Consider the following 144,179-nt stretch of genomic DNA (forward strand, 5'->3'; position numbering starts at 1 on the left):
CTAATCTATTAATTTATCATGACTGGGAATACAGATATGCATCTGTTGGTCACAGAAACGTAAAAAAAAAGGTAGGGGCGTGGATCAGAAAACCAGTCGGTATCTGGTGTAACCACCATTTTCCTCAAGCAGCACATCTCCTTCGCATAGAGTTTATCAGGCTGTTGATTGTGGCCTGTGGAATGTTGTCCCACTCCTCGTCAATGGCTGTGTGAAGTTGCGGGAACTGGAACACGCTGTCATACACGTCGATCCAGAGCATCCCAAACATGCTCGATCTGTGTCATGTCTGGTGAGTATGCAGGCCATGGAAGAACTGGGACATTTTCAGCTTCCAGGAATTGCGTACAGATCCTTGCAATATGAGCCCGTGCATTATCATGTTGAAGTGATGGCGGCAGATGAATAGTATAGGGCCTCAGGATATTGTCAAATTATCTCTGTGCATTCAACGTGCCATCGATAAAATGCAATTGTGTTCATTGTCCATAGCTTATGCCTGCCAATACCATAACCCCACTGCCACCATGGGGCACTCTGTTCACAGCATTGACATCAGCAAACCACTTTCCCACACAACACCCTTCATGCTGTCTGCTATCTGCCCGGTACAGTTGAAACCGGGATTCATCCGTGAAGTGCATATTTCTCCAGCGTACCAGTGGCCATCGAAGGTGAGCATTTGCCCACTGAAGTCGGTTCTGATGCCGAGCTGCAGTCAGATCAAGACCCTGGGGAGGACGATGAGCACGCTGATGAGCTTCCCTGAGACGATTTCTGACAGTTTGCGCAGACATTCTTCGGTCATGCAAACCCACAGTTTCCTCAGCTGTCTGGGTGGCTGGTCTCAGACGATCCCGCAGGTGAAGAAGCTGGATGTGGAGGTCCTGGGCTGGCGTGGTTGCACGTGGTCTGCGGTTGTGAGGCTGGTTGGACGCATTGCCAAATTCTCTAAAACAATGTTGGAGGTGGCTTATGGTAGAGAAATTAACATAAATTTCTCTGGCAAAAAAACACATAAAGGCACATACATTTCAGTAAATTTGCAAATATTTCTAGAAACCTGTTTTTGCTTTGTCATTATGGGGTATTGTGTGTACATTGATGAGGGGAAAAAACTATTTAATCCATTATTTTAGAATAAGGCTGTAAGATAACAAAATGTGGAACAAGTCAAGGGGTCTAAATAGTTTCTGAATGCACTGCAAATATCAGTATCCCAGTACTTAGCCACTGACTAGCCAGTAAGCTTGCTAATTATTGTGATCAACTTTTCCCGTAAACATATTAGCTACATTCTTGAATAATGCAACCAAACCATACTACACTCCTGAATATTGCAACAATTCACATGCATGTGTAGACAATTAAGGGTTTATTTTCTCATCCAAACACACATTAAATGTAGCTAGCTTGCAAGACATTAACACAGCTAGCTAGTACCGTAAGCATATCAAACATGAATGTTTACCCTTCTCATACGAATTTAAAAGTACAGTTTCAGCAAAGTTACCTTAGAACAAACCAGGCTTCATTTTATCAAAATCATGGAAGTCATATGAGGTATAGTACTAGTCAAAAGTTTGGACACACCTTCTCATTCAAGGGTTTTTCTTTATTTTTTACTAATTTCTACATTGTAGAATAATAGTGAAGACATCAAAGCTATTAAATAACACATATGGAACCATGTAGCAACCAAAAAAGTATTAAACAAATCAAAATATTTTCATATTTTAGATTCTTCAAAGTAGCCACCCATTGCCTTGGTGACAGCTTTGCACACTCTTGGCATTCTCTCAATCAGTTACTTGAGGTAGTCACCTGGAATGCATTTCAATTAACAGCTGTGCCTTGTTAAAAGTTAATTTGTGGAATTTCTTTCCTTCTTAATGCGTTTGAGCCAATCAGTAGTAGGGGTGGTATACAGAAGATAGCCTTATTTGGTAAAAGACCAAGTCCATATTATGGCAAGAACAGCTCAAATAAGCATCAATAAATGACAGTCCATCATTACTTTAAGACATGAAGGTCAGTCAATGTGGAACATTTCAAGAACTTTGAACTATTCTTCAATTGCAGTCGCAACAACCATCAAGCGCTATGATGAAACTGTCTCTCATGAGGACCGCCACAGAACAGGAATATACAGATCTGCTGCAGAGGATACAGCCTCAGAAATTGCAGGCCAAATAAATGCTTCACAGAGTTCAAGTAACAGACATATCTCAACATCAACTGTTCAGAGGACACTGCGTGAAGCAGGCCTTCATGGTCGAATTTCTGCAACAAAACCACTACTAACGGACACCAATAATAAGAAGAGACTTGCTTGGGCCAAGAAACTTGAGCAATTTACATTAGACTGATGGAAATCTGCCCTTTGGTCTGATGAGTCCAAATTTGACATTTTTGGTTCCAACCGCCATGTCTTTTTGAGAGGCAGAGTAGGTGAATGGATGATCTCCACATGTGTGGTCCCCAACGTGAAGCATAAAGGAGGAGGTATGATGGTGTGGAGCTACTTTGCTGGTGACACTGTCAGTGATTTATTTAGAATTCAAGGCACAGTTAACCAGCATGGCTACCACAGCATTCTGCAGCGATACGCCATCCCATCTGGTTTGCGCTTAGTGGGTGTCACACCCTGATCTGTTTCACCTGTCTTTGTAATTGTCTCCACACCCCTCCAGGTGTTGCCCATCTTCCCCTTTATCCTCTGTGTATTTATACCTGTGTTCTCTGTTTGTCTGTTGCCAGTTCGTCTTGTTTGTTCAAGTCAACCAGCGTTTTGTGTCTCAGCTCCTGCTTTTTCCAGTTTCTCTTTTCTCCCCCTCCTGCTTTTGACCCTTGCCTGTACTGACTCCGAGCCCGCCTCCCTGACCACTCTGCCTGCCCATGAGCCTGCCTGCCGACCTGTACCTTTGCTCCCCTCCCCTCGTCCAAGGTGCAGCCGCAAACACTTCCTGGGGTTTACCAACTTTTACCAACGCTTTATCCGGGGTTACAGCAGCCTGGCCTCTCCCCTGTATGCCCTCACTTCTAACAAGGTTCCATTCACATGGTCCACGGCCGCTGACCAGGCGTTCCGGGACCTTAAACACCAATTCACCACGCCTCCGATCCTGGTTCATCCAGACCCTTCCCGTCAGTTCGTGGTGGATGCCGATATTTCGGATGTCGGAGTGGGGGCTGTTCTGTCCCAATGTTCTGCCCTGGACCTTAAGCTGCATCCCTGCGCCTTCTTCTCTCACCGCCTCACCGCCATGGAGAGGAACTACGATGTTGGAAATCGGGAGCTTCTCGTGGTGAAGATGGCATTGGAGGAATGCAGGCACTGGCTCAAAGGGGCGGAACATCCGTTCATTGTGTGGATTGACCACAAAAACCTGGAGTATCTCCACACCGCCAAGCCCCTCAACTCCAGGCAGGCGAGATGGGCCCTGCTGTTTACCCGGTTCAACTGTTCTGTTTACCCGGGGGGGCAGACGATCGGATGTTCGTGCCTGAAGCTGTCCGCTCCGCAGTCCTGGAGTGGGCCCATTCCTCCAAGCTTGCCTGCCACCTGGGCTCCCGGCGGACCTGGCCTTTGTGCAACAACGCTTTTGGTCGCCGCCTTTGTCCCCGCCTGCACGTTCTGTACACGGAACAAGACCACTCGACAACCCCCGGCTGGCCTCCTGCAACCTCTGCCCGTCCCTCATCGTCCCTGGTCTCACATCTCCCTGGACTTTGTCACGGGTATCCCCCCGTCTGATGGCAATACCGCCATCCTGACTGTGGTGGATCGCTTTTCCAAGGCCCACTTCATTCCTCTCCCCAAGTTACCCTCTGCCAAGGAGACGGACCAGCTCATGGTGCAGCACGTCTTCCGGATCCATGTACTGCCCGTGGACATGATCTCTTATCGTGGCCCTCAGTTCTCGTTCCGGTTCTGGAAGGCGTTTTGCACCCTGGCTGGGTCGTCGGCCAGCCTGTCCTCCGGGTTCCACCCCCCTGTTGAATTATTAAACTATTGTTTATTTGACGTGGTCTGCATCTGGGTCTTACCTTCATACATGATAGTGGGACTATCATTTGTTTTTCAACAGGACAATGACACAACACACCTCCAGGCTGTGTAAGGGCTATTTGACCAAGAAGGAGAGTGATGGAGTGCTGCATCAGATGACCTGGCCCCCACAATCACCTGACCTCAGCCCAATTGGGATGAGTTGGACCGCAGAGTGAAGGAAAAGCAGCCAACAAGCACTCAGCATATGTGGGAACTACTTCAAGACTGTTGGAAAAGCATTCCAGGTGAAGCTGGTTGAGTGAATGCCAAGAGTGTGCAAAGCTGTTATCAAGGCAAAGGGTGGCTACTTTGAAGAATCTCAGATATAAAACATATTTTGATTTGTTTAATCAATCAATCAATTTTATTTTATATAGCCCTTCGTACATCAGATAATATCTCGAAGTGCTGTACAGAAACCCAGCCTAAAACCCCAAACAGCTAGAATGCAGGTGTAGAAGCACGGTGGCTAGGAAAAACTCCCTAGAAAGGCCAAAACCTAGGAAGAAACCTAGAGAGGAACCAGGCTATGAGGGGTGGCCAGTCCTCTTCTGGCTGTGCCGGGTGGAGATTATAACAGAACTATGCCAAGATGTTCAAAAATGTTCATAAGTGACAAGCATGGTCAAATAATAATCATGAATAATTTTCAGTTGGCTTTTCATAGCTGATCATTAAGAGTTTAACACTATTATTGGTTACTACATGATCCCAAATGTGTTATTTCATAGTTTTGATGTCTTCACTACTTTTCTACAATGTAGAAAATAATAAATAATTAAGAAAAACCCTGGAATGAGTAGGTGTGTCCAAACTTTTGACTGGTACTGTAAATGCAAAATTGCGACTGAAAACATTGAACATTTCTGTGGTGAGTTTATCAGCTTCTTGGAGCATGCTTCTTGCCTGGATGATGGTTCTTATGGTTTTCTGTGGAACTAACATATCCTACACCGGGCCACCACCTACAACCAATTCAATCTTCTGGGATTTCCTTTCCATCTTTGCTATACAATTAATGACAATAGCAATAAAGAACAAGAAGCCAACCTTACTAAAGCACAAACTGTTGGAGTCACTGTACTGGTCTACTACTCACAGGGATCCAAACAGGTCAGGGACAAAGTTGTGCAAAAGTACAGATCAGGGTTGGGTTATTAAAAAATATCCCAAACTTTGAAATCCCACAGAGCACCATTTAAATCCATCATTAAAAAATTGAAAGAATATGACACCGCAACAAACCTGCCAAGAGAGGGCCGCCCACCAAAACTCACGGACCTGGCAAGGAGGGCATTAATCAGAGAGGCAACAAAGAGACCAAAGATAACCCTGAAGGAGCTGCAAAGCTCCACAGCGGAGACTGGAGTATCTGTCCATAGGACCACTTTAAACCATACACTCCACAGAACTGGGCTTTACGGAAGAGTGGCCAGAAAAAAGCCATTGCTTAAAGAAAAAAATAAGCAAACAAGTTTGGTGTTTGCCAAAATGCATGTGAGAGACTCCCCAAACATATGAAAGAATGTACTCTGGTCAGATGGGACTAAAATTGAGCTTTTTGGCCATCAAGGAAAATGCTATGTCTGGCGCAAACCCAACACCTCTCATCACCCCGAGAACACCATCCCCACAGTGAAGCATGGTGGTGGCAGCATCATACTGTGGGGATGTTTTTCATTGGCAGGGACTGGGAAACTGGTCAGAATTGAAGGAATGATGGATGGTGCTAAATACAGGGAAATTCTTGAGGGAAACCTGTTTGTCTTCTAGAGATTTGAGACTGGGACGGAGGTTCACCTTCCAGCAGAACAGTGACCCTAAGCATACTGCTAAAGCAACACTTGAGTGGTTTAAGGGGAAACATTTAAATGTCTTGAAATGGCCTAGTCAAAGCCCAGACCTCAATCCAATTGAGTATCTGTGGTATGACTTAAAGATTGCTGTACACCAGCAGAACCCATCCAACTTGAAGGAGCTGGAGCAGTTTTGCCTTGAAGAATGGGCAAAAATCCCAGTGGCTTGATGTGTCAAGCTTATAAAGACATTCCTCAAGAGACTTGCAGCTGTAATTGCTGCAAAAGGTGGCTCTACAAAGTATTGACTTTGGGAGGGGGGTGAATAGTTATGCATGCTCAAGTGTTCTGTTTTTTTATTTGTTTTGTTTTGTTTTGTTTGTCTTGTTTGTTTTACAATAAAAAATATTTTGCATCTTCAAAGTGGTAGGCATGTTGTGTAAATCAAATTATACAACCCCCCCCCCCCCCCCAAAAAAAAAAACTATTTTAATTCCAGGTTGTAAGGCAAAAAAATAGTAAAAATGCCAAAGGGGTGAATACTTTTGCAAGCCACTGTAATATCATGATCCCTCGGTTGGTTTGAAACCTTCACTGGTGGTGGCTCCACTCGCTCCTTCCACTCTTCTCACTGCCTCTAGATAGGAGGCACTCTGGACAGCCCCTACTCTTGCTACCTCTGTCTTCTTCACCCTAACAGGGCACTCCAGGAATTTGGCCGCATGTTCGCTGCCACAAATGCAGCATTTCACCTCTACTGGCATACAATACTTTTCCTGTCTGCATACACTTGACATATTACCAAATGTTTAACACTGAAGGGGCTTGTGCACAAAAGCTCTTACAGGGTATCTCATGAATCCTAACTCAACAAGAGAAGGGAGAGACTCTTCATCAAAGAACAACAGTATGGATGAATGTAATTTATTTACTCCATCCACCATACAACCAGTTCAATCAATGTTCACCAACCACTCCATCTATTTCTTCAGTTACCCTGAGCAGTTTACTTCATTCGCCACCCCAGAGATAACTCCTTTGATTCCAAAACCCTCACTCCGACTAAAAACATGTCTACGTTAGGCTTGGATTTCACCACCTCGTTACTTCTCGTTTCCTTTCTTTTTCACCACTGTATCCCACTAATTCTAACTCTCTGTGCTCTAATCTTCACACAACGCGCTGGGGGAAAACACAGTTGAGCTACCCTTTTTTAAAGCTGTGCCAACAATTTCAGAATGTAACAGGCTGTTACTGTAATTTCAGGTGAAAACTCAATAAAATATAATGAAAATGTCCATACTGTTTCAAAAACATTGCTCTGCTATTAGTATTTGTATTGTATGAATGTTGGGCTCAATGAGACAATTCTGTTTAACCTGCCCTGCTTAGAGGGGAGCAACTGTCGGACCGGAGGTAGCGTTGGAGATGTAAGAAATACGCTAGTTTACATTGTAGTAATGTCTCTCGAGAATCAATACTTCTCTAGAATCTCTCGAAATTCTCGTCAATGAGAACACACCCTCAGTGTCGCCTGGCCTTTTCACCCTCCTCTTCTGTGCCTCTAAAACCCAGCAGAAGAGAGAGGGTTGAAAGACCTGAATGCAGGCCTCTAAAAGGTGAAAAGAAGGTTGGTGTACCCCCTCCCTCACCCATCCCTGTTCCCCCTTTTATCTCACCCTGCTGACCCAGGAGTCGTGAGGGACGTAAGCCGAGGGGCACCGGACCCCTTGCAGCACGTGAGCGGGACAATTGGCATCGCTTTGCTGGGCCTTTCAGGAAAGGGGCATCTGGTGTTTGTGAAAGCCGGGGGAGATGAGAGGAACAATAAAAAAAAGGCATGCCCCATTCCCCGGCTCTACTCCCGTCTCCCTCTCTCTATCCTTGGCTCCCCCTCTCACAGTAGCCATAGCACCATCTGTCCCATCCCCACCTCGTCCTGTGCCCACCGGCCCCATCCATCCAGCACTAAACATCAGAAAAAGGCCTCTTTCAGCTCAGTGACCACCCCCCCCCCCCCCCCTCCGACAATCCTATTACTATTACAGAGGCCTGTGAGGTCGACACAACTTTTCATGCAGCAACAAGTGCCCGGGGTGGATTAGGCCGCTTTGACTGAGGGGGGAGAGAAAAAAGAGGTAGGAGGGGGAGTTAAGCAGAGAAACAGAGGAGTGGAATCAGTGTCATTTATTCCTTTGGTGGAGTCCTATTGACCATAGACGTGTTAGAGTGGAATTTTCCCAAAATTTGCCTGATCCTTTTATTTTGGTCTGATCCTCTGGGGTTACAAAGTAAATGGCTAACCATCAAAGTACTACTGTTTTCTTTAATTATGTTGACTTTTATAACAGTCAAATTTGTAGCTAATCCGAATATCTGATTTCAGGTACAAAATACATCACATACTAGAATATACAGACCAAAACTCAAATAAAATGTGGATTAAGAGAGACTTTCTAATAGTTGATCTCTACCTTATTATTTACAGCATATTGATTGTGTGTTGCATGTGTGTGTGGGTGAAAGGGGCATTTATGTATGTATGGGAGAGAAAGACAGGATATGTGTGGGTGCGAACAGAACAGTGAGTGAAATGGTCCTCATTTAATCATTAAGTTGGTGCGAAGAGGGATATAATTTAATTGAGTCTGTAAACAAGATGTAGGTGTTTAGACGAGGTTATTTATTAGCCAGAGTTTCTGTCTGTTTCTGTCTCTCTGTTTATGTTTCCCTCAGGATTGTGTTTGAGTAGAGTAGACCAATGTATGTATGTGAGAATTTACTGCGCTGTGTGTTTGTCTCTGTTAGTGGACACAGTTGTGTCTGTCTGTGTTTGTGTCTGGTGTTGGTTGTGTGTGTGCTCACAGTAAGACCCAGTTGAATCATAAAGTAAGTGTGAAGGAGGATATAAGGAGGATATAATGGGAGGTGAGGTGATGTGTGGAAACGGGCTGTGGGTGTCAGGCTCAACATGTAAACTTTAGTGACATCACAGAGTGGGATTGGTGAGGGGGCCACACTTCTGTCTCCCTGGAAACGAGGGTAAAACAGGGGGACATAGATATGGCAGGGAGTCTTTAGGACTGTAAGTGTGGATTCCACCCCAATTCAGACCTATCATATGTATGCACGCAAACGCATACATACACACGCACACACCCACCCAATGGTTCACATTTCTCCCTTGATCTATAGATTGTAGGAAAGGAGACATACAGTAGCAGTCTAAAGTGCCAAGAGTGTGCAAAGCTGTTATCAAGGCAAAGGGTGGCTACTTTGAAGAATCTCAAATATAAAATAAAGAAAAACCCTGGAATGACTTGGTGTGTCCAAACTTTTGACTGGTACTGTACATACGCACATCCTACATAGATCATTCTACTTCATCTTAGGTCACGTCTCACATAGGACACACATAACACGACATCACGTAACACGCACTCCTCATTGTTCTCGGTGTGACCCAATCAAGACTGTCTGAAGCAGCCACTCCTGTGTCTTAGGAATTCACAGGCAAAGCACACTGTAAATGAGACCCAGATAAGCTATCAGTACGCTAAGCTAACTATGGTAACGATCCAGGAAAATTCAGCTTCCCTGACACAAGATCTGCTTTGGCCCTTGGGAGGTAGACAGGTGGTTTAGAGTGGTACAGTGACACAATAATGTATTAGGTAATATTTGCTGTGAACATGTTGCTCATATAATAGTGGTTATGTCAGCACAACAACATGTTCCCTGTCTAAAATGCCCTGTCAATTTGGCCTGCTGGATTGTAAAATTGGCTCATAAATACAATAAATACTGTTGCAGTATCTCTGTTGGCAGGTGCCGAGTTTGTAGATTGACGTGCAGCAACTGACGTTCACCATGGTAGCTTACGTTTGCCTGCATTTTTCCTGAAGTACAAGGTACAGTAACTGTTGAGAATAGTTGTGATGTTGTACTCTTGGTTGCTACAGAGAGACAGACAAGAGTGACGTCAGTGGGGGCTCTCTGTCTGCAACACACCTGACAGAGTCAAAGGGGTGCTGTGTGTGTGTGTGTGTGTGTGTGTGTGTGTGTGTGTGTGTGTGTGTGTGTGTGTGTGTGTGTGTGTGTGTGTGTGTGTGTGTGTGTGTGTGTGTGTGTGTGTGTGTGTGTGTGTGTGTGTGTGTGTGTATGAGAGAGTTGTTAAAACTGTCTACTATTTATTCAGATGACAACTGAACACTCACAGCTTGAAAAGTAAACTCAAATGGTAATTGTGTAGTGCAGTATGTATGTGCTCATTTGATCATTCTAGTCAGTTTGTCGTTTGATTCGGTCCATGGTTGGGACATAGATTGGAGGCGTTACACATCTTTCTCCCGCTCCCACTCCTTCTTTCTCTCTCTCTCTCTCTCTCTCTCTCTCTCTCTCTCTCTCTCTCTCTCTCTCTCTCTCTCTCTCTCTCTCTCTCTCTCTCTCTCTCTCTCTCTCTTTTTCTTCTTCACCCTCCTTTAGCTAACTTTGTTAGGGCATTCTATCGTAGGAAACGGCATCTTAAGTTACCTGTGACTGCCCACTAACTACATGGGTTTGGGGGCAAACTGACAAGAATGTGACACGGTTTCTTACACTACATGACCAAAAGTATGTGGACACCTGATCGTTGAACATCTCATTCCAAAATCATGGGCATTAATATGGAGGTGGTCCCCCCTTTGCTGCTATAACAGCCTCCACTCTTCTGGGAAGGCTTTCCACTAGAAGTTGGAACATTGCTGGAGGGATTTGCTTACATTCAACCACAAGAGCATTAGTGAGGCCGGGGACTGATGTTGGGCGATTAAGGCCTGGCTCGCATTCGGCGTTCCAATTCATCCCAAAGGTGTTCAATGGGGTTGAGGTCAGGACACTGTGCAGGCTAGTCAAGTTCTTCCATACCGATCTCAACAAACCATTTCTGTATGGACCTTGCTTTGTGCACGGTGGCATTGTCATGGTGAAACAGGAAAGGGCCTTCACCAAAGTGTTGCCACAGTTGGAAGCACATAATCGTCTACAATGCCATTGTATGCTGTAGCATTAAGATTACCCTTCACTGGAACTAAGGGGCCTAGCCCAAGCCGTAAAAAAACCAGCCCCAGACCATTATTCCTGCTCCACCAAACTGCACAGTTGGCACTATGCATTGGGGCAGGTAGCGTCAGACTGCCAGATGGTGAAGTGTGATTCATCACTCTAGAGAACGTGTTTCCACTGCTCCAGAGTCCAATGGCGGTGAGCTTTACACCACTCCAGCCAACGCTTGCATTGCACATGGTGATCTTAGGCTTGTGTACGGCTGCTCAGCCATGGAAATCTATTTTATGAAGCCCCTGATGAACAGTTCTTGTACTGACGTTGCTTCCGGAGGCAGTTTGGAATTGGGTAGGGAGTGTTGCAACCGCTTCAGCACTCTGCGATCCTATTCTGTGAGCTTGTGTGGCCTACCACTTACGCGACTGAGTCTTTATTGCTCCTAGACGTTTCCACTTCGCAATAACAGCACTTACAGTTGACTGGGGAAGCTCTAGCTGGGTCGAAATTTTACGAACTTACTTGTTGGAAAGGTAGCATCCTATGACAGTGACACATTGAAAGTCACTGAGCTGTTCAGTAAGGCCATTCTATGTTTGCCTATGGAGATTCTATGGCTGTGTGAACAATTTTATACACCTGTCAGCAACGGGCTGAAATAGCCGAATCCACTAATTTGAAGGGGTGTCCACATACTTTTGTGTGTATAGTGTATGCTGACCAGAAAAATGATGGGTATGTACATTTTTGTAGGTCATTGCCTTAACAAAAGCCCCAGTCTGCCCTGTTGTGTGTGTAATGGATCCATGCCCTCCTCCCCCCTCTCCTTCTCACAGCCAGAACTCTGTGGGTTAAAGGGCTCATTGACAACTGAATGGATGACCTCTGACCTGTAGGCAGCTGCTGGGGCCAGTCAAACTTTGTTTATAGACCTGTCTGCTTTCTCATTGGTCGATGGCGGTATCCAGGCAGGTTTCTTGGTTTCTCTCCCCCCTCTTTCTTTGCTTCTCTCTGTCTGTCTCTATTGCTCTCTATTTCTGTGCCTTGCTCTGTCTCTTTCTCTCTCTCTGTGTCTTTGTCTCTGTCTCCATGTCTATGTGGGACTCACTGACTTCCCACAATTCCCACAACAAAGTAAAAACGGGATCTTCATGCTGCAGTATATGCTACTAACAGTCACTTATAGAAGTAGAGAGATAGTAAACAGTAATGCTAGTGTGTCTCTTCTTCCCCCAGTGAAATAGAGATTCAACAGCTTATTTGACAGAGCAGTCCCCACATGTAGTTGGGTTCCCCTATAATCATATTAATTTAGAATCCCTAAGCTATAGGATCTTAAAGCTTTTTTTCTTTCTCTTTCTCATTCATCTCTCTCATTCACCTTTATGCTACCCTTCCCTGCCCTGAGGCTACCAGTGTGTTGTCTCAGTTCAGGCTTCATCCCCTAGTCTGCAAGCAAAAACACACACACACCCCCCTTCCACAACACACCATAACTCAGAGTTGTTTGGCCATTGTTTGGCCTTGGCCACCCCAGACCATCCCATTGTGGAGGGGGACACACCAGTTGGTGTGCAGTGTGAGCGGGCAGGCGGGCGGGTGGTTTGGATAGATCCCCTTTGAGGCCATTTGGCTAATCCCTGGTGCTGGGTACTGTAAAGACCAGACGCTCTCCCCCCAATTACCCCAGAGTGGGCTGAGGAGCTGGGCCAGCCAGCGGGCTGGGGGCCCCTCGCCCTTTAGGGCTGGCCAGCTCAGTTCTCCAGGATTTCCCCGACCCTGAGGCATGGGGATAATTGGTCTGGCGCTTCACAATGGTTTAATATCTGTGTCATTACTGGAGAATGTCAGGGTTTGTTGTATTTTTTTTTAAAGGGGTTGTTTCAGGTCAACAGTACAACTGTGGGCTCTATTCAATCCGTATCGTGGAAGTTCACCGTTTTAAATGCAATGTTCCCGCGTTAGCGGAAACTGCATTCACTGTAAAAGCTGCATATATCTGCTCAATCAGAAACAACCTTGATATTTCTATAACGCAAACTGTAACTCTTCAGTGGTACAGAGTGAATAGAGCTCCAAGTCTCTACTGGACAGTAGGGCCTATCTATTGTTTGGTTGTAGTACACTCGTTTAGAGATGGTTGAGTTTATTGAAATATGCATATCATCCAGAATGTAAATAAGGTTGTAAGCAATTGAATCAATACAATCAAAACAATTGTATGTAATTGATATGATTCACAAAATCATGTTTGTACGGTGGTACTACATAATACATATGTCTGTAACCTATTCACTGGTCCAAGAACATGTTGGTTGAAATGGCAAATTATTTCTCAATCTGTCTTTCTCTCACCCCATGCCAATACATCATTTCCTGTTGGGCTATAAATGAAACTTTCGCTTCCTTTGTCTAAATCTCCCTAAAACACCATTTAATTTGTTTCCCGGAAAATACTGTAGAAAGATACTGCTGACACTTGTGTTTCCCAGTCGCAGCTGGAGACTAAGATGTGGCAAGAAATAATGTTTTGTTTATTTCGATAATCCTAAAGTAGTTCACAACAGAAAAGTGTTAGGAAGCCACTGTCTGAAGGGGAAGATAGAGCAACATGCCCATGGGTTATTAGTCGTATGACCTTGGTTATGACTGTAATGACACCCAGAGCTCCTTCCTCTGTGACCCGTCTCTTGAGAGACCATTTGATGTCAAAGTGTGAACGGTGGCTCTCGACACTGTATTTACAGGTTTACCTCCATACATTACAATAGACCCAAGTATTGTCTCTCACTCTATCACTCGGCTGTCTGTCTGTGTGCTTGTGTGTGTGAGGGAGAAATAGACTAGAGGGGCCTCTCAATAACATTGTCATTCTCCTATCCTCTCCCACTCATTATCAATCCATCTCCTATGTGTTCCATCTCATGTGAAACCATTTTGTCTCTGTTGTGCTTGGACTTTCTTTCGCCCACCTATCTCACTTCTAATTTAGCCTACCGTCAAAATGGCGGAAGGGAACTGAGACGTACACTGTATCTGTGATGCTAACTGGGGGAAGCCCCTATGGAGAGGGGGAGGGGGGGTTGTTAACAGTAAAAATGCAGGTTTTAACTTATATGTACGTTTTTGTTGTTTCTACTGGAGTGTTACTGTAAACAAGGAAACAATTGTAGAACACAAAGACCATGCTCTTTATCTTTCTCTCCAACCTGTCTAGAGAAGACCATGCTCTTTATCTTTCTCTCCAACCTGTCTAGAGAAGACCATGCTCTTTATCTTTCTCTCCAACCTGTCTAGAGAAGACCATGCTCTTTATCTTTCTCTCCAACCTGTCTAGAGAAGACCATGCTCTTTATCTTTCTCTCCAACCTCTCTAGAGAAGACCATGCTCTTTCTCTTTCTCTCCAACCTGTCTAGAGAAGACCATGCTCTTTATCTTTCTCTCCAACCTGTCTAGAGAAGACCATGCTCTTTATCTTTCTCTCCAACCTGTCTAGAGAAGACCATGCTCTTTATCATTGTGCTGGGATTTTACTTCAGATTATTCAACTAAAGTGTAGGAGCATGACTCTTTTTTCTCAAAACCCTTTTATTTTTCTTCTTTATCATGTCTCTCATCTTACTTGTACAATTGTACAAAACCCAACCCAGAGTGTTCCTTTATGAGTAGAAACATACAAACAATCACATTATCTACTGTATATAGAGATTAGGTCAGACCTTCACTTTGTCTTTGTTTTTATAAGTAATGACAATGAGCAAGAAAGACAGGGTTTAGTGAGTTAGTTTGAATATGAATGAAAATACATTACAGTTAGCTCTGCACCAGCAAGTTCTGAGTGCTCAGTGCTAAACATGATGTAAAAATGTGGACTTCTCTTCTCATATAACAGAACATTCAGATAGAAATGTATTGAGTAGAACAGAAAATGTCACCTAACAACAGTTTCATGGTCCTGAATGACTCTAGCAGCTACCTGTTGGCCCTAAAGTCCAACCCACTGGATCAGGGAGACATTAGTCAAACAGCAGTAAACTCCAGAAATAGGCCACCTTAAACATGCAAAGGTGAGACTTTAAAAGGACAGGCTGAGTTTTATGGGTTGTGTGAGTTTTTTAGCAGCTGTTTACCAACTCTCCCTCCTCTTGGCCCTCTCACCATGTCCCCCTCTTCTCTCTCACCCCCTAAGTCCCCCGCCATCACTCCCCCCAACCCCCTCACCTCACAAAGCCTAGATTGTTCCCTGTTGATGCCGGGAACTCGACCTAATCCAAGGGCAGCTGTCTGAATAAATCCCCCCACCCTTACACACACACACACACACACACACACACACACACACACACACACACACACACACACACACACACACACACACACACACACACACACACACACACACACACACACACACACCCCGCTTGTGGTCAGACATTAAAGGGGTGCCCCCTCCACTCCGTCCCAGACTCCCTCCCAGACTCTTGTCAAATCCTCCCCCTCCCCGGTCTTCCCCCATAACAACCTCCCACATACCCCCTGATCTCCCCTTCCCAAAACAACCCCCACATGGCAGTCCCCTCCATCCCCCTCCATCCCCCTCCATTAGCCAAACACTCTCCAGCTGTAGCTCACTGAGCAGTCCTCCTCGCCATGTTAACCCCTTAGTGGTACCCACACCCTCACTCACCTAAACACACAGTGATGCCCTATGTATGCTCACACACCTAAGCACAGGCAGACATACACAATACTAATACAAAACTCATGACATTACACAAAGTTCATACAAAAACTACCTAAATGCACAGAATCCGACTAAGCCACACATACAAAAGAACAACCACAGTGTGGTTTGTTTTTCTCTATTGCTGGGTTTTCCATCATGTTAGACAGCATGGGGGAGTAGGGAGGATGTGGTGAGTCAAGACTGTCAATCACAGGAAGTAGCTGTGAAACTGAGAAGAAAACAAATAAGATGTTCTTTACCGTGACATCAACCCACCGATACACACCTGGTTAGATGACAGTCTATGTATATGCATCAAAGGATATCATTTGACCTGCTATCATATGCTCTGACATTGCTCATCCATATATTTATATATTCTTAATTCCATTCCTTTACTTAGATTTGTGTGTATTAGGTATTTGTTGTGAAATTGTTAGATTTGACTTGTTAGATATTGCTGCACTGATGCAACTAGAAGCACAAGCATTTCCCCACACCCGCAATAACATCTGCTAAACACGTGTATGTGACCAATAAAATGTGATTTGATTTGATGAGTTACTGTTACAGAGAGGGAAATAAGTTAGCAATGACATGTTTTCTCTTAGTATATCACACTGTATCTTCCACTGTATGTACACTGCTCAAAAAAATAAAGGGAACACTTAAACAACACATTTGTGGCCTGCTGGAGGTCATTTTGCAGGGCTCTGGCAGTGCACCTCCTTGCACAAAGGCGGAGGTAGCGGTCCTGCTGCTGGGTTGTTGCCCTCCTACGGCCTCCTCCACGTCTCCTGATGTACTGGCCTGTCTCCTGGTAGCGCCTCCATGCTCTGGACACTACGCTGACAGACACAACAAACCTTTTTGCCACAGCTCGCATTGATGTGCCATCCTGGATGAACTGCACTACCTGAGTCACTTGTGTGGGTTGTAGACTCCGTCTCTTGCTACCACTAGAGTGAAAGCACCGCCAGCATTCAAAAGTGACCAAAACATCAGCCAGGAAGCATAGGAACTGAGAAGTGGTGTGTGGTCACCACCTGCAGAACCATTCCTTTTTTGGGGGTGTCTTACTAATTGCCTATAATTTCCACCTTTTGTCTATTCCATTTGCACAACAGCATGTGAAATTTATTGTCAATCAGTGTTGCTTCCTAAGTGGACAGTTTGATTTCACAGAAGTGTGATTGACTTGGAGTTACATTGTGTTGTTTAAGTGTTCCCTTTATTTTTTTGAGCAGTGTATGAACAACTGGTGGTCAGGTCTGCTAAAGGTTTTGCTTGGACTGGTGTTCCTGCTAATGTGGTGTGGGCCTTTGTGTCTGTGCGTATGTGCACGTGGGCGCAGGTGTGTGTGGTGTAAAGATTTTCTCTGACTGTGTTGATGGAGAGGAGGATAGGGGCATGGGGAACCCTTATGGAAAACAAGCATGTTGAGTGCTTGAAAAACAAACACTACTCCACTTAAGTGGGCCTTACCACTGGCCCCACCCCCACACCCAGGTCCTCCTCTCCTCTCTGGCCCTGATAACAGCTCCAATGTCAGAGAGCAGCCGTCTGGGTTTTTTACCCACTGGCAAACAATAATAAGCCAGCAGAATGGAGACAAGATGTGGGTCAACACACAATACTTAGCAGGGCCTTCCCTGAAGGGAGAGGATTTCGATTTAGACTGACTAGGCTGGTCCCCCAGGTCGTATTCCCCCAGGTCGTATTCCCCCAGGTCGTATTCCCCCAGGTCGTATTCCCCCAGGTCGTATTCCCCCAGGTCGTATTCCCCCAGGTCGTATTCCCCCAGGTCGTATTCCCCCAGGTCGTATTCCCCCAGGTCGTATTCCCCCAGGTCGTATTCCCCCAGGTCGTATTCCCCCAGGTCGTGACATGTTGGGTGATGTTTCTCCCTCCTCTCTCCCCCTTGAGCTGTTGTCATCTGCTTATTAGGTCAGGGTGATATGATCAAACCCAGAACTCTGGGGTGACCGAACAATAGCCAAACTACTCTACGTCAGAGCAACAGTATGTGTTACAAGGCCCAAATTCCCATCATCAGCGGCAGGTAGCCTAGTGGTTAGAGCGTTGGGCCAGTAACCGAAAGGTTGCTAGATTGAATCCCCGAGCTGACAAGGTAAACATCTGTCGTTCTGCCCCTGAACAAGGCAGTTAACCCACTGTTCCTAGACCGTCATTGTAAGAACACAGTGGCCTCCATCACTAAATGGAGGAAGTTTGGAACCACCAAGATTCTTCCTAGAGTTGGCCGCACGGCCAAACTGAGCAATAGGGGGAGAATGGTCTTGGTCAGAGAGGTGACCAAGTACCCGGTGCTCACTCTGACAGAGCTATAGAGTTCCTCTGTAGAGTTGGGAGAACCTTACAGAAGGACAACCATCTCTGTAGCACCAATCACGCCTTTATGGTAGAGTGACCAGATGGAATTCACTCCTCAGTAAAAGGCACATGACAATCCACTTGGAGTTTGCCAAAGGCACCTAAAGACTCCCAGACCATGAGAAACAAGATTCTCTGGTCTGATGAAACAAAGATTGAACTCTTTGGCCTGAATGCCAAGTGTCACGTCTGGAGGAAACCTGGCACCATCCCTTCGGTGAAGCATGGTGGTGGCAGCATCATGCTGTGGGGATGTTTTTCAGCGGCAGGGATTGGGAAACTAGTCAGGATCGAGGCAAAGATGAATGGAGCAAAGTACAGAGATCCTTGATGAAAACCTGCTCCAGAGCGCTCAGGATCTCAGACTGGGGCGAAGGTTCACCCCAGCTGCCAAACTAACCGTGATTCAGTTGACCATCCTACCCATGCTAGATTGCGGAGACGTAATTTATAGATCGTCAGGAAAGGGTGTTCTCGAGCGGCTAGATGTTCTTTTCCATTCGGCCATCAGATTTGCCACCAATGCTCCTTAAAGGACACATCACTGCACTCTATACTCCTCAGTAAACTGGTCATCTCTGTATAACTGTCGCAAGACCCCCTGGTTGATGCTTATTTATAAAACCCTTTTAGGCCTCACCCCCCCCCCCCCTATCTGAGATACCTACTGCAGCCCTCATCCTCCACATACAACACCCGTTCCGCCAGTCACATTCTGTTAAAGGTCCCAAAAGCACACACATCCCTGGGTCACTCCTCTTTTCAGTTCGCTGCAGCTAGCGACTGGAACAAGCTTCAAAAACACACACAAACTGGACAGTTTTATTTCCATCTCTTCATTCAAATACTCAATCATGGACACTCTTACTGACAGTTGTGGCTGCATCGTGTGATTTATTGTTGTCTCTACCTTCTTGCTGTTGTCTGTGTCCAATAATGTTTGTAGCATGTTTTGTGCTGCTACCATGTTGTGCTGCCATGTGTTGCTGCCATGCTGTTGTTGTCTTAGGTCTCTCTTTATGTAGTGGTGTCTCTTGTCGTGATGTGTGTTTTGTCCTATATTTTTATTTTTAATCTCAGCCCCCGTCCCCGCAGGAGGCATTTTGCCTTTTAGTAGGCCGTCATTATATATAATAATTTGTTCTTAACTGACTTGCCTAGTTAAATGAAGGTTAAATAAATAAAATAAATAATAACATTCAGTATCAAAAATATGCAAAAACAGAACATCAGAAAGATGTTTTTTCACCACACTGTGTATGTTTGTGAAAGTGTGTGTGTGTGTGTAAACACCCCTTGGAGAAGGCACAGATCACAGACAATAGATGTCATGATGTGGGAAAAATGAGGTAGCATGAAGAACCGTCAGGTTGACCAACAGTAGTGTTTTAGGATCCATGTTTTGCATTGAATTTGCAGTGATAAAGTATCCCTAAGAACTAGGGTGCCCTTTCCATACTGTGTGGGTGTGTGAATAAGCTAAATGTACAGACAACAGGACTAATGATTAAGCCTTTTCTAAAATGAATTGTGTGTGTCAGCATGCTTGTGTATGAGTAAATGAGAGATCTGGCACGTGTTGTGTGTGTGTGTCAGCACATTGCAACACACAGATTCATATCACTCAGATCTGGATAACAGAGGGAGGAGCCTAGGTCACTCCTCGACCTCCTACCCAGGCTGCACTGTACACCTCTGGCAGGAAGCCAGGTCCTGTGAATGTCTCTTTGTTCATCAGATTAGTAAACCAAGATGACAGCTGATTATACCACCGATAGAGCCAGCCACCCTATCAGCCACAAGAACAACAGATAAGAGGTCTTATGACTTCAACCAACCCAATCAAAACATTTTGTTGTTTATGAGACCCACCTAATGCTTTTAGGCCACCAAGTCAACAAAACCAATGTTTAGTCAGCAAGTAGTCTGAAAGTATCCTGAAATTGTCATCTGAAGGGAATCCTCCCCAACCCAGCAGTCCCAACGCACTATTTATGAAACACTAGTCTGGCATCACTTAGCTGAAGGAGGTGATTATAGGCTATAAGGGGGGTTCGCTGAGTGTTTCACTTCAGGGAGTTTGTGTGTGGGAAAGTGTGTAAGATTTGAGTGTATTTTGGTGCTAGGCCTTGAGATGTGTGTTGGTACTAGGCGTAGGCCCTATTCTCCCCTCAGAGACAGGGTGCAGCCAAGGCCGCTCTAACACGTGTCAGTGAATACAAGAACTACAGGAAGCGGGTGAGCTGGGAGGACCACAATAGAGTAGGTTGTCCAAAGCTCCTCTCTCTCTGCTCTATATTTCTCCTAACCTCCTCTTACGTGTCTTTCTTTGTACCTCTCCTCGGTTCTCCTGTCTCAAATCTCTATATTTATGGTTTCACCTCTCACTCTCCCTTTGCCTCTGCTCTCTCTACCTTCTCTCTCTAACTCACTGCAGCTGTTGGTCCCGATGAGGCGTTATGTCACAGCCGCCCCCCGCCAATCAGGTGCTGTTGTCGAGGGAGAACAGAGCAGCAAAGCAGAGGAAATGAAGTAGGAGGGGTGGAGAGGAGGAAGGGTTTGGTGTGTCCTGTGGTCTGCCTGGTGTAGATTATGGGTGTGTTCCTCTGCCCAGACGTTGCTGACGCATTACAGATCTAACTACACCTGGAAAGGTACTGTATTTTACGTATCAGATAACCATAACATATGTTATAGCAATCTGTCAGTCGATGACGTGGCATACGACCATTGGTTGATGCATGTAAAGTCTGAACAGGGGAATGTGACCAAAACACTGTTGTTAAAAGCTCTCCTCCTTCTGATCAGCGATGAGATCCAGATCACCATATCTCCATGTTTAGTTCATTTTCTTGGCCTGAACAACAACCACCACCACCACCACGAGAGTCGTGATAAAGGGGGGACTAGTTGGAGTGTGGCGGGGCTGGAATGCACTGATCCTGGGGATGAGAGGGCTGGGCTGCTGCTTGGCCATCTGCCCCTTTGTATGAGAGGCAGGCAGGCTGGAGGGTGCAGGGGGGCACAAGTGGCAACCCATAACAAATGAGAGGTGGAGACAGCTAGTGGTGGAATGCAGAGATTCAATGGTGACCTCATGTTTTGTCTTCCCTGTTTATGTTTTATTCCCAGCTTATTTTTCCACCCTTTTGTCTTTAGCCATGATTTGAGTTGTTTCATTAAAACATGCACGAATGAGTGAATTATCATTGAAGACTCATCTGTCTGTTTCCTTGACCTATTATTACATTAAGATGCACTGTTAGTACAGTGACATTTTATGGTGTTACTGTCTTTGTCTTGTTAAAAAATTACTTTTACAAAACATCTCATAGGAGAGACTTAAGTCAGTAAAGATAATCAAAGACAAGAAGCTAATCTTTCTGATAGAAGGAAAACACCATAACTGACAGGTCTTTCTCAAAAACATTTTCTTGGTTGAGGGGTATTTTAGGTGTGAGTCTGCTCTCTGGTGGTGAAAAGACAATCAGATAAATAATATCAGCCAGAAATGCATTGTGAGACACACAGCAAAGGTAAAGCTATTTATTGACAAATGTACACCTCGGCAACGTCAGCATAGATCCAGATACACTACACGTCGCAGCTTGATACCGCTGATATTGGGCTCTGTAGTTTTGCAGTTCATTTCTTCAATGACGTGGCCAACCTTTAGCTCCTCAGACGGACAGTCTACCTCTGAACAGTTTCACAAGTGTTTCAGTTGAAAGAATCCATCTGTTTAAGAGCACTCTTCAAACCAAAACAGAGTAGACGCAGAAGTACACAGTACTGGAAAACTCACTGCAGTCAGAGAAATACAAAACCAAAACAAACGTTCTTGTATCACGATATGCCAACTAGCAGATGCTTTTATGTTCTTGTATCACGATATGCCATTTACAAGAATGGATAAAAGCATCTGCTATCACGATATGTCATTTAGCAGATGCTTTTATCCGTTCTTGTATCACGATATGCCATTTAGCAGATGCTTTTATCCGTTCTTGTATCACGATATGCCATTTAGCAGACGCTTTTATCCATTATTGTATCATGATATGCCATTTAGCAGACGCTTTTATCCATTATTGTATCATGATATGCCATTAGCAGACACGTTTATCCATTATTGCATCATGATATGCCATTAAGCAGACGCTTTTATCCATTATTGTATCATGATATGCTATATAGCAGACGCTTTTATCCATTATTGTATCATGATATGCCATTTAGCAGATGCTTTAATCCATTATTGTATCATGATATTCCATTTAGCAGACGCTTTTATCCATTATTGTATCATGATATGCCATTTAGCAGATGCTTTAATCCATAATTGTATCATGATATGCCATTTAGCAGATGCTTTTATCCATTATTGTATCATGATTATGAAGAATTGAGGTAAAATCAAACTGGAGCTAGCTTTAGTGCAGGTGCTGCTTCTCAGAAGCAGCAGGATGAGTATGCTACTGTATTGTGGCTAAAACAAAGAAAGATCAATCTGCTCATATCTGAACATTCTAAAGCCAGTATCCATGACAACGGCTTCTCGAAGTCTCTCTGATTGGTTCTGAGTTCTGAGATAGGACTTCTGCTCACTCTGTGTCTGTGGCAGGAGACAGGGCTCCAGGAGTGCTGTGGAGCTGGTTGGCGCTAAGGGGAGCAGGTACCGTGTCGTACCCAGGGAAAGATGCTCTGTTTGGGGGGGTAGGTGTGTCTCAGCAGCTCCCCTCATGTGTCCTCGTCCTGAACCAGCCCTCCCTGCTGGATGGCAGCTGTCGCCATGCTGATGGCCTCCTCCAACGTCTGCTGCTCCTCCAGCTACACACACACACACACACACACACACACACACACACACACACACACACACACACACACACACACACACACACACACACACACACTATTAACAAATCAGTGTAATGCTCAGAGTGCCACTTACAGATTGTTAATCTCGGTGTGTGTACTCTATACTGACCTGAACAGCAATCTGGGTGCCGTTAGCCGTGGCCAGCAGTGCGACCTGCTGGTAGTGAGGGCCGGAGCCCTGCAAGCCGCCTGTCATAATACCCTCCGATGTCACTATGGCAACCTGGAGAGGAAAGACAAACCACCAATAACATGATGATCCACTTTACAGTACAAACATTGACATGCAAGAGCAAATACTGATTCACACAGATAGCTTAGTGTGGGCTAAGATGTGTGTGCAACATACCGGCTGCAGCTCCTTGCCCTCCCCTGTAACCATGGTGATGTGGTGGTGTCCCATGGAGGCCATGTCCGTCTGGTGGGTCGGCAGGGAAATGGTTGTGCCGTCCTGCGTTACCATGGTGATGGCCTTACTGAGTGCCTGTAAGTCCTCTGTCGACAGACCCACCTGCCAGAACAGAACCAATCAAACTGAAGGACAGAGAACCAACCATTTTTTATAATACAGTAAAGCTTTGATAAATGCAACAGCTTGAGACTGTCTTGACAGCATGTGCTAAACCGGAGCATGCTGCAATCAAATGAATGAGAATGGAAAACTATTGCATGTTTCAGGAGTTGACTGCATCCACAAAGTCTTTGGTGGGACAGCTGAGAGCTTACGCTATTTTCTATCTATATCACACAAGCTGAATTACTAGATAGGAAATGATTAACTACCTGTGAACCAATGATAACCTGGGAATCCGTCCCATCCTCTTTCTGCTCCGCCCCCTCCAGGAAGGAGGCTTGTGATTGGTCATCCATCGCTTCTGCAACAGAGACAGAGGCAGCCAATTAATTAATTAATACTGTTCAAACCTTCTGTCCTCAGTTGGTGTTTGTTATAGGAGTGTGTGTGTCTACATACCTTCCCCGTCCCCTGTGGCCTCAAAATCTCCGTGCGTGGTGCGTTTGTGCATGGCCAGCGTGGAGGTCTGTCTGTAGGTTTTGCCACAGTGGTTGCAGGTGTAAGGTTTGCAGTGTGTGTGAACCACATGGTGCTTGTACAGGCTGGAGTACTCTGTAAATCGCTTCCCACAACCAGGGACTGTACACAGGTAGGGTTTCTCCCCTAGAGGAGAGAGAGGGTGCGGAGAGGGAGAGAGAGATTTAGAGAGGGAGGGAGAAAGAGTGGAGCACTTAGTTAATGTCAATTTTAACTGGGTGGTTTGAGCCCTGAATGCTGATTGGCTGACAGCTGTGGTATATCAGACCGTATACCATGGGTATGACAAAACATGTATTTGTACTGCTCTAATTACGTTGGTAACCAGTTTATAATAGCAATAAGGCACTTCGGGGGTCAGTGGTATTTGGCAAATATACCACAGCTAAGTGCTGTGTCCAGGCACTCTGTGTTGCGTGATGCATAAGAACAGCCTTTAGCCGTGGTATATTAGCCATATACCGCACCTTCTCGAGCCTTATTGCTTAAGTAACTAACAAAGCAGTAATGGAACCTCTCACCTGTGTGTATTCTCATATGATTTTAGTAGTGTGTGTGTGTGTCTTACCTGTGTGTACTCTCATATAATTTTAGTAGTGTGTGTGTGTGTCTTACCTGTGTGTACTCTCATATGATTTTAGTAGTGTGCGTGTGTGTCTTACCTGTGTGTACTCATATGATTTTAGTAGTGTCTTACCTGTGTGTACTCTCATATGATCTTAGTAGTGTGTGTGTGTGTGTCTTACCTGTGTGTACTCTCATATGATCTTAGTAGTGTGTGTGTATGTCTTACCTGTGTGTACTCATATGATCTTAGTAGTGTGTGTGTGTGTCTTACCTGTGTGTACTCTCATATGATCTTAGTAGTGTGTGTGTGTGTCTTACCTGTGTGTACTCTTATATAATTTTAGTAGTGTGTGTGTGTCTTACCTGTGTGTATTCTCATGTGGTTCTTGTAGTTGGTGGCACTGGCAAAGCCTCGTCCACAGGATGGTTCAGGGCACATGTAGGGGCGCTCTCCTGTGTGTGTTCTGATGTGGACTTTCCTGATGTTAGAGGTGGTGAAGGAACGACCACAACCCTCAAACGGACACTTAAACGGCTTCTCACCTGACAGAAGGAGAAGTGTCAGGGGAAGATATGGAGAGAAGGAATGAAAGACAAAGGTGGGAGATGAGGGAGATATTAGATATGGGGAGAGCACCTACAGCCCTGGAACACACACCTAAACACTGTACCATCTAACAAAAAGAGGGAGGGAAACAAGGAGGGGAGGAGAGGCAGGAGAAAAAGGAGAAAGATCCGAAGAGGACTAGACGGGGTGGAGAAATACAGATATGAGACTGAAGAGAAAATGACAGTAAGAGGAAAAGTAGTGGTGGGGGAAAGTGTGCGTCCGCGTCCCACTACCTGTGTGCGTCCCACTACCTGTGTGCGTCCCACTACCTGTGTGCGTCCCACTACCTGTGTGCGTCCCACTACCTGTGTGCGTCCCACTACCTGTGTGCGTCCCACTACCTGTGTGCGTCCCACTACCTGTGTGCGTCCGCGTCCCACTACCTGTGTGCGTCCGCGTCCCACTACCTGTGTGCGTCCGCGTCCCACTACCTGTGTGCGTCCGCGTCCCACTACCTGTGTGCGTCCGCGTCCCACTACCTGTGTGCGTCCGCGTCCCACTACCTGTGTGCGTCCGCGTCCCACTACCTGTGTGCGTCCCACTACCTGTGTGCGTCCGCGTCCCACTACCTGTGTGCGTCCCACTACCTGTGTGCGTCCGCGTCCCACTACCTGTGTGCGTCCGCGTGCCACTACCTGTGTGCGTCCGCGTGCCACTACCTGTGTGCGTCCGCGTCCCACTACCTGTGTGCGTCCGCGTGCCACTACCTGTGTGCGTCCGCGTCCCACTACCTGTGTGCGTCCTACTACCTGTGTGCGTCTCACTACCTGTGTGCGTCCCACTACCTGTGTGCGTCCCACTACCTGTGTGCGTCCTACTACCTGTGTGCGTCTCACTACCTGTGTGCGTCCCACTACCTGTGTGCGTCCGCGTCCCACTACCTGTGTGCGTCCTACTACCTGTGTGCGTCCCACTACCTGTGTGCGTCCCACTACCTGTGCGCGTCCGCGTCCCACTACCTGTGTGCGTCTCACTACCTGTGTGCGTCTCACTACCTGTGTGCGTCCGCGTCCCACTACCTGTGTGCGTCCCACTAACTGTGTGCGTCCCACTACCTGTGCGCGTCCGTGTCCCACTACCTGTGCGCGTCCGTGTCCCACTACCTGTGCGCGTCCCCGTCCCACTACCTGTGCGCGTCCCCGTCCCACTACCTGTGTGCGTCCCCGTCCCACTACCTGTGTGCGTCCGTGTCCCACTACCTGTGCGCGTCCCACTACCTGTGTGCGTCCCACTATCTGTGTGCGTCCCCGTCCCACTACCTGTGTGCGTCCCCGTCCCACTACCTGTGTGCGTCCGTGTCCCACTACCTGTGCGCGTCCCACTACCTGTGTGCGTCCCACTACCTGTGCGCGTCCCACTACCTGTGCGCGTCCCACTACCTGTGTGCGTCCCACTACCTGTGTGCGTCCCCGTCCAACTACCTGTGTGCGTCCCCGTCCAACTACCTGTGTGCGTCCGTGTCCCACTACCTGTGCGCGTCCCACTACCTGTGTGCGTCCGCGTCCCACTACCTGTGTGCGTCACACTACCTGTGTGCGTCCGCGTCCCACTACCTGTGTGCGTCCCACTACCTGTGTGCGTCCGTGTCCCACTACCTGTGTGCGTCCCACTACCTGTGTGCGTCCGCGTCCCACTACCTGTGTGCGTCCTACTACCTGTGTGCGTCTCACTACCTGTGTGCGTCCCACTACCTGTGTGCGTCCCTCTACCTGTGTGCGTCCCACTACCTGTGTGCGTCTCACTACCTGTGTGCGTCTCACTACCTGTGTGCGTCCTACTACCTGTGTGCGTCTCACTACCTGTGTGCGTCCCACTACCTGTGTGCGTCTCACTACCTGTGTGCGTCCCACTACCTGTGTGCGTCCTACTACCTGTGTGCGTCTCACTACCTGTGTGCGTCCCACTACCTGTGTGCGTCTCACTACCTGTGTGCGTCCCACTACCTGTGTGCGTCTCACTACCTGTGTGCGTCTCACTACCTGTGTGCGTCTCACTACCTGTGTGCGTCTCACTACCTGTGTGCGTCTCACTACCTGTGTGCGTCTCACTACCTGTGTGCGTCCCACTACCTGTGTGCGTCCGCGTGCCACTACCTGTGTGCGTCCCACTACCTGTGCGCGTCCGTGTCCCACTACCTGTGCGCGTCCCCGTCCCACTACCTGTGTGCGTCCCCGTCCCACTACCTGTGTGCGTCCCACTACCTGTGTGCGTCCCACTACCTGTGTGCGTCCCACTACCTGTGCGCGTCCCACTACCTGTGCGCGTCCCACTACCTGTGCGCGTCCCACTACCTGTGCGCGTCCCACTACCTGTGCGCGTCCCACTACCAGTGTGCGTCCCACTACCTGTGTGCGTCCCACTACCTGTGTGCGTCCCACTACCTGTGTGCGTCCCACTACCAGTGTGCGTCCCACTACCTGTGTGCGTCCCACTACCAGTGTGCGTCCCACTACCAGTGTGCGTCCCACTACCTGTGTGCGTCCCACTACCTGTGTGCGTCCCACTACCTGTGTGCGTCCCACTACCTGTGTGCGTCCCACTACCTGTGTGCGTCCCACTACCTGTGTGCGTCCCACTACCAGTGTGCGTCCCACTACCTGTGTGCGTCCCACTACCAGTGTGCGTCCCACTACCTGTGTGCGTCCGTGTCCCACTACCTGTGTGCGTCCCACTACCTGTGTGCGTCCCACTACCTGTGTGCGTCCCACTACCAGTGTGCGTCCCACTACCAGTGTGCGTCCCACTACCTGTGTGCGTCCCACTACCTGTGTGCGTCCCACTACCTGTGTGCGTCCCACTACCTGTGTGCGTCCCACTACCTGTGTGCGTCCCACTACCTGTGTGCGTCCCACTACCTGTGTGCGTCCCACTACCTGTGTGCGTCCCACTACCTGTGTGCGTCCCACTACCTGTGTGCGTACCACTACCAGTGTGCGTCCCACTACCTGTGTGCGTCCGTGTCCCACTACCTGTGTGCGTCCCACTACCTGTGTGCGTCCCACTACCAGTGTGCGTCCCACTACCAGTGTGCGTCCCACTACCTGTGTGCGTCCGTGTCCCACTACCTGTGTGCGTCCCACTACCTGTGTGCGTCCGTGTCCCACTACCTGTGTGCGTTCCACTACCTGTGTGCGTCCCCGTCCCACTACCTGTGTGCGTCCCCGTCCCACTACCTGTGTGCGTCCCCGTCCCACTACCTGTGTGCGTCCCCGTCCCATTACCTGTGTGCGTCCGTGTCCCACTACCTGTGCGCGTCCCACTACCAGTGTGCGTCCCACTACCTGTGTGCGTCCCACTACCTGTGTGCGTCCCACTACCTGTGTGCGTCCCACTACCTGTGTGCGTCCCACTACCTGTGTGCGTCCCACTACCTGTGTGCGTCCCACTACCTGTGTGCGTCCCACTACCAGTGTGCGTCCCACTACCTGTGTGCGTCCGTGTCCCACTACCTGTGTGCGTCCCACTACCTGTGTGCGTCCCACTACCAGTGTGCGTCCCACTACCTGTGTGCGTCCGTGTCCCACTACCTGTGTGCGTCCCACTACCTGTGTGCGTCCGTGTCCCACTACCTGTGTGCGTTCCACTACCTGTGTGCGTCCCCGTCCCACTACCTGTGTGCGTCCCCGTCCCACTACCTGTGTGCGTCCCCGTCCCACTACCTGTGTGCGTCCCCGTCCCACTACCTGTGTGCGTCCGTGTCCCACTACCTGTGCGCGTCCGTGTCCCACTACCTGTGCGCGTCCCACTACCAGTGCGCGTCCCACTACCTGTGTGCGTCCGCGTCCCACTACCTGTGTGCGTCACACTACCTATGTGCGTCCGCGTCCTACTACCTGTGTGCGTCCCACATCCTGTGTGCGTCCGCGTCCCACTACCTGTGTGCGTCCGCGTCCCACTACCTGTGTGCGTCCGCGTCCCACTACCTGTGTGCGTCCGCGTCCCACTACCTGTGTGCGTCCCACTACCAGTGTGCGTCCCACTACCAGTGTGCGTCCCACTACCAGTGTGCGTCCCACTACCAGTGTGCGTCCCACTACCAGTGTGCGTCCCACTACCAGTGTGCGTCCCACTACCAGTGTGCGTCCCACTACCAGTGTGCGTCCCACTACCAGTGTGCGTCCCACTACCAGTGTGCGTCCCACTACCAGTGTGCGTCCCACTACCAGTGTGCGTCCCACTACCAGTGTGCGTCCCACTACCAGTGTGCGTCCCACTACCTGTGTGCGTCCCACTACCTGTGTGCGTCCGCGTCCCACTACCAGTGTGCGTCCCACTACCTGTGTGCGTCCCACTACCTGTGTGCGTCCCACTACCTGTGTGCGTCCCACTACCTGTGTGCGTCCCACTACCTGTGTGCGTCCGTGTCCCACTACCAGTGTGCGTCCCACTACCTGTGTGCGTCCGCGTCCCACTACCAGTGTGCGTCCCACTACCAGTGTGCGTCCCACTACCAGTGTGCGTCCCACTACCAGTGTGCGTCCCACTACCAGTGTGCGTCCCACTACCAGTGTGCGTCCCACTACCAGTGTGCGTCCCACTACCAGTGTGCGTCCCACTACCTGAGTGCGTCCGCGTCCCACTACCCGTGCGCGTCCCACTACCCGTGCGCGTCCCACTACCCGTGCGCGTCCCACTACCCGTGCGCGTCCCACTACCCGTGCGCGTCCCACTACCCGTGCGCGTCCCACTACCCGTGCGCGTCCCCGTCCCAATACCCGTGCGCGTCCCCGTCCCAATACCCGTGCGCGTCCCCGTCCCAATACCCGTGCGCGTCCCCGTCCCAATACCCGTGCGCGTCCCCGTCCCAATACCCGTGCGCGTCCCCGTCCCAATACCCGTGCGCGTCCCCGTCCCAATACCCGTGCGCGTCCCCGTCCCAATACCCGTGCGCGTCCCCGTCCCAATACCTGTGTAAGGCCGCGTCCCAATACCTGTGTAAGGCCGCGTCCCAATACCTGTGTGCGTCCGCGTCCCAATACCTGTGTGCGTCCGCGTCCCACTACCTGTGTGCGTCCGCGTCCCACTACCTGTGCGCGTCCCACTACCTGTGCGCGTCCCACTACCTGTGCGCGTCCCACTACCAGTGCGCGTCCGCGTCCCACTACCAGTGTGCGTCCGCGTCCCACTACCAGTGTGCGTCCGCGTCCCACTACCAGTGTGCGTGTCCCACTACCAGTGTGCGTGTCCCACTACCAGTGTGCGTGTCCCACTACCAGTGTGCGTGTCCCACTACCAGTGTGCGTGTCCCACTACCAGTGTGCGCGTCCCACTACCAGTGTGCGCGTCCCACTACCAGTGTGCGCGTCCCACTACCCGTGCGCGTCCCACTACCCGTGCGCGTCCCACTACCCGTGCGCGTCCCACTACCCGTGCGCGTCCCACTACCCGTGTGCGTCCGCGTCCCAATACCCGTGTGAGTCCGCGTCCCAATACCCGTGTGCGTCCGCGTCCCACTACCTGTGCGCGTCCCACTACCTGTGCGCGTCCCACTACCTGTGCGCGTCCCACTACCAGTGCGCGTCCCACTACCAGTGCGCGTCCCACTACCAGTGCGCGTCCCACTACCAGTGCGCGTCCCACTACCAGTCCGCGTCCCACTACCAGTGTGCGTCCGCGTCCCACTACCAGTGTGCGTCCGCGTCCCACTACCAGTGTGCGTCCGCGTCCCACTACCAGTGTGCGTCCGCGTCCCACTACCAGTGTGCGTCCGCGTCCCACTACCAGTGTGCGTCCGCGTCCCACTACCAGTGTGCGTCCGCGTCCCACTACCAGTGTGCGTCCGCGTCCCACTACCAGTGTGCGTCCGCGTCCCACTACCAGTGTGCGTCCGCGTCCCACTACCAGTGTGCGTCCGCGTCCCACTACCAGTGTGCGTCCGCGTCCCACTACCAGTGTGCGTCCGCGTCCCACTACCAGTGTGCGTGTCCCACTACCAGTGTGCGTGTCCCACTACCAGTGTGCGTGTCCCACTACCAGTGTGCGTGTCCCACTACCAGTGTGCGTGTCCCACTACCAGTGTGCGTGTCCCACTACCAGTGTGCGTGTCCCACTACCAGTGTGCGTGTCCCACTACCAGTGTGCGTGTCCCACTACCAGTGTCCGTGTCCCACTACCAGTGTCCGTGTCCCACTACCAGTGTCCGCGTCCCACTACCAGTGTCCGCGTCCCACTACCTGTGTGCGTCCGCGTCCCACTACCAGTGTACCAGTGTGCGTGTCCCACTACCAGTGTGCGTGTCCCACTACCAGTGTGCGTGTCCCACTACCAGTGTGCGTGTCCCACTACCAGTGTGCGTGTCCCACTACCAGTGTGCGTGTCCCACTACCAGTGTGCGTGTCCCACTACCAGTGTGCGTGTCCCACTACCAGTGTGCGTGTCCCACTACCAGTGTGCGTGTCCCACTACCAGTGTGCGTGTCCCACTACCAGTGTCCGTGTCCCACTACCAGTGTCCGTGTCCCACTACCAGTGTCCGTGTCCCACTACCAGTGTCCGTGTCCCACTACCAGTGTCCGCGTCCCACTACCTGTGTGCGTCCGCGTCCCACTACCAGTGTGCGTCCCACTACCAGTGTGCGTCCCACTACCTGTGTGCGTCCCACTACCTGTGTGCGTCCCACTACCTGTGTGCGTCCCACTACCTGTGTGCGTCCCACTACCTGTGTGCGTGCGGACATGCTTCTGGAGGTCTCCGGAGGTTTTGAAGGCCTTGAAGCACATGTCTTCAGGACACTTGTATGGTTTCTCTCCAGTGTGTGTCCGTAGGTGACTCTTCAGGCCGTAACCTGTAGCGAACGCCTTTCCACACGTCAACACATCACACCTGTATGGCCGGACACCTGTGTGAGCCCTCTCATGCACCTGACAAGACAGGGTGAAAGTTAATGTAACATGAATATCTTCTCAAGTGGGAACAAATGTGTGTACAGTGGCAAGAAAAAGTATGTGAACCCTTTGGAATTACCTGGATTTCTACATAAATTGGTCATCAAATTTGATCTGATCTTCATCTAACTCACAACAACAGACAAACAGTCTGCTTAAACTAATAACACACAAATTATTGTATTTGTCTTGTCTATATTGAATACATAATTTGACATTTACAGTGTAGGTTGGAAAATGTATGTTGTCACAAGCCGGCTCATAGCCTGTGACAAAAATGAGGGGACACGAACAACAGGTATAGGCCAATTAAAAATGTTCTTTATTATAAACCAAAACTATTAACTTTAAACTAAGAAAAAGGAATGAGGTGTGGAAGTATCATAATGTAAGGTGTATGTAAAGTACATGGATGTGTGAATCTGTGTGTGTGAATATGACTGAGTGAAAACTATGTACAACTACAAAGGAACAAACAAAACAGGATCATACCTGGAGGAGCAGAGAGAGAAGTGATTAGTGAAGCAAGTTTAAATACCCTGAGCCCAGGTGGCTCCAATCACTAACGACCCTCCTCTGCAATGCAGAGGGGCCGTGACAATGTGAACGCCTAGGCTAATGACTTCTCCAAAAGCGAATTGGAGTCAGGAGTCAGATAACCTGGAGTACAATCAATGAGACGAGTTTGGAGATGTTGGTTAGAGCTGCCTTGCCCTGTAAAAAACACAAAATTTGAGTTTGCTATTCACAAGAAGCATTGCCTGATGTGAACCATGCCTTGAACAAAAGAGATCTCAGAAGATTAGATTAAGATTAAGAATTGTTGACTTGCATAAAGCTGGAAAGGGTTACAAAAGTATCTCTAAAAGCCTTGATGTTCTTCAGTCCACAGTAAGATAAATTGTCTATAAATGGAGAAAGTTCAGCACTGTTGCTACTCTCCCTAGGAGTGGCCGTCCTGCAAAGATGACTGCAAGAGCACAGCGCAGAATGCTCAATGAGGTTAAGAAGAATCCTAGAATGTCAGCTAAAGACTTACAGAAATCTCTGGAACATGATAACATCTCTGTTGACGAGTCTATGATACGTAAAACACTAAACAAGAATGGTGTTCATGGGAGGACACCACGGAAGCCACTGCTGCCTAAAATAAACATTGCTGCACGTCTGAAGTTCGCAAATGTGCACCTGGATGTTCCACAGTACTACTGGCTAAATATTCTGTGGACAGATGAAACTACAGTTGAGTTGTTTGGAAGGAACACACAACACTTTGTGGAGAAAAAAAGGCATACAAACATCAAAACCTCATCCCAACTGTAAAGTACGGTGGAGGGAGCATCATGGTTTGGGGCTGCTTTGCTGCCTCAGGGCCTAGACAGCTTGCTATCATCGACAGAAAAATTAATTCCTAAGTTTATCAAGACATTCTGCAGGAGAATGTTAGGCTATCTGTCCGCCAATTGAAGCTCAACGACCCAAAACACAGAAGTAAATCAACAACAGAATTGATTCAACAGAAGAAAATACGCCTTCTGGATTGGCCCAGTCAGAGTCCTGACCTCAACCCGATTGAGATTCTGTGGCATGACCTCAAGAGAGCAGTTCACACCAGACATCCCAAGAATATTACTGAACTGAAACAGTTTTGTAAAGAGGAATGGTCCAAAAACCTACCGCTGTGTAGGTCTGATCCACAACTCCAGAAAACTTTTGGTTGAGGTTATTGCTGCCAAAGGAGGGTCAACCAGTTATTAAATCCAAGGGTTCACATACTTTTCCACCCTGCACTGTGAATGTTTACACGGTGTGTACAATAAAGACAGGAACACGTATAATTGTTTGTGTGTTATTAGTTTAAGCAGACTGTCTATTGTTGTGACCTAGATGAAGATCAGATCAAATTTTATGACCAGTTTATGCAGAAGTCCAGGTATTTCCAAAGGGTTCACATACTTTTTCTTGCCACTGTATGTGTATGGTATCTTAAGGTGGGGTACTGTGGTCCGAGGGTCAGTGTGTGCTGTGATGTAGAGGGAGTGTGTGGTACCTTGAGGTGGTGTGCTGTGGTGTAGAGACGTCCACAGCCCTCGTAGTCACAGCGGAATGTCTTCTCAGCCGTCTGCTGACCCTTAGGGGAACCCCACGACCCCATCACCTGTACAATAGGCTCTATGTCCTGCAGTCCATTGGTACTGCTCATGGTCTCATCCACCTCCACCTCAGAACCCGTCATCTGGGGAGAAAACAGGGGAGAACAGAGTTTGAGAGCATTATATTGATTAAAAGTACAACATTGCTTATTCCACCGCAAGAAGTAGAACTACATAGTATCTGTGAGAGAGAGAAAGACACATGGGGGGGAAAATTGAGCTTTTAAGAAAAATAACTAAAAAATAATTTACAGGAAACCGTGAGTGATAGAACACATGAGTGATACAACAGCAGAAAAAGAGCGAGACCTTGGCATAGTTCTCCAGGGTGGTGATGGTGTCTGTGTCCACAGTGTCATCTGCAGCTAGCTCCTCCAGGCCACCCCCTGGCTGCAAAGTCAGGATGGTGCTGCCAGTCTGCAGGCCCGAGGGGTGGTGGATGTACGCCGTGCTGCCATCCTCCAGCTGCACCGCCTCCACCGCACTGGGATCATACCCATCTGCCGGGGTTAGAGGTCAGAGGTTAGATGGTCCTCTTTGAAAATGTTTGAGATGACTTTCCTTCCATCCTTTGCAGAAGTAATAATAACTGATGTGTGACTGGATAATGATAAAACAAGATGATGATGACCACCCTATTGCCTCAACAAGACAACCTTTCCTAGAGTGGTGAATACAGCATCTGGTTAGTTGCTAATATACCTTTGGGTGTGTGGTGGATGTATGCCGTGGTCCCGTCCTCCAGCTGCACTGCCTGGCCGTCCTCAAAGGGCAGGGGCTCTGGGAAGACAACAGGAAAACAGCATCAGGAGAGGTATGAGCTCACAGAACACACAAAAGGTTATTCACAAACCCTCCGGCAGACATGTTGTTCTGAGGGTGTACACTGACCTTTCTGCTGTATAGTGACCTGCTGAATGTAGGCTGTAGTACCATCCTCCAACTGAATAGTATCGCCTTCCACTAGGTTGCCATCTGATGAAATCAGTATATTGTTGATATCAGTGGCAGTCATACATACTCATACTGGTGGACATGTGAATGTTAGCTTTGAGTTGTGCATTTCATAATTTTTTAGTAGTGTGTGAATGTGTGAGTTTGACACCTTTGATGGCTTGTTCAATGTAGGCTGTGGAACCATCACTGAGGGCAACAGCCTGCAATCCCAAACTCTCCATCCTTCTGCTCAGCTACAGATGCTCTTTCTGACAATAAGAGAAAGAGAGAGACACACATAGCTACTTAAACTCCACTGCCGTGACAGGCTGACGCTCTTCTACCACACACACACACACACACAATGGAGGATCCCCAGCAATCCTGTGTACTACTGCATTGTGCTGTTTATTATGTAGCTACTGTCCTAACATCTTGCTCTGTAGCAAGGTTATATTCCCTGGGTCAGCTGATGTGACCTCAATGCAGTGATGATGACCTAGGGGTTGTGTGGTAGCTTGACACGTCATAGAAGAGAAAGGGAGGTGAGTGATGCGTGTTCCCAAAATGTGGCTGGCCTTGACCCTCAACCAGTGAATATGGCATATTATAATACTTGTATTATGTGTATGCACCTAGGTTAGGTTGAAGATGAGTCTAGGGGGGGGGGGGGGGGGGGGCAGACTATTTTACTGTCAATGGACATAGCTATCTGCTTATGATCAAGTTTATACAACAGTTTATGGCATAAGCAGTATGCCATCAATGGGTGCATTTCCATCCGGTTGTCACTGTGCAATTATTGAAAGTTTAGGTACACACAGGTCAAGAGACACACCCTTGCCTGCATCTAGCTGGTATAGGGTGTAATCATTATCATCCAAGAGTTGCAAAGGAGAGTTTCTATTTGACAAATCCACGTCTGTTTATCCCCGTTTTGTTCCGTTTAAGAATTGTTTTTCAACAGAATCGGAGGAATGAATACACCCCTGATCACACGTAAACAGAGTTCACTTTCATAGCAGCCACGTTGTATTCCTTTCTCTTCCCTTCGCTTGTGGACTTTAATGCACAACACATCAGCTGTATGTGACCAGGTGAAAAAACCTTTCCAAGCCCAACCGCTACACAGCCTACTGTACATCGTTGTCACCATATTAGCTAAAGTAATGTTAGTCAGCATAACTAATAGAACTAAAGCATTAGTAAACCCGTTACAATCATGCAGTAACGTTCGCATACAGTCAGTAAGCAATTACACAGGCGGGCCCCAGTGGCAATAAATTAGTAACACCAAAAGCTTACCTTGAGTTGGAAGAGTTCCAGTGTTGTGTTGAATAGTCATAGCCAGCTAGCTAACAAAGCATCCCTCTGTTTGAGCAGGGTGTTTCAGTAGGCTAAACTAGCTAGCTGCATTTGCTAGCTAAGTAAGAGAAACTGAAAGTGCTTCTTCATTTCGGAAGAACCCACTGTTCCTAGGCTGTCGTTGAAAATAAGAATTTGTTCTTAACCGACTTGCCTAGTTAAATAAATATATATTTTTTAAAATGCTCCAACATCTAGTGGAAAACCTTGTGTTATAGCAACAAAGGGGACCAACTCCATATTAATGCCCGTAATTTTGGAATGAGATGTTCGACGAGCAGGTGTCCACATACTTTTGGTCAATTAGTGTACACTGAGTGTGAAAAACATTAGGAACACCTGCTCTTTCCATGACAGACTGACCAGGTGAATTCAGGGAAAGCTATGATCCCTCATTGATGACACTTAAATTAGTGTAGATGAAGGGGAGGAGACAGGTTAAATGATTTTTAAGACCGGTTGTGTATTTGTGCCATTCAGAGGGTGAACCTTTTATTTAACTAGGCATGTCAGTTAAGAACAAATTCTTATTTACAATGACGCCTACACTGGCCGAACCCGAACGACGCTGGGCCAATTGTGCGCCGCCCTATGGGACTCTCAATCACATCCAGTTGTGATACAGCCTGGATTCGAACCAGGGTGTCTGTAGTGAAGCACTTAGAACTGAGATGCACTGCCTTAGATGGCTGCACCACTCGGGAGCAAAATATTTAAGTGTCTTTGAACTGGGTGTCAATATGTCAATGCTGCTGGGTTTTTCACTCAACAGTTTCCTGTGTTTATCAAGAATGGTCTACCTGCCAAAGAACATCCAGCCAACTGTGGGAAGCATTGGAGTCAACATGGGCCAGCATCCCTGTGGAATGCTTTCAACACTTTGTATAGTCCATGCCCTGACGAATTGAGGCTGTTCTGAGGGAAAAGTGGGGTGCAACTCAATATTTGGAAGGCATTCCTAATTTTTTGTACACTCAAATCACATTTTATTGGTCACATTCGTGTTTAACAGATGTTATTGCGGGTGTAGCGAAATGCTTTTGTTTCTAGCTCCGACAGTGCAGTAATATCTGACAAGTACACTCAGTATATACTACAGGGATCTACACTAGAGCTAATTGTCACTGTACCGGTTTAGATGGGTTCTTTGTTGGTAATGAGAGAGAGGTTTGAATGGTTGAATTCATTATTCTACAGCTGGTTACTGTAGCGGACTAAACTCCACTCTAAGCAGACCACACAGCTAGCTTTCATTCGAGTCAATAATTACTGGGAATATAGTATAACATTATGCCATGAATCCTATAGCTAGTTAGTCAAGAAGAAATGTGGACTCAGTCAATTTCAAATGGCAAGCTAAGTTAACTGCTTAACCAACAAGCTAGAGGTCGAGTGACAGCTAGGCATCTAGCAAGCTAACGTCACCATTACACTGAAAGGTAAAGTTAGCTGGCTGGCTATTGGTGCTATGGCTAGCTTTAACTTCAATAAACACATTTTCTTCGCCAACTAAGTCACATAACACCATACATTTCCCTAATAGTAAATAGCTAGCGCCACAACTTTGACTACGTTTACAATATGTATTTTGACGTGACTAACTAGCTAAAGCGCACGGTAGTGGAAATACAACCAGGCCTCATTCACTACAACACGTTTGCGCTTGAATCAGACATTTGCAACGCAACCGGGTTACTCCCATCGGTAACGCCGATAATCGATCCCTAACAAAGCGTTTTCTATTTCTTGATATTTCTTCTCAAACGCTAAAGAAATCCAGAAAATCACAAGCTCTTTATTTTCCCCTCCCTATCCCCCATTTTTATATCCCATCTCTCCCTCGGTTTGACAAGTTGCAGCGCAAACTGGGATACTCACCTCCAGCAGACCGCCATGCACCAGGCACCACAGAAGCACCCGGGAACCTGAATGGTATGACAACGAGTTGGATCATTACACCACCAGTCACCAGATTGATCTAGGGTCAGTTTTGTTGTACTGACCTCAAAGGCTAGGTGTTGTTACCGGGGTGCGCAGTACTGGTTATAGATAATTTTTAGGATCAGCAATTTCTGAAGCAGGCTGTTTAGATATGTAAAAGGTGAACATTTACTTCTTGAAAATATGTAGCAGTAGCCACATAGGAAAAAGCCCTGAAAGTACTTATTTTTGTCAATCTCTGCATGTATAACTGACAAGCAACACAGCACAGAGTAGAGCAGAAAACCTTTATAAACATTATATAAACATTTAGCATCTGACAAGAGTGCATGAAATCAAACTATTTGATATAATGCTCTCTGATTAAGATCCAACACAGAAATTATTGCACATTTAAGTTCTCATTTTTTCAAGGGATATCTGAAAATACAATGGTCAAATCAGTGTGGATTTCCATGACACCTATTAGACACACACAAACAACCAAAGCAAGTGTCTAATTCTTGACTCACATTGCAATTTGATCATACAAAGCTATTATTCAAAGCCAATTTAAACAAGTTGAATTGTCTGCTTTCACCAAAGCAATCACATGTAAAGGTGCACTATGCAGAAATCACTATTTCCTGATTGCTAAAATTATAATAGTTTGTGACAAAACAAGCAAGTATAGTGTACTGTAGAGAATCACTGTAACATCTAAACTGCTGTGAAATATATCTTCCATAACCAAAAATAATTGTATTTTCAGCTGGTGTACAAACTGAAAGTAAAAGGCACAAAAAAAAAATGTAAGAATGGGAAGAATAGAAATAGTGCACATAACAGCTCTACTACCAATTCTTAGACTTGCTTTCAATGAGAAAGAAATGTGAGTTATAGATCTGTCAATGTAAATTTGGTCAGGTGGCCCAGAAAGTTAAATATTGCAGCTTTAAAGCCAGTGACATACATTACCCTGTTTTCATCACAAAGAATCCACTGCAGCCTGCTTGAAGGACAACATTAGTCTTAACCTTGCTAACAGAAAAAATAAATAACTAATTGAACATACTGTAAGGCGTGATAAGAAAAAGGCAAGCTTGAACTCAAGGCAAATGTTTCAGGATCAGGAAGGAGATGATAGTGGTTGGTGAAAGCTGAGGGCCTTGAACCACAAATATACTTTGAGCAGCAAAGACAATGATAAAGATCTCACCCACCCAACTGGGCTTCCGAGTAAAGAGATCAAACACCACCCAACTGGGTTATCCACCCAGAGAACTGACTCAAATAAGGACATTTTTGGCACTATCCTCAGAGTTCATACAAAGGGAATTGGATGTGTACTACCAAAGAACAGTTCCATTCACAGTATGTATATACAATATGGCAGTAGTACATGCCAATACATCCCCAGTCATGAAGAGTCTAACCGTAATAACCACTGTTAATAGTTTAGGCTTCAATACATGGACATCACCTGAACATGACAAAATAATGATAAAAGCAGCTCTGATAACAAAGTTCCCTTGTAAATACACAGGTACCTACTCAAATAAAGGAAACACCAACATAGTGTCTTAATATGGTGTTGAGCCACCAGAACAGCTTCAATGAGCCTTGGCATAAATTCAACAAGTGTCTGGACCTCTATTGGAGGCACCATTCTGCCACGAGAAATTCCATAATTTGGTGTTTTGTTGGAGGAAAACACAGTCTCAGGTGCTGCTCCAGAATCTCCCATGTGTTCAATTGAGTTGAGATCTGGTGACACACCACTTAAACCCCCTATACTCCTTTGAGACCTTTCTTTCAAAGTCACTGACATCTCTTCTAGCCATGGTAGATAAATAAAATGGGCAACTGGGCATTTTTATACATGACGCTAAGCATGATGGGATGTTAATTAACTCAGGAACCACACCTGCTTTCAATATACTTTGTATCCCTCATTTACTCAAGAGTTTCCTTTATTTTGTCAGTAACCAGTACATAATCACATTGGTTTTCTGAATGCATCAATAACAATGTGACAATGTATAACTTGACAATATGTCCATAACTTGACGTTGTGTAAAATTGTGAATTCTGAGAGATTAAAACTGTATAAATATTATGTTCAGCAATAGAACAGGATCAAATCTCAGAATGGCAACAGTGTGACAACATCAAACACTGACAACAAGTTCCGGATAGTTAGTGCTTACATGGGGACAGAAAAAAAAAAAAAAAAAGCATTGACAAAAAACAAAAACAATCAGTGAAAAGAACATTAACAAACAGCATTTAAAATTATGGCACAAGCACTTACCATCAACTATATATTAAATACAATTTCTGCACTTTCAGTTATCAAAAGCAATTCCCCTTAAATGTATAAATCAATTTTACACATCCTCCTAACCACCTGTCATTGTTACACTAGCAGCGACATGTTGAATTTAGATGAACACAGGCCAGTTTATAAGTGAGTAGATGAGGGAGGGCAGCACTCCAAAACTGTCCCATTGTGGATGTGATTTGATCGCAACTAAAATACATAACCAAAATAATCTTGAACATTCCAACTGAACACAGCATAGGAGCAAAGGCCTCTGATGTTCCAAAAATTAGATCAGTCACTCTCTCCATTTCTTCTTTGGGCTGAATGGGAGAATGTTCCAGCCTCTTCCTCACCAACACACCTCTCCCAGCTTGAGTGTGGTCCCTCCCTGCTTATAACCATCCAGTTGCCACAGATCTGTGAAGGGATATCAATGAAGAGGCACAGGTAGGGGCTAGAGATGAGTTTGGTATTAGGCCAGAGAGGGGTGAGGTTTAGGGATTGGTTTGGTATTAGGCAAGAGAACGGTAGGGGCTAGGGATGCGTGTAGTATTAGGGGAACCTCTTCAGTCTCTTCTGTGCCTGTGGAAAGTATTATTTTCCAGACCTAGAGAGGAGGGTGGGACTAGCCTACAAGGGACAGTTAAAAGGTCCAATCACAGGAAGTGATATATTCTCAGCCGGTAAGAAGTCTGGACTGGAGTGAGGGTTTAAGAGTTCTGGATGGCAAGTCCAAACCCTCCATCCCTTTACTCTCTTCCTCCCATTCTGTCTCGTTCAGCTTTTCCTCTCCTCCCTCAGAAAGTGGAACCGTCACAAACAATGTTCTGGTCTCGGCTGGGGAACAGCTCCATCTGCCAGTAGCGCGGGTCAGCATACACTGGCAGGGTCAAAGCAAAGGTCACAATGAGGTCAAACTAAATGCAAACTTGTATAGGTCTAAAAATAAAATAAAAATTTCCTACGGCCTCCTCCACGTCTCCTGATGTACTGGCCTGTCTCCTGGTAGCGCCTGCATGCTCTGGACACTACGCTGACAGACACAGCAAACCTTTTTGCCACAGTTCGCATTGATGTGCCATCCTGGATGAACTGCACTACCTGAGCCACTTGTGTGGGTTGTAGACTCTGTCTCATGCTACCACTAGAGTGAGAGCACCGCCAGTATTCAAAAGTGACCAAAACATCAGCCAGGAAGCATAGGAACTGAGAAGTGGTCTGTGGTCACCACCTGCAGAATCACTCCTGTTTTGGGGGGTGTCTTGCTAATTGCCTATAATTTCCACCTTTTGTCTATTCCATTTGCACAAAAGCATGTGAAATCTATTGTCAATCAGTGTTGCTTCCTAAGTGGACAGTTTGATTTCACAGAAATGTGATTGACTTGGAGTTACATTGTGTTGTTTAAGTGTTCCCTTTATTTTTTTGAGCAGTGTACTTGTGTATTGATTTTAAGAAAGGCATTGATGTTTATGGTTAAGTACATTCAAGCAACGATTGTGCTTTTTTTTGTGCAAATGTGCTTTTGTTAAATCACCCGTTTGGCGAAGTAGGCTGTGATTCAATGATAAATTAACAGGCACCGCATCGATTATATGCAATGCAGGAGACAAGCTCGATAAACTAGTATTATCATCAACCATGTGTAGTTAACTAGTGAATGTAAAGATTGATTGTTTTTTATAAGATAAGTTTAATGCTAGCTAGCACCTTACCGTGGCTCCTTGCTGCACTCACATAACAGGTAGTCAGCCTGCCACGCAGTCTTCTCGTGGAGTGCAATGTAATCGGCCATAATCGGTGTCCAAAAATGCCGATTGTTATGAACTTGAAATCGGCCCTAATTAAAATCGGTCAACCTCTAGCACAAACACACCATATTCAAATAATGAACTAAAAATGACAACAGTATACATGTAAGTATGTTTGTGTTCTCACCCATATCTCCCGGTCCCAGCCAGAGGTTGAAGGAGCTACAGTGTTTTTGACAGCGGTGGACAGGGACCACTCGAACCGTGGGTAGCCCTTCTCCTACCACCAGCCAGCCCAGCACTCGCACCCCCTAAAACACACACAATACCACTGTACCAATATGCTGCTGTATCACACCAAACACCATAACAACAAACATGCATGTTTGTATATTTGGGCTGTGTTCGAGGCCAGACTCACTCTGCTCTGAGAGTTGGCACTATGCGTGACCAGGCAACGCTGCAGTGTTGTTCCAGCGCTGTCCAGTAGAGGACATAGCTCAGCTTTGGGGAAAAGCCACCTCAACACCTTCTCTCTGGCACCAGATGTAAACCTCCTAGGGAGTGGAGGGCGGAGGAGAGGCGAGAGAGAAGAGGTGATTTAGTCAGATGAGTATAACAGAAATGCATCCTTGTTTTCTTTCCTTGGAGACCTGTTTTTAAAATGACCAAGTCATGCTCATTACAGTGCAGTCAGAAATAGTATTCAGACCCCTTGATTTTTCCCCACATTTTGTTACGTTACAGCCTTATTAAAAAAAAAAAAAAACATTCCCCTCAATCTACACACAATACCCCATAATGACAAAGCCAATAGGTTTTTTGAAATTTTTGCTAATGTATGTTTTTTGAAATATCACATTTACATAAGTAGTCTGACCCTTTCGTAGGTACTTTATTGAAGCACTTTTAGCAGCGATTACAGCCTCGAGTCTTCTTGGGTATGACACCACAACTGTATTTGGAGAGTTTCTCCCAGTCTTCTCTGCATATCCTCTCAAGCTCTGTCAGGTTGCTGCACAGCTATTGTCAGGTCTCTTCAGAGATGTTCGATCGGGTTCAAGTCCGGGCTCTGGCTGGGCCACTCAAGGACATTCAGAGACTTGCCAGAAGCCACTCCTGCAATGTATTGGCTGTGTGTTTACGGTCGCTGTCCTGTTGGAAGGTGAACTGTTGCCCCAGTAGGAGGTCCGGAGCAGGTTTTCATCAAGGATCTCTGTGTACTTTCCGCGCCGTTCATCTTTCCTTCGATCCTGACTAGTCTTTCAGTCCCTGCCACTGAAAAACATCCCCACAGCATGATGCCGCCACCCCCATGCTTCACCGTAGGGATGGTGCCTGGGTTCCTCCAGACATGACATTCAGGCCAAAGAGTTTAATGTTGGTTTCATCAGACCAGAGAATATTGTTTTTCATGGTCAGAGTCCTTTAGGTGCCTCTGGCAAACTCCAAGGGGGCTGTCATGTGCCTTTTACTGAAGAGTGGCTTCCATCTGGACACTCTACCATAAAATACTGATTGGCGGAGTGCTGCAGAGATGGTTGGGTTTCTGGAAGGTTCTCCCATCTTCAGAGGAACTGACCAAGGCCCTTCCCCAGATCCTGTCTCAGAGCTCTACGGCCAATTCCTTCAAACTCATGGCTTGGTTTTTGCTCTGACATGCACTGTCAACTGTGGGACCTTATATAAACAGGTGTGTGCCTTTCCAAGTCATGTCCAATCAATTGAATTTACCACAGGTGGACTCCAATCAAGTTGTGGAAACATCTCAAGAATGGTCAATGGAAACAGGATGCACCTGAGCTCAATTTCAAATCTCATAGCAAAGGGTCTGAATCATTATGGAAATAAGGTATGTTTCTTTTTATATCCAATACATTTGCAAACATTGTTTTCACTGTCATTATGGGGTATTGTGTGTAGATTGCTGAGGGAAAAATGTATTTATTCCATTTTAGAATAAGCCTAATGTAACAAAATGTGGAAAAGGATCTGAATACTTTCCAAATGCACTGCATGTGTGTATAGTTGTGTGTCTCTGTGTTTATCTACATATACACGCACACCAGGTAGCCTAGCGGTTAAGAGTGTTGGGCCTGTATCCCGGAAAGGTCTCTGGTTCGAATCCCAGAGCCAACTAGGTGAAAAATCGATGTTCCCTTGAGCAAGGCACTTAAACCCTAATTGCTCCTCTAAGTTGCTCTAGATAAGACCCAGGGTGGAAGTTTTACTTTTTGTTCCAACGGCCACTGTGGCATGCAGATCAAAACAAATCTACCAGCCACTCTGATTTTTTTTTTACCAGCCTAAGTGTTTTTTCATCATAATCACACCAAAAATCACAAATGACGGACGAGTATGCTTTGTAATGTGGTATTTTGCTGAATTCAATTTCATTTTTGGGATCTGTCTTTTAACCAATGTATGTCAAATAAATCATTTAGATACAATAGTAAAAAGTAAAACCGCTTAACAGTTCTACAACTGAACATCAAGAATCAACAAAGTGCATTCCCTGCCACAAAATTCTGAGTGATACGACTTGTTAATGATTATTATTAGTTCAGGGTACATATGTTTATTTTTGAGCACACAAATAAATTCAGGAGCAAAATTAAATTGTGAGTGTCTTAATGATAAGACATGACCAAACATTTATGATTTTTTTTTGCAGTGTTCCATGCTCAATCAAGCACAATGTACCCCCAAATATTTGACTGATTAGGTGACAAATGTTCAGCTGCCCCTTTAAGAGGCAGGCCATTACTGTGGTAACAGCACTTAGTGTCTGTCAGGGATGAGATTCTCTGTGTCAAACAGTTGCAGCAAACTCAAACTAATATTGAGCAACTAGCCAAGAAACACGAGGACAAAGCCACACTTTAGTAGCCTTTCAGGTCAATTTGACCAACTTCTACATTTGGGCTTCAGTTTAAAATTATTTTTTTTAAATAAAAAATAAAAATGTTCCCAAATGCTGTGTGTGACCAGCTGCCAACGTGGCTGGTGATATTTTTACCCGCCAATGCCAAAGTCTCCCCGCATTTGGCGGGTGTTAATTTCCCACCCTGCTAAATGTCTAAAATGTAATGTAAATGTACCAGAGCAGGGTAAAGTTTGCAGGGCCCTGTGGAAAACCCTCATCATGTGACAGTAGGTTGTCTTCCTCCAGTAGTATACTCATGGAGCTGGAGTGGGCTGAGTAGAGCTCCTCTAACTGCTGCCTCTGCAGACACAGAGACTCCCCACCCTACATAAAGACAGAGGACATATGTCAGGCACAGCTGCAGACAAGACTAACTGCGGATGTTAGCTAAATGAACTAGCTCAATAAAGATCTTTCTGTGGTGGATCTGTAAACAATGAGCAGACTTGACCCTCACTTTCAGGGAAATTGTTGTTGTTCAGTCTTTCTTTATTGTTAGTGGTGGACGTACCTTGAGCAGCACAGGCTGTGGACCTCTGCGCATGGCTGCAGACTCTCTGAGGGTCTCAGGGACCTCCAGCACAGAGGACACCTCAGCACAGCCAGAACAGTTGACCAGGCCCTGTCGCAGAGCCCCTGCACTCCACCACTCATGGAAACCTACAGGAGAGAGGAGAGAGCAGCTGCTGTTACACACACTGGCTAGGAACAAAGACCCATTGTCTTTAGTGAACAACTATGGATAGTGTCTAAAATAGTGTTTTAGACTTACTGTACCTTGCAGGTTGTATTTCTTGGCAATGGGCAGAGCCAGCAGTCTGATGTGGCTGAGGGGAGAGGACCAGTTATGTCCCCCCGTGTACGTCACACCTAGCTGGGGCCGAGTCTGGGGGTAGGTGAAGGCCAGCACCACCACCACCAGAAAGCCTACTGCTACCACAAACTACAGTATGGAAAAAGAGGAACTAGTGAGAGGATGGTTCATCAATGCAGGGATTGACATTAAGGGTTTTCTTATTGCTCAGGGAAAGTGACCTGAGCAATCATGCAAGATGAGCCTGCTCTGTGGTTTCCCCATTGGGTAGGTTCTTGTGTTTTACTGATCACAAACAAAATGCAAAGAATTCTAGTATCTGTTCTTTCTGGTTCCTCCCCTGTAGGTGCAAATAGCCACTTAAGATTTTTCTGCAAGCGATCATAATCTTTGGGCAACCCAAAAATACTCCTGACTTTCCTGATGGGCAAGTGCCTTTTAGACAGTCCCTGTGTATGATCTTACATGAGTGTGTGTGTGTATCTTACCTTGATGGTGGCTCGAAGGATGGGGAATTGTGGTGGGTCTCTTCGAGGCTCGTTGGTCTCCAGGACTTGTTTGATAAACTTCTCGATCTCCCTCTCTGACATGCCATAGCGATACCCCGACTGGCGGAGAATATCGATGCTCTCAGACAGCTTGTCGTAGATGCAAGGCTCACTCAGTGTGGTGCCCATGGCAAACAATGTGGTCCAACTGATTTCAGTCAACAGTTAATTTAGGAGGACAGTGCCTCTAGCCTTCGGGTTGCAGCTGCGTCACTCATATTGTCTTCCCTGTTTGAAGTTGAAGAGGTTGGTAAGACAGCACTTCCAAAGCCCCAAACAGAAGATACACAAACAATCCTGATTATAGTGCTGAACTTGGCATTGGACTGTGGTCAAAAATGCATTCAGAGGCCGATGTTAACTGTATGCAATAAGTAGTAATTTGCATGTGTGAACAATATCAACAAACAATTGAGGTTAAAAAAAACGTTGGACAGAAGCTAAACAGGCAGATAAATCTTTCCTTAGAAATCCACAATGTACAGAACGCATCTAACGTTACTAAGTTCAACTCTATGTCAATCTAACCCTTGGAGATATTTGTTATTCTAACGTTGTCGTTTTACCTTTATCATACAGTGAGTGTGCCAGCGACAGCAGTGGGGTAAACAAATAAATAATGCTAACGTTAGCTAGCTAATTGGCTAGGACCCTAACTTAGCTTCGCTACTTTTAACAGGTATAGCTAGCTAGATTTCATAAGATCAAGAAAACGTCATATTTTAAACAGTGATCTTGAACTCACCGGCTTTTTTTTTTTACAGATCTATTGTCTCGTTCATATTTAGCTTCGTGTCGACCAAGCAACCTTTCCCACTTGCTTGCTGTTTGATAATTTGCGGTCGTCACTAGTTACCACAGCCTTAAAGTCATAAACCACCTCCGCCAATTTCTACAATTTATCTTCTTAAAATCAGATGTTAAACCTAACTTTAACCACACTGCTAATCTTATGCCTAACCTAAATGTTTGTTTTCATACATTTTTATGATAGGCCTATAGACAATTTTTACTTTGTGGCTGTGGAAACCAGAATTTACCGATGTCACTTGACTTCCCAGTTGGACAGATTCACGTTGAGACTGTCAACAGCATATTCGTGTAGTAAAACTCAAGATTGATGTTTAAAAAAAACTATTTGTAAAATATGAATGAATTAGTATATATTAATACACGTGTTATTTTTGTATTGACAGTATATCTTTTTTATTTTACATGTATATGAGAAATGTGTTGATGAATCTGCTTTGTCACAAAAAGTCATTTTTTTGTAATATGCAGCCATCTTATCAATCGGCAGAGGGCGCATTTTCGTGAGTGGATCGCAACTAAGCTGGACCCGTTGAACCTCCTTTCACCAAAGCGCCCCTCAGCGCATTGTTTCGCGGATCAGCTGTGAGTGGATCTAAAACCCCACCCAATGAGGAAGGAAAGAAGTGAAGCGAAGCAATACGGACCTCAAGAAAATACGAGGCTTCAAAGCGATTGTCATTCATTAAAAGCGTAAAATCATAACACCGCCGTTTATATTGCGATTTTTAAAGACCGAAAATTAAAGACCTTGTGAGCGCCGCCGCGGTGAAGACAGCCAGTCAGCTGATATTTTGGTTCCAGCTCCTAGCCGCTCTCTCAAGATGATAGCCCTGTTTAACAAGCTGTTGGACTGGTTCAAACAGCTATTTTGGAAGGAAGAGATGGAATTGACACTGGTCGGTCTGCAGTATTCGGGAAAGACCACCTTCGTGAACGTGATAGCGGTAATTTCGCTGTTTACTCGCTCTGTATCTGTATGCGCCTTCATATAACTACAGTCATTAGTATGCACCGATTTACGACGGGAATAGACCGCGGCACAAAGTAGCGGTCCCGTGATTGAAACGCCGCTCCTCCCTTTAATTGCTACAGTGTCGCAGTATTATTTGTAATCAGGACCTTTTCGTCCTAGGCAGAAACAAATAGGCTATATGTGTGTGGAGTGAATAATGTCCATATTTAATTGCGAATAGGACGGATGGTAGGCTATATTAATTGATAGCCTATTTGATTTATTGAGGGATGGAGACTGGCAGGCTATTTCATCGTATGATGTGCTCGCTAGTAGTGATGACGACATCACAAGTGACGTCCTAGTTTATGCTGTCGTGAAATACAAGCATTACACCCTTGAAATGGGGCACTGTTATTTCATTGTACACCAGAGTTACACATAACCTAGTGTTCCACACTGCAGGCTACACTTGGCCGCACAATATTTTTATCTCTGACACCACCAGTAGGCTAGATGACAGTTGGGCTGCTACATACATTAGCCTCATATACATGCTTCCCCTTTGACTGTATTCATTGTGTCACTCAGAGCTCCTCATTTGTTACTACTTTGTGACAACAACAGCCCTCCCACCTGCTCCATTGCAACACTGTATCAACCCTCTCACCAGACAGTCAGTGTGGGTCCTCATTTGACTCTTGTTGGCCTGATGAGGATTTGTAGTGATATCATCTGCAGTGATATCATAAAGTGTGGTAGTAGGTTGATGGATGTATAATGGTTTGTCAATTCTACAGGTTTATGAATGATATGTTGAATGAAGAGGAAATTATTACCCTATCTTTATTGTTAGAATTTGTGTTAATACTGTATATGTGTGTGTGTGTGTTCACCCTTCTACCGGTGCTGATAAGTATTCCCTCTAAGAACACGCATAAAACCAGGCTGTGCAGAAGAAGGTCATCTGTGTATAAATTCACACCTTACAGTCAGAGCACATTAATTCAACCTGGACATTTGTCACATGCACCGAATACAACCGGGGATAGACCTTACAGTGAAATGCTTACTTACAAGCCCTTAACCAACAATGCAGTTTTAAGAAAAATAAGTGTAAAGTAAAAAATATATAAGTAAAAAAATAACAAATAATTAAAGAGCAGCAGTAAAATAACAGTAGAGAGGCTGTATACAGGGGGTACCGGTACAGAGTCAATGTGCGGGGGCACAGGTTAGTCAAGGTAATTGAGGTAATATGTACATGTGGGTAGAGTTAAAGTGACTATGCATAGATAATAAACAGAGTAGCAGCAGTGTAAAAGAGGGGGTGGGGGGGACAATGCAAATAGTCTGGGTAGCCATTTGATCAGCTGTTCAGGAGGCTTATGGCTTGGGGGTAGAAGCTGTTATGAAGCCTTTTGGACCTAGACTTGGCGCTCTGGTATCGTTTGCCATACGGTAGCAGAGAGAACAGTCTATGACTAGGGTGGCTGGAGTCTTGAACATTTTTAGGGCCTTCCTCTGACACCGCCTGGTATAGAGGTCCTGGATGGCAGGAAGTTTGGCCCCAGTGATGTACTAGACTGTACGCCCTGCCCTATGTAGTGCCTTGCGGTCGGAGGCTGAGCAGTTTCCATACCAGGCACTGATGCAACCAGTCAGGATGCTCTCATTAGTGCAGCTGTAGAACCCTTTGAGGATCTGAGGACCCATGTCAAATCTTTTCAGTCTCCTGAGGGGGAATAGGCTTTGTCATGCCCTCTTCACGACTGTCTTGGTGTGTTTGGACCATGATAGTTTGGTGATGTGCACACCAAGGAACTTGAAGCTCTCAGCCTGCTCCACAACAGACATGTCGATGAGAATGGGGGTGTGCTCGGTCCACCTTTTCCTGTTGTCCACAATCATCTCCTGTGTCTTTATCACATTGAGGTAAAGGTTGTTATCCTGGCACCACACGGCCAGGTCTCTGACCTCCTAGGCTGTCTTATCATTGTCGGTGATCAGGCCTACCACTGTTGTGTCGTGCCTGACCATGCAGTCATGGGTGAACAGGGAGTACAGTGGGGTCCCCGTGTTGAGGATCAGCGTGGCAATGTGTTGTTACCTACCCTTACCACCTGGGGGCGGCCCGTCAGGAAGTCCATGATCCAGTTGCAGAGGGAGGTGTTTAGTCCCAGGATCCTTAGCTTAGTGATGAGCTTTGAGGGAACTATGGTGTTGAACGCTGAGATTTAGTCAATGAGTAGCATTCTCACATAGGGGTTCCTTTTGTCCAGGTGGGAAAGGGCAGTGTGGAGTGCAATAGAGATTACATCATCTGTGGATCTGTTGGGGCGGAATGCAAATTAGAGTGGGTCTAGGGTTTCTGGCATAATGGTGTTTTTGTGAGCCATGACCAGCCTTTCAAAGCACTTCATGGCTACAGACGTTAGTGCTACGAGTCGGTAGTCATTTAGGCAGGTTACCTTAGTGTTCTTGGGCACATGGACTATGGTGGTCTGCTTGAAACATGTTGGTATTACAGACTCAGTCAGGGACAGGTTGAACATGTCAGTGAAGACACTTGCCAGTTGGTCAGCACATGCTGTAATTCATCTGGCCTTGCGGCCTTGTGAATGTTGACCTGTTTAAAGGTCTTACTCACATCGGCTACGGAGAGGGTGATCACACAGCCGTCGGGAACAGCTGATGCTCTCATGCATGCTTCAGTGTTGCTTGCCTCGAAGCGAGCATAGAAGTATTTTAGCTCGTCTGGTAGGCTCGTGTCACTGAGTAGCTCGCGACTGTGCTTCCCTTTGTGGTCTATAAAAGTTTGCAAGCCCTTGCAAGTCCAACGAGCGTCGGAGCCGGTGTAGTACGATTCAAACTTAGTCCTGTGTTGGCGCTTTGCCTGTTTGATGGTTCATCGGAGGGCATAACCTTAAAGAAAGGTTAAATAAATAAAAAGAGCGGGATTTCTTATAAGTGTCCAGGTCCCGCTCCTTGAAAGCAGCAGCTTTACCCTTTAGCTCAGTGTGGATGTTGCATGTCATCCATGGCTTCTGGTTGGGGTATGTACGTGTGGTCAGTGTGGGGACGACGTCATCAATGCACTTATTGATGAAGCCAGTGACTGATGTGGTGTACTCCCTAATTCCTTTGGAAGAATCCCGGAACATGTTCCAGTCTGTGCTAGCAAAACAGTCCTGTAGCTTAGCATCTGCGTCATCTAACCACTTCTTTATTGACCAAATCACTGGTGCTTCCTGCTTTAATTTTTGCTTGTAAGCAGGAATCAGGAGGATAAAATTATGGTCAGATTTGCCAAATGGAGGGCGAGGGAGAGCTTTGTATGTGTCTCTGTGTGCGGAGTAAAGGTGTTCTAGAGTTGTTTTTGTTCTCCTCAGGTTGCACATTTAACATGCTGGCAGAAATGAGGTAAAACTGATTTAAGTTTCCCTGCATTAAAGTCCCTGGCCACTAGGAGCGGCGCCTCTGGATGAACGTTTTCCTGTTTGCTTATGGCGGAATACAGCTTATTGAGTGCACTCTTAGTGCCAGCATCAGTTTGTGGCTGTAAATAGACAGCTATGAAAAATATACATGAAAACTCTTGGTAAATAGTGTGGTCTACAGCTTATCATGAGATACTCTACCTCAGGTGAGAAAATCCTTGAGACTTCCTTAATATAAGATTTTATGCACCAGCTGTTGTTTACAAATGTACACAGACCGCCACCCCTTGTCTTACCGGAGGCAGCTGTTCTATCTTTCCGATGCAGCGTAATCCCTGCCAGCTGTATGTTATGCATGTCGTCGTTTAGCCACAACTCGGTGAAACATAAGATATTACAGTTCTTAATGTCCCGTTGGTAGGATATTCGTGATCGTAGCTCGTCTATTTTGTTATTCAATGATTGTACGTTGGCTAATAGGACTGATGGTAGAGGCAGATTACCACTCGCTGTTGGATCCTTACAAGGCACCCTGACCTACGTCCCCGATATCTCTTTCGAATGAGAGGGATTTGGGCCTTGTCGGATGTTTCAAATAAATCCTTCTCATCTGACTCGTTAAAGATAAAATCTTTGTCCACTACGAGGTGAGTAGTCGCTGTCCTGATATTCAGAAGCTCTTTCCGGTCATAAGAGATGGTGGCAGAAACATTATGTACAAAATAAGTTACAAAAACCACGAAAAAACACACACAATAGCGAAATTGCCTTAGGAGCCCGTAAAACGGCAGCCATCTCCTCCGGTGCCATTCTTGCATCTACCTGCTCCAGCTGAGCCCAATTCCCCAGCCACATCCCCAGACCCTGCCTCAGACTCTGCCCTTGCTCCCAGCCCAACCCCAGACCCTGCACTTGTTCCAGCCCCACCTGAGCCCAATCCCCATCCTCATCCATTACCCAGTCCCTACTCCATCCACAGCCCCAGGTCCAGCCCATCCCCAGCCTCATCCCATTACCCGGCCCAATCACCATCCCCAGCCTCATCCCATTACCCAGACCCATCCCCAGCCTCATCCAATTACCCTGCCCCATCACCACCCCAGGTCCACTGTTTAGTTCATGGCTTTCAAACTCACTGTCTGGGGGCCATATCTGTTTGGTTTCACATGTCTGGGGGCCATATCCGTCTGGTTTCACAGACTGTCCAATACCCAAGTTACTGATCCTTATGGTGTATCTGTTTAGCTGCCACAGGTGGAAGTGAGTGGGGTTGTGCTGTCTTGTTGGAGGAATGAGAATGCTGTTGGCTCTGGCTCTGGTCTTGGCTCCCCACTGAGTGCTAGACAGGGATTTGGGAAGACGGTGACTTAGAGATTCGTCCTTGTTTGTCAGATCCTCCCATCTGAGCGTTTTGGTGTCTCTTCCGTCTCATAAGTTCCATTGAGCGGCAGTTAAGTGTCCTTTAACTGTCTGCTTTTATTACACAACTGAAGACCCAGTGTCACGTTCGTCATAATAATGATTGGACCAAGGCGCAGCGTGCGTAGAGTTCCACATATTTTAATAAACCGAAACTCACCAAACAATAAAGCACAAATAAAACGTGACGCTACTGGTGTGCACACAGGCAACTAATTGTAGACAAGATCCCACAAATAACAAATGAGGAAATGGCTACCTAAATACACTGCTCAAAAAAATAAAGGGAACACTTAAACAGCACAATGTAACTCCAAGTCAATCACACTTCTGTGAAATCAAACTGTCCACTTAGGAAGCAACACTGATTGACAATACATTTCACATGCTGTTGTGCAAATGGAATAGACAAAAGGTGGAAATTATAGGCAATTAGCAAGACACCCCCCAAAACAGGAGTGATTCTGCAGGTGGTGACCACAGACCACTTCTCAGTTCCTATGCTTCCTGGCTGATGTTTTGGTCACTTTTGAATGCTGGTGGTACTCTCACTCTAGTGGTAGCATGAGACGGAGTCTACAACCCACACAAGTGGCTCAGGTAGTGCAGTTCATCCAGGATGGCACATCAATGCGAACTGTGGCAAAAAGGTTTGCTGTGTCTGTCAGCGTAGTGTCCAGAGCATGCAGGCGCTACCAGGAGACAGGCCAGTACATCAGGAGACGTGGAGGAGGCCGTAGGAGGGCAACAACCCAGCAGCAGGACCAGTACCTCCGCCTTAGTGCAAGGAGGTGCACTGCCAGAGCCCTGCAAAATTACCTCCAGCAGGCCACAAATGTGCATGTGTCAGCATATGGTCTCACAAGGGGTCTGAGGATCTCATCTCGGTACCTAATGGCAGTCAGGCTACCTCTGGCGAGCCCATGGAGGGCTGTGCGGCCCCACAAAGAAATGCCACCCAACACCATGACTGACCCATCGCCAAACCCGTCATGCTGGAGGATGTTACAGGCAGCAGAATGTTCTCCACGGCGTCTCCAGACTCTGTCACGTCTGTCACATGTGCTCATGTGCTCAGTGTGAACCTGCTTTCATCTGTGAAGAGCACAGGGCGCCAGTGGCGAATTTGCCAATCTTGGTGTTCTCTGGCAAATGCCAAACGTCCTGCACGGTGTTGGGCTGTAAGCACAGCCCCCACCTGTGGACGTCGGGCCCTCATACCACCCTCATGGAGTCTGTTTATGACTGTTTGAGCAGATTTGTGGCCTGCTGGAGGTCATTTTGCAGGGCGCTGGCAGTGCACCTCCTTGCACAAAGGCGGAGGTAGCGGTCCTGCTGCTGGGTTGTTGCCCTCCTACGGCCTCCTCCACGTCTCCTGATGTACTGGCCTGTCTCCTGGTAGCGCCTGCATGCTCTGGACACATCGCTGACAGACACAGCAAACCTTTTTGCCACAGTTCGCATTGATGAGCCATCCTGGATGAACTGCACTACCTGAGCCACTTGTGTGGGTTGTAGACTCCGTCTCATGCTACCACCAGAGTGAGAGCACCGCCAGCATTCAAAAGTGACCAAAACATCAGCCAGGAAGCATAGGAACTGAGAAGTGGTCTGTGGTCACCACCTGCAGAATCACTCCTGTTTTGGGGGGTGTCTTGCTAATTGCCTATAATTTCCACCTTTTGTCTATTCCATTTGCACAACAGCATGTGAAATGTATTGTCAATCAGTGTTGCTTCCTAAGTGGACAGTTTGATTTCACAGAAGTGTGATTGACTTGGAGTTACATTGTGTTGTTTAAGTGTTCCCTTTATTTTTTTGAGCAGTGTATAATCCCCAATCAGAAACAACGATAAACAGCTGCCTCTGATTGGGAACCATATCAGGCCATCATAGAAATACAAATTCACCTAGATGACCCACCCAAGTCACTATCACGCCGCAACCAACACAGAGAATAAACAGTTTACTATGGTCAAGGTGTGACACCCAAAGGCTAACTTAGCCATACTCTGAGCAGTAGGCAGAGGTAGTAGGTGACTGCAGTATGACCACTTCGTGAGAATGTGTATATTTAAATGCGTAAACATTTTGGGATGACACGTTCAGATTGAGATGTGATGTATAGAGTATAAATGGTGTTCGGTTCCACTTAATAGAGAGGGGACCATATCAATTCTAGACATTACATTTCTATTTCCAGGTTGTTGTGAAAGCATTGAAGCAAGCTCCCACTCATGCTCAGAAATCCAAGTACAGATCTGTAGGCTAGGCTATAGGCTATGTGTTTATGGTTAATTCGGATGGGGTAGATGAGATAACATACCCCCAAGTAAAGCATGTGAGACTGGGGCTCAGTGATCTCAGCTATATAAATGCAATATATTATAGCTAGGTGCTTGAGTCTTTCCGGAGCATGTGACCTGACCAGGGAAAACTATAGGCACAGTTTCCTAGTTAGACTCAGGTCACATGGTCAGGAAACTCTAGACCCTTATTATATCATCATATCCAGACATGATGATGTTGATACCATGTTGTGAGGACAATGGCCCTACTTGACAGTGTTCTCCTGAGGATCAGAGCGATACTCTAGGATGCTCTTGGATACTCTGGGATATTAAGGTCAGATGTTGTTCAGTGGTTCTAAAGGTGATACAAAGGCCTCACTTATTTCCTCCCAAGATAATGAGGTTGCTCCATAATCTAATCAATAGGTTGGCTGTAGGCTAATCCTGTTGACCTTCTACATAGGACTTTGAGTTTATATATCCAGGAATGTTTGCCTTTTTGAAGAAATTGTAAAAAACAATAAGTGATTTCTGTTTAAAAAAAAAAATCTTTCCATTCAATTTGGACTGTTATGAAAGTTTACATCAAAATAGGGATTTAGGTCAAAACCACAGTTTTGATTCCATGTGAACTTTTAGCACAATATTTTTGCATTAGGAAATACACAACAGATCTAAATCTTATCACATTGCGTCCGTTGATCCCAATTGATCATCAGGGTATTTATTATTTGAAATACACAAACAGGCTACACACACTTCAGATGCACACAAGTGTATGGACTAAATCAATTTAAATTCAATCACTTTTTGACAGCACCCCTTTTGATTTGAACAAAACCTTCCATATTTGCTCATTGTAGAAGTGCTCAGAAAGTGACTTTGTAGCTTATACTCTGTTTTACATCATCTGAGGTTTTTGTGTTGTCCCCGCCATCAGTTGAGACACAACATGCTATTAAATACAGGGAGAGTGACATGTTTTTTGGCTGATAAATGTACTACAATGGGAATCAAATAGAAATGTAAACATTTAAAATGGTACCACAAAGATGGTTGGAGGTCCACACATCAGAGAATGTTGACTTGAATGGGAATATCTGTTTTAAATTATATTGTCAGTCCTCCATAGGAAACCTATTCAAATCATAGAAATATAAATAATAGAATAGAGATGATTATTTAAGTTGACATTCGACGGTGGGTGGATTGGCCACCATCTTTTGTGGTAGTAATTAGTAATTAGAAATTTCAATGGTGTACCAGCTAAATTGCAGTGGTCTGAGGGGATAGGTCCATTCTATGAATTATATTTCTATGACTGAAGTGACACCAACCCTGTATTAAAGAGCAGGTTGTGTCTCAACCGACGGTGGGCACAACACAAACCTCAGATGAAGTACGGTCTAAGCTACAACATATCCAAATTGACGTTAAAGGTCAAATGTAATTATTATATATATTTTTTTTAACAAAAAAATAAATACATTCTAAAATAGTTTCACCACCCTGTTTGTAAGCTTTTAAATGATATCAAACTCAATGTATATTTTCCAGTAAAGAAGACATGGATGTCTCATGGTATGGTGGGGTATTGCTAATGGGCACAACTTTGAGCCATTCTCCTGAATGTTTTGGCATTCAGGTCCCAAAACTTTCTGACCACTTCTTCCATGAGGAAACATTTAGTTCTAATGGGATGCTGTCAAAAAGTGATTGAATTGAAATGGATTTACCTTATGAACCCCCTACCTGCCTTTAAAAGTCTGAAAGACTTGTTCTCTTGGCTTTACAGTTCTTTGGTATTAAATTGTCGGTGTGTCTGGCTGAAATATAGTTTCTGGTTACATTGCTCCACCAGTGCTTTAGCCTTGTCTGAAACACCTCCAAATCAAATCCAATTTTATTGGTAACAGACATATTTAGCAGATGTTATTGCAGATGTAGTGAAATGCTTGTGTTCCTAGCTTCAACAGTGCAGTAGTATCTAACAGTTCACAACAATACACACATCTAAAAGTAAAATAATGGAATTAAGAAATATATAAATATATACGATTAGGGCAACGTGATCAGGGCAACACATCGGCTCGGGAGGAAGGACATTGAGCTAGGAGCAGGCCCTATATTGAGAAAGTGTAATATTGATGTCAAGTAGAGATATGGCCTTGTGCTGTATAGGGTAGCAGTGTCCTACTTGTGCTTAGTATACTGCTTTAACCTTGCCTCAAGAGAACTGACTTAGAAAATGAAGTGCATCAGGTCATGGTGTGGAATAACCTGTTTTGTAATTTTAGCCCAAGGACAACAGCAACGGAGGCGTTTTTTGAGTTGTTAATTTAATAGGAAGCAGAGGAAATGGTTGCACGTGATGCTCTCAGCTTGAAAAGGTTGTTCATCACAGACAGTACAGTAGCAGGATTTTGACAGTACAAGACGAAGGCTTTCTTCTTGATTTAACCTACAAGTGCCTCAAATTGAGTCTTACAGGAAGGTTTATATTTGTAAAATAATTTAGAATTGGAGATTAAAAGGACATTACCACTGCATATATTTGAACAATTCTATATTTTCCTCATCAGATAAACTAAATGCATTGTTTTCCTAAAAGGTTACTGTTAGTACTGCTGTCTAGACTGACCTCTAGTGTCAGCTCTCTGCAGATTAATGACTAGTCAGAAATGTCAGCTCCTGTCACGGCCGTCGAAAGAACTAGACCAAAGCGCAGCGTGGTGAGCGGCGCAGCGTGGTGAGCGGCGCAGCGTGGTGAGCGGCGCAGCGTGGTGAGCGGCGCAGCGTGGTGAGCGGCGCAGCGTGGTGAACGTACATATTCCTTTTATTTAGGATAACGCCGACAAAAACAATAAACAATACAAAAACGGCCGTGACGCTCAAGGCAATAGTGCCAACAAACAAAGACAACTTCCCACCAAGAAAGGAGGGAAAAGGGATACCTAAGTATGGTTCCCAATCAGAAACAACGATAGACAGCTGTCCCTGATTGAGAACCATACCCGGCCAAAACATAGAAATACAAAATCATAGAAAAACAAAACATAGAATGCCCACCCCAAATCACACCCTGAACAAACCAAATAGAGACATAAAAAGGCTCTCTAAGGTCAGGGCGTGACAGCTCCAGGGAGAAGTTTCCCCTAGGTACAGATCTAGGTTCAGCTTCCGCTCCCCCAATTCTAACCTTAACCATTAGTAGGGATTGGGGAAAATGCTAAACTGACCCAAGACCAGTGTCTAGGGACAACTTCACCCTGCCCCAAAAGTCAACATTTTAAAGCCCCAACAATACTGTGATCTAGTCAGACACAGTGACACATCAACCAGGAATCTGACACATTGTTTAAGCGTGGAACCTGTAGGCTATTTCAGTGAGTTTGTCAGCTTACTCTGAAACAACTCTTTCTCTATTCTGTTTAAAGCATAACCTCTTGAATATGCTATTGGTATTACTACCTCATTTGACAATGTTAGCTTCTCTTTATTATAGTCTAGAAAGTTAGGACTATTACAGTGTATATATCAAAGGTAGCTAGATAACTCATTGATCCTGTTTCATGAAATGTGCTACCACCTTGCTTTCAGAGTGAGACAAAATGTACATATCCACAGTATATTAAGGCCTGAGTGTGTACACTACAGGAACCCTATTTCCGTGTCTTTACACACCTCTCAGCATGTATCTTATGAGTAGTCTGGTGAGTGTGGTGAAGGTGCTGCTGGTTGTTGGGATCAGGTGACTTGTGGTCATGTGTCAGACTTCCACATAATTAGTGCGTCATTGTTATGATTAATGTGTTTGTTACTCTGCTGAACAGTCTATCTACCCCCCCCCCCCCCCCCCCCCCCCTCTCCCTCCCTCCAGTCAGGACAGTTCAGTGAGGACATGATTCCTACAGTGGGCTTCAACATGAGGAAGATCACCAAGGGCAACGTCACCATTAAGGTCAGAGCATCAGACTTGATAATGAGCTGCACTTACCCTTGGTACTAATGCTGATAGTATTGCTGATCGTTTGTGTTTGTATGACTACCTTTTGAGACTGAAGTGGTGTTTGTGTGTGTTCTGTCGTTCTCCAGCTGTGGGATATTGGGGGTCAGCCTCGATTCCGGAGCATGTGGGAAAGATACTGCCGAGGTGTCAGTGTCATTGTGTAAGTACACACACTAGGGCTGGGAGTTGCCAGGGACCTCACGACACAATATTATCACGATACTTAGGTGCCGATACGATATGTATTGCGATTCTCACGATTCTATATGTATTGTGATCCGATACTTTAATTTTGTTGCGATTCGATGTTCCAAACATATTGTTCACCATGTGCCTCTCTCGCTCTCTCTCTCCTCTTTCTCAGTTACATGGTCGATGCTGCAGACCCAGAGAAGATTGAGGCCTCGAAGAACGAACTACACAACCTCCTAGACAAACCCCAGCTACAGGGGATCCCAGTGAGTACAATTATGTTGCTATCGGTGTGTTGTGATTGTTGATGTTATGGAAGAGGTCGATATGAGTGGAGGTATTATGAAGGTATTGGGCATCAGAAGCTCACCCTGAGCAGACTCATAGTGGCATCTGTCACGTACCTAACAACCCCCCCCCCCCCCTCTCGCTGTAGCCCAGACATGAATAATGAATGTGTGTCTGAGTGATGTGGGCCTGATTTATCGAACCAAAGGGAGGGATAGATGGAGAGGGAGGAAGAGACAGACAGACAGAAAGAGAAGGGAGGGAAAGTTTGATGGCAAGCGAGATATAAGTAGAGGGGGAGTAAGGAGGGAGAGAAAGAGAGGTTTAAGATAGACAGGGGAGAGAGGAATGGAGGGAGAGTGAAACAGTCGGCGCTGCTAGAGCATTGCAGATGCTTCTAGTTTTACTAGCATCTCCAAGGCTAGTGATGTAGCATTTCAGGAGAGATGGAGGGATTGAGGGAGGGATTGAGGGAGGGATTGAGGGAGGGATTGAGGGAGGGATTGAGGGAGGGATTGAGGGAGGGATTGAGGGAGGGATTGAGGGAGGGATTGAGGGAGGGATTGAGGGAGGGACGGACAGAAAGAGGGAGGGGAGTGTGTGTCTGTCTGGGTCCAGACGTGTATTGACTGGGGGGGAAGACCATTAGCAGGCCTGGGCAGTGCAGTGTGATCCATACAGGATGATCCTCAGAGTAACGTTGGGGGAGAGGAGGTATCCTCCTTATGTCTCTTAACACAGCACTGCTCTCATTGAAATGATGATAGGGGCCTAAAACACAGGGAATGGATGGCAGGAGTAGCATTAACACACTGTCACCCTAACTACAGATGCTACAGCTGACCAGTGGGAAGACATGTTTATTTAAAGCAGTGGTGTGTGGCTGTCAACCATTTTTAAATGAGAGGGAGAAGATAAATAACAGTTTGTCTGACTAGCTAGCTACTCCCCCACTCACAACAATTCTCACAAAATGCCTTTTGTTTCTCCACTCTTGCAGATATTGGCCTTCAACAGTAATGATCAGCTCTAGTTAGTGTGTTATAAAGCCTGTGGAATGTAAAGTTGAAATGGAATGGGTTTGCAGGAGAAAAGCCTAAAGGCAGGTGCATTGGCAAAGACAACACTCATGTGGTTTCCCTTGGACTCTCTCAGGTACTGGTTTTAGGAAACAAAAGAGATGTTCCAGGTGCCTTGGATGAGAAGGAACTGATTGAGAGGATGTGAGTATGGGAGCTCTGACATTTCCTTTTGTAAATGAAGCCTACCATGTATGTGACGTTTTCTTCTCTCCAACACTATCCTCTCTGCCTAACATAGGAACCTGTCAGCTATCCAGGACAGAGAGATCTGCTGTTACTCTATCTCCTGCAAGGAAAAAGACAACATTGGTGAGAAAACAAATGGTTGATTCAAAACTACCTAATTACCTGATAATTACTTTTTGTTTCTTTGGAGTATTTGAAACAAATTGACTTTCTATCCTCTGGCAGACATCACACTACAGTGGCTGATCCAGCATTCCAGAACCAGGAAGACAACAACATGAGGGCTCAACTCACTGGACGACCCCTTCTCCCCTTCCTCTACCCTAAGACCAACCGTACCCCTCCTTCTCGCCTCCTCTTCCCTTCTCTTTTCACCCTGGTTCCATTTCTAGCCCCTTCCTTTATCTCGTACACCTTTGGGTGTTAACAGATCTGACAGGATTGGATAGGTGTGAGCAATATGTCAGAATATGGACCCAGTGTCACAATGCTTATACAAATCAAATGTATACATATCTAATCTTCTCAGATCTGTGAACATGGAATAGATAGAGACTAGGAGAAGGGGCTGTCCTCATCCTCAGCTCTCCTTTCTTCTTACCCATCTGAGATCCCTATATTTTACTCTTTAAAAGCAGCCCTTCTTCCTCTCTCTACCTGATTCCGTTCTTGTAAAGAGTGTGTGAAAAATTATGATTTGCACTGTTTAAATTGTTTTGTTTTCTACCTATATGCATTTTTTACACCATGTACTTCAGACTGGACAAAGTGGACTCTTGACAGTCACCCACCGAGCAACTCTTGTTTTCATTGACTGTTATAGATTTGTTTCTTAAAAAAAGATATGTACTATACTTGTACAGTGTGGATCTGATTTTGATGAGGTTCTGGTCAAGGAGGTAATCTATTTTCTCTTGCTTCAAATCATCATGTGTTGTTCAAAGTGCAAACTACTCACACACTCACTCACTCTGCCTACCAACCTGCATCTTTACAGCTGTTCCCATAGCAACATGGTGGCCATTTTGTCTTTTTACCAGATCAGGTGACAAGCTCTGACCAATGATTTGATATTTTATTGAACACAATTATTTCTAATTTCTTTTGCATGTTACCTAACTGAAAGGAAATGCATTCCTCTTCAATAGGAAGGACGTATACGTTTAATACAGAGGTCAGCTCACAAGTTTACAAGACATCACAGAGAATTGTTCCATACTGATGTAACAGAACTCAATAATGTTTTATACATGTTCGATATCCTTGACAATAAGTAAAACAATTTGATGGTCATCTTATCCAAACATATTATTCACCTTAATGCTGCTCTATTTGAACATATTTTCTCATATCACAGTCAGTCTGTTTTGCGTTTGGAATTGAAACAATGTAATATACGATTGGTATCGTGTTATTTGGGGTAGTTTTGGACCCTGATTTGAGTTGTACATATTCTTATCATCAATATCAGTTTAAACTATAATTGCAACCGTTTACTTGAACCTTCCTTTAGAGGCCTACATGACCCTGTCAAACAGTCATGTTTGCTTATGACAACTGATGGAATTGGAGAGGTTTGATGGAGGGGTCAAGTAAAGTGTAACAATTGCAACCTTGAAAGAGTTTCTCCGATACTTTAGCTAGCTATTCCTAATGTTATTTAACAATATTTGAAGATGGCAACTGCAGCTAATTGGCTATTTCTATGTCACCTGACATTAGCATGCATTGACATTCACAAGCTTTTCTGTCTGACATGTATGTTACTAACAAACACATGTCCATGAATGTTAATGAATGCTATGTGCCATCTCATATAACAATGTTTAATATTCATAAGGACATATTTCTTAACTATTTTTAGTGTTAGGATTTCTTAGTTTTTATGTTTTGAACATGAAACCATGAAAAAAGATTCAATACTAAAATCATGTTCTAAACATACCTCATGGAGCACAGAGATGATGTAAAGCACACAATAACCAACTTGTTTTTTGTTGTTTTCAGCAGGTTTTGTCTGATAATTCACTCTAAATATGAATCAAGCCATTGGCTCCTCTACAGTTTCTCCCTGTTGGATTTTGAGTTTTCAGCTCAGCCTTTAATGTAGTGTCATGCAGTTGTAGGGTGCTTCCCAGTAGTCTACCGTGGCTTCCTCTTCTTTTAATCCTTTCCTCCTTTCCTTCATCCGCACAGACATGACAGAACTAGACTGGTGAAAAAAAAGCATCCATCCACCATATCGCTTTCACACATGCTGTCTTTTCATATCAGTGCAGATGAAGGAAAGGAGATGAGTAGATGAAGCCCCTTCAGAATATTGAGATGCAACCTCCTAGTCCCATCATTAATTTCAACACCCCTCCATTAACTTATTGCCAGTTTAAGGTTGCTATTTGTTATTTTAAGTTGAATGTTTGTACCTGACATAATGTACAATGAGTGAATTGGCTTGAAGCCCTCAAAGTAAAAAACGGTCTTGTCTCTAAAATGAAGTGAAAGGTGTAATTTGTTCCACAATGCACCTGCCATGCTACCCTGCGCTACAGTAACAGACAGTGATGTGTTATTGGTTGACAGTGAAGGACCAGCTTTGTCTTATTCCTCTGCCTGAAAACAGGAGTTTCTTGCCTAATGCTGAACAGGCCTGAGCCCAGTTTCCCAATAGTGATGGAATTTAGGCTTACAAGTGTTTTAATGATGCATCTTTCTTACAATGGCTAAACATGGCGCTGAGAGAACGGTTGCTAAGTACATGGTTGGAGCATGGGTCGATACAGATAGGATCAAAAGAAAGAAAGCACTGCTCTCAGATCAGCTTCCTCCATTCAAATCTTACGTTGACATTAGAATTATTTCACAATACTGATGACGAATCAGCTCCAAGAGAGATATTACCACCTACGGCTGCAAATATTGATGCGGCTAATTCTTAGGCTACTCAATACAAATGCATTACGTACATAAATTTACACATGAAATATACTGAACAAAAATATAATATAAAAAAATATATATAATATAAATGCACCATGTAAAGTGTTGGTCACATGTTTCATTGAAATAAAAGATCCCAGAAATGTTCCATACAGTATGCACAAAAAGCTGATTTCTCTCAGGTTCTGTGTAGAAATTTGTTTACATCCCTGTTGGTGAGCATATCTCCTTTGCCAAGATAATCCACCCACCCAACAGGTGAGGCATATCAAGACGCTGATTTAAACAGCATGACCATTACACAGGTGCACCTTGTACTGGGGACAGTAAAAGGACACTAAAATGGGCAGTTTTGTCACACAACACAATGCCACAGATGTCTCAAGTTTTGAGGGAGCGTGCAATTGGCATGGTGACTGCAGGAATGTCCACCAGAGCTGTTGACAGAAAATGTATTGTTAATTTCTCTACCATAAGCTACCTCCAACCTCGTTTTAGAGAATTTTGCAGTACGGACAACGAACAGGCCACAATCAAATGGCGCTGCATGAGGCAAATGGTGGTCACACCAGGTACTGAGTGGTTATCTGATCCATGCCCCTACCTTTTTTAAGGTATCTGTGACTAACAGATTCATATCTATATTAACAGTAATGTGAAATTCATAGATTAGGGCCTAATGAATTTATTGCAATTTTATATGTCGCTTGTTTGAATCAATTGAAACGCCATTGGCAACTTTGTATTTTTAGTTAACGTTGTTCTGAAGTTCTCGGCAGTCACACAAACGGATCAACCATCTGATTCTATGTTTAGCGTAGATCTTCTGTATATAAAGTGACGTGGGAGGGCACTTAGCTCATCTGAGGCAGGTGTTAGATTACGAGCGTTTCAACAACCAACTACAACGTTAATAATGATGGTTTTGGGAAACATCTCAGAGATTTAACGATGCTCCTATGAATGTTCTAACGATGAACTTTGCCTTAGATGCTTTTGTGAAACAGGGCCCTGGTTGTGTTGGGTTTTATTCAGGTTTGGGGTCAATTCCATTTCAATTCAGGAAGTTAACCAAAATCCAATTCCAAATTGTACTAATTGAAAAGCATTGCGGAGAATTGGAATATGAATTCCAGTGTATTTCCTAAATTGTCTGGAATTAAAATGGAATTGACCCCAACCCCATCATTACTGTCTATTGGAATTACCTCTGCCTTTAGATAAACTAATCTGTATTTTTAAAAAAGAAAAAAAAAGTTTAATGTTTATAATACACCTGACTGCTTTTTGGGAGAATATGCATATTTCTCATGAATTGGAATCTGTACTAAGAAACAGAACTCTATGTATTACCGGTAAGTGTTTTTAATAGTTTCAGATGGGATCTTGTAAATAGGCACTTTCATAGGGATATGGGGCAGTATTTTCACGTCCGGATGAAAAGCGTGCCCAAAGTAAACTGCCTGTTTCTCAGGCCCAGAAGCTAGGATATGCATATAATTGGTAGATTTGGATAGAAAACACTCTAAAGCTTCTAGAACTGTTACAATAATGTCTGTGAGTATAACAGAACTGATTTGGCAGGCGAAACCCTGAGGACAAACCATCCAGGGGCAAAAAAATTGAGGTCATAGTATTTACCATTGGGTTTCTGTTGAAAGCCCTATTTAATAGGAACCTGGTTGCAGTTCCTATGGCTTCCACTAGATGTCAACAGTCTTTAGAAATTGGTTGATGTTTTTCTTTTGAGAAATTAAGAGGTTTGGCTGTTCTTTGTAAGCGTCACTCCAGATGGATTCTACTGTTTGGTGCGCGTGAACTGGAACGCGCTTCACGTTGTTTTTATCCGGTATTGGAAACAGTTTATCCCGTCTTAAATTTGATCGATTATTTACGGTTTAGGATACCTTAGGTTGGATTAGGAACGTTGTTTGAAATGTTTGGACCAAGTTTACAGGTAACTTATTAGATACTTTGTAGTCATGTTGGGCGAGTTGGAACCGCTGTATTTCTGAATCAAACGCGCCAAATAAATGAACATTTTGGGAATATAAAGAAGGACATTATCGAACAAAAGGACCATTTGTGATGTTTCTGGGGCATTTTGGAGTGCCAACAGAAGAAGATCTTCAAAGGTAAGGCCTTTATTATATCGTTTTGTGTCGCCACCTGATTTTCATGTGTTTGTATGCGGGGCGCTGTCCTCAGATAATCGCATGGTCTACTTTCGCCGTAAATCCTTTTTGAAATCTGACACCGCGGCTGGATTAACAAGAAGTTAAGCTTTATTTCGATGTGTTACACTTATATTTTCAGTTATCTTGAATATTGATATTTCTGTAGTTTGAATTTGGCGCTCTGCAATTTCACTGGATGTTGTCATATCGATCCTGCTAAAGGGATTGGCGTGCGAAGGGATCACTAACAGGTTAAAGCTTGGTCGCAAATGGGTCTTCCAAGTGGACAATGACCCCAAGCATACTTCCAAAGTTGTAGCAAAATGGCTAAAGGACAACAAAGTCAAGGTATTGGAGTGGCCATCACAAAGCCCTGACCACAAAGCCCTGACCTCAATCCTATAGAAAATTTGTGGGCAGAACTGAAAAAGTGTGTGCGAGCAAGGAGGCCTACAAACCTGACTCAGTTACACCAGCTCTGTCAGGAGGAATGTGCCAAAATTCACCCAACTTATTGTCGGGAGCTTGTGGAAGGCTATCTGAAACGTTTGACCCAAGTTAAAAAAATTTAAGGCAATGCTACCAAATACTAATTGAGTGTATGTAAACTTGTGACTCACTGGGACTGTGATGAAAGAAATACAAGCTGAAATAAATAATTCTCTCTACTATTATTCTGACATGTCACATTCTTAAAATAAAGTGGTGATCCTAACTGACCTAAGACAGGGAATCTTAACTAGGATTAAATGTCAGGAATTGTGAAAAACTGAGTTGAAATGTATTTGGCTAAGGTGTATGTAAACTTCCGACTTCAACTGTATGTCATGAACACAGCCAAGCTGAACGTAGTTGGCCACAGATGGGTTGGAGAACACTCTGACTTCCACTGCGACAGACCAGGCAAAGTCAATGTCGACGCAGACACCCTCTCTCGTCCCTTGGATATCACCAAGTACGTGGCTGAATGCAATGAAGAGCTGCCAGGTGAAATGGTCCTTGCAACATGGGAAGGGAGTCAAGAAGCAAAAAGAAAATATGTGGCTTGAAATGCATCTATCAGTGCATGAACAAGTCAGTGTCAAGTGCAGCCCTCAACATCTCTGAAGGCATCTCAAGAGAACACCACACCAGCAAACCCCTGTCAACCATCAACCACAACGAGCTAGAAAGGGCCCAGCCATTGGAGAGCTCATGATCAGCGATGCCCTGATCAGCGATGCAAGATGAGGAGTGAGTGGCTATACCAGGAAACTGTTGATTGAGAGGGGAAAGATGTGCATCGACGATGGAATCCTGTTCCAGAAGGACAACCAAAGAAGGCAGCTTGTCCTACCAGTCAATTACAAGCAGACATTCCTGAAGCACCTCCACGGTGACATGAGTCATGTAGGAACAGAACAAGTCCTCAGCCTGGCAAGGAAAGTGTTCTACTGGCCATTCATGAAGAGGGATATAGAATAGCATGTTACTCGGAGGTGTCCCTGTATCAAACAGAAGCCGCCAGTCACACATGTAACTGCAGCTATGAGCAGTATCCTGGAGCTGGTGTCTATTGACTACATGCACCTGGAACCCAGCAGAGGGGGTTTCAAAAACATCCTGGTGGTTCTAGACCACCTCAAAAGTTTCGCCCAGGCTTTTCCGGCAAACAACAAGTCCGGAAGAACAGCGGCTGAAAGAATCTCCAACGACATCATACCAAAGGTCTTCACAGATCCACATCTACACGAATAACTTAGACCTGATGCGGGAACCGAGCAGGTTCGCATCCAGAATTCGAAATAATGTCACCGGTCTGTGTTGGATCTGATATGATTGTCATGGACCTTGGGTATGTGTAATTTTAACTGACTTGTCCGGAAGGATCCATACAGATCGGGACACGACTGCTGCGGTAGAGAGAGAGAGAGAAATTGTATAATTTATGCCAATGCTCTTTGCTTTAACGAGAGTGGCACGTGTAGCTTGTTGTTGGGAAATCATAAGACATGTGGGGCAAAAGTTAGGAGATATCTGATCAGTGAAGGAAGATGGAATTAAAATGATGGAATAAAAAGTTAAAGGAGAAGGATAGGCTACAATGACCAAGAGCCAACAGGTAGGTTGCTACTTTATAGTCTGAATGGAGTTGTTGTTTGTAACAGTGTAGGACGTGAAAGAGCATGCAGCCTTAATTAGCCTAACTATTTAGCTAGCTATCTTCACTAACTTCTCTCGGTTTGATGCAGTCAAAACAGGTACTATGTACGTAGTCATATTGGATGATAAATAACCTAGCTATGGCGCCTATGTCCACTATAGCGTGAGTCGGCTTGGTTGGTTGGTGTTTCTTCCTCTCTTTTCGTGTCACTCGCGCACACTCACAGTAGCTTACACACAGCACGGTCCCTGCTAGAGCGTCACCTCTTTACCTCCTCTTCATCGCGCTTTATCTGCTCCGGTTAGTAAAGTAGCTTAAAAATGGACTTTTCTGTTGCTTCTCTCACTCGGATCGGACCGAGTCTGGATCCAACCAGATCTATATGGAACGGGTCTAGTTTTCCTCTGGTTCGTTCGGAACAAGTCCCTATATTTAAAAAATATATATTTATGCATATCTGGTCCGGATGGGAAAGCTCCAGGTCAATTTCGTGAAGGCCTCTATTTCATACAGAGGTTTGGATACCCCTCGAAGTTACACCACAACTAGGGTAGAGAATTTGAGAACAATCTTTTCAAAACCCTGCAGCAACTGACAGGAGTGGGTCACTCAAGAACATCACTGTACCACCATCAGGGCAGCCCAGCTGAGAGATTCAACAGAATGTTGAACCCAGTGCTGAGAATGCTTGAGGGGAAGGAGAGGGAAAGTTTTAAAGAACACCTTCCACAAGTGTTGCATGCATACAACTGCACAAGGCATTAGTCCATGGGATACTCACCCGTCTATGTGCTCTACGGTCGCCAACCACACCTGCTAATAGACCTGCTGTTTAGTCTGACAGCTGAAGAGGAGACAAACTCACCCAAAGGCTATCCTGAGAAGTGGGCTAAGAGAATGACTGAAGCATACAGAATATCATCTGAGAACAGCAAGCAGTCAAGTGCAAGGGGGAAAAAGTACTATGACCAACAGATGAAAGGTGTAGCTCTCCACCCAGGTGATCGAGTCCTGAACGAAAGAGGGGGTCCTGGAAAAGTAAGGTCCTATGCCAGTTGGGGAATTCCCACCTCACTACATCCCACCGCCTTTCACGCCTTATTCACCTTCATACTTACCATCTGCACCTTACCACACCTTCATGCCTTACACTTACCCTTGACACGGAGTGGACAAAACATTAGGAACACCTTCCTAATATTGAGTTGCAACCCCTTTTGCCCTTAGAACGTCCTCAATTCATCGGGGCATGGACTCTACAAGGTGTCAAAAGTGTTCTACAGGGATGCTGGCCCATCTTGACTCCAGTGCTTCCGACAGTTGTGTCAAAACGGCTTCATGTCCTTTGGGTGGTGGACCATTCTTGATGGGAAACTGTTGAGCATTAAAAAACCCACAGTTTTGCAGTTCTTGACACATTCAAACCGATGCGCCAGGCACCTACTACCATACCCAGTTCAAATGAACTTAAATATTTTGTCTTGTCCATTCACCCTCTGAATGACGCACATACACAATCCATGTCTCAATTGTCCCAAGGCTTAAAAATACTTATTTAGCCTGTCTCCTCCTCCTCTTCATTGTGTATAGTTTTATTTTGTATTGTTCCCAGAGCACATTAGCAAATGAGACCTTGGTCTTAATGTGTTTTTCCCTGGTTAAAAAAACATGACTCCATTGCATTATATGTTTGCAACAAGATTAAACTATTTGTCATCTTTTTGACTGCAGGGAACTTGGAACTTATTTTTTGAGTGCAGACCCTCTACAAATGAATATGGAGTTTCTTTGTCGCAATATATTTTCCATGGTAAGTACAGTTATATTTGTTTTCACTTGTCCAGGAGCATACAGTATGTGTTGCACAGATGAGAGCAGAAATGTTATAGCGTAATGGATGTAATTCTCCACTAGAGCCAGCAGGAGGCGGTATAGGATCAGGTTTCAGATGGAGAGGCAGTGTGATTGGGGGAGGGAGAGGCTTGGGAAAAGTCATATGTGTCGAACATTCTTCTCATCCTTGAACTTTATTCTTTAAACCCTTTCACTCTCTTTTTCTGTTTATCCCTCTCTCTCTCTCTCTCTCTCTCTCTCTCTCTGACTCTCTCTCTATCTCTGGCTTTCTCTGAATCTCTCTCTTTCGGTCTGTATGACTGTCTGTCTCCCTCTCTCTTTCTCCCTCTCACATTCACATACATAATAGGCTCACCAAACTCAGGAGGTAGTGAAACTCATTAAGTAGTGTTTATGGGTCCAGCCTAGTTGGCACTGGAACCAAGAGCAAAAGAATGAAGAGATTTCAACATTACAAATGTCCGACATGGATGGATGCTGATGAGATGCCTTGTAGAGGCATTTAGCAAAGAAAACATGTCACTTGTTCAGAACGTTCGACATTTAATCGACAACAGTCTAATCTTAAAAGGCCTGTTTGTTGGATTGTCTCTCAATAGATGTTGGTTTTCCAAGGCCTTACTATGTAAACCAGTGAACCGGTGAATAGAGCCAGTGAAAGAACTGTTTGAACTGGGATAGTAAGGGACCTTAGTGTTATCTTCAGAGGTTTATTGATGTTTCCCATGTCCCTAAAAACCAAAGCCAAACACCCTCACAGAGGAAGTGTCCTGTGGTGGTCCACCACTGGTACTAGTCCTAAGTGAAAAACAACCCCAGTCACTCATATATAGTTCCCCCCTGCTGTTCGGACTTTGTTCCAGTTCCACCCCCAGCCGTGACAATGACAGGACAGTGACAGAGCGGTCTAGGCTGGTTCTGTGTTCTGCTGACAGAAGGGACACATGGAGACAAAGAGGTCCAGAACCTCTGCCCCCTCTGGGAACTGGGCCCAGGGTTCTCTGCAGGGTTCTATTCCCAGGCTTACAGAGCACTGGACCCCCAGAACTGGTTATGTTTGCATTCTCCAGCGTTCTGGAGCTGGCTGCTAGGCTGTAGCCATGGCAACGTGTAGATAGGGCTCTGATCAGAGGATGTATGTTTCCTGAGCCTGCTGAGCCTGGAGTGAACATGACAGAGGGCCTTAACACGGTCAGTACACGCACACGTACACACACACACACGTACACACGTACACACACACACACACACACACACACACACACACACACACACACACACACACACACACACACACACACACACACACACACACACACACACACACACACACACACACACACACACACACACACACACACACAATCCCACCTCACTTTATCTCAAATGCAGATAAGGTTTTAAAACCTTGTCTGATGAGAAATGTAAGCAGTCTGAGAGGCTGAACCTTCCCATTATGCAGCTTCAGACACTCAATGGTGGCTTGGTAGGCAGAAGATAATTTAATGTGCAGCAAAGTGCATGAGGCGAGGACTGGTGTATGGGGCAGTACTGAGCGTCTGGCCTGAACAAACGAGAGACCAGACAAATAAGGCCCTTCATCCGTTGTCATGGAAACCACAGGGGAACTGAAGGGTTTGGGAAAGTGCGGGTTGTTTTGGTCGCCTAGTGCCCTCTTCCCCATCTCCTCTCATCTCTCTCTCTTGCTTCTGTTTGGTGACTGTGAGGGGGCCTTGAATGTGACGGTAGCTTGGCAACTCCCCCGGTGGTTGGCCATTGTAATGCAGTGAGGGGGCTGGGGAGAGGGCTGAGGAACAATGCTCTTCTTATGAGAGCCCCCCTCTCGCAGGCCCAGGCAGAACTAAGTGGGAGGACAAATATTTCAGCTCAGGGAGCCGAGACGGAACACACAGGACAGGGGCAACCAGATGAAAAATCCTCACTGTCAATATCCCCTCTGCTGTGAGTGTGTGTGTGTGAGTGGATGACGGATGAATATGTATGTCTGTTATAATGTGTATGCGTGTAGGTGTGTGCATTGTGTGTGGGCAGACATGGTGGTCTCTTTAACTTGACACTGACTTGTTCATGCACTGATAGATGCATGCTTTCCCTCAGCCATGATTTATTTTCCAGTGAAAAACAAGACCACAGACATTGTCTCACTGTTTATTGGGTACAACTGAATAAAAAACAGGCAAAACATCTGATCCACAGTCAGTTCCGATAGTAAATACTACCTCAGATACACAATGTTAACTTCAAACCAGACATAATTACAGTATATTCACAATACAAGAGAATACATACCAATTCCCCAAAAAACTATAAATGTTTTTATTTATCGTTTTTTACTACATTCATATGATTTGACTGATCTCTTTTTGAGGAAGGAAAGTTATGAGAAGTACAGATTGTATACATGTACAAGGTAATATTGAGGACAATGAAAGTTGTTCATTGGGTCCTGATATCTGAGCAAGTCAAAATGTTCCACTGTTGTGTCACGACAGTATAACAACATATATCAGCATTGTATCGGTCAGATTGTACTGTACACAGATTCACCATTTTTATAGGGATTGGTTAGGTTCTATCTCGACATCTATGAACATATTGACACAAGAGCAATTGTGTGGACTAGTGGTTACATTAAAAGCCTTTAATAATCATGAATAATGTTTATCTGTAGAAGAGATGTGGTGTTAAGATCTGGGCCCGTATCCACACAGCGTTTCAGAGTAGGAGTGCTGATCTAGGATCTGGCCATATAATATTATTCATCATGATCTAAAAGGCAAAACTGATCCAAGATCAGCACTCCTACTCTGAGACGCTTTGTGGATATGCTCAGCAATAGCATGGTTCTTGAAGGGAAACATGTTGAGAAAACCCTGAGCTGTACAGCTAAAATACTACAACACAACAGTGAATTCTTAACACACAAGACAGTTGATTTGCACCCTATTCCTGGAGAAATCGTAGGAAGACTACACTGTAGTGGTTGTTATTTACTCAGATAATGACAAGTAATATTTACTCCACGTGTAAACAGTCAGTCATCAGTGGTGATGGGTGTTATGACGTGTGTTTGACGTGTACCATTCTACTACATTCCTTCCCTTGTAGATCACTGTGAGATGGAGTGCAGGCCAGGGGAATAGAGAGGAGTTAGAGAGAGAACAATTAGCCCACAGACACAGTCAGAGGATCCCTCAATGGCTCTTTCTGTTGTTAATCTCCACTAATAAAACACAGGAAATTAGAAAACACAACAAGAATCCAGACCATAATTCACAGCTAAATTAATTGTTTGCTTTTTAACATTTTATTTATCAAACGAGAGTATACTAGTAAAAAAAAGTCAAGAAAGGTTCATGTCAGTGTATTCAGCTCTGGATCTCTCCTAGCATTCAGCTGTGCCACTACAATTGATATGTTGTCTCATGTCATAATGGACTGTCTGTAATGATCTTCATCACTTATCTCACGGCTAGGAGGGATTGAAGACAACCAAAGCCCTAGCCATGAGTTTATTCAGTAGTCTGTCTGTAACCACAAGTCTCTCAAAACAAATTGCCTTAAACTCAAGAGGTGTCTTTAAGCAGGAAGTCGCCCGCTGTGCATGATGATGTCCATAGTGCTGTCTACCTTTAATCTCACGAGTCTTCTTGGTAAAATAAGTGTCCCTCTAAGGACCAAGCATTAAAGGTATCCTTTATCTTCATTCAGTGCAATGCCCAGCACAGCCAGTGTGGGCAGAGAGAGGTTGGGGTAAGAGAGCTGGGTTCTTGAGGTCCAAGGGTAGCGTGGGCACTTTGTCCCCCAATGAGGTGACTCCTGGCTAGGCAGGGAGAAGGCAAGGAGAGGTACTCAGCAGGGTGTTCCGATGGCCATGAGAGAGGAGCTGTCTTTGGCCTTGTCATAGAAGATGGCTGGTATGGTTCCAGACACAATATGCAGCTTCTCCTCTTTGGTGGTGGATGGAGAGAGTGATGACGGGGTTGAGAGAGAGGATGGGTAGGTGGAGACTGCGGTGGTGGTAGTGGAGGATGATGATGATGAAGAGGCTCCATTGGGTAGACATTCCTCACAGCAACAACAGCAACAGTCCATGAAGGCTTGGCCCAGAGAACGACACAGACACAGGAACAACACCGGCGTTGCCGAGCAACGGACAAACAACAGGAACTGGCCAATCAGAGCCAGCAGGGCCTCAGTCGTTGTGGAGACGGGGTTGGCGATGTAGGCCAGGGCAATGTTACAGACGTTCTCGGGGAGGTTACACACGGCATAAACGATGGCCATCGCCACAACTGTAGAACTACACCTACGGTCTCTCTTCAGCTGCTGCTTCTTGGAAGAGGAGGAGGACGACGACAAAGAGGAAGAGGAGGAAGGGCGTATTCTTTTTCCTCGTACTACTGTGCTGCTCACCTGTTTCGTCCGTGCCTCCTCAGCGACAACGTGTCTCGTCGCCAGCTGACAGGCGAGGGTGAAGAGGAGCGGCAGGCAGAAGTAGCAGCCGAAGTACCACCACATGCGAGCCTCGTGGTAGGTCAGCACCAGGGAGTAGACCGACTCAGGCAGGCTCAGGGAGGGCCGCCGGACACACAGGTCCACCACGTAGCCCCCTGGCTGGACGGAGACCTCCTGGGTGAGCTGCCACAGCAGCAGCTCTGGAGCAGCCAGGACCATGGAGCCGATCCAGACCACAGACAGCTTGGCCAGGATGGACTGGCAGGGCTCCACCCGCGGTGCCTGAGGCTGGGGGCTGGTCACTGCGTGGAACCGGTCAATGCTCAACGCACACAGGCTGAATGTGGCTACTCCCAGAGAGGTCACCTGGAGGGAGAGGGGGAGAGAGGGAGGGGGAAAAGGCAGAGAGTGAAGATGGGCGAGAGGGGTGAGGGAAAAGGAGAGAAAATAATTAACCTATTCATTAACCTATGCAAATTAACCTATTCAGCTAGGTTTAAAAGAGCATATAGAATAGCATTAGAACGTCTGTCTGACCCAGATCCCCTACTTGATAAGAGTTCCTAAGAACCTCAGTTAATTACACACACCCCACCAGACAATTAACACGAGGCGCTTGTTAGCATAACAATAGGCTAACTACCATAACACATAGGCAGCTGGCAGACTGGGGCTATACACGGGCAGTGGTGCGCATAGTGCAATTACAACATATAAAACACACACATTATGGTGATTAAGTACAGTTTGAGTCTGAAAGACATTGGAAATACCCAGACTAAGGGAACAGCCAGAGCAGGGCTTGCACCATCAACCCTGAAAATGCACTCTTCCAGCCCCAATAGCAGAGGCGGCCCCAGTGCACTCACACAGGGACTATATTAAAAAGCTATACAAATAGTCGGTTATAACCACCATCCTGTCGTCCCTATATGTGTAGGTATAATCATTTTTATTGCTACAAAAGTATAACTTGTGTGTATGACTGGCCTACTGTTCAATAATGGGAGAACGAGGAAAGCTAGAGTTGTGATGCAGAAATAACGGGACACATACGCGCGACGCAACAGGTGCATCTCTTTGTGCTTGTTAATGCACCCTGCCGACATGTCCTCACGTGCGTAGACGTTCAACGTGAACTGTTTACCTCCATGTAGGGCACGATCCGACAGGACAGGTCCCCTAGCAACCTTCTCTTGGTGAGCTCGTTGAAGACGACCACGGGCAGACAGAAGAAGAGCACGAGGAAGTCCCAGAATGCCAGACTGGCCAGGATGCAGTTCCACGCGCTCTTCAGGTAATAATTGTGCCAAACGATACACATGAGCGCGAGGTTACCAACGATGCCCATGGCGAATAGGATGAGGGCGAGGAGCATCACTGCGTAAGCCCCGTATGAGCTGTCGGTTACCGGGTAGAGCGGGTTGTGGAACAGCACCGAGCCCTTGGAAGAGTTTCCCCGGGATCTGCCGTGCCTGTCCGGGGTGCTGTTGGCCAGGTGTGGGCCCTTGGGCGTTGTGAAGTAGCCGTCCGGTTCATACGGTCTTGGGTGTTGGTAGCTGTGGGGAGACTGCTGGTCCTGTTTCCTCGAGCTCCCATCCTTGGCGCCCCGGGGGATTCTCTTTTGGCTAGCGTCTGGTTCATGCATCAGGTGTTCAATATATCCCATATCACCTCCAATCTGATTGAGATTCAACTCAGAGTCTGACTCCCCGGTCCCCGTCGTCAGTGCACCTGCATCCCCGTCCCTCTCCTGAGTCCTCAGCGCTGTGTAACCAGGAACGACATGTCGGGGCTCCGCAGCGCCCAGGAAAAGTAACAACAAAGCAAAAAGAGGAGTCATTTTAAGAATTTAAATATGATTGTCTTTTACCTTGATAGAACGCTGAGAGCAATGCAGTTCTATATTCTGCAAGTATTGCGCTAGTTTAAATACAGTCTGTATAAGTCAAATATATCCACAAATAGTTTTAGAAGAGCGTCCAAACTTCAGTCCGCCGGCTGGTTCGTTCTGATGTACAATTTTGAGCGTCTGTCTGGCTCAAACTTGCATGCCCGTTATTCATTATGTTCTGCAAATGGAAGAGACCACATCTGCCCTCTTGTGGCCTAGATAGACGAGGCAAGGACCTCAAACTGTATTCAGAGCAAACGCAAAGTTCAGTTCAATCAAAGCAAGTCAGTTAATCTTTATCTGGGAATCCCCATATTGGCAGTGGTGGAAAAAGTACCCAATTGTCATACTTGAGTAAAAGTATAGACACCTTAATACAACGTTACTCAAGTAAACGTGGAAGTCACCCAGTAAAATACTACTTGAGTAAAAGTCTAAAAGTATTTGGTTCTAAATATACTTAAGTATCAAAAGTAAAAGTATAAATCATTTCAAATGCCTTATATTAAGCAAAGCAGATGGCACCATTTTCTTGTTTTTTTAATTCATGGATAGCTAGGGGCACACTCAGACATCATTTATTAAAGATGCATTTGTGTTTAGTGAGTCTGCCAGATCAGAGGCAGTAGGAATGACCAGGGATGTTGTCTTGATAAGTGTGAATTGGACCATTTTCCTGTCCTGGTAAGCATGCAAAATGTAACAAGTACTTCTTGGTGTCATGGAAAATGTAGGGAGTAAAAAGTAAATTATTTTCTTTAGGAATATAGTGAATTAAAAGTTAAAGTTGCCCAAAATATAAATAGTAAAGTAAAGTACAGATACTCCAAAAAACTACTTAAGTAGTACTTTAAAGTATTTTTACTTAAGTACTTTACAACACTGCATATTGGCCATATTTCCCCCCAAAATGGCTGGAAAATAAACAAAAACAATGTCCTGTGGACAGGAAATGTTAGATATATATGCTGTTAATGTCCTACTAGAAGGTACTAGAATGTGCATGTACAGTCGTGGCCAAAGGTTTTGAGAATGACACAAATATTAATTTTAACAAAGTCTGTGCCTCAGTTTGTATGATGGCAATTTGCATATACTCCAGAATGTTATGAAGAGTGATCAGATTAATTGCTAAGTGTAACGGGTGACGCTCTCCTCATCCTCGGATGAGGTGAGGAGAGAAGGATCTTCAGACCAAAACGCAGGCTCAGGGAAATAAGCCATCTTTATTATAAATTACGATGGCACACGAAACGAAACAAAAACACGTTCCAAACTACAAAATAAGAAAACGACGTTGACGCAACCTGAACATAAACTTACATAACTAAACATAAACTTACGTACAGGAAAACAGACGACATCGAAACGAAACGAAACAAACAAACGCTACAGTCCCATGTGGTACGAACATAACATACGGACACAGGAGACAATCACCCACAAACAAACAGTGAGAATGCCCTACCTAAATATGACTCTTAATTAGAGGCAAACGCAAACCACCTGCCTCTAATCAAGAGCCATACCAGGCAAACCAAAACCAACATAGAAACAGCTAACATAGAATGCCCACCCAACCTCACGTCCTGACCAACTAACACACAAAAACTAACATAAATAGGTCAGGAACGTGACAGTACCCCCCCCACAAGGTGCGAACTCCGGACGCACCAGCACAAAGTCTAGGGGAGGGTCTGGGTGGGCATCTAACCACGGTGGTGGCTCAGGCTCCGGGCGCGGTTCCCACCCCACCATAATCCATCCTAGCCCCCTCCCTTCAAGAATGTCCACCCTCTTACTTCCCCCACAAAATCCTCCTAATAACATATCTAATAATGACAATACCGGGACAGAGAGATAAACCAAGACAGAGGGATAGATAAGACTATAGAGGTAGATAAAGATAGAGAGGGAGATCAGGATAGAGGGGCAACTCCGGACTGAAAGGCAGCTCCGGACAGAGAGACAGCTCTGGACTGATGGGCAGTTCTGGGTATCTAGCCTTTTCAGGCTGAAGGGCAGCTCATGGCTGACTGACGACTCTCGATGCTCATGGCTGGCTGACGGCTCTCGACGCTCATGGCAGGCTGACGGCTCTCGACGCTCATGGCAGGCTGACGGCTCTCGACGCTCATGGCAGGCTGACGGCTCTCGACGCTCATGGCAGGCTGACGGCTCTCGACGCTCATGGCAGGCTGACGGCTCTCGACGCTCATGGCGCTCTGACGGCTCTGGCTGCTCATGGCGCTCTGACGGCTCTGGCTGCTCATGGCGCTCTGACGGCTCTGGCTGCTCATGGCTCGCTGGCGGCTCTGGCAGATCCTGTCTGGTTGGCGGCTCTGGCAGATCCTGTCTGGTTGGCGGCTCTGGCAGATCCTGTCTGGTTGGCGGCTCTGGCAGATCCTGTCTGGTTGGCGGCTCTGGCAGATCCTGTCTGGTTGGCGGCTCTGGCAGATCCTGTCTGGCTGACGGCTCTAGCGGCTCCTGTCTGGCTGACGGCTCTGTAGGCTCATGGCAGACGGGCGGCTTTGCAGGCTCATGGCAGACGGGCGGCTTTGCAGGCTCCTGGCAGACGGATGGCTCAGACGGCGCTGGGGAGACGGATGGCTCAGATGGCGCTGGGGAGACGGATGGCTCAGATGGCGCTGGGGAGACGGATGGCTCAGATGGCGCTGGGGAGACGGATGGCTCAGATGGCGCTGGGGAGACGGATGGCTCTGGCCGGATATGGCGCACTGTAGACCTGGTGCGTGGTGCCGGAACTGGAGGCACCGTGCTAATGACAAGCACCTTCCTACTAGTGCGGGGAGCAGGAACAGGGCACACTGTATTCTCAAAGCCTACTCTATCCCTGATGCGTGGTACCGGCACTGGTGACGCCGGGCTGAGGACAAGCACATCAGGATTAGTAGGGGGAGAATATACAGTGTGTACAGGGCTCTGGAGACGCACTGGTAGCTTAGTGCGTGGGGCCGGAACTGGAGGCACCGGGCTAGATACACGCACTACAGGGAGAGTGCGTGGAGGAGGAACAGGGCTCAGGATACGCACTGGTAGCCTAGTGCGTAGTGTATACACTGTAGGTACTAGGCTGGGGCGGGGAGGTGGTGCCGGAAATACCGGACCGTGGAGGCGTACTGGCACTCTTGAGCATTGAGCTTGCCCAACCTTACCTGGTTGAATACCCCCGGTTGCCCGACCAGTGCGGGGAGGTGGAATAACCCGCACCGGGCTATGTAGGCGAACCGGGGAAACCATGCGTAAGGCAGGTGCCATGTATGCCGGCCCGAGGAGACGCACTGGAGACCAGACGCGTTGAGCCGGCCTCATGACACCTGGCTCAATACCCAATCTAGCCCTACCAGTGCGGGGAGGTGGAATAACCCGCACTGGGCTATGCACTCGTACAGGAGACACCGTGCGCTCTACTGCGTAACACGGCGCCTGCCCGTACTCCCGCTCTCCACGGTAAGCCTGGGAAGTGGGCGCAGGTCTCCTACCTGCCCTTGGCCCACTATCTCCTAGCCCCCCCCCAAGAAATTTTTGGGAATTACTCACGGGCTTTTTTGGCTTCCGTGCCAGACGCGTTCCCTCATAGCTCCGGTTCCTCTCCTCGGTAGCCTCTGCTCTCCTCCGTGCCTCCAGCTCAGCTTTGGGACGGCGATTTTCTCCTGCCTTAGCCCAGGGACCTTCTCCATTCATTATTTGCTCCCATGTCCAGAAATCCTTTCTCTCCTGTCCCCTACTCCGTTTCGTTTTCCTTTGCCGCTTGGTCTTAGCTTGGTGGGTGATTCTGTAACGGGTGACGCTCTCCTCATCCTCGGATGAGGTGAGGAGAGAAGGATCTTCAGACCAAAACGCAGGCTCAGGGAAATAAGCCATCTTTATTATAAATTACGATGGCACACGAAACGAAACAAAAACACGTTCCAAACTACAAAATAAGAAAACGACGTTGACGCAACCTGAACATAAACTTACATAACTAAACATAAACTTACGTACAGGAAAACAGACGACATCGAAACGAAACGAAACAAACAAACGCTACAGTCCCATGTGGTACGAACATAACATACGGACACAGGAGACAATCACCCACAAACAAACAGTGAGAATGCCCTACCTAAATATGACTCTTAATTAGAGGCAAACGCAAACCACCTGCCTCTAATCAAGAGCCATACCAGGCAAACCAAAACCAACATAGAAACAGCTAACATAGAATGCCCACCCAACCTCACGTCCTGACCAACTAACACACAAAAACTAACATAAATAGGTCAGGAACGTGACACTAAGTCCCTCTTTGCCATGAAAATGAACTGAATCCCCCAAAAACATTTCCACTGCATTTCAGCCCTGCCACAAAAGGACCAGCTGACATCATGTCAGTGATTCTCTCATTAACACAGGTGTGAGTGTTGACAAGGACAAGGCTGGAGATCACTCTGTCATGCTGATTGAGTTCGAATAACAGACTGGAAGCTTCAAAAGGAGGGTGGTGCTTGGAATCATTGTTCTTCCTCTGTCAACCATGGTTACCTGCAAGGAAACACGTGCCGTCATCATTGCTTTGCACAAAAAGGGCTTCACAGGCAAGGATTGCACCTAAATCAACCATTTATCGGATCATCAAAAACTTCAAGGAGAGGTGTTCAATTGTTGTGAAGAAGGCTTCAGGTCGCCCAAGAAAGTCCAGCAAGCGCCAGGACCGTCTCCTAAAGTTGATTCAGCTGCGGGATCAGGGCACCACCAGTACAGAGCTTGCTCTGGAATGGCAGCAGGCAGGTGTGAGTGCATCTGCACGCACAGTGAGGCGAAGACTTTTGGAGGATGGCCTGGTGTCAAGAAGGGAAGCAAAGAAGCAACTTCTCTCCAGGAAAAACATCAGGGACAGACTGATATTCTGCAAAAGGTACATGGAGTGGACTGCTGAGGACTGGGGTAAAGTCATTTTCTCTGATGAATCCCCTTTCCGATTGTTTGGGGCATCCTGAAAAAAGCTTGTCCGGAGAAGACAAGGTGAGTGCTACCATTAGTCCTGTGTCATGCCAACAGTAAAGCATCCTGAGACCATTCATGTGTGGGGTTGCTTCTCAGCCAAGTGAGTGGGCTCACTCACAATTTTGCCTAAGAACACAGCCATGAATAAAGAATGGTACCAACACATCCTCCGAGAGCAACTTCTCCCAACCATCCAGGAACAGTTTGGTGACTAACAATGCCTTTTCCAGCATGATGGAGCACCTTGCCATAAGGCAAAAGTGATAACTAAGTGGCTCGGGGAACAAAACATAGATATTTTGGGTCCATGGCCAGGAAACTCCCCAGACCTTAATCCCAGTGAGAACTTGAGGTCAATCCTCAAGAGGCGGGTGGACAAACAAAAACTCACAAATTCTGACAAACTCCAAGCATTGATTATGCAAGAATTGGCTGCCATCAGTCAGGATGTGGCCCAGAAATTAATTGACAGCATGCCAGGGCGGATTGCAGAGGTCTTGAAAAAGAAGGGTCAACACTGCAAATATTGACTCTTTGCATCAACTTCATGTAATTGTCAATAAAAGCCTTTGACACTTATGAAATGCTTGTAATTATACTTCAGTTTTCCATAGTAGCATCTGACAGAAATATCTAAAGACACTGAGGCAGCAGACTTTGTGAAAATTAATATTTGTGTCATTCTCAAAACTTTTGGCCACAACTGTATATACATTGCTCAAAAAAATAAAGGGAACACTTAAACAACACAATGTAACTCCAAGTCAATCACACTTCTGTGAAATCAAACTGTCCACTTAGGAAGCAACACTGATTGACAATAAATTTCACATGCTGTTGTGCAAGTGGAATAGACAAAAGGTGGAAATTATAGGCAATTAGCAAGACACCCCCCAAAACAGGAGTGATTCTGCAGGTGGTGACCACAGACCACTTCTCAGTTCCTATGCTTCCTGGCTGATGTTTTGGTCACTTTTGAATGCTGGCGGTGCTCTCACTCTAGTGGTAGCATGAGACGGAGTCTACAACCCACACAAGTGGCTCAGGTAGTGCAGTTCATCCAGGATGGCTCATCAATGCGAACTCTGGCAAAAAGGTTTGCTGTGTCTGTCAGCGTAGTGTCCAGAGCATGCAGGCGCTACCAGGAGACAGGCCAGTACATCAGGAGACGTGGAGGAGGCCGTAGGAGGGCAACAACCCAGCAGCAGGACCGCTACCTCCGCCTTTGTGCAAGGAGGTGCACTGCCAGCGCCCTGCAAAATGACCTCCAGCAGGCCACAAATGTGCATGTGTCAGCATATGGTCTCACAAGGGGTCTGAGGATCTCATCTCGGGACCTAATGGCAGTCAGGCTACCTCTGGCGAGCACATGGAGGGCTGTGCGGCCCCACAAAGAAATGCCACCCCACACCATGACTGACCCACCGCCAAACCGGTCATGCTGGAGGATGTTGCAGGCAGCAGAACGTTCTCCACGGCGTCTCCAGACTCTGTCACGTCTGTCACATGTGCTCATGTGCTCAGTGTGAACCTGCTTTCATCTGTGAAGAGCACAGGGCGCCAGTGGCGAATTTGCCAATCTTGGTGTTCTCTGGCAAATGCCAAACGTCCTGCACGGTGTTGGGCTGTAAGCACAACCCCCACCTGTGGACGTCGGGCCCTCATACCACCCTCATGGAGTCTGTTTCTGACCGTTTGAGCAGACACATGCACATTTGTGGCCTGCTGGAGGTCATTTTGCAGGGCGCTGGCAGTGCACCTCCTTGCACAAAGGCGGAGGTAGCGGTCCTGCTGCTGGGTTGTTGCCCTCCTACGGCCTCCTCCACGTCTCCTGATGTACTGGCCTGTCTCCTGGTAGCGCCTGCATGCTCTGGACACTACGCTGACAGACACAGCAAACCTTTTTGCCACAATTCGCATTGATGTGCCATCCTGGATGAACTGCACTACCTGAGCCACTTGTGTGGGTTGTAGACTCCGTCTCATGCTACCACTAGAGTGAGAGCACCGCCAGCATTCAAAAGTGACCAAAACATCAGCCAGGAAGCATAGGAACTGAGAAGTGGTCTGTGGTCACCACCTGCAGAATCACTCCTGTTTTGGGGGGTGTCTTGCTAATTGCCTATAATTTCCACCTTTTGTCTATTCCATTTGCACAACAGCATGTGAAATTTATTGTCAATCAGTGTTGCTTCCTAAGTGGACAGTTTGATTTCACAGAAGTGTGATTGACTTGGAGTTACATTGTGTTGTTTAAGTGTTCCCTTCATTTTTTTGAGCAGGGTATTTATTAACTTTAAAGGCCCATTGTAGTCAAAATTATGTTGTTCCTGTGTTTTATATCATATTGTACAACAGCTGATGAAACTAACACTGTAAAAGTGTGAAAAACATTTGATCAGTGTTATTTCCGGATAGTTGCTGGCTGAAAATGCAATCTACACCAGCCTGGTCTCATAGACCAGACGTAAAATAGCAAATGTAAATCTGAGACACACAAATTAGTATTATATGTTATGTTGGGTATGGTTACATGAGACAGACCCTTACTTAACCTTTTCACGAAAGAGTTCCAAATATCTCTAATGGTCACCCCCAGTGTGAGTTTTTTAATACGTGTGATGTCAGAATGCATTCACTGGTTCAAAATGTGATTGTTACGCAAATGGAAGTTAAAGCTGCACTCGAACCAAGGCACGCTGGCTGCTAATTATCTATAGGCTATGTTTCAACTTCTCAATTTCAAATAATTTTCTAACAAGTTTATTTTCTAACACACAGTTTGATTGAGGTGTGTTCCGCATTATCATTAATTCACATATAAGTAGACCATTTTAATGTTTGCGGACAACTTATGTTTTACTGAATCAGACAAAATTCTCTCTTCGACCAGAGCCCAAGCACTTCCCCAGTGTTTCCCCAGATCAAGTATGCAGACATTTTCACATCTCCAGTCAGAACAGAACTTGAACAAACTTTTCCCCCCTGGCACATTTTCCAGCTGGCTCGCATTGCCTTCATTGTTTTTTTCCTTACTCAAAATAACTTTTGGACATGTATGCATTCCTGTCAAAGTAAGTGCCTTATTACGTTATCATTATAGTTTCTGTATATCGTGTTGTCGTTTCTACTGTAGAATACCGTATGTATTTATGGAGCATAATGTATTTACTGTTTTATTCACGTTTTCAAGTGCTGGTGACAAATCATGCATTATGATTCTTGCATAGATTTTAATGTACACATATGTGTGTAAAATACTTTTTGGAAGGTTGTACTGATTATAATGAGCTAATGCTAAGCTAAATGCCAGATATGTGTGACGCCATGTTTGTTGACATCATACAATGCATTATGGTTGTCACGTAAACATCTGTCTGACCGTTATAATAAAATGAGGTGAATGGATGGTTCACTCAACTGAATTAGATTGTAACTCGTTAATCAAGGTTGCCAGCTCAGACCCATCTTACTAGGGATTTTTATTTTTATTTAGCTTATAAACTTATCCTGTGTTTGCCCCTCCATTTATTGATGAATCCCCCATCATAGTAATATTTTCTGCATCATATCCCCCCACGATACCTTCCCCCATTTCTACCCCCCATGGACTTGAAATCCCCCACAAATGGAATGAACCACCCCACAAACACCCCTAAAATGGTTTCATCCAAATCTGCAACCCTGTTAAGCTTTCGCACTATGGTTAGGCTAGGTAATAGGCTTGTAGTTGGAGTGATGATCTGTGAGGTGATATCCTTTTATTTGCTTTATGATTTGTCAAAAACTGTAAATGACTTGTCAAGCATGTGCTCCGGTTCTAAAATACACTGTAACAAGTACATTGAAGATTTGTAATATGCTGAAGAGTGGACAAACTAAGTTCATATTTTTCGGTGCAGCAATCTTTGACTTACACTTTGTTTATTTGCATCTTACAGTTAAAGGCATTCTGTGATTAGGGAGTTTCCGCTTGTCAAACATAAACAAAGATGGCTGCCATCGTAAAGAATTTAGCTGCCGTTAACTGACACGCATCTGTTTTCTGAACAATATTGCATTTCTTCCTTGTGCTCACCAGAGATGTGGTACATTGTAAACAAGTCTAACTGTTAGGTCACTAACTTATGTTTTATTTTTTTGTCATAGTTATTTAGACTGGTTTATGGAATGAGTTTGGCTTTGGATGTGTTCCGTGTGATGCCTGTGCTCTTCTACAATAAAAGTTGAAATTGAGGAATAAAGTTGTAAACATCAGTACAAAACATTGTTTAGATGCTTTTCAGACAACAATGCTGTTTAGACGCATTTGTTGCATCATACATTCTGTTGCTGCTGTTCCAATCACATATTTGCGATGGTGGGACCACTCAACAATGAACACAAATATGTGATCGTACGTGTCAAAGGGTTAAGGCAAATACGAAAGTTGGGTGGTTGGTCGGGTGTGTAAAGCAAACATCTAGCAACCCAAAGGTTGCAAGTTTGAATCTCCTCACGGACAACTTTAGCTAATTAGCAAAACTACTTACTAATTTTTAGCTACTTTACTACCTAACTGTAACCTTAACCCTTCCACTAACCTAACATGAACCCTTTAACCTAACTCCTAAACTTAGCCCTAACCTTAACCCTAACCCATAGGCTAGCTAACGTTAGCCAGCTAGCTAGAATTCGTAGCATGTCATACATTTAGCAAATTTGTAAAATATAGTATTTTTTGCAAATTCGTAGCATATGGTGCGTTCTTCAAATTCATAACATATAATATGAATTGTAATTCATAACATATCATATGCAACATATCATACTAAATGGAGTATCTTGGATTTACGTACAGAATAATGCAAACTCCTCTGAGACCAGGTTGTCACCACAGGGCCTTCTACTCACCAGATTTGCATGGGCGGGAGTTTTGGCTTTCCACGGTGACATCCCCATGCGGTAAATTGATGAATAGACCAATAACAAAGAGAGTTCCAAACCTCTCTGCCAATAACCATTAGTTTTCAGTTTTCCCATCCCCACTTAGACCACACCCAGACAGTCCAAGCAAAATCTTGCTTGGGAGATAGTTTTCAGTAAAATATTTTTTTAACCTATTTTAATGGAAATCTATCACAGTAAGGTACTTAATTGTTACCCAGAAATGATTTGATATTGATATAAAAGCGGCTGCATTGGGCCTTTAAATACATACTCCAACCAATGATCTCAGTTTCTATGCAGTGATGCGTGACTGAATTATGGAGTAATCAATTATGATATCGGTTATTCTCCATAAAATGCAAAGCACAATCTTAACTGGTACTTGGATATAGGCCAAACCACAGAAACACTAGTAGAGACAGATACTAACGTACAGTTATGAATAGATCTCGTGTTCCCTAAGGGAGAGAATGAGGTATAACATACTATGAGGAGTCAATGACCAATCATTTTCACCTGAAGAAATCCCGCCCAACGGGCCAAATGATGCCGAGCCACTCTCGGTAGCCCATTCATCCTGGCTATAATACCGTGGCTCGCATTCTTTTCCTCAATTTAGTACCGCTCTTCAGCAAGCCCAGATCCCCCGACTTCCTGGGTCCAAAATATGTTATACTTCATTCCCTCCTTCAAGCAACAGTAGTCATATTCATAACTGTACATTCTCTATCAGTCAGTCATTTGGTATAACATACAGGTATTATGGTGACAAACAATCACGCCCCAAGCCAGCTCAGAGGGTACCAAACTAGGAGGCCCACGGCAGCACAAGCACACACAGGTTCCGCCGGATCCAAAAAGTGGTTACAGAAGCCACATTATTCCCTAATACTTACCCGAGAAGCCTGAACTGTCAGAGCCTCATGAGACCTGAACTTTCAGATCCCCCATAGAGGGAACCCAAACCTTTTGCAACTTGGCTATACACACTGACACGCTGCCACTGTGGCCCAAGTGCATAGACCCTATGGTTCCAAGAACAATACTTACCTTGCGAGCCTGAAATGTCAGAACTAGTACAAGGAACTGCAAGTCCAAAACAACAGAACACCTGTCGTGACATGGTAAAGCGCACATGCGTGCTGCATAGCATCAGCCTGAGTCGATGAACCACGGCAGCCCGAAGCTCAAACCCACAGGAAACCTGTAGTAACCTGGAACCTGTGTACTCTGTGGCAGATGAATCCGAATTAGTTGGGTAACATAGATAAATAAGATGTTTTATTTACATAATATGCTTATGTGAGATACTTGTCATTAGAATGTATCCTTTTGGACTATAGTGTTGGCAGTTGCACTTTTTCTTAGCTGGGGCTCAGTCATTTGGGGCCCAGAGAAAGGAGAGGTCTGGATTGTCTTTTACATGTCTCTGGTGCTATGCAGAATATCAGAAAGGGAAGAGGACAGGATGGGACATTGTCTTCGTATGTGAATGTATCTGTTAAACCATGTGAAGGGATGGCGTGATTAAGGGGGAACCAATTACTTGTCTCTACAATGTCTGTGCGCAAGTCACTCCCCTCAGTGAGCTTGTCCAGGAGTGGGGTCAAGAGGGGGTTTACTTGAGATGGGAGTATCTAGAGTTGACAATTGAGTTATGCCTTGGATGAGGTAATGTTTTGGTACTATGAAGTACCAGGAACGAGATTAGAACCTCGTTTTAGAGACCAAACTGAGCGATAATTTATAGCGAATGCAATCTGGCTAAAGGATACTCCTTTCTCAAGAAAAGGCCCTTTGTGAAGAGTTCCTAAGATCTGTGGTTCGTCATGTAAGTTGAGAGGGGTGTATCTATGCTATAAAAGATCTCAGTTGCCATTATGTTGGGACTCTCAACAATTCATTACAGATAGTGAATTGTTGAAAGTCACAGGGCTATGGTAAAGCTCATATTATTATTAAAGATGAAGTTTAAGTATAACTCTGACTGGTGTGTGGTTTGTAACTCTCCTCATTTGGTAATACAGGAAATTGCCACGACAACTCGCATGCTGCCACCGCAGCCCAAGGCTCAGACTCACAGGAAACTGTGGGGAACCCTGATAATGCACACTTTACACGCTGACGCACCCAAAGACAGTCCAAGGATCAAACCCACAGGGAACTGTGGTAACCCGGATGAATGTGTAACCTGCGCGCTGGCAAACAAGAAAATGCTCACCCAGATGTGATGTTCCTAGTGGCCGGGGATTTTAATGCAGCAAAACTGAAAACCGTTTTACCTAATTTCTACCAGCATGTCTCCTGTGTCACATGAATTGACGCTGGAGAGACGAAGCAGGTACGGTGAGTCAAACATTTACTATGGAATGGACATGGAACGAGACAGGAACAGGGTCAGCACAAGAGTAACAAGGACAAAAACAATGAATGCATCAGCAGGGAACAGAGCAGGGGAACTGACAAATAAAGGGGAGGTAATAAACAGGTGATGAGTGAGTCCAGGTGAATCCAATATCGCTGACACGCGTGACGAGGGAAGGTGGGTGTGCGTAATTGATGAGGGCAGGAGTGCATGATGCAGGGCAGCCTGGCGCCCTCGAGCGCCAGGGGGGAAGTATCGGGAGCAGACGTGACAGTACCCCCCCTCTAGGGGCGCCACCTGGCATCCCACCTGGGTGAACCGGCCGAGACATGGGCGCTGGGCAAGCCGGTTGGGGGCGTGGAATCCCGACGAACCGGCAGGAGCGTGGGAGCCTCACGAGCCAGCTGAGGCATGGGAGCCTGATGATCCGGCAGAGGCAAGGACGCCTGTCAATCCCGCTGAAACGATGATCTGGTGGAGCGCGACGTGGGATAGAAACCTGCTGAGCCAACTGAGGCAAGGAAACCTCTCGAGCCAGCCGGGGAGTGGAAGCCTGACGGGCTGGCTTAGGCACCCCCGGTTCCATCGGCGGCGGAATCCACCCCGATGTCACCAACAAAACAAACAAAAAAACTCCTGGGCCGGCTGGGCGAACAAGACCTGACGATCCGGCTGAGGCCTGATGTGGGATGGGGGCCTTCCGAGCCAACCGGTGCAAGGAAACCTGTCGAGCCAGCTGGCTAGGCACCCCCGGTTCCATCGACGGCGTCCCAGAGCCGACGTCACCATCAACCATCAACCAGTGTGTTGGCTGATGTATTCTGGCACAAGGGATGACGCTGGAGAGATGAAGCAGGTACGGGGAGTCAAATATTTACTAAGGATTGGACATGGAACGAGACAGGAACAGCGTCAGCACAAGAGTAACAAGGACAAAAACAATTAATGCATCAGCAGGGAACAGAGCAGGGGAACTGACTGATGCGCGTGACGAGGGAAGGCAGGTGTGCGTAATTGATGATGGTAGGAGTGCGTGATGCAGGGAAAAAGAGGGGGAAGAGCGGGAACAGACATAACATCCTGTGCAACTAGAGGTGAAAAACCTCTAGACCAAATCTACTCTAAACACAGAGATGCATACAAAGCTCCCCCTCACCCTCCATTTGGCAAATCTGAACATAACTTAATTCCTGCTTACAAGCAAAAACTCAAACAGGAAGTACCAGTGATGCGCTCAATATTGAAGTGGTCCGATGAAGCGGACGCTAAACTACAGGACTATTTCTCTAGCACAGATTGAAATAGGTTCCTGGATTCATCCGATGGCATTGGGGAGTTTACCACATCAGTCATCAGTTGTTAATCATTAAGTGCATTGACGACATATTCCCCACAGTGACCGGATGTACATGTACAAACCAAAAGCCATGGATTACAGGCAACATCCGCACTTTATTTTTACAATTGATTTATTTAACCTTTATTTAACCAGGAAGGGCTCATTGAGATTTAAAATCTCTTTTTCAAGAGCGTCCTGGCCAAGATAGGCAGCACCAAGTCATTACAAAAATTACAGACAGGCAACATTGAAAACTACAAGTAATCTAGTAAAAACCATAGAATTCACAAGAGTATAACAAAAATCAAAAAGAGCTATTTAAAAACATTGACAGGTCAGGGAATCAGTCTCAAGATCATTCATCAGTGATTTAAAAATACCAATCGGGACAAGTTCTTCCAGTTTAAAAGTATTTTGTAAGGCGTTCCAAGACGATGGCGCAGAGTACATAAAAGCCCTTTTACCAAATTCAGTTCGAACATTTGGAACAGTTGAACGAAGAGAGTACCCACCACATTTCTGAACAATATAAATGAGCTAAGTGCAAGAGCTGCCATTTTTCAAGGAGCGGGACACAAATCCAGATGCTATGCCCTCCCACGAGGCATCAAACAGTCAAAGTGTCAATACAGGACTAAGATCGAATCCTACTACACCGGCTATGACGCTCGTCAGATGTGGCAGGGCTTGCAAACTATCACGAATTCCAAAGGGATACCCAGCTGTGAGCTACCTAGTGAAGCGAGCCTACCAGACGAGCTAAATGCCTTCTATGCTTGCTTTGAGGCAAGCAACACTGAACCGGATGACTGTGTGATCACACTCTCTGTAGCCAATGTGAGTAAGACCTTTAAACAGGTTAACATTCACAAGGCCGCAGGGCCAGATGGATTACCAGATGGAGTACTCATAGCATGCGCTGACCATCTAGCAAGTGTCTTCACTGACATTTTCAACCTCTCCCTGACCCAGTCTGTAATACCCATGTTTAAAGCAGACCACCATAGTCCCCGTGCCCAAGAGCGCCAAGGTAACCTGTCTAAATGACTATCGCAGCGTAGCACTCACATCTGTAGCCTTGAAATGCTTTGAAGGGCTGGTCATGGCTCACATCAACACCATTATCCCAGACACTCTGGACCCACTCCAATTCGCAAACCACCCCAACAGATCCACAATTGATGCAATCTCTATTGCACTCCACTCTGCCCTTCCCCACCTGGACAAAAGGAACACCTACGTGAGAAGGCTGTTCATTGACTCCAACTCAGCATTCAACAGCATAGTGCCCTCCAAGTTCTTCACTAAGCTAAGAACCCTGTGATTAAACACCTTACTCTGCTATTGGACACTGGACTTTCTGATGGGCCGCCCCAGGTGGTGAGGGTAGGCAACCACATCCACCACACGGAACCTCAACACGGGGGCCCCTCATGTGTGCGTGCTTAGGAAAGGAGGGCCACGCACACCACCATTCACATAAACGAGTCCGTAGTGGAGTTGGTCGAGAGCTTCAAGTTCCTTGGTATCCACATCACTAAGGCCCTATCATGGTCCAAACACACCAAGACAGCCGTCAAGAGTGTCATCAGATCCTCAAAATGTTCTACAACTGCACCATCGAGAGCATCCTGACTGGTTGCAACTGGGAGGGGCGGGGGGGAGTAGTGCGTGGGGCAGAGCTTCCTGCCATCCAGGACCTCTATACCAGTCGGTGTCAGAGGAAGGCTATAAGAATTGTCAAAGACTCCAGCCACCAAGTCTGTTCTCTCTGCTACCGCATGGAAAGCGGTACCGGAGAGCAAAGTCTGGGATCAAAAGGCTCCTGAACAACTTCTACCCCAAAGCCTTAAGTGCTGAACAGTTAATTAATTGGCAACCAGTACTCTCTGCTTATCACCCCCTACCTACAGTTGTGGCCAAAAACATTACCACTCTTGCACTTTTTTTAAGGTAACTCAAAATGTTCCCTAAAATATTTTGATATTGAACAAAGTATTTGGTCTCCACAATTCTTTACTTCACTGTTATTATTACAGAACCTAATATATCCATTTAAATCAGAAAATAAACATAAATTGCATTGACAAAACTATCCTCTACAGGATCGGTGTCACCTGCCGTGGGACGGTTGAGCTAACATAGGCTAATGTGATTAGCATGAGATTGTAAGTAACAAGAACATTTCCCAGGACATAGACATATCTGATATAGGTAGAAAGCTTAAATTCTGGTCAATCTAACTGTCCAATTTACAATAGCTATTACAGTGAAATAATACCATGCTATTGTTTGAGGAGAGTGCACAGTTATGAACTTGAAAATGTATTAACCTATTAGTGTGTAGGGGGCGCTATTTTGACTTTGGGACAAAATCGGGCCCAAATGAAACGGCCTTGTACTCTCTTCTAGAACGTACAATATGCATATTATTATTACTATTGGATAGAAAACACTCAAGTTTCTAGACTGTTTGTTTCTAAACTGTTTCTAAACTGTTTGAATTATATCTGTGAGTAAAACAGAACTCATTTGGCAGCAAACTTCCAGATAGGAAGTGAAAAATCTGAAAACGATGCTCTGTTCCAGGGCCTGCCTATTCAATTGCCTAATATCTATGGATTTGCATGCACTGCATACGCCTTCCACTAGATGTCAACAGGCAGTGGAAGGTGGAATGGGGTGTCTAGCTTGATCTGAGGTCGAACAAGAGCTCTTGGAATGACGTGACCACAATTGCCTTTCTCTACCTAGGCGCGGGAAGGACATCGACATTGGCTACTGAAAAGCGTTCGGTATAGACGGTGGATATCTCCGGCTCTGATTTTATTTAATAGATGTGATAAAAACATCATAATGTAGTTTTTTTCAACCGAGTTGTATCAGTTTATTCAACGTTTATTGCGACTTTTGGCATTTTCCTTTCTTTGCGTCAGGAGAAGATGGGCATGTTCGCGCCACATGGCTAGCTAAGGTTGCTAATTCGACAGGAGAAGAGGACATTCTAAAACCAAACAACGATTTATTCTGGACCTAGGACTCCTTGTACAAGATTCTGATGGAAGCTCAACAAAAGTAAGAACAATTTATGATGTTATTTTGTATTTCTGTGGATGTTATTTTGTATTTCTGCCCTTTTTGCGGGCGCTGTCTTGCTATAACGTAAGCTGTTTGTTATGGTAAAGTTATTTTAAAAAATCTAACACGGCGGTTGCATTAACCTGTTTGGGCCGCAGGGGCAGTATTGAGTAGCCAGATAAAAGGTGCCCATTTCAAACGGCCTCGTACTCAATTCTTGCTCGTACAATATGCATATTATTATTACTATTGGATAGAAAACACTATCTAGTTTCTAAAACCGTTTGAATTATTTCTCTGAGTGAAAGAGAACTCATTCTGCAGCACATTTCCTGACCAGGAAGTGGAAAGTCTGAAATCGATGCTCTGTTCTTCTTCCTGCCTATAAATGGGCACGAGACCTATTAGTATACATGCATCTCATATACCTTCCCCTGGGTGTCAAGAGGCTGTGAGAGAAGAAATTAGGTGATTATCTTGGTATGAGATGGAACACATCATCTTGGAATGACATTTCCCCCATTTTCGGTACTCTGAAGAGCGCGAGCTAGACAGTGGGATTGCCTTTTGTTTAGCTGCCGTTATAGGCGACTATTATCTCCGGCTTTGATTTAATTTGATACATGTCACCATATCATCGTAAAGTATGTTTTTTCAATATAGTTTCATCAGATTATTGACATTTCTTCGGGAGTTTTGCCGTGTTCCGTTCTCTTCCGTTTGTTGACATGGAGAGCTCTGTGCCACTAGGCTAGCGCGCTTGCTAAATGAAGAGGGAAACACGATGTTCTAAATCCAAACAACGACTGTTCTGGACAAAGGACCCCTTGTCCAACATTCTGATGAAAGATCAGCAAAAGTAAGAAACATTTTATGATGCTATTTCATATATCTGTCGTACATGTGAATTAGTCTTGGGCGGCCAACGTTTGGGTACTCTAGCTATACCGAAGCTGCATATCGTAATGAAGTTATTTTTAGAATTCTAACACTGCGATTTCATTAAGAACTAATGGATCTATCATTTCCTATACAACATGTATTTTTTTGTTATGTTTATGAATAGCTATTTGGTCAGAATATGTGTCTCAGAAAAAGTGTCAGGAAAAATCCGGACGTAGTGGGAAAAAGTAGCTAAGTTAGCACACTGTGTAGATTGGCTTTGTGCATGCTACCTGTGCTGTGAAAAATGTCTGTCCTCTTTTGTATTTGGTGGTGAGCTAACATAAATATACGTGGTGTTTTCGCTGTAAAACATTTTAAAAATCGGACATGTTGGCTGGATTCACAAGATGTGTACCTTTCATATGCTGTATTGGACTTGTTAATGTGTGAAAGTTAAATATTATTATTTTTTTTTTTTTTAATTTCGCGCCCTGCACTTGAGCTGGCTGTTGTCATAAGTGTACCGGCGTCGGGCTGCAGCCATAAGACGTTTTAAAGGCTTTCATTGCATCAAGAAGTTCCTTTTCTGTAATTTGACCTTCACATGGTCTGATATGTTAATTCTTCACGAAGGGTTTTATGCACTCTGGCAAAAGGGGCGTTCCATGACGCCGACATAATGTCTGTGCTGACGTGGGTGCGGTCACTGACTGGTTAAGACTTTATATGAAAAACAATTCTCTCATTTAGAAGGCTAACATCACATTACGTCTTCTCACAAATAATTTCATATTTAATCATATAAGTTCCACAACATTTAGATGTGAATCTGATATCTGGGATGTATACATTTGTAGAGGTACAGTTATTTAGTTATACCGTCCTTCATAATATCACAAAACAACAACTGTTGGACATGGTATTCTTTAAATACCGACGGACCATTCCCAATGTTTGGATCACAGAAATATTGTTTCGTTATCAAACCTTTTGATGTTTTAGTTTTGGTGGGAGGAATCTCCTTGTAACAAAAGTTATCTTTCCCCTCCATCCTGCGGAGCCCAAAGGCAAAGTTTCTACAAGTATTTTCAACCGTCATAAAACGGCCAACTTCAACCCTCTCGGGAGAGAGAGGGCGCTGTAGAGCCGACTCACTGTAACCTGATCCTTCGGATCCTCACCGGAGAGTCATGATAGTGCCCAATAATGTTTGTACCCTGTTTTGTACTGCTACCATGTTGTGCTGCTGCCATGTTGTGTTGCTACCATGTTGTTGTCATGTTGTGTTGCTACCATTTTGTGTTGTCATGTGTTGCTGCCCTGCTATGTTGTTTTCTTAGGTCTCTCTTTATGTAGTGTTGTGTTGTATCTCCTGTCATGATGTGTGTTTTGTCCTTTATTTTAATTTTATTTTGAATCCCAACCTCCGTCCCCGCAGGAGGCCTTTTGCCTTTTGGTAGGCCATCATTGTAAATAAGAATTTGTTCTTAACTGAGTTGCCTAGTTAATACAAATACATTTTCTGTTGGTACTGAAATAGCTCCATACTGAAATAGCTCCATTCTACACACAAACCTACCTCCGTCTCCCCCCACCCCTACACACACAAATTTTCCCACACATACTCTATGTCATGGCAGGATTGTGTAAGTCTGGAGAGTTTGAGTGACTGATCCCCTGTAGCTATATTTACCAGCTCTGTGATCGAAGGATAACCTGCATACAGCTGCAGGTGGAGGTAGAAGGGCGGGGCTGCTATTTGTAGAGTTAAGAGTCCCTGACCCTGAGATATTCTTAGCCTTAGCTAGCGACGTTAAGGTGTGTAAGGTGTGTTATGGTTTGGCAAGGATTGATAGTATGGAGTTTACGAGAGTGACTCAACTCTCAATGTGCCTCAAGCTGTTCCTGTTTATGTTAAAATGTCGAACCTGGAGGGGTTTGAGATGTTGGTATCGTAACTTCAGACAACATCTAGGATTTCCTACCTTCACGTAAAAGATGACTTTAAACATAGCTTTTCCATTGTCTCAACATGAAGCAGCTTTTCCATCTGTGATGTACTGATAATTGTAGTCTCGATAGGGTTCAAAGAAAATAACACATTCTCAAAATAACACTGTGAGTTGAGAGTTGCATAAATGCTTATCTTTAAAATGAATGATTCGTTATCTTAATCAGGAGTAGTATGCCTTGGAAAAGTAAGCCTTGTCTGAACCAGAATGGCCCATAGGGGCAGGAGTAGAGCTTTTTGTCAGACGGAAATTGTCATGCAAAATTTGCCAGTCTCATGGTATTTGGCCATTAATTAACATAAACACATTTAGCATATCCAGTCATCCATGCATACAAGCCGCTGATGCATGCCTTTGGAACATCTAAAAAATAATAACATAACATGTAACGTGTTGGTCCCATGTTTCAAGAGCTGAAATAAAAGATCCCAGAAATTACACAGGTGTACCTTGTGCTGGGGACAATAAAAGGCCATTATAAAATGTGCAATTGTGTCACACAACACAATGCCACAGATGTCTCAAGGTTTGAGGGAGCATGAACTTGTCATGCTTACTGCAGGAATTTCCAGCAGAGCTGTTGCCAGAGAATTGAATGTTCATTTCTCTACCATGGCAGAATTTGTTTAATTTTGGAGTATAGGTTAGGCCAATTTTGTACCATTGACATCTTAAATCAGTTTTTTTAATGGTTTCCTGCCGTGCATAATATGCGGTAGGCTGTGTATTGTAAAAGTGCACAATCATTATTTTAATTCAGTTTGTTTGGTTAAAAAGACAATAGAGCCCTGAGTAGCAGGCCATTAGTAACGTGATGGTCGTTAACGACTAGGGTACCCCCAACAACTGGTTGCAGATGACGTGGATGTTGATTAAGGCAGCACCCTGCACCTCTCTGATTCAGAGGGGTTGGGTTAAATGCGGAAGACACATTTCGGTTGAATTTCTTCAGTTGTGCAGCTGAGTAGGTATTCCCCCCACCCTTATTGGAAACCAGCCTGTTATGTATTTACACAATACGGCCACATAGCGGCAGTGTAAGATGCTGTCTCCTTCTCCCTCTCTCTAATTCCATCTCTATTTCTCTCTGGGTTCAACTAAGGATACTTGCCTCCTACTTAGGTATGACAAAGATAGTCATGGTCTTTCCTCACTCAACATTTATAGTTTTATTGTTGTTACGGCAGATGACTTCCAAACGTTGAATATTTTCTGGATGCAATCATTTCATGGAGAAAAAAAACTCTCACTAATGCACTACTGCATTGGAAGAAATATAGCCACTACCGTAACTTTTATTATGAAAGGAAGCTTATTGTAGATGTTATTTTTGGTATCACTGTTCTGGCCACTGTTTAATTCCCAATTAATAATCAAACCATAGAAAAGAAGGCAGCAGCTTCTATCAGGAGGCAGGAGAGAGAACCTAAAGATAACCCTGACAGATTTGTCTTTGGTCTGTGTTAGGCCTTTTGTGTGTGTGTGTGTGTGTGTGTGTGTGTGTGTGTGTGTGTGTGTGTGTGTGTGTGTGTGTGTGTGTGTGTGTGTGTGTGTGTGTGTGTGTGTGTGTGTGTGTGTGTGTGTGTGTGTGTGTGTGTGTGCGTTCGTTCGCGCAGGTTTGTTATTAAGAGAAATCAGTACAAAGAATAATGCCTTTGTTCAACACTCCTCCTTTGACTCCCTCCCTTGGTTTGTTGCACCTATTATCTTTCACTTTCCCCAAAGCTGACATAACTGGATTCTCTGGTTCTTGCTAAACCCTTATCTGTCTGTTTAAAGAATACACACATCTCTTGGCCCCCTACAGTACAAGCTCTCGCAGTCTAACGTCAGAATTGGACATTCATCCATGTTTCTCAAACGCCGAATTTTGAAGTTGTCAAATTTCAAAGTGTTTAAGGTTAAATTTAGTAATTAACTTCACATTTTCAAGGTTAGGGTTAAGTTTAGGCCTTAACTCCGAATTCTTAAGGATAGGCATTATCTCCGAATGGTTAAGGTAAGGGTTAAGGTTTGGGATACGCTTAAAACCAAAATATCAACAACAACAAAAATGATCACTGGATTTGAACATGCAATCTTTGGAACCACAAGCAGATGCTTACGCCCATCCCCACCCACAATGCACTAGCAAAACTGAAACCTAATGGCCGGTTTCAACTTCAAATCCCGACGTCCTCAGACATGGATGGACGTCAAATACGCCCCTGTCTCAAATTACAGACTGCACGCTGTTCAGAGGTGCCAAGTACCCATACCCGGGAAACACTATTGGTGAGTCTGAGCCTTTAGTGTCTTTACTTTGTCACATCAATGCTGATAGGCTCGTAAACATGGTTGACAGATGGTGCTTAAAGTGATGTTGGAGGGCCAGAAGTGAGAAGGGGGCATTGGTTGTCTATGGAGCCCCAAATGCACCAGGTCAGTGTGTGGACACACTGCCCTACAAAGGGTGCCGGTCTTCGGACATGAGATGGTGAACATAATCAAATCAAATAAATCACATTTTATTGGTCACATGCATATGTTATTGCCGGTGTAGCGAAATGCTTCCATTCCTAGCTCCAACAGTGCAGTAATATCTAACAATAATACTGATTCCCTGCCATTCCATCCTGGAAATTAACTAAACTAAATTCCAAAGCAAATCAGGTTGAATTGAGCTGATCTGATATGTCTGGAAGTTGATTGGCTGCTTCTTTAGATAATCAGATCTTACCTGACTTGAAACCGGTCCATGTTAACTGTAAACAAGTAATTTGTCTCTCGCCCAACCAGTATTTACCCAAAATCTATTCCTGACATGTTGCTCATCCTTTGACTGGAACATGTAGGAGGCCACATACTGGAAAGATGCTTTACATGATTGCTGTTATGGTAAAAATGTGTGTGTTTGTGTGTGCGTGTGATATTGCTCTCATTCCTATGGGTGAATACCTTGGCATATCTACCAGCCAAGTCTTGGCAGTGGCCACGAAAAAGCATCACATGATGAACTGTACCTTTCACGACATTGTAACACTTTGTAAAGACCTATGTCATAGAAAATTATTTTCTATCCAAATTCTGACTGCAAAATGTCTGTGCTTTAGAGAGGACATAAGCAGATGTTGCGTGAACCATTTGACCATTAATGCAAATAAAAGACTGTTGAAACATACACACACACGCATGCACGCACACACGCAAGTGCACACACACACACACACACACACACATACACACACACACACAGCCTACTCACTCTCTCCTGTGAATGAACAATGACAAGCACAGTCTTGTCACTCAGATTAAATAATTGTGTGTACCTGCGTGCATGCATAAGTGAGTGTGTGTTTGTGCGCGTGTATGTGTGCATGTGTGTGTATGTGCTTGTGCGTGTGCGTGTGTGTGTATGTGTGCTCGTGAGTGCATATGAGTGTGTGAGAGAGTTAACTGTGGACAGCCTGTCAGGTTTGGTTGATTACAGCGTTGGTATCAGCGTGTCGTTCTCTACAGAGCCTTGGAATCAGAGCAGCCACATCTCTGGAGCCCTGTTGTTGCTCTGGAGTGAATGTTATTTATAATAAGGGTTACATGGAGAAAATCCGACCTCTCTGAAATGAAAATGGATTGCCGTCCAAAATATATTTTACCAAAACCCTCTCTGAACTCTTGAAAAAAACATATTTAGCAAGTGACCCTCCCTTATACCCAAAATTATAGTTTAAACAAAGTGGATAGCAGAGAGAAATGGGCACCTGTGTTCTCTGTTTGTCTGTTGCCAGTTCTTCTTGTCTTGTCAAGCGTACCAGCGTTTTTTTCCGTGCTCCTGTTTTTCCTAGTCTCTGTTTTCTAGCCCTCCTGGTTCTGACCTTTTCTGCCTGCCCTGACACTGAGCCCGCCTGCCTGACCATTCAGCCTGCCCTGACCTCGAGCCTGCCTGCCGCTCTATACCTTTCGGACTCTGACCTGGTTAATTAACTTCTGCCTGTCCTCGACCTGTCTATTGCCTGCCCCCTATATTTCAATAAATATCAAAGAGACTCTAACCATCTGCCTCCTGTGTCTGCATCTGGGTCTTGCCCTGTGTCGTTCTAAACTCAGCAACAAAAGAAACATGCTCTCACTGTCAACTGCGTTTATTTTCAGCAAACTTAATATGTGTAAATATTTGTATGAACATAACAAGATTCAACTGAGACATAAACAACCAAGACATAAACTGAACAAGTTCCACAGACATGTGACTAACATAAATTGAATAATGTGTCCCTGAACATAGGGGAGATCAAAATCAAAAGTAACAGTCAGTATCTGGTGTGGCCACCAGCTGCATTAAGTACTGCAGTGCATCTCCTCCTCATAGACTGCACCAGATTTGCCAGTTCTTGCTGTGAGATGTTACCCCACTCTTCCACCAAGGCACCTGCAAGTTCCCGGACATTTCTGGGGGGAATGGCCCTAGCCCTCACCCTCCGATCCAACAGCTCCCAGACGTGCTCAATGGGATTGAGATCCGGGATCTTCGCTGGCCATGGCAGAACACTGACTTTCCTGTCTTGCAGGAAATCACACACAGAACGAGCAGTATGGCTGGTAGCATTGTCATGCTGGAGGGTCATGTCAGGATGAGCCTGCAGGAAGGGTACCACATGAGGGAGGAGGATGTCTTCCCTGTAACGCACAGCGTTCAGATTGCCTGTAATGACAACAAGCTCAGTCTGATGATGCTGTGACACACCGTCCCAGACCATGACGGACCCTCCACCTCCAAATCAATCCCGCTCCAGAGTACAGGCCTCGGTGTAATGCTCATTCCATCGACAATTAACACGAATCCGACCATCACCCCTGGTTAGACAAAACCGCAACTCGTCAGTGAAGAACATTTTTTGCCAGTCCTGTCTGGTCCAGGAACGATGGGTTTGTGCCCATAGGCTACATTGTTGCCAGTGATGTCTGGTGAGGACCTGCCTTACAACAGGCCTACAGGCCCTCAGTCCAGCCTCTCTCAGCCTATTGCGGACAGTCTGAGCACTGATGGAGGGATTGTGCGTTCCTGGTGTAACTCAGGCAGTTGTTGCCATGCTGTACCTGTCCCGCAGGTGTGATGTTCGGATGTACCGATCCTGTGCAGGTGTTGTTGCACGTGGTCTGCCACAGCGAGGATGATCAGCTGTCCGTCACGTCTCCCTGTAGCGCTGTCTTATGCGTCTCACAGTACGGACATAGCAATTTATTGCCCTGGCCACATCTGCAGTCCTCATGCAGATGAGCAGGGACACTGGGCATCTTTCTTTTTATGTTATTCAGAATCAGTAGAAAGGCCTCTTTAGTGTCCTAAGTTTTCATAACTGTGACCTTAATTGCCTACCATCTGTAAGCTGCTAGTGTTTTAACGACCGTTCCACAGGTGGCTGTTTATTAATTGTTTATGGTTCATTGAAGCATGGGAAACAGTGTTTAAACCCTTTACAATTAAGATCTGTGAAGTTATTTGGATTTTCATGAATTATCTTTGAAAGACAGGGTCCTGAAAAAGGGACGTTTCTTTTTTTGCTGAGTTTAGTACGAACTGGCCATGACTGACCCAGCAGACTCGGACCGGCTCCGCAACGCTTTCTCCGTGCAGGGAGCCACCATTGAAATACATGAGGAGCTACTTCAGGTCTCCATACGCTGGCGGGACGCCATGACCAGGGTTTCAAAATGTTACTGGAGCAATTCCGTGGACTGTCTATCAGGCAGCATGCCACAACGGAGACCTCCTGGACTCTCCGCAATCCCCCTGGCAGTGATGATTTTGTACAATCTACCCCATCTTCCCGAGAACCCTGCTTACTTCCTCCTGAGCTCTCTGTTGGGGACCCTGGAACCTGCCGGGCGTTTCTTTCCCAGTGCTCCCTCATCTTTAAGATGCAGCCCTCTTCATTCCCTTTGGACCGGTCAAGAATAGCGTATCTTATAACGCTAATGTATGGTAGCGCGCTCTCCTGGGCTACGGAGGTTTGGGAGCAACAATCCACCATTTGTCTACGTTTGGAGAATTTCATGGAGGAGGTGAGGAAGGTATTAGATCCTCCGTTGTCCAGGAGAGAGGCAGCCCAAAAGCTACTTTGATTACGTCAAGAACCCCGTAGTGGGCAGACTACGTGGTAGACATTCGCACGTTGGCCGCCGAGAGTGCTTGGAACCCGTAATCTCTGTTCGATACTTTTCTTCTTGGACTATCAGAGACAAGCTTGCAGCTCGGGAGTTACCTCTGGACATCGACTCCCTCATAGCCTTAACTATAATGATCGATGGACGTCTATGGAGGGAGAGGTCTGTTTTTGGCCCCACCCGTTCGTACACGGCTGCTTGCTCGCCCTGAAGAACCCCTGAATCCCCTACGCCTGCATTCCCGAAGGGATCCAAAGTCACCGGAGTTCCCCCGGGAATCATCGGGAACGGGTGACTCGTTTTCTACTGTGCCTATGCAATGGTGCAGAGCAAGATTGTCGCCTCAGGAACGATTACGTAGGCTTAACTCCAACAGTTTCCTTTATTTTGCTGCTACAGGGCATTACAAATCCACTTGTCCAGTAAAGGACCAAACTCATCAGTTAGGTACGAGTACTATGGTGGGCCATACTGGGAGTTTACTCATGCTCCCTTCCATGTTATCCTGCTTTTCAGTGACCGGTCTAAATCTCTCCGGGTGCTAATTACATTTACATTTACGTCATTTAGCAGACGCTCTTATCCAGAGCGACTTACAAATTGGTGCATTCACCTTATGACATCCATTGACTCTAGGGGTTGATGAGAGTTTTGTGGACTCTAATCTGGTATCGGAGCTGGGTATCTCCACACATCTCCTCTCCATTTCTGAGCACTGGATGGATGCACCATTGGCAGGGTCACTCATAATACGATGTCCATTAACCTGTGTGTGTCGGGCAATCAAAGTGAGTCCATACAGCTTCTTCTCATTGAATCTCCCCATGTTCCTGTTGTTTTGGGATTTTCATGGCTCCAGAGGCACAGCCCCGTTATTGACTGGACAACTGGTTCTATCTACATTGTCAACATTTTTGAATGAAGGGAAAATGACAAAGACAGAATATGAGTATATGAAAGTTGACTGCCCAACCACAGCTGTCATATAAGCTCTACCCCAAATTCACAAGAGCATGACACCAATTATATCAAGCAGGCCCATTGTGAGTAGTAATGGATCTCTGACAGAGAACATCTCTACCTTTGTAGACCATTTTGTGAAACCCTGGGAAATCTTCCTCCTCACGTATCCTAGACACTATTGATTTTATATATATTTTTTAATCTGTGGACCATATACTTGAAGATTCTATTCTGTGTACTTTTGATGTTATCAGTCTATATACTAACATTCCCCATCAGGGCAGCCTAGAGGCCCTCCAGTTCTACCTCAATGAATGTCTCCCTAATGCTCTACCCAGCACCAATTGTATTGTGGACTGGTACTAACCTGCAACTATTTTTTCTTCAGAGGAGACTTCTTCCTCCAGACCAAAGGGACAGCGATGGGGAGCACTATGGCTCCTAATTATACTAACCTATATCTAGGTAAGTTTTAAAACAGGTGGAGCTGAATCCAGACTTGAACCCTTTTCTCTCCAATATTTTCCTAATTAGGAGATATTTGGTGACATTTTTGTGATCTATACAGGCACCCAGGAAGAACTTTTGGAATTCCATGCTTATCTCAACTATGAATTTACACTTTCAGTTCACCATTAACTATGACCCATCACAAATCAGTTTTCTTGATGTGATGGTTATTAAGGACAAAACATCCCTCTCTACAGATCTCTATAGGAAACCTACGGACAGGAATACCCTCCTTAGAGGTGACAGCTTTCATCCACCTCCACTTATTAAAAGTCTCTGAAACAGACCACGGACCTCCCACAAAGATTTAAGGAAAGCGGGTACAAAGACAATTGGGTAAAACATGCCAAAGATCATTTTGAAGGACTAAAACAGTTGGAAAGAAGAAAAAAAGTAAAAGCAGAACATGTCCCATCATGCTTTACCCAATACTCACCATCGGGGAAGCATTAAGGACATTATCAGGAAGAACTGGTACATTATTGATACTGACCCACAATTGAAACCCATTTCTAAATATCCCCCACGTATGGCTATTAAAAGACTTCCAAACGTGAGAGATATTGTGGTTAAATCTGATTACCCACCAGAGGAAAAGGAAACATTTTTGGACAAGGTTCCGGAGGGTAATTACACATGTGTCCAATGTGCTCAATGCAGCTTTACATACAAATGCAACTTATTTACACCCCCCCCTCACCCACACACAGGACAAAGATTTAAGATCAAGGGCCTGATTACTTGCATGTCCACAAATGTCATTTACATGTTGAAATGTCCCTGTGGTTTGTCTTACATAGGGAAAACCCGTAGAAGGCTTTAAGACACGGATCAGTGAGCACCGCAGCAATATACAGACAGGTGAGACAAAAAATCTGGTTGTTGCTCATTTTGTACAAGCTGGACATCCTATTAGTTCTCTGAGATACATTGGAATAGAAATGGTCAAGATGTCATGCAGGGGAGGGGACATTGAGAGGAAACTTCTTCAAAGGGAATCTTTCTGGATCCACAGGCTGAACACACTGTCTTCTCTTGACCTTAACAAGGAGTTCAACTTGAAACTGTTTTTAGAGTTTCAATAATTCTAAATATATATATTTTTAATCCTATTTGAATATTGTATGTATATTACTATAAATATTGATCACATTCTCTGTGTATGATCATATATTTTAATACATTGAATGCTGATATTGTGAAACTATAATACAGTATATTCCATGTCTGGCCCTGAGACCAAGGCCATGGAGGTGTACATTGAGGACTCTCTGGCTGCTGGGAGCATTCGTCCTTCTGCCTCCCCTGCTGACACAGGGTTCTTCTTTGTGGAAAAAAAGGACAAGATTCTGTGTCCATGTATTGACTACCAGGGCCTCAATGACATCACGGTTAAGAATCATTACCCTCTACCATTCCTCTCCTTGGCTTTCGAACCTCTCCAGGAGGCAACCATCTTTTCCAAGTTGGACCTTCGGAATGCCTACTGCCTAGTTTGGATAAGTGAAGGAGACGAGTGGAAGACAGCCTTCCACACATCTAGTGGACACTATGAGTACCTGATCATGCCGTTTGGACCAACACTCCCGCAGTGTTCCAGGCCCTGGTCAACGATGTGCTCCGTGACATGTTGAATCGATTTGTGTTGTCTACCTTGATGACATCCTTGTTTTCACCCATTCTGCTCAAGAACACGTCCTACATGTACAACAAATACTTCAGCGCCTCCTAGAGAACCAGTTGTTCATGAAAGCAGAGAAGTGGGAATTCCACTGCTCCACTCTCCTTTCTGGAATACGTCATCGCTGAAGGGAATGTTCAGATGGATCCTAAAAAGGTGAGAGTGGTGGATTGGCCCCAACCCACATCCAGAATGCAGCTGCAATGTTTCCTGGGATTTGCTCATTTCTACGGACTCTTAATTCGGTGCTATAGCACCCTGGCTGCTCCGCTCTCTGCACTCACTTCTCCCAAGGTGCCGTTGACATGGTCCCCAGCTGTTGACAGAGCATTTTGGACGTTAAGCATCAGTTTACTACAGCCCCCATCGTCATCCATCCGGACCCGTCCTGTCAGTTCGGGGTTGAGGTTGACGCTTCTGGAGTCGGAGTGGGGGCCGTCGTGTCCCAGCGGTCTGCCCAGGACCAAAAGCTGCATCCCTTCCTGTCCCATCTTCTCAACCCAGCTGAGAGTAACTACGACGTAGGAAATCGGGAACTTTTGGTGGTCAAGATGGTGTTGGAGGAGTGGAGGGACTGGCTGGAACATCCATTTTTGGTGTGTGCCGACCATAAGAATTTAGAATATCTCCGCACAGCCAAGCACCTTAACTCTAGGCTGGCCCATTGGGTTCTGTTATTCACCAGGTTCAACTTCACCATCTCCTACCGCCCAGGGTCCAAGAATGTGAAGCCGGACACTTTCTCTCTCCTGTATAGTTCTACTGTCACACCTTCAGACTCTGAGACCATCATTCCTACCTCATGTCTTGCAGCTACAGTTGTCTGGGGTATTAAGAGCCTGGTTTGCGAGGCACAATGTTCCCAGCCGGACCCTGGCGGGGGGGGGGGCCCAGCTAACTGGATGTTTGTCCCTGATTCGGCCCGATCTCAGGTCTTGGAACGGGCTCATTCCTCCAAGCTCGCCTGCCATCCCGGCTCCCGTCGAACCCTGGCCTTCCTCCGACAACGCTTCTGGTGATCCACTATGGTTCCTGATATCTCAGCCTTCGTCGCCGCATGCACGGTGTGTGCTCAGAATAAGACTCCGCGGCAAGCTCTGGCTGGCCTCCTTTAGCCACTTCCTGTTTCTCATCGCCGTCCCGTATATCCATTGCCAGCAGCATACCACCCTGCATACCACTACTGGCTTGCTTCTGAAGCTAAGCAGGGTTGGTCCTGGTCAGTCCCTGGATGGGAGACCAGATGCTGCTGGAAGTGGTGTTGGAGGGCCAGTAGGAGGCACTCTTTCCTCTGGTCTAAAAAATACCCCAATGCCCCAGGGCAGTGATTGGGGACACTGCCCTGTGTAGGGTGCCGTCTTTCGGATGGGACGTTAAACGGGTGTCCTGACTCTCTGAGGTCATTAAAGATCCCATGGCACTTATCGTAAGAGTAGGGGTGTTAACCCCGGTGTCCTGGCTAAATTCCCAATCTGGCCCTCAAACCATCATGGTCACCTAATAATCCCCAGTTTACAATTGGCTCATTCATCCCCCTCCTCTCCCCTGTAACTATTCCCCAGGTCGTTGCTGCAAATGAGAACGTGTTCTCAGTCAACTTACCTGGTAAAATAACGGTAAATAAAATAAATAAATAAATATCCTTGGATTTTGTCACTGGGCTTCCTCCGTCTGATCCCAACACCACAATCCTGACAGTAGTGGATAGGTTCTCTAAAGCCACCCATTTCATCCCTTTCCCCAAGTTACCTTCAGCCAAGAAGGTGGCCCAGCTCCTTGTGCAGATCTTCTTCCGAATCCATGGACTCCTTGTCGACATTGTCTCTGATCATTGTCCTCAATTCTCGTCCTGATTCTGGAAGACGTTCTCCACCCTAATTTGGTTTTCGGTCAGCCTGCCCTCCGGGTTTCATCCCCAGTCCAACGGCCAGTTGGAGCGTGCCAATCAAGACATGGAGACGACGCTTAGGTGCCTCGTCTCGACCAACCCCACCACCTGGAGCTGGCAACTTGGTTGGGTGGAGTATGCCCGGAACACTCTTCCTTGCTCGGCCACTGGGCTCTCGCCCTTCGAGTGCTCCATGGGGTATCAGCTCCCGCTCTTCCCAGAGCAAGAAGAAGATGTCAACATACCCTCGGCCCAGATGGGAATATCAAGGTTGCACAGAAAATTTGGTTGGGCAAGATAGTCAGGACTTGTGGAAAATCATGGGGCAGCAACAGCAAGAACTCTCATCTCTCTACCTGGGCAGAGTTCTCCATAAGGCAAATAAAATAGTGGTTGACTCTTCCTATCCACTCCACCCTGAATTCCAGCTCCTTCCCTCTGGACGCAGGTACAGACTACCTAAGACTAAAAAAAATATGGCCAAGTACTCTTTTATTCCAAATACAATTCTGTAACTTAACAAATGTTTGATTAATTGCACTTAGCACTTACTCTGCCTATTTGTTTGTAAATATCCTTTGCTATTTATTTAAATGTTTTAGGTGTTATATGTTTTATGACTGTTGCAAGATGAATTACCTTTTTGAGATCATTAAAGTATTCTGAATCTGAATCTGTTTGTCTGCCGCTAACGGCAGACCTGGAAGTGAGTTCGTCTGCTCTTCTCAAGAACACCTCCATGTATCGTCGACAAGCGGACCGCCACCGAACTCTGGCTCCCTGCTATCGTCTCGGGCAGAGGGTATGGCTGTCTATGCGGGACCTTCCCCTCCGGATGGAGTCCTGTAAACTTTCCCCCCATTTTATTGGTACTTTCCCCATCTCTAAAGTCCTTAGTCCCACTGCTGTTCGTCTTCTGTTGCCCTGTACCCTCTGTATACATCCCACTTTTCATGTGTCCAGGATTAAGCCCTTGTCTCACAGTCCTTTGTCTCCTGTTTCCAGGCCCACCCCTCCTCCCTGTCTCATCGATGGCCATCCGGCGTACACGGTCAGACGCCTCCTGAGTGTTTGAACTCGGGGCAGGGGTTTCTAGTACTTGGTTGACTGGGAGGGTTATGGCCTGGAGGAGAGGGAGGGGGGGGGGGGGGGACCACCTAATCTGTTTCACCTGTCTTTGTGCTTGTCTCCATCCCCCTCCAGTTGTCGCCCATCTTCCCCATTATCCCCAGTGAATTTATACCTGTGTTCTCTGTTTGTCTGTTGCCAGTTCGTCTTGTCTTGTCAAGCCTACCAGCAAGTTTTTTCCGTGCTACTGTTTTCCAAGTCTCTGTTTTCTATCCCTCCCGGTTCCAACCTTTTCTGCCTGCTCTAACACTGACCATTCAGCCTGCTGGCCATTCAGCCTGCCCTGACCTCAAGCCTGCCTGCCGCCCTGTAACTTTCGGACTCTGACCTGGTTAACTTCTTGACGCACGGATCCTGTTACCGGGATCATTTATCAATAACAACCGCTAAACTGCAGAGCGCCAAATTAAAAAAAATACTAAAAATATTTATAATCATGAAATCCCAAGTGTAATATACCAAAACACAGCTTAGCTTGTTGTTAATCCACCTATCGTGTCAGATTTTGAAAATATGCTTTACAGCGAAAGCAATCCAAGGGTTTATGAGTTTATCAATCACTAGACAAAACACTAAGAACAGCTAGCCTTAAATTAGCTTGGTCACGAAAGTCAGAAAAGCAATAAAATTAATCGCTTACTTTTGATAATCTTCGGATGTTTGTACTCACGAGACTCCCAGTTACACAATAAATGTTATTTTTGTTCGATAAAGATTAGTTTTATAACCAAAAACCACCATTTGGTTTGTGCGTTATGTTCAGAAAACCACAGGCTCGTTCCGGTCCTGAAGGGAAGACGAGGGCAGACGAAAATTCCAAAAAGTATCCGTAATGTTCGTAGAAACATGTCAAAGGCTTTTTATAATCAATCCTCAGGTTGTTTTTAACATACATAAGCGATAATATTTCAACTGGACGCTAACCTATTCAATACTACAGAGAAAGAAAATGTCGAGCTACATCTGTCGCGCGCAGGAGCTAATCAAAGGACACCTGACGCGTTTTGAAAAATCTCTCAATTGAAAAAAAAAGAAGCTTGAAACTATGTCTAAAGCCTGGTCACAGCCTGAGGAAGCCATTGTAAAATGAATCTGGTTGATACCCCTTTAAATGGAGGAGGGGCAGGCAACGGAACAGGGATTTTTCCAAATAAAAGGCACCTCCGGATTGGATTTCCTCAAGTTTTCACCTGCAAAATCAGTTCTGTTATACTCACAGACAATATTTTGACAGTTTTGGAAACTTTAGAGTGTTCTCTATCCTAATCTGTCAATTATATGCATATTCTAGCATCTGCACCTGAGAAATAGTCTGTTTACCTTGGGAACGTTATTTTTCCAAACATAAAAATTCTGCCCCCTAGCTGAAAGAGGTTTTAATGAACTTCTGCCTGTCCTCGACTTGCCTATTGCCTTGTATTTCAATAAATATAAGAGACTCGAACCATCTGCCCCCTGTGTCGTCATACAATTAAGGAGCCACCAACCTCCTGTGATAGGCGTTCTTGATATTGCGCATCCAGCGGAGACTCAGAGATGAGGGGCGGTATCGAGCACATATCGATATATAGCCTTACAAGCAACTAATTCTAAAACACTGAGAAATATTGACATTTTATCAATTACAAATGGCATGACCCTCCCCTGGACTAGATTTAAACATACTAAATCCTCCCCTTAACTGAATTTGAAAAAGCATGACCTCCCTTTTTTCCTCCAGGTAACCATTATGCACATTTTTATACAACCCTAAACGCTTTGAAAGGCTGCCATTTGGAGAAACTACCCAGGTCAACTACTCTGCGTAAACTCTGGACAGGTTGTGTTGCAGGACGAGTTGGTGAAAAACGAGCGGTGGCAGAATATACACAGAACAGGACACCTGGATCTGGGGACAAACATTGTCTGAAGATTTTCTAAACCATTCAGCATGCCAATGTCAATCATTGTATAAACGTTGAGGAACGTTGTGACGGTATAGATGGAATGTCAGCCAAGGACTCTCCTTCAAAATAATCCCCTGTAAATCATTGCCTGTAAATCGTTCAAAAGACAAAGAGACCAAGAGAGAATGTTATGAGGCATATGATATATGTAAAACATTTAGTAGACTTTTATCAGGGGAATAAATGTATTAACTTCCAGATTTGGCATCAGAACAAAAACTACTGGGTCAGTGGAAGACAAATCATAAGGCCCACCACTGGCCTTTCTATTGGCCATCCACCTCCACAATACTGCTATTATACAGTGATCTTATGATGCAGAGACAGAGAGGAGCACATTATGATGTTAATAATCTGCCTTTGAAATAAAAGCATGATATTTGCAGTCAAAGAGGGATGTTCCTGGTATTTTCTGAAATCGACAGAAATGTGCTTCTTGAGAGGGCTTGATTTAGTCTAACCTGAAATGTGGTGTAATCAACAATTAAAAATACTTCTTTACTCACATACCTTTAAATATGCAAGAATCTGTTCTACTAAGTTCTACTAAGCTAACATTTGGAATTGTTTTAAGATGGTCATATAATTTAGAAATTAGATTTGACATTTTAGGACCCCTTTAGGTATCCCCCCCCAAAAATGTGGCCTTACTGCTATTAGCCCATAGAAACACATTTGTTACGCACACCTCTGTGAAGAGGGAACGCAACACCCTGCTACAACTCAACTCCCCGTGAAGTGAAAGAGGTATGGGACTGTAGGTGCGAGAAAGGACAACAAAGGCAGAATTGACCGCTTACTAGGATTTATTTCCTTTACACGGTAATATGGGGAAAAGGGGCTGGATGGAACCAAAGCATAGAAAGTAAATGTCAAAGATTCCCCCTCTCCTATCTAACCTGCCTACCCAGTACTTATCTAACTTAGCACCACCTGGTGCCCTAACCAAAATGCAGGGGGTGGTCCGCCCAGGTCTTACCTAGTGTGCCTAGACAGTGAATATACTACTGGTATATGTATAACAGATTCAGAACTGTTAGATTCATACATGGAAAAACAGGTAGTAAAAAAAAATATCTAAAGGAATTTTGTTTTGACGTGTCTGTCCTACATCTGCAAGATACAATAAAAACAATTTTGACACAAATTTAAACCCCTTTTTAGGCACTAAACTACTTCTATAAGTTACTTCCATACATTTTTCAACTGGTACTGTGCTACCTTCAGATGACACTTGTGAGGCTTGTGGGAGTCCTAGAGCAAAACAACCGACATGTACGCGTTTGTGAGAGTCTCACCTTTCCATATAGGGGTACACATATTAGTTTGTAGTCCAAACTGTTTGGATGCTACAGACAGCAGTTGGCAGATCGGTGGTACCGACTTCAGACGAGTCCCGTGGCACTTGTGGGGGAGCAAAATAGAGAACACCATTGCGTTCGTGTGCCTACAATTTTCAGGATGCCTAATGGTCTGACAAACACCGCTGTTCCTCTGCCACCTTTCACCTGAGATGCGGAAGGCCGACATCGGCAGATGCGGTTGATTGAGACGCAGCCCTTCCAAAATATCTCTAGCTTAAACAGACAGATTTTTATAGCGATTTTCTTATTATGCTAATTCGATTTCCGAGCGGCGCGGACATGGACTCTAGGGGGTTTTAAACCTCAAATACATTACAAGTTTGAAATTTCATGAAATGAAGATCCTATATCTGTAGCACTTTATTCTGTTGCCTGTTGTAGCATGGGGTTGGTCACGGGTGTACAATATACAGAATGTCAAAATTCACACCGTGAAACAATAGATTGAAGAGTTTCAGTTCGAACTTATCTAACTTACAAAAGAATAGGTCTGATATTTGATGGCGAGATCAATAACCATATGAAAACATTCCTTTATATCTTCTAGGAACATTTATTGTCAGCTAGTTGATCTTGAAAACAGTTAAACAAAAATGTTTTGAAACATACATCCACATGTACAGTAGGACAAAATCATCGTACACAGTCACTCGAGTCACACGATACTAAGAGTGACTGTATTATTGTTTGTGGACAAGTCAACATACAGGTAAGTGTCTAATCGTGAGGCCACTCAAAGCTCTGAGGTAAGGGTGAGTCATTGTATTATTTGTAGTTCCACTGTAGATTTGAGAAAGGGATAAAGGGCTTAAGTACGGTTAATGTTCTTTCCAGGTTAGGTTGCTGAGTCACTATGCACGTTCTGATTTGCATGCCACTAAGGAAAAGTATTTTCCCTGGACCTGCCCCCGATTCCCAGGAAACGCAGGTTGACGTTTATTGGCATGAATCTTGTCCTGAAGGCAGAACTGAGCGATTTGCCCATTAAGTGTGAAAGCAAAAATTATGTTAGGGTTAGGCATTAGGGTTAGCAGTGTAGTTAAGGTTAGGGTTAATGTTAGGGTTAGGTTTAAAATCAGTTTTTTTGACTATGTGGCTGTGCCAGCTAGTGAACAAGCTGCAGAGCCGCCTCCAGAACAAGATTCATGACGAAAAACGCTAACCTGCCCAGGAAACAAAGAAACACACAGGCATAATTTTCTCCACACAACAATTTCTATTGATCTGCCTGTTCTGGCCCAGGACTTTATACTTGGCTAATGTACATATATACAGGGGCGGCACTTTCACTGGGGACATGTCCCCCCCATATTCTGAAATTGCATTTTTGTTTTATAATTGGAATGTGATATAAAACAAGGCAACTGTGTGCTTTTTTGGAGTGTTCATCCGACTGGATAAAATAATATGTATAATAATTATGTCCCCCCACTTCTAAAACCTAAGTTGTGCCCCTGCATACACAGTTGAAGTTGGAAGTTTATATACACCTAGGTTGGAATCATTAAAACTAGTTTTTCAACCACTCCACACATTTCTTGTTAACAAACTATAGTTTTGCAAGTCGGTTAGGACATCTAATTTGTGCATGACACAAGTCATTTTTCATAGTTGGAGGACCACACACCCTATCATCTCGTGATGGCTGCTATATCAATATTTGCACATAAAGGCGTTTCCACCACCATGTCTCGCATAAATACATTACCGACACTACAAGATCCATCGGCATTTATAAAATTGTACCGAAACTTCCTGTTTCTGTCACAGCTGTTGCGATACGGTATGACTTTGCCTGCATAAAAACTGTGGATGGAAACGTGGTAACAGTAGATTAATCAATGCCTCTTGTGTTAGAGACCCATTTGTCATGTCATATTAAGTTTGTCACCCTGTCTGGTGAATGACATAATGAATAATGAATAACCATAAGACGTACTGTATAGTGTATAGTATAGTACTGTATATACCTGGTCCCGCTCCGGCTTTGTGAACAGACTCTCAGACAAACACGGACCTTTCCTGGACACTGTGGCCTGTCAGTGATCCTATCTGCTGCTTGTTTTGTGTCTCTCACTGGGATATATGGGTTATTTAGACACACAAAAATATTTTGGTCTCTGTCACATTTCTGTTTTAGAGTCAGAATACAGGTTAGGACAATGAGAAGCCATTTTAAACCATCTCTACAACAGTTTCAACACCAGTTTCAATCGAGACAACAATTTTTCAATATGGCACATGGTGCCATTCAGTAGAGGCATCGATCAGCTTTGACATTCAAAAACACATACAGGTAGTCTGTTGTGAATGGGTTGTGATGAAAACACAATGTTTTGGAAGAAATGGTACACATGGTATCTTTGTGTCTCTTTGTTGCACTTGCGAAACAGTTGATAGATAGATGATATTAAACACAGATGCTCTTGGTGGATGATATTTCCAATCACTGTCATGATGTGATTACTTACTGTTTTAATTCAGGCTTCTCATTTTGTCTGAGGTGTTAACCCACTGGGCACAAACTGGTTGAATCAATGTTGTTTCCACGTTGAACCATAGAATAGACGTTGAATTGATGTCTGTGTTCAGTGGGAAGTGTTGAAAGTATTACTGTTGCCACCCCCATAACTGTTCATGTTGGTCCAACCCACTCTTTTTTAGGGAACACCCAAAATAGTAAGTGTGTAAATCGAACCCTGTTTTCCTCTCCAAAGTCATTAGAATCAATAAGTCCCATTCTATGAATTATTAAGTTTTACTATTGTCCTATTGTGTCAGTCATTTCTGTGTACATGCTTACAACATTTTGTGGACTCCCTGTCAAATGACTGGAATCAGATCAACAGTGTTGTGTGTGTTACTGAAAATGCTAATCTAAAACCCCATGTCATTATTCACTATAGTATTGCATCCCAGAAGTGGATATAAAAAGAAACACTCAGGCATATATTAACAAAGAGGTACACAAAAGAAGCGCTCAGTCATATCATATTAAGGAATAATACATTGTTCGTCTCAGTATCTCCATCTCAGGTCTCACCGCCCAGGCCTCTAGAGTAACCCATACCTTTCACACCTCGCAGAGTTTCACAGAAATATTCCTCCCCCTAAATGATGATGCTTTTGTAATCTTACCCCCTTCTGAGGGCCGGTGGGAACCGAGGGATGAAAGAGGAACCTTTTTCCCAAAACTCTGTGCTAATCCTGGCAGACAGGTAAAATAGGGGGACAACAATAGTGTTAAGACAGCAATTGTTGTGGCTGTTTCTACAGAAGAGGAGGGTCGGTCTTTGTTTACAGTGCCAATGCTGTTACGCAATACCATACGTAGAGTGGAAAGCAAAGGGTTGAGGTAATGCTTGTTTGTGTGTGTGGATTGCATGTGGGTGTGAGCATCCTGGAGGCTGGGTTCAGAGGTTAGGGTTGGTAACCTGCCAAAGGTGGTGAGGGTAGGCAACAACACATCCGCCACGCTGACCCTCAACATGGGGGCCCCTCAGGGGTGCATGCTTAGTCCCCTCCTGTACTCCCTGTTCACTCACGACTGCGTGGCCACTCACAACTCCAACACCATCATTAAGTCTGCCGAAGACACAACGATGGTAGGCCTGATCACTGACGACGATGAGACAGCCTATAGGGAGGAGATCAGAGACCTAGAAATGGGGTGTCAGGTCTACAACCTCTCCCTCAACGTGAGCAAGACAAAGGAGCTGTCCGTCGACTACAAGGAGGACCAAGCAAACCCCCATTCACATCATCAGGGCTGTAGTGGAGCAGGTCGAGAGCTTCAAGTTCCTTGGTGTGCACATCACTCAGGATCAATCATGGTCCAAACACACCAAGACAGTCGTCAAGAGTGCATGACAACGCCTCTTCCCCCTCAGGAGGCTGAAATTGTTTGGCATGGGACCTCAGATTCCCAAAAGGTTCTACAGCTGCACCATTGAGAGAATCCTGACTTGTTGAATCACCACTTGGTATGGCAACTGCTCAGCATCTGACCGAAAGGTGCTACAGATGGTAGTGCGTGCTGCCCAGTACATCACTGGGTCGGAGTGAGCAGTCCTGAATGTCTCGCTCTCTGTCTGTGCAGAATGCCAGGACCAGCGGTGGGAAATGAACCCAATTGTCATACTTGAGTAAAAGTAAAGATACCTTAATAGAACATTACTCAAGTAAAAGTGAAAGTACCCCAGTAAAATACTACTTGAGTAAAAGTCTAAAAGTATTGGTTTTTAAATATACTTAAGTATCAAAAGAAAATTTAATTGCTAAAATATACACTGCTCAAAAAAATAAAGGGAACACTTAAACAACACAATGTAACTCCAAGTCAAGCACACTTCAGTGAAATCAAACTGTCCACCTAGGAAGCAACACTGATTGACAATAAATGTCACATGCTGTTGTGCAAATGGAATAGACAAAAGGTGGAAATTATAGGCAATTAGCAAGACACCCCCAATAAAGTAGTGGTTCTGCAGGTGGTGACCACAGATCACTTCTCAGTTCCTATGCTTCCTGGCTGATGTTTTGGTCACTTTTGAATGCTGGCGGTGCTTTCACTCTAGTGGTAGCATGAGACGGAGTCTACAACCCACACAAGTGGCTCAGGTAGTGCAGCTCATCCAGGATGGCACATCAATGCGAGCTGTGGCAAGAAGGTTAGCTGTGTCTGTCAGCGTAGTGTCCAGAGCATGGAGGCGCTACCAGGAGACCGGCCAGTACATCAGGAGACGTGGAGGAGGCCTTAGGAGGGCAACAACCCAGCAGCAGGACCGCTACCTCCGCCTTTGTGCAAGGAGGAGCACTGTCAGAGCCCTGCAAAATGACCTCCATCAGGCCTTCAAGTGCAGTCGAAAAAACCATCAAGCGCTATGATGAAACTGGCTCTCATGAGGACCGCCACAGGAAAGGAAGACCCAGAGATACCTCTGTTGCAGAGAATAAGTTAATTGGAGTTAACTGCACCTTAGATTGCAGCCCAAATAAATGATGCTTCACAGAGTTCAAGTAACAGACCCCATCTCAACATCAACTGTTCAGAGGAGACCGACCGCGTGATGATTCATGGTCGAATTGAAAAGAAGAAAAAAACACAAATAAAAATAAGAGAATTGCCGTGTCTTTTTGAGACACAGAGTAGGTGAATGGATGATCTCTGCATGTGTGGTTCCCACCTTGAAGCATGGAGGAGGAGGTGTGATGATGTGGGGGTGCTTTGCTGGTGACACTGTCAGTGATTTATTTAGTATTCAATGCACACTTAACCAGTATGCCTACCACAGCATTCTGCAGCGATACGCCATCTCGTCTGGTTTGCGCTTAGTGGGACTATCATTTGTTTTTCAAAAGGACAATGACCCAACATACATCCAGGCTGTGTAAGGGCTATTTGACAAAGAAGGAGAGTGATGGAGTGCTGCATTAGATGACCTGTCCTACACAATCACCCGACCTCAACCCACTTGAGATGGTTTGGGATGAGTTGGACCGCAGAGTGAAGGAAAAGCAGCCAACAAGTGCTCAGCATATGTGGGAACTCCTTCAAGATTGTTGGAAAAGCATTCCAGGTTAAACTGGTTGCGAGAATGCCATGAGTGTGCAAAGCTGTCATCAAGGCAAAGGCTGGCTACTTTGAAGAATCTCAAATATAAAATATATTTTCATTTGTTTGACACTTTTTTTGGATACTACATGATTCCATATATACAGTGGCAAAAAAAGTATGTGAACCCTTTGGAATGACCTGGATTTCTGCATAAATTGGCCATAAAATTTGATCTGATCTTCATCTAAGTCACAACAATAGACAAACACAATCTGCTTAAACTAATAACACACAAACAATTACACGTTTTCATGTCTTTATTGAACACAGTGTAAACATTCACAGGGTATAGTTGGACCTTGGATTTAATAACTGGTTGACCCTCAATTGGCAGCAATAAACTCAACCAAACGTTTTCTGTAGTTGCGGATCAGACCCACACAACGGTCAGGAGGAATTTTGGACCATTCATCTTTACAAAACTGTTTCAGTTCAGAAAAATTCTTAGGATGTCTGGTGTGAACCGCTCTCGAGGTCACACCACAGCATTTTAAATCGGGTTGAGGTCAGGACTCTGACTGGGCCACTCCAGAAGGTGTATTTGATTTACTTCTGTGTTTTGGGTCATTGTCCTGTTGCATCACCCAACTACTGTTGAGTTTCAATTGGCGGACAGGTAGCCTTACATTCTCCTGCAAAATGTCTTGAAAAATTGGGAATTCATTTTTCCATTGATGATAGCAAGCTGTCCAGGCCCTGAGGCAGCAAAAGCAGCCCCAAACCATGATGCTCCCTTCACCATAACTTTACAGTTGGATGAGATTTTGATGTTGGCGTGCTGTGCTGTGCCTTCTTTTTCTCCACACATAGTGTTGTGTGTTCCTTCTAAACAACTAAACTTTAGTTTAATCTGTCCACAGAATATTTTGCCAGAAGCACTGTGGAACATCCAGATGCTCTTTTGCAAACTTCAGACGTGCAGCAATGTTTTTTTTGGACAGCAGTGGCTTCTTCCGTTGTGTCCTCCCATGAACATTCTTGTTTAGTGTTTACGTATCATAGACTCGTCAACAGAGATGTTATCATGTTCCAGAGATTTCTGTAAGTCTTTAGCTGACATTCTAGGATTCTTCTTAACCTCATTGAGCATTCTGCGCTGTGCTCTTGCAGTCATCTTTGCAGGACGGCCACTCCTAGGGAGAGTAGCAACAGTGCTGAACTTTCTCCATTTATAGACAATTTGTCTTACTGTGGACTGATGAACATCAAGGCTTTTAGAGATACTTTTGTAACCCTTTCCAGCTTTATGCAAGTCAACAATCTTGGGTCTTCTGAGATCTCCTTTGTTTGCGGCATGGTTCACATCAGGCAATGCTTCTTGTGAATAGCCAACTCAAATTTTGTGAGTGTTTTTTATAGGTCAGGGCAGCTCTAACCAACATCACCAATCTCGTCGCAATGATTGTACTCCAAGTTATCTGACTCCTGACTCCAATTAGCTTTTGGAGAAGTCATTAGCCTAGGGGTTCACATACTTTCCCCAACCTACACTGTGAATGTTTAAATTATGTATTCAATATAGACAAGACAAATACAATAATTTGTGTGTTATTAGTTTAAGTAGACTGTGTTTGTCTGTTGTTGTGACTTAGATGAAGATCAGATCAAATTTTATGACCAATTTATGCAGAAATCCCGATAATTCCAAAAGGGTTCACATACTTGTTCTTGCCACTGCATGTTATTTCATAGTTTTGATGTCTTCACTATTGTTCTACAATGTAGAAAATAGTAACAATAAATAAAAACCCTTGAATGAGTAGGCGTGGCAAACATTTGACTGGTACTTGACTGGTATGTTTTTTAACAATAAGCTAAATACACTGAGTATACCAAACATTAGGAACACAATCCTAATATTGACCCCCCCCCCCCCCCCCCCCCCCCCCCCCCTTCCCTCAGAACAGCCTCAATTTGTCGGAGCATGGACTCTACAAGGTGTCGAAAGCATTCCACTAGGATGCTGGTCAATGTTGACTCCAATGCTTCCCACAGTTGTCCTTTGGGTGTTGGACCATTCTTGATACACACAGGAAACTGTTGAGCATGAAAAATAGCAGTGTTGCAGTTCTTGACGCAATCTGGTGCACCTGGCACCTGCTACCATACCCTGTTCAAAGGCACTTAAATATTTTGTCTTGCCCATTCACCCTCTGAATGGCACATACACAATCCATGTCTCAATTGTCTCAAGGCTCAAACATCCTTCTTTAACCTGTCTTCTCCCCTTCATCTACACTGATTGAAGTGAGCAGGTGTTCTTAATGTTTGGTAAACTCAGTGTATATGTCAGGCCTGGTTCTGTACATTCATGTTAGAGTTGGGATCTATTCTCTTTATCTCTTCTCATTGGGACAATCTGCCAATAGAAGACAAAACATTACTATTCTATCCAGTTTTTCCAGATTCTCAGATTGAGGAACAGGTGAAACCCTGTAATTTTAAAACAATTTCGACATTACAGCTATGCTAGTGTTTGGAGGGTCAGACCAAGTCATTAGAGTGAAGCAGCATGTCTTTTTGTCTGTCTGTTTGTAGGTCTGTCTGTCTGTAGGTCTGTCTGCGGTGGTGTTGTTAACTTTCAGTGTAAGCAGGTGAGATGTGTCAGTCAGTCAGGGTCTCTTCTCGTCTCATTTCTCAGACTGGTTGATCTGGTCTCAAATCAAATCAATGTATTGGTCACATACACATATTTAGCAGATGTTGTTGGGGTGTAGAGAAATGTTTGTGCTCCAACAATGCAGTAATATCTAACAATATACAACAATACACGCAAATCTAAAAATGTAATTAAGAAATGTAGAAATATTAGGAAGAGCAAGTCCGAAGTACTTCGGAATCCGAAGTATAAATGTATATGTATATAATGGGATGTATAGATATTATGGACTATATATGGATAGAATATGTTGTATATCTGTAGAATATGTAGGATAGAATAGTATATGTAAAGCAATAGTTAAATAGGATAGGCCTTGACAGGAATACAATACATATGAAGTGGGTAAAACAGTATGTAAAGATTATTAAAGTGACCAGTGTTCCATGACTATGTACATAGGACAGCAGCCTCTAAGGTGCAGGGTTGAGTAAAGGGTGTTAGCCAACTATTGACAATGAGTAAAGTTCAGGGCACGGTACTGGGTGGAGACTGGCTAGCGGTGACTATTTAACTGTCTGATGGCCTTGAGATAAAAGCTGTTTTTCAGTCTCTCGTTCCCAGCTTTGATGTACCTGTACTGACCTCGCCTTCTGGATGGTAATGGGGTAAACAGGCTGTGGCTCGGGTGGCTGAGGTCCTTGTTGACCTTGTCTGTTCGGGTTATGATTGAGAACCTGACACCAGCTGAAATCGTTTTGTTTCCTCATAACAGGCTCCATTGTTCTAAAGGTGTTCATTATGCTGAATTCCAAACCCGTCCCTTCCCCATTCCCCCTCGGCCCTCCATTTGTACGTTCACGCGTACTTTCGCCATATGCATAAACAGGGTTGGGGAGCAACGAACTAGATGATTACTTCGAGGATAACTTTTAAATTCAGAAAGAATGTTTGCGAAAAAAATCTTTGACACTTCTCTGTTTTCCCAATGACATTCAAATCAGAAAAAAAGGCGCACATTTACATTTGTTCCACCTGAGTGAGTCTGACCACAAGTCAGAGACTACTATGATGACACACAAAATGTGTTGATGGGTCTCGGGCAAAGAGCAGGAATAGGCTTTGTAGGCTACAGTCCAAGCCATGTCTTCCAATGGTGCGACTGCTGTCGGCATCCAAAGATGATCAAATTTGAATAAACGCTTGGAGGTAAGGATGACAGCAGTGGTGTAGTCTATGGAGATACGGATATCCCTTATTATTGATATCTACATAGCTCATTGATGTGAATCACACTGCTGCTCTCTCATTTAGCTGTTTGCGACTTGTGATGGATTGTGGTTGTTGTGAATGGCTGTTCACAAATCTAAATGTGTATTTGAACCCAATAATGGTTGAATTCAAGAAGTTTAAGCTGCCTATCAGTCATTGTTTTAGTAATGACTATTAATGACTATACATAATAAAGTAGACATCAAAACTATGAAATAACACATAAGGAATCATGTAGTGACCAAAAAAGTGTTAAACAAATCAAAATATATTTTATATTAGAGATTCTTCAAAGTAGCCACACTTTGCCTTGATGACAGCTTGCCATTCCATGAGCGCAGCATTTATTTTTCAACTCGAATCAATGAGCCCAATCAGTCCTCCATGACAACAAAATCATTAACAACAGAATAGGGCTGGCTAATAAGTCCTTAGTTTTGGGGTCATGCTCAGGTAAAACAATTTGGCTAATCTATACTTCCACATTTCCAAGTCCTATTCTTGAAGATCAAGGGGTATAACATTTATTGGAATAACTGGAATTCTGATAGACTTTGGTTTTTATTGTAAAGATATAATTTAATCGTATTATTACATGTAGTAGAAAGCGATGGGTTAGAAAAAACCTACATACCAACCCATGAAGTAAAATATAACATCTACGTATATATGGCTAGTTATGTAAACTTTAACATTGATTTATCCTGCAATAGATGTCGTTCAATTGGTAACATACATTTTTGTCTTCTTCTAATGCCTCTTAAAACTTCTTATGGCTGGGGGCAGTATTGAGTAGCTTGGATGAATAAGGTGCCCAGAGTAAACTGCCTGCTACTCATGCCCAGTTGCTAAAATATGCATATTATTAGTATATTTGGATAAAGTTTCTAAAACTGTTTTAGTTTTATATTTGGATAAAGTTTCTAAAACTGTTTTAGTTTTAGAAACTCTGAAGTTTCTAAAACGGTTTGAATGATGTCTCTGAGTATAACAAAACTCATATGGCAGGCAAAAACCTGAGGAAATCCAACCAGGAAGTGGGAAATCTGAGGTTTTTAGGTTTTCAACTCATTGCCTATCGAAGATACAGTGGGATATTGGTCATATTGTACTTCCTAAGGCTTCCACTAGATGTCAACAGTCTTGAGAACATTGTTTGATGCTTCTACTGTGAAGGAGGGGGGAATGAGGGCTCTTTAAGTCATGACAGAGTCTGGCAGAGTGCCATGAGCGTACCACGTGCGTTCACGTGAGAGAGTTAGCTTGTGTTCCATTGCATTTCTGAAGACAAAGGAATTCTCCGGCTGGAACGTTATTGAAGATTTATGTTAAAAACATCCTAAAGATTGATTCTATACTTCGTTTGACATGTTTCTACGAACTGTAATATGACTTTTCGTCTGAACTTTCGCATGGACTTGCCCTCGCATCGTGAGTTTGGATTGTGTACTGAACGCGCAAACAAAAATGAGGTATTTGGACATAAATGATAGACTTTGTGGAACAAATCAAACATTTATTGTGGAACTGCGATTCCTGTGAGTGCATTCTGATGAAGATCATCAAAGGTAAGTGAATATTTATAATGCTATTCTGACATCTGTTGACTCCACAACATGACGGATATCTTCATGGCTTGTTTGGGCTCTGAGCGATGTACTCAGATTATAGCATGATGTGCTTTTTCCGTAAAGTTTTTTTGAAATCTTATAAGGTTCCATGTATAATACTTGTATCTTTTATAAATGTTTATTATGAGTATTTTTGTAAATTGATGTGGCTCTCTGCAAAATCATCGGATGTTTTGGAGGCAAAACATTACTGACCATAATTTAAACATAACGTAAATGTAAACTGAGAATTTTGGATATAAATATGAACTTTATCGAACAAAACATACATGTATTGTATAACATGAAGTCCTATGAGTGTCATCTGATGAAGATCATCAAAGGTTAGTGATTCATTTTATTTCTATTTCTGCTTTTTGTGACTCCTCTCTTTGGCTGGAAAAATGCTTGTGTTTTTCTGTGAATGAGTGCTGACCTAACATAATAATATGTTGTGCTTTCGTCGTAAAGCTTTTTGAAATCGGACACTGTGGTGGGATTAACCTCTTGACGCTAGGGGTCAGATTTTTTATATTTTTTAAATAACATTCCCAAGGTAAACAGACTATTTCTCAGGTTCAGATCGTAGAATATGCATATAATTTACAGATTAGGATAGACAACACTCCAAAGTTTCCAAAACTGTCAAAATATTGTCTGTGAGTATAACAAAACTGATTCTGCAGGCGAAAACCTGAGAAAATCTAACCCGGAAGTGATTTCTTTTTTAAAAATCTGTGTTTCCTGGCCCGTCTTTCTTCCATTTAAAGGGATATCAACCAGATTCCTTTTCCAATGGCTTCCTCAGACTGTGACCAGGTTTTAGACATAGTTTCACGCTTTTATTTTGAAAAATGGGGGTGTCCTCTGATTAGTCCCTGCGCACGAGAGGGGTAGCTCTCCATTTTCTTTTTCTCTCTTATTTAATAGGTTAAGGTCCGGTTTAAATATTATTGATTATGTTTTAAAAAACAACCTGAGGATTGATTATAAAAAACATTTGACATGTTTCTACGACCATTACGGATACTTTTTGGAATTTTCGTTGAACGGAACGAGGCTTTGGTTTTCTGAACATAACGCGCAACCCAAATGGCGTTTTTTTTGTTATAAAAGTAATATTTATCGAACAAAAATAACATTTGTTGTGTAACTGGGAGTCTCGTGAGTGCAAACATCCGAACATTATCAAAGGTGAGCGATCAATTCTATTGCTTTTCTGACTTTCGTGACTAAGCTAACCAAGCTAATATAAGGCTAACTGTTCTAGCATTGATTGATACACTCACAACAGCTTGGATTGCTTTCGCTGAAAAGCATGTTTTCAAAATCTGACATGATAGGTGGATTAACAACAAGCTAAGCTGTGTTTTGCTATATTTCACTTGTGATTGCATGATTATAAATATTTTTAGTAATATTCTTGAATCTGATACGTTTGGGAATTTTCTTCTGCCTTTCAGGACCGGAACGAGGCTGTAGTTTTCTGAACATAACTCGCAACCCAAATGGCGTTTTTTTGTTATAAAAGTAATATTTATCGAACAAAAATAACATTTATTGTGTAACTAGGAGTCTCGTGAGTGGAACATCCGAAGATTATCAAAGGTAAGCGATACATTTTTTGGTTTTCTGACTTTTGTGACCATGCTAATTTCGGGCTAGCTGTTCTAGCACTCACAAAAGCTTGGATTTCTTTCGCTGTAAAGCATATTTAAAAAATATGACACGATAGGTGGATTAACAACAAGCTAAGCTGTGTTTTGGTATATTTCACTTGTGATTGCATGATTATAAATATTTTTAGTAATATTTTGCGCCCTGCAATTCAGCGGTTGTTTAGGAAAATGATCCCGTAAAAGGGATCCGTAGCGCAGAGAAGTTAACGGGATCGATATGACAACAGCCAGTGAAAGTGCAGGGCGCCAAATTCAAAACAACAGAAATCTCATAATTAAAATTCCTCAGACATACAAGTATGATATACCATTTTAAAGATACACTTGTTGTTAACGGGATCCCAGCCATAAGAAGTTTTGAGGGGAAAATAATCTAAAAGTAACGGAATGTAATCAGATTACGTTACTGAGTTTGGATAATCCAAAAGTTCCGTTACTGATAACAATTTTGGACAGGTAACTTGTAACTGTAACGGATTACATTTAGAAAGTAACCTACCCAACCCTGTGCATAAGTGTCCCAAAGCCGAAGGAGTGAAAACTCCAATACTCACTTTGACCAAGCCAGCAAGGCTGCAGGCTCCAGTGTTAACCCTTAACAAAATCTGTTCATATACACCCAGGAAGAATATGACACCTTTTTTTTTTTTTTACATGTTCTGACAAGCGAGCACTTATTGTAGAAATGGTCATTTTCACATTTTCATAAATTCATAGAATGTTTGGGAATGACATATAATAACGTTTTTGTGAATATTTTATAGCAGTATAGAGTGGGAAAGCGGCCTTGCGTTTGGACAATTAATAGACCCTGCAGTGTCAGAGCTACAGCAGGCCTATGTGCAAATAAGCCATTTGCCACACAAGCCTGCCATCATTCCCTTTGACCTGGACTGTGTGTTTACAGGCAATATCAACAGCGTGACTTTAGATCATTAGAACACATTTGCCTTCGCCAAAAGCAACAAATACACCTGAATGGATTTCTGCAAATATGTAAATACCATGGGTCCTCTTAAATTTGGGAACTTCAAAGTTCTATTGATCAAACGACTATGAAAATGTAGGCTCTCTCTCCCTCAGTTACCTATATACATCAATAACAACAAGATCAACAACCAATGCGAGATAAGCTCAAATCTAATGAGGGACGATTAGATAAACCCTCTCAAACTTTTTAAGCTAGTTGGCTGTCAAATTTGCACTGAAACAATAGGGAATAGAAGCCTGCTCGTCCTTCTGCAGTTTGCCTGCCAATGCATGCTTGTCCCAACAAGTTTTGACAACTGAATGGGAACTTGCCTGCCAGCCCACCCATTTGATTGATGCCAAATACATGTGATTGACAACTAAGAAATATGTTAACTGTTGAAATTCAACATAGCTAACTAGCTAGCAAAGCAATTCACATTTCTTGTTAGCTAACCAAATGACACTTGCATCTCTAGCTGTAGCCACAAAAAAAGTGTAAAGTGTTGGTCACTCACAGTGGCATGTATTCATGTATGCCAAGGGAAGCCAGGCTTCCTCAAAGAATTGACAAAATATGTATATACAGTATATGTCTTTCGTCTCTGTGTTTCCTAGTTTTCCTTAAATTCTCAAGAGGCTGAATGAAACTCAACGGAGAAAGCATCTGAGGGAGCAAAACAGCGACCCCTCTGTCTCAGTATGTGTAGGCCATCTATCTGATGTTGTCTGGTTAAAAAGAGTATGGCATTGTTGCCACCTGTAGCATTGAATGATTAAAAAATTAATTAAATAGTAGCCATTCTGCTTTGAGCTAAACTGAGGGAGCTCAACTGTGAATGGTCCTGGCGCATCAAAATAAAGGGTCAAGGGAACACAGTTTGGATTTGGCTTTACACCAATCACAAGCAAAACGTAATTTACATATCTTTTCCCGTCATTTACAAAAGCCAAACGTAATTTACAAAAAAATAAATGAATTGTTGCATCTCGTTGTGTTGTTGTTCTCCGGTGGCTAGCTAGCTAGCTAGCTAAAATCGTCCCTTTCCTAAATTAGCCATGAATGGAGATAGGGATTTGGACTTGTGGTTTCACTTAATTCTCCGTACTGGCCAATGAATTCAACGGCAAGTCTGATCTAAAGATTAAATTCATACATTATGCCCCTGGCCAGAGAGGATGGAAGTTCAATTTGTAGCTAGATGTGTAGGCTAACGAGCAAGCATTTTAGCTAGGCAGCCTAGGACAATAAAAACTAAAAGTGTGAGTCAACATGTTTTTTTTCCACTTGCGCACACTTTTTGCGCCCACACACACACACACACACACACACACACACACACACACACACACACACACACACACACACACACACACACACACACACACACACACACACACACACACACACACACACACACACACACACACACACACACACACACACACACACACACACACACGTGCGCGCACATCTCCCTATCCCAGTCTGCTGTTCACACATGCTTCAAGATGGCCACCATTGTTCCTGTACCTAAGAAGGTAAAGGTAACTGAAATTAATGACTATCGCCCCGGAGCACTCACTTCTGTCATCATGAAGTGCTTTGAGAGACTAGTCAAGGATCATATCACCTCCACCTCACCCTAGACCCACTGCAATTTTTATACCTCCCCAATAGGTCCACAGACGATGCAATCGCCATCTCACTGCACACTGCCGTATCCCATCTGGACAAGACGAATACCTATGTAAGAATGCTGTTCATTGACTACAGCTCAGCATTCAACACCATAGTACCCTCCAAGCTCATCATTAACCTTGGGGCCCTGGGTCTCGACCCCGCCCTGTGCGATTTGGTCCTGGACTTCCTGACGAGCCGTCCCCAGGTGGTGAAGGTAGGAAACAACATCTCCACTTTGCTGATCCTGATTTTGAGGCTTGACACATAAAACAAATGAAATACCTCCCAAATGAAATGTTGAACTATTTCTGAGGTTTATATCTTGTAAAACAACAGGGGAATTTGAATTTCATGCCATTTGAATTTCATGCCCGTTTGTGGAGAAGTCATGAGTGTGTCCAGAGATTGATGGGTTTATTGATCTCCTCACCACTCTGTAAGTCACCCTCAAGAGTTTCATCACCAACACATGACAACGTGGGCCCCCTGAACGAGTTGGTAGGGGCGAGGGGCTGGTTTGGGATTCACCGTCAATGTTACTGACTGTACAACAAATAGGGCAGTATGAAGACTAAATTACACAGTCAAATATAATCCCACTTTCACTGGATAGAGATAAGAATCTGTTACTTTTACTAGAGACACTAGAGGCCCAGTCCAGGTTCTGGAGATCAACAGGGCATAACACAACACCCAGTACTAACACACCAGATTCAACTAATTAAGGGTTTGATTAATAGTTGATTAGTTGAATCAGGTAAGTTAGTCCTGGGCTGTAAAAAAGCCTGTACACCTGTCTCCAGCACTAGGACTGAGGAACAATGAATGGTTGATACGCTCAGTTGGCTAAAGTTAATTTGGCATGCTGAATGAAAAGTAAAGAAGCCATCATATCTCTATCTGACACACTCTTAATGCTGCATCAATCATGAATAGCCATTTGTGCGTTAGTACAGCAATTATCAACACAGAGCAGAGGTGGAGGGAAATTCAGTGTACCATATCATCAGCGTGCGTAACATTGTTCAACTGAATGCAACTCGTAATTGCACCCAATTCAGTGTGCTTATGTGTGTGTAACATTCTTCAAGTGAACACCACTCACGATTATCTTAAGACACAAACAAGACAAAACATAAACGCATGTCATGTCATGATGTCATGCCCTCCATCCCACACAGTATCCACTGGCTGTCAATCATCCTGTCATCATCTTCAGGCTCCAGGGAATGTTACCAGCAGCCATTCTGATAGCATGTCCTCACAGAACCGTTTTAAAACATATATTATGATCTGTGTTGCCTCATTGTAACTTGTTTGCCTTGGTAGTCTATTCTCTATTCTTTATTATGTCTTGGATTGACGCATGGTAATTAACTTGTTAGTCTTTGTCTTTATTGTCTCTTTAAGTGTAGCTCGTCTGTCACTCATGTTACTGTCAGGGAGTTTCTGGTGACTCTTCTCTGTCTTTTCCAGGATTGAGCAACTCCACTGGGCGAGGCTTTGCAGGCTTTGCAGTCCTTGTGCCCATATAGTGTGTGTGTGTCATGGCAAGGATGTGTCATTAATCACACTCACATGAATGTGTACTATGATTTGGAAGTGGGAGCGTGTGTCTATTGGTTTCTTGCACATTGACAGAGGTGGATGTGTAGACTACAATAACATCCTCTTGCAGGTGTGAAAAATGTTGTATTTCGCAGTGCACTGAAATTAACAACTCTCTCTGCTATTTCCTCTTCATGTTCCTAATACGGTCATACTAGACACTTTTATCCAAAACAACTTCCAGTTAGCACTTACTCACACATTAATAACTCACATACACAGTATGCACAAACACATATGTAACCGATGTGAAATGGCTAGCTAACTAGCGGTGGTGTGCGCTAATAGCGTTTCAATCGGTGACGTCACTCGCTCTGAGGCCTTGAAGTAGTTTTTCCCCTTGCTCTGTAAGGCGTGATGGGTAACGATGCTTTGTGGGTGTCAGTTGTTGATGTGTGCAGAGGTTCCCTGATTCGAGCCCGGGTCGGGGCGAGGAGAGGGACGGAAGCTATACTGTTACACATACACAACAGACATGCACAATCCCCTGTAGAGGGCAGACCAACAGGCACAACCAACTGACTGGGTGGGAGGGGAGTGCTGAAAGCTTGACATCACGCAAACAAGCTGGCAGTGGGTTCAGAACAACAAGGACAAAACTGTATACATTTTATGTATATATATATATACAGTTGTGGCCAAAGGTTTTGAGAATGACACAAATATTAATTTCCACAAAGTTTGCTGCTTCAGTTTCTTTAGATATTTTTGTCAGATGTTACTATGGAATACTAAAGTATAATTACAAGCATTTCATAAGTGTCAAAGACTTTTATTGACAATTACATGAAGTTGATGCAAAGAGTCAATATTTGCAGTCTTTTTCAAGACTTCTGCAATCCGCCCTGGCATGCTGTCAATTAACTTCTGGGCCACATCCTGACTGATGGCAGCCCATTCTTGCATAATCAATGCTTGGAGTTTGTCAGCATTTGTGGGTTTTTGTTTGTCCACCCGCCTCTTGTGGATTGACCACAAGTTCTCAATGAGATTAAGGTCTGGGGAGTTTCCTGGCCATGGACCCAAAATATCGATGTTTTGTTCCCCGAGCCACTTAGTTATCACTTTTGCCTTATGGCAAGGTGCTCCATCATGCTGGAAAAGGCATTGTTCGTCACCAAACTGTTCCTGGATGGATGGGAGAAGTTGCTCTCGGAGGATGTGTTGGTACCATTCTTTATTCATGGCTGTGTTCTTAGGAAAAATTGTGAGTGAGCCCACTCCCTTGGCTGAGAAGCAACCCCACACATGAATGGTCTCAGGATGCTTTACTGTTGGCATGACACAGGACTGATGGTAGCGCTCACCTTGTCTTCTCCGGACAAGCTTTTTTCCGGATGCCCCAAACAATCTGAAAGGGGATTCATCAGAGAAAATGACTTTACCCCAGTTCTCAGCAGTCCAATCCCTGTACCTTTTGCAGAATATCAGTCTGTCCCTGATGTGTTTCCTGGGGAGAAGTGGCTTCTTTGCTGCCCTTCTTGACACCAGGCCATCCTCCTGGATGGCCTCCTCGCCTCACTGTGCGTGCAGATGCACTCACACCTGCCTGCTGCCATTCCTGAGCAAGCTCTGTACTGGTGGTGCCCCGATCCCGCAGCCGAATCAACTTTAGGAGACGGTCCTGGCGCTTGCTGGACTTTCTTGGGTGCCCTGAAAACTTCTTCACAACAATTGAACCGCTCTTCTTGAAGTTCTTCATGATCTGATAAATGGTTGATTTAGGTGCAATCTTACTGGCAGCAATATCCTTGCCTGTGAAGCCCTTTTTGTGCAAAGCAATGTGTTTCCTTGCAGATAACCATGGTTGACAGAGGAAGAACAATGATTTCAAGCACCTGTCTGTTATTCGAACTCAATCAGCATGACAGAGTGCGTGTTAATGAGAGAATTACTGACATGATGTCAGCTGGTCCTTTTGTGGCAGGGCTGAAATGTAGTGGAATTTTTGGGGAGGGGATTCAGTTCTTTTGCATGGCAAAGAGGGACTTTGCAATTAATTGCAATTCATCTGATCACTCTTCATAACATTCTGGAGTATATGCAAATTGCCATCATACAAACTGAGGCAGCAGACTTTGTGAAAATTAATATTTGTGTCATTCTCAAAACTTTTGGCCACAACTGTATATATATATATGTATACAGTATACAGTATATATATATATATATATATAGTGCTGTGAAAATGTATTTGATCTTCCATCAAAACATAATATTAGATAATAGGAACCTGAGTGAAGAAATAACACAACAATTCCATACTTATTTAATGTATTTAATAAACAAAGTTATGCAACACCCAATGCCAGTGTGTGAGAAAAATTACCACCAAATACGTTACCACGGCACCGTATATACCACCACCAAAAAAGGCACTTGGTGAGTGGGAAGGCAAAGTGGCATATGCTCGGCACAACTAGACCCCTATCTGTGCACGTGCCCACTAATAGCTGTGGATCATGTTTAAACTCAAAGGGACCTCTCCTTCCCTACCTGCGCAATCAAACATTCATCCCCCCACACAGCACTTGTTGCCATGAGTTTATGTCCTCTGCCAGCAACTGTATTCTATCCCAGACTTTATGACTGTTGACTTCATGGGAGGCATTGAGCCGTGACCTCATTCATGTGTTGGTCCGGATGTACCTGAGTGCCCATTTTAGAACAAGTAAATTAAGGGTTGGGACTCTAGCTAAGTGCCAATATGGGTTCGTATGGGTTAGAGTTAGAGTTAGGGTTAGGGGTCAAGGTTCAATGAAGCATCAGGAGAAACCTTGGTATATTTAAGTAGCCAACAATCCAAGTGAAATGAGCCCAATCAGGGTGTTCCTGCATCTCATTCAGTTGACATGAGCGGGGGACAATCAGACACCAGCTAAACACACAGTGGATGTAAAGAAAGATGAAAATAAAATGAATAAAAAATATAAAAAAGAAAGAAAGAAAGAAAGAAAGATGGGCTTGACAGGATGTTGGGGCAGTAACCACTCACATATATTGAGGTGTAATACCCATATTGTGGCTGCTGGGGGGCAATGAGACCCCCAACTCCACTATAACCATTTACAACTGTGTGCGGTTTTCATGGGATTGATTAGTTTTATAACTATTAGGTTTTAATATCACCACCTCTTGAAGAGCACATTTCTAATTATGATATGTGAGGGTAGCCAATCTATTTGGCATGTGGCAAGCTAGATACCTAAGCAAACAACATGTGTCATTTAGGTCTGTGTATCATCCATTAATTGGTTATTTGATTTAAAAGACAAAGTGGAAAAATGGAAAATGCCTAGATTTTCGTTTTTGGTTTCTGCATTTACAAAACGAAAATCGACTAGTTTTCTATTTTATTGTGTGAAAACTGGACATGGAATAACAGAAAACAAATAACACATTTCATTACATTTTTCATTTTTGGTTGGCTAAGATACAGAACTTGGCATGCCAATAGAATAAACTCAACAACAACTGAATAAAGTTGGCTACAACTGGCTAGCTAGAAAACTGGCTACTGACTAGCTAGCAGGCTGGCTAGCTAGCTCTATCTGGTTACTGGTTATAGTCTTGCTAGCTAGTAGTAGCTAGTGGAAGTAAGTTAGTCCCTCAACATGCTACAAGATGATGCTGCCCGGCCAGAGCTACTAGCTGAAGAAAGGTGAGATTTCTCCATTACTTTCTGTAGCTGACTTAGCTAGATGTTCTGGCTGGCTGATGGTGCTCATTGACTGAGTAATAATCAATTGCAGTTACTATCTGGCACAATGCATAGCTAACTTAGTTATTGCTTACACATGCAACAATATCCAATTTGTGCTGATGTGTGTGTGTGTGTGTGTGTTCTGAATGTTCCCACATGAGAAGGGCACAGTATGGCATCTGAGCAGATCATCATGAACTTCATGTAGTTACAGTAAGATAAAATTAGAATTTTTATTGGTATGGGTATACTTCACAAACATCCTTTCCTGCTCACTGACAGTCAGATGTAAGCTACACTCTTCAGTTATGAACAAGACTATTGCTAAGACAATTGGCCTACTTCTCGTAATGTACACTCTAAAAAGAAAAATGTTCCTGGAAGACCTTTTAGGGGTTCTTCAAATTGAAACTGTGGGGGAACCTCTATAAGTTCTTCAAAGAAACCCCTTTAATGGTTCCTCAAATAACCTTTTAAAGCATTTTGGATGAAGTGTTAAAATATGATTCAGGCTGTGTTATTATACTTATGTACACTCTTAAAAAAAGGTTTCCAAAAGGGCTCTTCAGCTATCCCCATAGGATAACCCTTTTTAGTTCCTGGTAGAACCCTTTTGGGTTCCATGTAGAACCCTCTGTGGTAAGGGTTATACCTGCAACCCAATATGTTCTACCTCTAACCAAAAAGTTCTTCAAAGTGTTCGCCTATGGGGACAGCCCAATAACCTTTTTAAGTTCTAGATAACACCTTTTTTCCAAGAGTATACAAGTAACTGCCAAAAGAAAGGAAAAAACAACAAAAAGTGTCTTAATAGGGTGTTGGGCCACCACGAGTCAGAACAGCTTTAATGGACCTTGGCATAGATTCTACAAGTATCTGGAACTCTATTGGAGGGATGAGACACCATTCTTCCCCAATAAATTCCATAATGTGGTGTTTTGTTGATAGTGGTGGAAAATGCTGTCTCAGGCACTGCTCCAGAATCTCCCATAAGTGTTCAACTGGGTTGAGATTTGGTGACTGAGACAGCCATGGCATATGGTTTACATCATTTTCATGCTCACCAAACCATGCAGTGACCACTTGCACCCTGTGGCTGGGGGCATTGTCATCCTATGGGGGCATAGCCATGGAATCCAAAATGATGGCCTCGACATAATTTATCTTTACATGACCCTAAGCATGATGAGATGTTAATTGCTTAATTAACTCAGAAACCACACTTGTATGGAAGCACTTGCTTTCAATACACTTTGTATCCCTCATTTACTCAAGTGTTTCCATTCTTTTGGCAGTTACCTGTATGTGTTGTTACTGTATGTACAATAAAGTATCCAATCTTAAATCTGAGCTGGGTTGAAGTTACATAATTAATCTGCCAAGTCAAAAATAAATAAATAATGTATGTAAATAATAACAGTGTTTCGTACACATTTTCGTCAACTAGATGGCAGTAATGTGCTACCACCTTCCATTAAAGAATGGCCTACTACAGAACCTTTGTTCTTTGAGACTGGTTTGCAGTAGCCTCAACTGCAGGTTAATCCTGTAGGCCTCTTGCAACCATACACAATATATTACAACCTAAATAAATTGTGTCCCACTGGGCCTTTTCGAAAGAGGTCTAATGTGAGAGGTTTGCTGCAGCTCTTTATGATTATGGAGTAAAGTGAAAGAGATCTATAGCCAAAGGCCCGAACCTACTAGTCTGGCTAACACCTAAACTCAAAGTCCTCCTGGCTTCAGAGCCTGGAAAGGCTGTTTTGATGTTGTCGGCAAGATGCTTTGATAATGAATGGGGGCTGTGCTTTTACTGGTTGGTTTTCCTCAGTGTCTTTCTCCCTCAAACACCCACAGGCACAGTCACACACAGCCCCTAAGCACCACCTCCCATTATAACTGTTGAATTTTCAAATCCAAACAACAATGTTGACAGAACCAATCAATGAGTCTGTACAATTTCTGAGCGAATATTGTACTAACAAACGGTCTTCTGTCCAGACCAGTGAGTCATAGCTCTTCCTCTTTGTGTGGTAACGTGGGTCGCGTCAGCCAGGCTACAAACCTACATGCATGACCAACAAAACAGATGACCAGGTGCACTTACACATAAAAGGTATGGCATGCAGGCATGTAGGCATGCATTCTCAAAGCCTGAGGGCAGATTGAGGATCTCTGACCAGGTCTCCCTTGTCACAACAATATAGTAAAAGCAAAACTGATCCTTTATCTGCCCCAAAATGTATTTTGAAGATCATTAAAAGAAGGGTGTGTGGTCAATGGTGAACGTTTATGGTGAGACAGGAAAAAACAGACCCTGGTGCGTGTCTGTTTGCATAATTTCTGGCCTGATGTAGTGTATGAATTATATTAAAGAAATGCACTAGAGAATTAATGTAGTTGCTTGAAACCACACATTTCATTATATTATATCACTGCATCTGTAGTTATATTGCAGTTATTTACTCCTAATGTAGACATGCAGCCTAGTAGCCAATATAACTTGTTGAATGTGCAACTCAATGCATCCAACCATACCTTTTGTTTTCAAATGTAAGCCCGTAAAAAATTGTGGGCACACAAGGCCACACAAAGCCAAGTTTACAATTGGCTCATTCATCCCCCTCCTCTCCCCTGTAACTATTCCCCAGGTCGTTGCTGCAAATGAGAACGTGTTCTCAGTCAACTTACCTGGTAAAATAACGGTAAAAAAAAAAAAAAAAAAAAAAAAGATCAAAAGATAATCAGACACCTGTGGATAACCGAAGTACTCAAAAGGGCCACGACATGTCATACTGACAGAGACAAAAAAAGTAGATAGTACAAGTCATATTTTAAATGTATTGCTACAAGAAAACATTTTAAATGTAATGTTAGTACAAGGAACGTATACTCTAAAAGTGAGCAATACAACTCTAAAATGGCAAAAACAGATACAACAATATGCAACACTATATAAATTGCACCAGGAGATGTCTAGAAAACAACTAGATGAAAGTAAAGGGTACTTGTGCTACACTAAGGGCAGGTTTCCCTGACACAGATTAGACTAAAAAGCACTTTCAATTAATAATCTCCATTGATTTAGCTTTTTAGTCTAGGACTAGGCTCAATCTGTGTCCGGAAATCCATCATTAAGTAGATTATCAGCAACGGAAATATTACACTGCGCAGGTGTAAGTAGAGGCAGAGACATAGTGAGGCAAACTATTCTCCAATTTATTCTCCAACTTGTGGACAGACAGAAGCCACTCCTCAGTGAAAGGCACATGACAGCCCGCTTGGAGTTTGCCAGAAGGCACCTAAAGACTCTCAGACAATGAAAAACAAGATTCTCTGGTGTAATGAAACCAAGATTGAACTCTTTGGCCTCAATGCCAAGCATCACGTCTGGAGAACACCTGGCCCCATCCCTACGTAGAAGCATGGTGGTGGCAGAATCATGCTGTGAGGATGTTTCTCAATGGCAGGAACTGGGAGACTATTCAGGATCGAGGCAAAGATGAACGGAGCAAACTACAGAGAGATCTTTGATGAAAACCAGCTCCAGCGCACTCAGGACCTCAGACTGGGGTTGAAGGTTCACCTTCCAACAGGACAACAACCCTAAGCACAGAGCCAAGACAGCGCAGGTTCGGCTTCGGGACAAGTCTCTGAAGGTTTTTGAGTGGCCCAGCCAGAGCCCGGACTTGAAGCCGATCGAACATCTCTGGAGAGACTTGAAAATAGCTGTGCAGCGACACTTCCCATCCAACCTGACAGAGCTTGAGAGGATCTGCAGAGAAGAATGGGATAAACTCCCCAAATACAGGTGTGCCAAGTAGTGTCATACCCAAGAAGACTTGATTCTGTAATCGCCACCAAAGGTGCTTCAACAAAGTACTGAGTATAGAGTCTGAATACTTATGTAAATTTGATATTTCTGTTTTTCTTTGTCATTATGGGGTATTGTGTGTAGATTGATGAGAGAAAAAAGCAATTTCATTAATTTAAAAATAAGGCTGAAAATGTCAAGGGGTATAAATACTTTCATAAGGCACTGTATCTACCTCTATCACTCCACTATCCCTGCACAATGTAAATATGGTATTGGAGCTGACCCTGTATATAGCTTACTTACTTCTTGTGTTCTTCTTATTTCTTATTTTTATTTCTTCTGTGTGTTTGTTCTACCTTATGCTATTTTTACTACTACTTTGATATTGTTTACTGCATGTTGGGCTTAGAGCTTGCAGGAACGGCATTTCACTGTACTTGTCCATGTGACATTAAAACTAGAAACGTTAAATGAGCCAGGTTTATTGCATTGAAATTAGGACTGGGAATGGTGTGTTTTACTTTGTTTTACTCTGAGCCAAGAAACAGCTGGAAAATGGGCTTTATGCTCATGTTACACTTTGAACCAGCTAACTCCACCAAAGTCACATCTTTCAACTTTCAGTAGAGGTAGTAGCACATTACTGCCATTTTTGGATTAAAAAGTGTACAGCACAGGGGTATCCTGTACATACACAACAATTATGCTTTTTGGTAGCTTTTTTGGCACTTAGTTTTTAACGGTATTTCCAGCATGAAAAGCATTTCCAGCATTTCCACCACTAGGAAATGTTATTTAATTGAAACAAGCTGTCTCCAATCAATCAATGTCTGGTCGTGCATGTGTGTTTGGTGGGCGGATCACCTATGCCAGGGGAGGTGAATCTTAATCCCATAAAGCCTATTATTTGAGAGTGAATACTATTTGTAGATCAGTGATTCTAACATCACTTTGCTCAAGCTGATCCTCTCCAACGGTCTCAGAAGTTGTAGAAAATAATTGTAAATTAGGGGCAGTTAAAGAGGAGGTTTAATTAAACCAACCATTGAAGTATATTGTTGTGAATTTGGGGGGTAGCCTCAACCGGGACTCAAACACGGATACAGCGACTTTCAATCCAACACCTTAACTGTACGCTAAACAGTTTGGACCACACAAACACACACACGCTAACTTCATGATAAGTTCTGCATATGAGCTAACATGAGAATTTTAATCTTCCTGTCACACTCACACAGTCTAATCCATTCTTTTGTCTGCCATCCTAGGCTGTAAACACACCCCTCAAGCCCAGTGAATATTCTATGAGGAGGTATGTACAATCCGGGTATGAACAAAACAAAAAATGAAAATGTATTAATTGAATAAAAACAGGTCAATTTCTGATTTTAGTTTTTCAAATTCAGAAACCAATAACAAGAATCGAGCCATTTTTCGTTTTCCCAAGTCGTCTTTTGAGTCAAATAACCAAAGAATGTGAGATACACAGACCCATATAGCTTAACATCAGCAAGTCCTGGTCTTGGTAAAGTTGTCAGTCAGACTACTGTCACATCACTATTGATGGCAAGCAAATATAGACTATCTAGTTTATCCCCTGAAAAGTTAGCTTGTTAACTTGCCATATTGATGTTATCTGTCATTAGCTATCTAGACAATCATGTAGCCTATCATGTCTGTCAGCAGCAATCACGTTTTTCTCTCGTCAATAACCTGAACCAAACATGCCATGACTATGAAGATAGTATATTCCGAATCAGGGATGGATGGAGAACAATCCACAAATATAATATTTCGGATTTGTATCGTCAGTTCATTGGTTATTTGATTAAACAGACGACATGGAAAATGGAAAAAGGCAAGTTTTTGGTTTTTGGTTTCTGAATTTGAACAAATTCCAATAGAACAACATTCAACAACAACGGAACAAATTCTGCTTGCGCTAGCTGGCTGGATAGCGCTGGCTACTTCTGTGTGAATGTTTGTAAGTGTGTGTGTGTGTGTGTGTGAGAGAGAGAGAGAGTAAGAGAGAGAGACAGCGAGAGTGAGTGTGCATTTGTGTGTGTGTGTGTGTGGTCCAACCTTTTTGCGTACAGTTAAGGTGTTAGATTGACGGGGCTGGAGCTGGGTTTGAGTCCCAGACAAGGCTACCCCCCAAATTTGTTATAATATACAGTGCCTTTAGATAGTATTCATACCCCTTATTAACTTATTCCACATTTTGTTGTTACAGCCTGACTTCAGAATGAATTAAAATGTTTTTCTCATTCATCTACACACAATACCCAATAAAGTTAAAGTATAGAAATATCTTATTTACATAAGTATTCATTTCTCTCGAAGAGCTTTGGATTGTACAATATTTGCACATTATGGTTGTTGATCATTGCGAGACAGCCATTTTCTAGTCTTGCCATAGATTTTCCAGCCGATTTAAGTCAAAACTGTAACTAGGCCACTCAGGAACAATTAATATTGTCTTGGTAAACAACTCCAGTGTATATTTAGCCTTGTGAAAACACAAGTTACAGTTTTGACTTAAATCGTCTGGAAAATCTATGGCAAGACTAGAAAATGGCTGTCTCGCAATGATCAACAACCATAATGTGCAAATATTGTACAATCCAAAGCTCTTCGAGAGAAATATGAAAGACTCAGCTGTAATTGCTGTAAAATGTGACTCTAACATATTTTTTCCTGCTGAAAGGTGAATTTGCCTCCCAGTGTCTGTTGGACAGCAGACTGAACCAGGTTTTCCTATAGGATTTTGCCTGTGTTTAGCTCTTGTCCCTTTCTTTTCATCCTTAAAACCTCCCTTTCCATAACATGAAGCAGCCACCACCATGCTGGAAAATATGAAGAGTGATGTGTTGCATTGGATTTGATCCAAACATAACGCTTTGTATTCAGGAAATGAAGTTAATTTCCTTGCCATGTTTTTTTGCAGTCTTAATTTAGTGCCTTATTGCAAACAGGATGCATGTTTATTATTATTATTGGTCACAGAGTGAGTTCATGCAACTTATTATGTGACTTGTTAAGCAAATATTTACTACTGAACTTATTTCAGCTTGCCATAACAAAGGAGTTGAATAATTATTGGCTCAAGAAATTTCAGCTTTTCTTTTTTCAATCATTTGTAAAAAAATTCTAAAAACACACTTATTGTGTGTAGGCCAGTGACACACCATCTCTTAAATTCAGCAATAAACACAACACAATGTGGAAGATGTCAAGGGCTGTGAATACTTTCTGAAGCTGCGTACCACCATGTTTGGTTTCACTGATTCCCCCCTTTAACTGCCCCTAATTAACATATCTTTTGGAGAGGATCACCTTGAGCAAAGTGAGGTGTAGAATCACTGATCTACAAATAGTATTCCCTGCCAAATAATAGGCTTCATGTGATTAATATTTGGACTTAGCTGTTTCAAAGGGTAATGTGAGCATAAAGCGCGTTTTCCAGTTGGTTTGTGGTTCAGAGTAAAACAAAGTTAAACACACCAATCCCAGTCCTAATTTCAATGTAGCAGATCTTGCTTATTTGCCCCTGGTCGTGAAACCCGAGACATATTTGTTTCACCTATTTGGAACTACAGTACCAAAATGTTCTTGCTGCTCCGACAGGGTATCCAAATGATACACCGCTGAAAGTAGTGACTGGGTTTAAGGGTGTATCATTTTGGTGGTTGCTATGCTGGCCCAAATGTTCCATGCCCACAATAAAACTAAATGATGAATGAAAATGTCATAAGTAATTTTAGTGCCAAGTTAGAGAATAGTTTGATTCACTATGGCTCTGCCCCTACCTACACCTACTCAGTGTAATATTTCTGTTGCTGCTAATGGACACAGATTGAGCCTAGTCCTAGACTAAAAAGCAAGATCAATGGAGGTTATTAATTGACAGTGCTTTTTAGTCTAGGACTGGGTTTAATCTTTGTCAGATAAACCTACCCTTAGTGTATTGCAGGTACCCTTTACATACATCTAGTTGTTTTCTAGACATAACCTGGTGCAATGTATATAGCGTTGCATATTGTTGTATCTGTTTTTGCAATTTTACAGTTGTATTGTTCACTTCTTGAGAGTACATTTTTCTTGTTCTAACACTACATTTAACACATCTTCTAATAGAGATACATCTAAAATATGACTTATACTATATACTTTTTTTATCTCTCAGTATGACTTCCAGTGACCTTTTTGGGTAGTTCAATTATCCACTTGTTTAATTATCTCTTGTTTTTTGTGTGGCCTTGTCTGCCCACTATTGTTTGTGGAGATGCTCTGGAAACAAAAGGTCAGGTTTGAATGCATTGAGTTGCACATTCTACAAGTTATCTTGGCTACTAGGCAGTATGTCTACAATAGGAGCATAAGCCTTAAAACAACAATAAAACGATCACTTTTTTCTTCCAAGATGGCGTAGCAATCTGTTTTGTCTTGTCCCATCCCGTGTTTATATCGTTTTCTTCGTATATATTTCGTATATATTTTTTATATTTTTAATCTCAATTTCCATCTACAGACTGAACATACTCTCCTGCAACGTGCCTCCCCCAATGTGGTACGGATCTGCAATTTTTTATACTTTAGAACCAGAACCCCCATCAGTAGCTAGCCAGCTAACTAGCTATTAGCTAGTAGTCAGTTAGCCACTGCTGGCGGTCATCACCGTTAACTCGGACATCAGCCAGCCGCAGCCCGGTCAACTCCTGCAAGTCTGCATTGCGCGATATCAACCCAGAGTATATCGGACTGCTTTTTCTCTACCACATCTCCGGATTCCTACCACAAGCTCTGAAACTTTACACCGGACCATCGCAGCTAGCTAGCTACTATCCGAGTGGCTACTCCTGGCTAATGTCTCTGTCCTAAAGCAAGCATCAGTTAGCCTGGAGATAGCCTCGGGCTAGGCCCTTCTCCGCAGAGATCCATCAGCCAATTCCTGGGCTACATTACCTCTTTTGCCAATTGGCCTGGACCGCTTTACTGCCGACATGGAGCCCCGCCGATTCATCAAGACTGGTCTGCCGACGTAACTGTCCGAGGGGGTTTCTACAGGCTCTTCCGTTGCGATGTCCCCCAGAGGCCAATCTGCTAGCCTGCTAGCCCCGGCCTGCTAGCTGTCTGAATCTCCGTGTCTCCAGCTCGCCTAGCTACTCACTGGACCCTATGATCACTTGGCTACACATGCCTCTCCCTAATGTCAATATGCCTTGTCTACTGCTGTTTTGGTTAGTGATTATTGTCTTATTTCACTGTAGAGCCTCCAGCCCTGCTCAATATGCCTTAGCTAGCCCTTTTGTTCCACCCCTCACACATGCGGTGATCTCACCTGGCTTAAATGGTGCCTCTAGAGACAAAACCTCTCTCATCATCACTCAATGCCTAGGTTTACCTCCACTGTACTCACATCCTACCATACCCTTGTCTGTACATTATGTCTTGAATCTATTCTGCACCTTTTACTCTCTGTTCTGAATGCACTAGATGACCAGTTCTTTTAGCCTTTACCCGTACCCTTATCCTACTCCTCCTCTGTTCCTCTGGTGATGTAGAGGTTAACCCAGGCCCTGCAGCCCCTAGCACCACTCCCATTCCCCAGGTCCTCTCTTTTGTTGACTTCTGTAACCGTAAAAGCCATGGTTTCATGCATGTTAACATTAGAAGCCCCCTCCCTAAGTTTGTTTTATTCACTGCTTTAGGACACTCATGTCCTAGCTGTGTTTAAAATCCTAGCTTAGGAATCCTGGAATTTCCATCCCTAACTATAACATTTTCCGACAAGATAGAACTGCCAAAGGGGGCGGAGTTGCAATCTACTGCCGAGACAGCCTGCAGACTTTTGTCAAACTATCCAGGTCTGTGCTCAAACAATTCGAGCTCATACTTTAAAAAATCCACTTTTCCAGAAACAAGTCTCTCACCGTTGCCGCTTGTTATAGACTCCCTTCATCCCCCAGCTGTGCGCGGTGGCGTTTTGCATTAGCATCGAATAACCCCCACGATATGCAACTTTTCAGGGAAATCAGGAACCAATATACTTTGTCAATTTGGAAAGCTAAGGCTATCTTTTTCAAACAGAAATTTGCATCCTGTAGCATTAATTCCCAAAAGGTTTGGGAACCTGCAAAGTCCTTGGAGAATAAGAGTACCTACTCCCAGCTGCCCACTGCACTGAGGATAGGAAACACTGTCACCACCGATAAATCTACGATAAACGATAGTTTCAATAACCATTTTTCTACGGCTGGCCATGCTTTCCACCTGGCTACCCCTACCCCAACATCTCAGCACCCCCTGCAGCAACTTGGTGTCCGAGCTGGTCATGGGTGCACCTCAGCCACGCTCAAGGTCCTAAACAATATCTTAACCACCACTGATAAAAGACAATATTGTGCAGCCGTCTTCATTGACCTGGCCAAGGCTTTTGACTCTGTCAATCACCGCGTTCTTATCGGCAGACTCATTATCCTTGGCTTCTTAAATGACTGCCTCGTCTGGTTCACTAACTACTTCTCAGACAGAGTTCAGTGTGTCAAATCGGAGGGCCTGTTGTCCGGACCTCTTGCAGTCTCTATGGGGGTGCCACAGGGTTCAATTCTCGGGCAGACTCTTTTCTCTGTATATATCAATGATGTCGCTCTTGCTGCTGGTGATTCTCTGATCCACCTCTACGCAGACGACACCATTCTGTATACATCTGGCCCTTCTTTGGACACTGTGTTAACAAACCTCCAAACGAGCTTCAACGCCATACAACACTCCTTCCGTGGCCTCCAACTACTTTTAAATGCTAGTAAAACTAAGTGCATGCTCTTCAACCGATTGTTGCCCGCACCCTCCCGCCCGTCCAGCATCACTACTCTGGACGGTTCTGACTTAGAATATGTGGACAACTACAAATATCTAGGTGTCTGGTTAGACGTAAACTCTCCTTCCAGACTCACATTAAGCATCTCCAATCCAAAATTAAATCTAGAATCGGCTTCTTATTTTGCAACAAAGCCTTCTTCACTCATGCTGCCAAACATACCCTCGTAAAATTGACTATCCTACCAATCCTCGACTTCGGTGATGTCATTTACAAAATAGCCTCCAACACTCTACTCAGCAAACTGGATGTAGTCTATCACAGTGCCATCCGTTTTGTCACCAAAGCCCCATATACTACCCACCACTGCGACCTGTATGCTCTCATTGGCTGGCCCTCACTACAAATTCGTCGCCAAACCCACTGGCTCCAGGTCATCTATAAGTCTTTGCTAGGTAAAGCCCTGCCTTATCTCAGCTCACTGGTCACCATAGCGACACCCACCCGTAGCACGCGCTCCAGCAGATATATTTCACTGGTCATCCCCAAAGCCAACACTTCCTCTGGCCGCCTTTCCTTCCAGTTCTCTGCTGCCAATGACTGGAACGAATTGCAAAAATCACTGAAGCTGGAGTCTTATATCTCCCTCTCTAACTTT

At 44.4% G+C, this 144,179-nt stretch overlaps 4 protein-coding genes across 6 annotated transcripts; 1 reads left to right on the forward strand and 3 right to left on the reverse strand.

Annotated features, from left to right (window-relative positions):
* Nucleotides 1–21,546: 21,546 nt before the first annotated feature.
* On the reverse strand, nucleotides 21,547–38,298 carry LOC129815244 (zinc finger protein 76-like). The gene is made up of 13 exons (XM_055868856.1): nucleotides 36,401–38,298; nucleotides 35,265–35,364; nucleotides 35,051–35,134; nucleotides 34,862–34,939; nucleotides 34,469–34,659; nucleotides 34,057–34,242; nucleotides 31,781–31,982; nucleotides 24,877–25,056; nucleotides 23,869–24,072; nucleotides 23,679–23,770; nucleotides 23,245–23,406; nucleotides 23,005–23,118; nucleotides 21,547–22,844 (listed from the first exon to the last, which is right to left on the reverse strand). Exons 2-13 carry the CDS (start codon nucleotides 35,335–35,337, stop codon nucleotides 22,755–22,757), a joined length of 1,656 nt encoding a protein of 551 aa, XP_055724831.1. The 5' UTR covers nucleotides 35,338–35,364; nucleotides 36,401–38,298; the 3' UTR covers nucleotides 21,547–22,754.
* Nucleotides 38,299–38,674: 376 nt separating this feature from the next.
* LOC129815245 (bombesin receptor-activated protein C6orf89 homolog) lies at nucleotides 38,675–47,969 on the reverse strand. Of its 3 annotated transcripts, none has more exons than XM_055868857.1 (8): nucleotides 47,491–47,941; nucleotides 46,686–46,973; nucleotides 46,161–46,326; nucleotides 45,895–46,043; nucleotides 45,559–45,707; nucleotides 42,879–43,014; nucleotides 42,645–42,768; nucleotides 38,675–41,586 (listed from the first exon to the last, which is right to left on the reverse strand). In XM_055868857.1, exons 2-8 carry the CDS (start codon nucleotides 46,872–46,874, stop codon nucleotides 41,504–41,506), a joined length of 996 nt encoding a protein of 331 aa, XP_055724832.1. In that variant the 5' UTR covers nucleotides 46,875–46,973; nucleotides 47,491–47,941; the 3' UTR covers nucleotides 38,675–41,503. The 3 variants fall into 3 exon arrangements, with proteins under 3 accessions (XP_055724832.1, XP_055724833.1, XP_055724834.1); XM_055868858.1 differs by having other exon boundaries at nucleotides 46,686–47,006; XM_055868859.1 differs by lacking the exon at nucleotides 45,559–45,707 and having other exon boundaries at nucleotides 46,156–46,326; nucleotides 47,491–47,969.
* Nucleotides 47,970–48,058: 89 nt separating this feature from the next.
* Nucleotides 48,059–63,908, forward strand: LOC129815247 (ADP-ribosylation factor-like protein 8A). The gene is made up of 7 exons (XM_055868860.1): nucleotides 48,059–48,502; nucleotides 59,541–59,621; nucleotides 59,756–59,829; nucleotides 60,034–60,127; nucleotides 61,305–61,372; nucleotides 61,470–61,540; nucleotides 61,643–63,908. The coding sequence occupies exons 1-7, from the start codon at nucleotides 48,380–48,382 to the stop codon at nucleotides 61,696–61,698; spliced, it is 567 nt and encodes a 188-aa protein (XP_055724835.1). The 5' UTR covers nucleotides 48,059–48,379; the 3' UTR covers nucleotides 61,699–63,908.
* An 8,773-nt stretch (nucleotides 63,909–72,681) lies between these two features.
* LOC129815248 (G-protein coupled receptor 37-like 1) lies at nucleotides 72,682–77,076 on the reverse strand. Its single transcript, XM_055868861.1, has 2 exons — nucleotides 76,155–77,076; nucleotides 72,682–75,373 (listed from the first exon to the last, which is right to left on the reverse strand). Exons 1-2 carry the CDS (start codon nucleotides 76,848–76,850, stop codon nucleotides 74,402–74,404), a joined length of 1,668 nt encoding a protein of 555 aa, XP_055724836.1. The 5' UTR covers nucleotides 76,851–77,076; the 3' UTR covers nucleotides 72,682–74,401.
* Nucleotides 77,077–144,179: the final 67,103 nt, after the last annotated feature.

Source organism: Salvelinus fontinalis, chromosome 18 (assembly GCF_029448725.1).
Source record: "Salvelinus fontinalis isolate EN_2023a chromosome 18, ASM2944872v1, whole genome shotgun sequence".
Classification (NCBI taxonomy): Eukaryota; Metazoa; Chordata; class Actinopteri; order Salmoniformes; family Salmonidae; genus Salvelinus; species Salvelinus fontinalis.

Coding starts and splice junctions, on each gene's coding strand:
- LOC129815247 (XM_055868860.1), top strand. CDS start 48,380: ATGATAGCCCTGTTTAACAAGCTGTTGGACTGGTTCAAACAGCTATTT. Junction 60,128..61,304: donor CCCAGCTACAGGGGATCCCA/GTGAGTACAATT, acceptor GGACTCTCTCAG/GTACTGGTTTTAGGAAACAA. Junction 61,541..61,642: donor CAAGGAAAAAGACAACATTG/GTGAGAAAACAA, acceptor ATCCTCTGGCAG/ACATCACACTACAGTGGCTG.
- LOC129815244 (XM_055868856.1), bottom strand. CDS start 35,337: ATGGAGAGTTTGGGATTGCAGGCTGTTGCCCTCAGTGATGGTTCCACA. Junction 34,243..34,468: donor CCCTGGAGAACTATGCCAAG/GTCTCGCTCTTT, acceptor TTTTCTCCCCAG/ATGACGGGTTCTGAGGTGGA. Junction 24,073..24,876: donor CCACATGAGAATACACACAG/GTAAGACACACA, acceptor TCTCTCCTCTAG/GGGAGAAACCCTACCTGTGT.
- LOC129815245 (XM_055868857.1), bottom strand. CDS start 46,874: ATGGGCACCACACTGAGTGAGCCTTGCATCTACGACAAGCTGTCTGAG. Junction 46,327..46,685: donor TCCTTCGAGCCACCATCAAG/GTAAGATACACA, acceptor TCCATACTGTAG/TTTGTGGTAGCAGTAGGCTT. Junction 43,015..45,558: donor GCAAACTTTACCCTGCTCTG/GTACATTTACAT, acceptor TCCACTCCCTAG/GAGGTTTACATCTGGTGCCA.
- LOC129815248 (XM_055868861.1), bottom strand. CDS start 76,850: ATGACTCCTCTTTTTGCTTTGTTGTTACTTTTCCTGGGCGCTGCGGAG. Junction 75,374..76,154: donor GGATCGTGCCCTACATGGAG/GTAAACAGTTCA, acceptor CTCTCCCTCCAG/GTGACCTCTCTGGGAGTAGC.